This window comes from Salmo salar, chromosome 10, assembly GCF_965601325.2.
Source record: "Salmo salar chromosome 10, fSalSal1, whole genome shotgun sequence".
NCBI lineage: Eukaryota > Metazoa > Chordata > Actinopteri > Salmoniformes > Salmonidae > Salmo > Salmo salar.
Genome location: NC_138300.1, coordinates 111,152,602 through 111,292,500, shown reverse-complemented (window position 1 = coordinate 111,292,500; position 139,899 = coordinate 111,152,602). Strand labels below are relative to the sequence as shown.

Genomic DNA, 139,899 nt, shown 5'->3' with positions numbered 1-139,899 from the left:
GGAAGAGTCTAGAGTAGAACAACAGTATGTTGGTTAATGGTGTTCTAACAGGCTGGTTGCCTGGAGTAGAGCCATCATTGTATCTAATGAAATACTGTAGTTGCATCTCTTCTCCGTCACTTCCTAAGTGATGAAATCTGACTTACATCATTGTTCTCTCTTCTATGAGAGCTGTTGTGGGACAACTCCAATAGCGTCAGAATCTGCAAGACGCATAGACAAGTACACTTCAGTTACACACGTGCATACTTCTTCATTTGCACATAACGAGCCCACAAATAGACTCCTTGACACACAAGCACTGTTTGTTTACAAAATCTGGCATGTACACAGCTGTTCCAGAATTACCTCTGATACTCATTCTGCTATGTAGCCTACATACATACACACTGTGTTAAGCTATACAGGACAAAAGCTTTTGTAAAAGGATAGTCACTACTTTCATATTCTTTCAGGTTCATACATCAGCTTAAGAGATTAAAAAGTAGGCAATAAATAATTACTTAAGCATAAAAAGTAGGCTCTATTTCTAATACATCCTTTCCACATTTCATTCTTGTTCAAAATCATAATAATACTGAATGACAAGGTAAATATATCAAGCCAATCCTGTTGCTAGGCCATCCAGAAATACTGTCCAAAAGTTTGGAGTCACTTAGAAATGTCCTTGTTTTCCATGAAAACATACATGAAATGAGTTGCAAAATGAATAGGAAATATAGTCAAGAAGTTGACAAGGTTATAATGATTTTTAACTGAAATAATAATAGTGTCCTTCAAACTTTGCTTTCGTCAAAGAATCCTCCATTTGCAGCAATTACAGCCTTGCAGACCTATGGCATTCTAGTTGTCAATTTGTTGAGGTAATCTGAAGAGATTTCACCCCATGCTTCCTGAAGCACCTCCCACAAGTTGGACTGGCTTGATGGGCACTTCTTACGTACCATACGGTCAAGCTGCTCACAGCTCAATAGGGTTGAGATCTGGTGACTGTGCTGGACACTCCATTATAGACAGAATACCAGCTGACTGCTTCTTCCCTAAATAGTTCTTGCATAGTCTGGAGCTTTGCTTTGGGTCATTATCCTGTTGTAGGAGGAAATTGTCTCCAATTAAGCGCTGTCCACAAGGTATGGCATGGCGTTGCAAAATGGAGTGATAGCCTTCCTTCTTCAAGATCCCTTTAACCTGTACAAATCTCCCACCTTACCCCCACCAAAGCACCCCCAGACCATCACATTGCCTCCACCATGCTTCACAGATGGCGTCAAGCTCTCCTCCAGCATCTTTTCATTTTTTTCTGAGTCTCATGAATGTTCTTCTTTGTGATCCGAACACCTTAAACTTAGATTAGTCTGTCCATAACAACAATTTCCAATCTCCACAGTAGAGTGGGGGCTGTTATAGCAGCAAAGGGGGTAACCAACTCCATCTTAATGCACATGATTTAGGAATGAGATTTTCGATAAGCAGGTGTCCATATACTTTTGGTCATGTAGTGTAGTTTTGCTGGGACATTATCAGCTGTGCTGGATGACTGCCAGTGAATGACGGGCAGCGGGGGGGGGAAAATATGATCCTCTTGAAACTGCTTAGAACACAAATTCTGTGTGATATTAAAGATTGTAACAGTGTTACATAGACTTATTCAGGAAAAGGACCTGACTTTAAAAAATGGCAGAGTAATTTAAAAATCAATGACGCTCTCTGCTCTCCTAGTGTTAAAGTAAGAAGTGTGTTTCAGGCAGAGGCAGGGTCAGCTGTGACCAGGGGTCTATACTCCTCACCTTAGAGTTGAGGGCACATTGTAGTGGAGAGTCGTTGACCTTGTTGTAGATGGTGGTGCTGGCTCCGTTCTCCAACAGCACCTCAATGATGCCCTCATAGCCCCACCGGGCTGCGATATGCAGGGGGGTGTCACCTTTGTCATTCTGGATGTTCAGACGGCACATGTGCAGGTCGTAGTACACCAGGGCTTTAACACACTGAAACACGGATGGGATAACACTGTTAGACTGAGAACAATCTCCTCTGAACTACCATAGAGAAGACTGTCAATGCAGGGTGTCATCACCTGTCATCATCATCCATATACTTATTTAGGGCAGTATCAATACAGATACTGTGACTGCTATCCCATGTACTGTGACAGGTTACATTTCTTCAGCTCTGTCACTCAGGTTACCACACAAAGTGGCAGAGTAAAGGCTGTTGGAATAAACTGTGCATTTAAATCCAGATTTTAAATGGAGAGTGACTCCCCAGACTGACGTACATCCTCGTGTCCGTACATACAGGCCAGGTGCAGAGGAGTGTTGCCATTGTTATCTTGGGCACCGGAGAAAGCCTTATAGTGCAAGAGCAGCAGCTGGAGTACAGAGAGAGAGAGAGACAGACAGATGGAGACAAACAGAATGTGAGAGAAATATAAATATGTCAGAGACAATATACAGTTTGTGTAACAGAAGTATCCTTTTTGTATCTTTAGCCTGGTTCAAGATCTGTTTAGGAGTAGGCAAGGCAGCACAAACAGATCTGGGACCTGCTAGCGTCCTGGCTCACCGTGACTCGCTGGTAGCCCTTCTGGCAGGAGAGGTGTAGGGGTGAGAGGGCATGGTAGTCTGTGGCGTTCACCAGAGCTCCCTTAGACACTAGCAGGTCGATCAACAGGGACTGACCTGCCACGGCAAAGACAGCCTTTTTATTTTATTTAGACAGTGGGAAATGAGGGAGACAGATGGAAAGGGATGAACAGTACAGAATGTGGCAGAGCAGGAATCCCCTGTTGTGTGGCCTGGAGGCAGTTTTCTGGACAACTTTAGGTACCTCTGAAACCTGTTGGTATCTCTTACCGCAGATAGCAGCGACGTGAAGTGGTGTGTATCCCCTGTCGTCCCGAGAGAAGGGCGTTATGATAGAGGGGTCATTCAGGCTCCTGTAAGCAGACAGTGTTGAAGAATAATCACATTATCAGCTCCTATATGATTTTAAGCCATTAAGTGGGCAGAAAGGGGAAATGATTATAACAAGATGTAGTGAAAGAAATAACCTTTCCTACTGAGAATATCATTTTTTATGATAGAGGAGTTGTGTGCGTGGGAGCGGTACTCACCCAGAGAGACGGAGCTCACAGTGGTCACAGGAGCAGAGGGGGTGGCACCCCTTTACCCTGTCACTCTGGTTCTCACTCAACACACGCTGGACCTCTACCTCGTTACCATTGGCTATGTGCTGCAGGATCCATCAATCCACACACAATCAGCAAAGATAAATAAAAAGGATCAACACAAACAATTGATTAAAAAAAGAAAAAAGTTAATCCAACGGTTTCATATTAAAATGAAATGCTGAATGAAATGAGGTGTCCATCTGACGAATGAAGCATAACATTATGCAGAGTATAGCTTTCTCCCCTTCTAAAGGTCAGGGGTCAGGGTTCTCACCTGAAACAGACAGTCTATGGGGGTAGCAGAGTTCTGGGAGAGCAGGTTTATCGTCTGGGTGAAATGCACTTTGTCGTTCAGGTCCCCTAAGCCCTGCAAACCTCACACGCAGCCATAGTCACTCACTCTGCACAGGGGAGTGTTTCTCTCAATATCATTTTTCAGTCATTATTGTGGCCTGCTATCACAGGTATTGCAGTGATAAGTTGATGTATCTAAGTCAACAATGTGCTTGGATAGGATATCAGCTACAACAACGTATGTGCTTGTGGTGTATAAAGCCCTCTTCACAATATTGAGTTAAGCAGGCCAGGACTAAGGTAATGTAAGAGAACCTGTGTACTACTGCACTGTGCTCACCACGCGTCCCTGGCTCAGGTTGAAGTTTCCCTGGCTGATGAACTCCACGGCGGCCTGGAACGACGTCAGCCAGTAGCTCAGCTCCTCCTTGGTGGAGTTACAGAAATGGAAGTTCTTGATGTAGCTCAGGTTGGCCATCCTGGAAGAGCATGCTTGTTAGTTTAACATGGCTGTTAGTCATTCATTCATAACTATGTTTCATTTCTAGGTGCAAGTTATTCACTTCTTCATTAAATGAGTAGTTAAAGTAGTCATCAGGCCATTTAATGGTCAGTGGTATTACTAGAACTCATTTAACTGCGGTATTACTAGAATTCCTTACTCACCAATTGGGGATTTCCGTCTTCACCAGTAAGTACAGAATCACAGACAGAAGGTCGTCTGCACACAGAGACTCTAAGCTAACTGCATATGGAGAAAAGGGAAATGAAAGAAATTATTAAATGACTGTTTGCGTCTAAGTTTCAGTGACTGTGTGATGTTTACAACTAGAGCATACAGCAGGGAGAAATGAAGACATAAAACAGCTTCATCCAACAAAACAGGCGAGTGTCCACAGTCAGTGTAACCTCTCAGACACTCTGCCTCTGTCCTCATTTAGGCTTTAAATTGGTAAATTGGCTGTTTGGCCATCAGAAATTAGGAGCGGATTGCAGCACTCTGCAGAGACAGAGCCAGGTTGTTATGTGGCCAACAAGGTTAGATTTGCAAAACAAACTGGACATACAGATTAGGCCCCTACAGTTTCTGTTCTGTGGACCGTGTGTACACACTCAGTTAGTATATTACCGTGAATAGAACAGACAACAAATCCTGATTACAATGGGTTACAATGACCAGCCTTGAAAGACGTGTAGGCTGTTTATAATAATGTCATGTCTACATAAAACATTGTTAAATCAGCTTTTTATGCATTTCTGGATGAAAGCAAATATTTTAATTTGGTGATACAGACTTGCATGGAACCATAACAAATGGGATGGTTTCCATTTTAAAGGCTCATTTGCATTCCAGTGTCAATGGGCTGATTGTTGTAACACTGTGCAACTGCTTAACATGTGACATGAAATGGCATAGGCAGGATGGATGGAGACAGACATAAAAACAGACAGACACATACCCAAGTGGCTGGGGGACTGCATGATTGTGAGAGACACCTTCCTGAGACAGAGCAGTTTGTGTAGAGGAGAGGTGCAGTGGTTCAACTGGCTCAGCTCTCTCTTGGCCCGAGGGATATTTATACTGTAGGAGAAGACATAACACGGAAGTACAACAGGATAAGTTAATATTGATACTGTATGAGAGTGGAAAGAGGAACATACTCCTATAGTCTATAGACACAACAGCACAGGTTATAGTGGTGAAATGACCTGATAGGGATCTACTGCTAGAAACCTGCTTGACATTATGGAGATCAATATGGTGTCTGTTCATTTTTCTTTGTGTTGTATGCAGACTTGTTTATTGGCCAGCGGCGAATTATAATGTGATGTGCATCACGTTATTGAGTCGTAATCATAAAAAGCAGAAATTAAAAAAGAGACCAGGTAAAAAAAAAAAAATACCTAAATTCAGATTTGACCCCAAAGTCTTTCTGCTGCAGGTCCTGCAGACCTCTGGTGGTTTTGTTGAAGGCAGAATCCTGTTGGAACAGTGATAATAAACAGAGATATTAACCTTCACTGCATGGGAATTCTGGGCCTATAAATGGACAGCATTATCAAATACTGTATAGTATTTATTTACATACCTGGCTGGCTTCAAGAGTCCCCACAAAATTAAAGATGAAATCATGGATACCATGATGTATATACATCTAAAAGAGAAAAAAATAATTGAATGACAACTTTACATAAAAATATATTACATCATCACACAACAGAATTTCACCAGAATGAAGAAACAGTCCAAAAAGCAGCCAAAGCAGCAGACGTCATATTTGAAATGAAGTGTGAGGGATGGAACTACCTCAGCCGCCTGTTTGAGGAGAGTCATCTGGAGCTCCTGTTTCACCAGCAATTTCTGAAAGGCGGTTTAACAAAATCAGCTTTATTTCTAAGGATTGTGTCCAATACGCATGAAACAGGAGAAAATAATTTGAAAATGGGTTTTGTTTTCTGTAGCAAAACATGCTACTCACCAGGCGCGAGTCTCTCAACAGGCACTGAAGACATTTAGTATAAAGAGAATTCACAGAGTCCTGAGAGGAGAGCACAGTTACATGTTAAAGCAGTACGTCACAGCAGAAGTCATATAACATCTTACTATACGTCTATAGCATACAATACATTAGTGTACATTACTATAGTATAGCCATTTCATATTATACATTAGTGTGTCATGTTACTGTACACTGAGTGTACAAAACATTATGAACACCTTCCTAATATTGAGTTGTACCCCTTTTGCCCTCAGAACAACCTCAATTCGTCGCGGCATAGACTCTACATGGTGTCGAAAGCAGTCTAGCATCACATAGGCGTGTTGTTTAGGGTCAGTACTTACGATGTGGTGACGCAGTCCCTTCTTTTCCTGCTCCTTAAATGAGTGGCAGAAGCTGCTGATGAACTTGTCCAGTTTCTCAACATGGTGGCCCAGGAACTCCCTGACATCCTCCACATTCTTCAGATAGTACGGGGCCGGGCTGGGGGTCACCTCCACTGTGAGAGAAAATAGGGAGAGAAGAAAGGTGAGAGTGAGATGGTGGCTGTAGGTGTTTGTATCTGGTTCAATATGGACTAAACCATACACTAAGTTAACCAACTTTTGTCACTTTGGAGGAGAGCAGTACTACCTGGGCTTTGGTCAGTGTCGATGGGCCTGGCGATACAGAGGATACTGTAGCACTGCTCCTTCTCATTGTAGAAGGTCTCCTCAAACAGGATGGGCACATTGGCTGGGGCCTGGAACCCCAAGCCCAGTCTCACCAAGCTGTCCTGGATGGTCAGCTCCTATCAGACAGGACAAAAACACACAGGTGGGATCATTGACTAAGATGTCTTAACCAAGAACGTTCTGCTTTATAGCAGCTGTTTACAATCAACTAAATGGGTATATAGCAGTGAAGGCTGCTGAAAGGAGGACTGCTCATAGTAATGGCTGGAACAGAGCTAATGGAATGTAATGAAACGCATGGAAACCATGTGTTTAATGCATTTGACACCCTTCCACTCTAGCCTTTACCACAAGCCTGTCCTCCCCAATTAAGGTGCCACCAACCTCCTGTGGTATAGAGAAAATGAAACTGCATGATATTTTGTGTAGTTGCACCAATGATACAACAGGAAGTGTAGCGTTGGCAGATGGATCTTACCTTTCCATCTACAGTCTGATACCCTTCTCCAGATGGGTGTAAAACATAGGTTTCAAACTGGGCTGCTGTGTATGCACTAAGGGTTAGACTTCCACGGCACGGCACCAAAACCTGGGGCACACCACACCATCATCAACAAGGGTAATCAACAATGCTCCTCGTGACTGACTGAGAATGGATTCAACAAAAGGTTTTATTGGTAAAGTACCCACAATAAAAAGCACCTGAGCGAACTGTAAAAATGCTACTTCACATTTATTTCTCTGGTACGGCCTACCACCCACACGCGATTCAACACCTATGACAGTAGTGTCTGCATGAGCTTTCTCTCGCCCCCTCTCACTGTAGGTGGTGGTTACTAGACAGAGCTCTCCTTTGAGAACTTCCCAGAACACTAACAGTGGTGAGTCATAGTAATGGTCCAGATATTATCCTCTTGATACTCCTTTGCTAACCACCAAGTAGGCTGAGAACCTTCTAAGTGGCCATTTTCTACAAATGGCAAGAAAAAAACTATTTTCCAAAGCAATAACATGGCCTTCCTCAACCATTAAAAATGGACTATTTTCCTTTATGTTCTTCTTATCTCTGCATAAATGGATGACCTCATACCCTACATCTCAACCTAGCAGCTGACTTGCCATAAAGAGAATCTTCAGCCAGTGTGGTACCAAATTGTCCTGCATTTTCTGGACAGTTGGCTGGCCTAGCCCCATATGTTGAACCTTTACATTGTTTGATTTTGGTCCAAGTCTACACACAGCTCACAAAGAAGAAATTTCACTCTCTTAAATCCTGCATTTTCAGACAGAGGGGAGTAGTGCATTATAGCTGGAATATTTACTGTATATGATCATGCAAGCCTGAACACAATAGTTTTATTCTGCTGAGCTTGGTAACATACACCATATAAAAAGGGCTGAGTACTATAGTATGGTCCCACAGCCACAGCTGTCAGTCACTCACAATGCCATGTAGCTCTGCCACTCTGCTGCACAGGTCGGGTCTCTGCTTCTCCAGCGCCAGGTAAAAAGGGTTCTTCAGGAGGTTCTCATCATACACAGCCATAAGGAACTGGATCTCTGGCTCCTGGGGGGAGGAAAAGAGGTGGACAGTTAACAGTAAATATGTGGTAGGAGGGAAGGATTCCATATTAGGTGACTGTCTGGTTGACAATTACAAAAAAAATGCTTTCATGTTGCTGCATAAGGACAAAGACTCAGCCAAGGCTGGACAGAGAACATGTTAGAGTTGTTGACATGAAGTAGCCTAGGTAAGAGCTAAGTGGCTGGTTAGCTAGGGGTTTAGTCCACCAGCCAAATCTCTGTCGAACATGCAGTACATGTTGGCTGTTTATGGTAGCAATTAACCTGGGGAAGAGGCTAAGGGTTTGCCAAAGAGGACAAACAGACAGAAGCAGCTAGGTCCAGAGTCCTCTTCCTGAAGTGTCTGAAACCACAACAGGAACAACAAGAATATTGTTCCTGTCTCCAGGGTTGCTCTCCTCCTCCTCCCTCTCCCTAGCCAGCTGCCTCTCAGCTGAGCTCGTTAACGTTCTCGGAAATTACATTAGAAAAGCTGGTTCCCCACATAAGTGCATCTCCAGGGCCAGAGATTCTGTATGTGTATATGACATGTTTAGAAGAACTTCATGAAACATCAACCTTTATTAAAGCAGTCAGTCTCGAGGAGACACACAGCAGGAAGGATCTAACCAACAGGTAGTTAAAGGCTCAATGCAGCATTCTCTCTCTCTCAATATCAAATACTTTCTGGGTAACAATTAAGTAACTTACTTTATTATAAATAAATAGCTTCTTAGCAAGAGCACTTTCTCGAGCAAGAATTTAGCTATGACTGTCTTGGAGTGGTCTGAGGGGAAAACGTAAAACAAGTCATTATTGGCAGAGAGGTTGTGTCTATTGACTAATTTACTGAAAAGTGATGTCACCAGGCAGGGCAAAACTCCATCCCACCAAAAGAGTTAGAGCTGTTTGAAAATAGAGATTTCAGGCTAACACTAAAAGGGCATCAGCATCTTCACAGTATTATTCCAACCTCAATGTAGACATGAATAAATAAATTAAAATCACATTGGACTGCACCGAGCCTTTACAAAATGTTCCCCAAGCCTCAAATGTTCAGACAGAAGCCTCATCTCCTGTTGAAACTATTAAAAAAAATTAAAATGAGATTAGCCAGGTCATATGATGCTGTGGCATCACATCTTCCCTTTTCTGTCACATCATATGAGCATCAGCCCCAAAATGGCTACTCACAGGCTACTCACTTGTTTGCGCCGAGTAAAGAGGACTTGGGATGCTGAGCTCAACGTCATCTTTACGAATTGCAGGGAAGATAATGCCATGGGGGGGGGGGCATTATTCACAACAGCAGCAGAGTGGGACTGGGAGGACTGAACCTAAACCAGCCTCTTTCGGAGTTGGACTAGGCTTCATAGTAGATCAGCAGTAGCTCAGGCTTAGTGTGAAGACAAGCACTGTCAACTTCCACCCTCATCTCTCTGTGTGCTCCCTGCCTGGTAGGCTATCAGACGCTGCCTGATGCCCTGAAACACTGAAGAATGTGCCGTGTGACCTGTCTGCAGGGTCTGAACCGCCCTGGTTTGGGGAAAACTTCCTTCACACTCGTGACCAGTGGAAAGGGAACTGCACGGCTCGTAAGCATAAAGACATCTGTTTTCGTCAAGATAATGGACAAAGTATTTTCCTTCATCTGACCTTTCATACTGTTTGGTCAAACTATACTGTATATCAATATTACATTGATACATCTTCTGATGGAAGTCCTTTTGTCTACTACATACACACACTATACAGTGCATTCGAAAAGTCAAAACTGCTCCAGCTCCTTCAAGTTGGATAGGTTCCGCTGGTGTACAGCAATCTAAGTCATACCACAGATTCTCAATTGGATTGAGGTCTGGGCTTTGACTAGGCCATTCCAAGACATGTCAATGTTTCCCCTTAAACCACATGAGTGTTGCTTTAGCAGTATGCTTAAGGTCATTGTCCTGCTGGAAGGTGAACCTCCATCCCAGTCTCAAATTACTCGAAGACTGAAAACAGGTTTCCCTCAAGAATTTCCCTGTATTTAGCACTATCGATCATTCCTTCAATTCTGACCAGTTTCCCAGTCCCTGCCAATGAAAAACATCCCCACAGCATGATGCTGTCACCACCACCATGCTTCACTGTGGGGATGGTGTTCTCGGGGTGATGAGAGGTATTGGGTTTGCGCCAGCATTCTCCTTGATGGCCAAAAAGAAACATTTTAGTCTCATCTGACCAGAGTACCTTCTTCCATATGTTTGGGGAGTCTCCCACATGCCTTTTGGCGAACACCAAACGTGTTTGCTTATTTTTTTTCTTTAAGCAATGGCTTTTTTTCTGGCCACTCTTCCGTAAAGCCCAGCTCTGTGGAGTGTACGGCTTAAAGTGGTCCTATGGACAGATGCTCCACAGCAGAGATTGGAGTTTTGCAGCTCCTTTAGGGTTATCTTTGGTCTCTTTGTTGCCTCTCTGATTAATGCCCTCCTTGCCTGGTCCGTGAGTTTTGGTGGGCAGCCTTCTCCTGGCAGGTTTGTTGTGGTGCCATATTCTTTAAATTTTTTAATAATGGATTTAAAAATTGGTGCTCCGTGGGATGTTCAAAGTTTGATATATATTTTTTTTATAACACAACCCTGATCTGTACTTCTCCAAAACTTTGTCCCTGACCTGTTTGGAGAGCTCCTTGGTCTTCCTGGTGCCGCTTGCTTAGTGGTATTGCAGACTCTGGGGCCTTTCAGAACAGGTGCGTGTATATATATAGATCATGTGACACTTAAAGTCAACCTGTGTGCAATCTAATTATGTGACTTATGAAGGTAATTGGTTGCACCAGATCTTTAGGGGCTTCATAGCAAAGGGGGTGAAAACACATGCATATACCACTTTTCCGTTTTTTTAGATATATTTTTTTAAACAAGTTATTTTATCAATTTCACTTCACCAATTAGGACTATTTTGTGTATGTCCATTACATGAAATCCAAAATAAAAATCAATTTAAAATTACAGGTTGTAATGCAACAAAATAGGAAAAAACACCAAGGGGGGGTGAATACCTTTGCAAGGCACTGTACCTGTCTATATAAAAAGGTCCCAAAGTTGACAGTGCATGTCAGAGCAAATACCAAGCCATGAGGTCGAAGGAATTGTCCGTATCGCTCCGAGACAGGATTGTGTCGAGGCACAGATCTGTGGAAGGGTACCAAAACATTTCTGCAGCATTGAAGGTCCCCAAGAACACAGTAGCCTCCATCATTCTTAAATGGAAGTAGTTAGGAACCACCAAGACTCTTCCTAGAGCTGGCTGCCTGGCCAAACTGAGCAAACAGGGGAGAAGGGCCTTGGTCAGGGAAGTGACCAAGAACCCAAATGGTCACTCTGACAGAGCTCTTCTGTGGAGATGGGAGAACCTTCCAGAAGGACAACCATCTCTGCAGCACCAATCAGGCCTTTATGGTAGAGTGGCCAGACGGAAGCCACTCCTCAGTAAAAGGCACGACAGCCCGCTTGCAGTTTTCCAAAAGACTCTCAGACCATGAGAAACAAGATTCAGGACCTCAGACTGAGGCGAAGGTTCACCTTCCAACGGGGCAATGACCATAAGCAAACAGCCAAGACAACGCTGGAGTGGCTTCGGGACAAGGACATTCAGAGACTTTAGTGCCCCAGCCAGAGCCCAGACTTGAACCCAATGGAACATCTCTGGACAGACCTGAAAATGGCTGTACAGCAACACTCTCCATCCAACCTGACAGAGCTTGAGAGGATCTGCAGAGAAATAAATAAATAAATAAATAAATACACTGCTCAAAAAAATAAAAGGGAACACTTAAACAACACAATGTAACTCCAAGTCAATCACACTTCTGTGAAATCAAACTGTCCACTTAGGAATCAACACTGATTGACAAATTTCACATGCTGTTGTGCAAATGGAATAGACAACAGGTGGAAATTATAGGCAATTAGCAAGACACCCCCCAATAAAGGAGTGGTTCAGCAGGTGGTGACAACAGACCACTTCTCAGTTCCTATGCTTCCTGGCTGATGTTTTGGTCACTTTTGAATGCTGGCGGTGCTTTCACTCTAGTGGTAGCATGAGACGGAGTCTACAACCCACACAAGTGGCTCAGGGAGTGCAGCTCATCCAGGATGGCACATCAATGCGAGCTGTGGCAAGAAGGTTTGCTGTGTCTGTCAGCGTAGTGTCCAGAGCATGGAGGCTCTACCAGGAGACAGGCCAGTACATCAGGAGACGTGGAGGAGGCCGTAGGAGGGCAACAACCCAGCAGCAGGACCGCTACCTCCGCATTTGTGCAAGGAGGAGCAGGAGAAGCACTGCCAGAGCCCTGCAAAATGACCTCCAGCAGACCACAAATGTGCATGTGTCTGCTCAAACGGTCAGAAACAGACTCCATGAGGGTGGTATGAGGGCCCGACGTCCACAGGTGGGGGTTGTGCTTACAGCCCAACACCGTGCAGGACGTTTGGCATTTGCCAGAGAACACCAAGATTGGCAAATTCGCCACTGGCACCCTGTGCTCTTCACAGATGAAAGCAGGTTCACACTGTGCACATGTGACAGAGTCTGGAGACGCCGTGGAGAACGTTCTGCTGCCTGCAACATCCTCCAGCATGACCGGTTTGGCGGTGGGTCAGTCATGGTGTGGGGTGGCATTTCTTTGGGGGGGGGCCGCACAGCCCTCCATGTGCTCGCCAGAGGTAGCCTGACTGCCATTAGGTACCGAGATGAGATCCTCAGACCCCTTGTGAGACCATATGCTGGTGCGGTTGGCCCTGGGTTCCTCCTAATGCAAGACAATGCTAGACCTCATGTGGCTGGAGTGTGTCAGCAGTTCCTGCAAGAGGAAGGCATTGATGCTATGGACTGGCCTGCCCGTTCCCCAGACCTGAATCCAATTGAGCACATCTGGGACATCATGTCTCGCTCCATCCACCAACGCCACGTTGCACCACAGACTGTCCAGGAGTTGGCGGATGCTTTAGTCCAGGTCTGGGAGGAGATCCCTCAGGAGACCATCCGCCACCTCATCAGGAGCATGCCCAGGCGTTGTAGGGAGGTCATACAGGCACGTGGAGGCCACACACACTACTGAGCCTCATTTTGACTTGTTTTAAAGGACATTACATCAAAGTTGGATCAGCCTGTAGTGTGGTTTTCCACTTTAATTGTGTGTGTGACTCCAAATCCAGACCTCCATGGGTTGATAAATTGGATTTCCATTTATTATTTTTGTGTGATTTTGTTGTCAGCACATTCAACTATGTAAAGAAAAAAGTATTTAATAAGATTATTTCTTTCATTCAGATCTAGGATGTGTTGTTTAAGTGTTCCCTTTATTTTTTTGAGCAGATATATATATATATATATATATATATATATCTATCTATCTATTTTTTTTTCTCTGCAGATCCTCTCAAGCTCTGTCAGGTTGGATGGAGAGTGTATACACACACGCAAAAATAAAACTTTTTGCTTTATCATTATAGGGCATGGTGCATAGATTGATGAAGGAAAAAACATAAGGCTGTAACGTAACAAAATGTGGAAAAAGTAAAGGGATCGGAATACTTTTCCAATGCACTGTTTATACAAAAGTATGTGGACAACCCTTCAAAATTAGGACATTCAGCTATTTCAGCCACACTATTGCTGACAGGTGTATAAAATCGAGTACAGCCATGAAACCTCCATAGACAAAAACATTTACAGTAGAATGGCATCATTGAACTGTCATAGGATGCCACCTTTCCAACAAGTCAGTTAGTCAAATTTCTTCCCCATTAGAGCTTCCCCCATCAACTGTAAGTGCAGTTATTGTGAAGTAGAAACATCTAGGAGCAACAACGGCTCAGCCGCGAGGTGGTAGGCCACCGAAGCTCACAGAACCATACCGCTGAGTGCTGAAGCGCGTAAAAAAAGAATTTGTCCAACACTCACTACTGAGTTCCAAACTGCCTCTGGAAGCAATGGCAGCACAAGAACTGTTCGTTGGGAGCTTCATGAAATGGGTTTCCATGACCGAGCATCCGCACACAAGCCTAAGATCACCATGCGCAATGCCAAGCGTCAGCTGGTGTGGTGTAAAGCTTGCCGCCATTGTACTCTGGAGCAGTGGAAAAGTGTTCTCAGGAGTGATGAATCACGCTTCACCATCTGGCAGTGCGATGGATGAATCTGGATTTGGCGGATGCCAGGAGAACGCTACCTGCCAGAATGCAGTGCCAACTGTAAAGTTTGGTGGAAGAGGAATAATGGTCTGCAGCGTTTTTTTTTCATGGTTCAGGCTAGGCACCTTACATCCAGTGAAGGGAAGTCAATGCTACAGCATACACTGACATGCTATACGATTCTGTGCTTCCAACTTTGTGGCATTTTGGGGAAGGACCTTTACCGTTTCAGCATAACAATTCCCCTGCGCACAAAGCAAAGTCCATACATAAATGGTTTGTCAAGATCGGTGTGGAAGAACTTGACTGGCCCGCACAGAGCCCTGACCTCAACCCCATCAAACTCCTTAAGGATGAATTGGAACGCTGACTGCGAGGTAGGCCTAATAGCCCAACCTCACTAATGCTCGTGGCTGAACGGAATCAAGTCCACAAAGCAAATGTTCCAACATCTAGTGGAAAGCCTTCCTAGAGAAGTGGAGGCTGTTATACAGTAGCAGCAACAGAGGGACCAACTCCATATTAATGCCCATAATTTAGGAATGAGATGTTAGACGAGCATGTGTCCACATACTTTTGGTCATGTAGTGTACATTGATTTCACACGGTTGTCAGCGTATAGTACTTCCCTGTTAAAAGCAGACTGACCTCTAGCCAGTAAAGAACAAGCGTATCACCTAATTTGAAGAGGCACCCTGAACACTTTTCTGAAAGACAACACTTGTCCAACTTTCTTGCCTTTGTTTTAACTAGCTCTAGAATAAACAAAGTTAAAAATAGCAACATCCTCTCTAAGGCCTGTTTAGTTAGTAGTCTATTGGATTAGACTTATCGTGCCAGATCTCATCTTGATAACAAGTGCCTTCAACCGGTTTTATCTATAATGAAAGACACTTGTGAGAACAGTCAAGTACACTTTACAAATATACTGGAGGCAATCTTATGCCTAGCTACCAGAAATGACGAATGTTGGAGACAAAAGACAGGATTTGATTGTTTAGGCTGGCCTAGGGAAATGATACCAAGTGGAGCACATAACCAGGTTGATCCACTACCTAAGGCGACATGTTACAATAGAAGGTCCCATGTTGTAACACACTGATGAATAGACTCCTTCAGGACGAGCAGTAACAATGATTGCAATTCAAACAAGAAGGTTTTAAAAACTTACTGATTCAATTGCACTTGAAATGAATAGGCCTATCATTTCCTCTGCCAAAGCCATGGCAATATTTGCAGAGTTGGACTCTGGTTTTAATTCCCCAATACAGCTAACATCCATCCTGTTGTTTCCATGGAAAGAAGTGTACCCAGGCGAAAGCACAAGCACATACGTCGACAACATAGGCCTATCATAGATTACTGGAGTAAATTTGAAACGTTGTGTCAGCCCCAAGGTCAACTGAAATCGACACTGTATAATATGATCATGTGCTTGTCCAACAGAAAAAAATAAATGCAATTGATTTAGTGTACTAGGCTAATTTAGAGTTATCACTAATTTAGTATCGCACAGATAACAAGCCAAAACTGTATACAATTTGATGTCCCCACAAATGAGATTTTATGGACGACAGTCTTAAATGTGCTCATCAAAGGCTCTGTAAAACCATGGCGACTTGAATGTGAACCACAATACCGACAATTACTGCGTAGGCTTGCCGGAATGATGCATGACTGACCTCATGGTCAGGAATAGAGCTTACCAGCTTGTAGTTACAAAAAATTGAAATTAGTTACCTCTGGTTTGTTCGGCCATTCCATTCAGCCAGCGGAGTTCTCCGTCCATCACGTAGACAGGAAGAAACTCTCCGGAATAGAAAGGTGGAGGGGTATGTTTCATGATGCTGGGATTGTGGTAACGTACAGGAACTCAAGTCCTTCGGTTCTCCCGATTTGGAATACCTCACCATCAAATGCAGACTGCATTACCTCCCAAAATAATTTTATTCGGTCATCGTCACTGCCATGTATATTCCCCAACAAGCCGACACCCCGACGGCTCTCAAGGAACTAGAGGTCGACCAATTCAACAGAATGGCCGATTAATTAGAGCCGATTTCAAGTTTTCATAACAATTGTAAATTGGTATTTTTGGATTTGGCTGATTTTTTAAAAATCTTTATTTAATTAGGCAAGTCAGTTAAAAACACATTCTTATTTTCAATGACGACCTAGGAACGGTGGGTTAACTGCCTTGTTCAGGGGCACAACGACAGATTTTACCTTGTCAGTTCGGGGATTCGTTTTTGCTACCTTCCGCTTACTAGTCCAACGCTCTAACCACCTGCCTTACTTTGCACTCCACGAGTAGCCTGCGTGGCAGGCTGACTACTTGTTACGCGAGGGCAGCAAGAAGCCAAGGTAAGTTGCTAGCTAGCATTAAACTTATACAAAAAAAAAATAATCTATCTTCACATAATCACTAGTTAACTACACATGGTTGATGATATTACTAGTTTATTTAGTGTGTCCTGCGTTGCATATAATCGATGCGGTGCCTATTAATTTCGCATCAGCCTACTTCGCCAAACGGGTGATGATTTAGCACTGTCGTTGCACCAAACCTAACCATAAACATCAATGCCTTTCTTTAAAATCAATACACAAGTATATATTTTTAAACCTGCATATTTAGTTAATACTGCCTGCTAACATGAATTTCTTATAATTAGGGAAATTGTGTCACTTCTCTTGCGTTCCCGTGCAAGCAGTCAGGGTATATGCAGCAGTTTGGGCCGCCTGGCTCGTTGCGAACTGTGTCAAGTCCATTTATTCCTAACAAAGACAATAATTAATTTGCCAGAGCTTTACATAATTATGACATAACATTGAAGGTTGTACAATGTAACAGCAATATTTAGACTTAGGGATGCCACCCGTTAGATAAAATACGGACTGGTTCCGTATTTCACTAAAAGAATAAACGTTTTGTTTTCGAAATTATAGTTTCCAGATTCGACCATATGACCAAAGGCTCGTATTTCTGTGTGTTATGTTATAATTAAGTCAATGATTTGATAGAGCAGTCTGACTGAGCGATGGTAGGCAGCAGCAGGCTCGTAAGCATTCATTCCAACAGCACTTTCGTGTGTTTGCCAGCAGCTCTTCGCAATGCTTCAAGCATTGCGCTGTTTATGACTTGAAGCCTATCAACTCCCGAGATGAAGCTGGTGTAACCGATGTGAAATGTCTAGCTAGTTAGTGGGGTGCGTGCTAATGGCGTTTCAAACGTCACTCGCTCTGAGACTTGGAGTAGTTGTTCCCCTTGCTCTGCAAGGGCCGCGGCTTTTGTGGAGTGATGAGTAACGATGCTTCAAGGGTGGCTGTTGTCGATGTGTTCCTGGTTCGAGCCCATGTAGGAGCGAGGAGAGGGACGGAAGCTATCCTGTTACACTGGCAATACTAAAATGCCTATAAGAACATCCAATAGTCAAAGGTATATGAAATACAAATGGTATAGAGAGAAATAGTCCTATAATAACCTCAACCTAAAACTTCTTACTTGGGAATATTGAAGACTCATGTTAAAAGGAACCACCAGCTTTCATATGTTCTCATGTTCTGAGCAAGGAACTTAAACGTTAGCTTTTCTTTTTTTTTTTTACATGGCACATATTGCACTTTTACTTTCTTCTCCAACACTTTGTTTTTGCATTATTTAACTTCTTATGGCTTGAGGGCGCCATTTTCACGTCCGGATGAAAAGTGTGCCCAAAGTATACTGCCTGCTACTCAGGCCCAGAAGCTAGGATATGCATATAATGTTTTTCCTTTGTGTAATGAAGAAGTAGCCCTGTTCAGAATGAGCCTCGAGGGAAGTGTAGAGGCGCGTGACCTGAAAAGCACTCTCCACTTTGTTTTCCTCCAGTATTGAACGCAGTTTATCCCGTCTTAAATTTTCTTGATTATTTACGTTAAAAAAATACCTAAAGTTGTATTAGGTAAGTTGTATGAAATGTTTGGACAAAGATCACAGGTAACTTGAGATATTTTAAAGTCATGTTCCGCGAGTTGGAACCAGTGTTTTTCTGGATCAAACGAGCCAAATAAAATGTACATTTTGGATATATAACGACGGAATTAATCGAACAAAAGGACCATTTGTGATGTTTATGGGACATATTGGAGTGCCAACAAAAGAAGCTCGTCAAAGGTAAGGCATGAATTATATCGTTATTTCTGAGTTTTGTGTCACGCCTGGCGGGATGAAATATGATTGTCTGTGTTAGATGGGGTGCTGTCCTCACATAATAGCATTGTTTGCTTTCGCCCTAAAGCCTTTTTGAAATCTGACACTGTGGCTAGATTCACAAGAAGTTCAGCTTTAATTTGGTGTATTGCACTTGTGAATGTAATTTGGCGCTCTGCCATTTCACCGGATGTTGTCAAATCGATCCCGTTAACGGGATTTGAGCCATAAGAAGTAAACCAAATTGAACATGGTTCATTATTTATTTGAGGCTAAATTGATTTGATTGATGTATTATATTAGGTTAAAATAAGTGTTCATTCAGTATTGTTGTAATTGTCATTTTTACAAATAAATAAATAAATAAATCGTCCGATTAACTTCTCTAGGGTAGGGGGCAGTATTTTGACGTCCGGATGAAAGGCATGCCCGTAGTAAACTGCCTGCTACTCAGGCTCAGAAGGTAGGATATGCATATTATTAGTAGATTTGGATAGAAAACACTGAAGTTTCTAACACTGTTTGAATGATGTCTGAGTATAACAGAACTCATATGGCAGGCAAAAACCTGAGAAAAATCCAACCAGGTAGTGTGGAAATCTGAGGTTTGTAGTTTAAATGATTGCCTATACAGTATACAGTGACATAGGATTCATGTTGCACTTCCTAAGGCTTCCACTAGATGTCAACAGTATTTAGAACGTTGTTTCATGCTTCTACTGTGAATAGGGAGAGAATAAGAGCTCCTGGAAGTAGACGACTGAGAAAATGACATGAGCTCAGTGGCGCGTACTCACGTGAGAGTTAGCTGTGTTCCTTTTCTTTTTTGAAGACATTGGAATTGTCCGGTTGGAATATTACTGAAGATTTATGATAAAAACATCCTAAAGATTGACGAGATACATCGTTTGACATGTTTCTACGAATGTAAATATAACTTTTTTTAGACTTTTCGTCGTGAGACTTTGCGCGGGCTTCCTGCATTTGGAGTAGTGGACTAAACGCGCAAACAGAAATGAGGTATTTGGACATAAATGGACTTTACCGAACAAAACAAACATTTATTGTGGAACTGGGATTCCTGGGAGTGTATTCTGATGAAGATCGTCAAAGGTAAGTGAATATTTAATGTAATTTTTGTCGTTTCTGTTGACTCAAATGGCGGGTATCTGTATAGCTCGTTTTGATATCGGAGCGCTGTACTCAGAATATTGCAAAATTTGCTTTCGCCGTAAAGCTTTTTGGAAACCTGACACATTAAGAAGAAGTGTATCTATAATTCTTTGAATAACTTTAATATTTTATCAATGTTTATGATGAGTATTTCTGTAAATTGATGTGCTCATTCACCGGAAGTTTTGGGAGGCAAAACATTTCTGAACATTACACGCCAATGTAAAATGGGGTTTTTGGATATAAATATTTACTTTATCGAGCAAAACATACATGTATTGTGTAACATGAAGTCCTATGAGTGCCATCTAATGAAGATCAAAGGTTAGTGATTAATTTGAGCTGTATTTCTGGTTTTTGTGACGCCTCTCCTTACTTGGAAAATGGCTGTGTGGTTTTTCTTGTCTCGGCGCTGTCCTAACATAATCTAATGTTATGCTTTCGCTGTAAAGCCTTTTTGAGAATCTTACAACGTGGTATGATTAACAAGAAGTGTACCTTTAAAATGGGATATAATAGTTGTATGTTTGAGAAATTTGAATTATGAGATTTTTGTTTTGAATTTGCCGCCCTGCTATTTCACTGGCTGTTGAATAGTGTGTCCCGCGGGTGGGACGCTAGCATCCCACATACCCCAGAGAGGTTAATCGGTATCGGCTTTTTTTGGTCCTCCAATAAATCGGTATCGGCGTTAAAATCATAAAAATCGGTCGATCCTCTACAAGGAACTACACTGGACTTTGTGCAAACTGGAAAACGCATATCCTGAGGCTGCATTTATAGTAGCTGGGGACTTTAATAAAATAAACATGAGGAAAATGCTACCGAAATTCTAACAACACATCTCCTGTACTACATGCGAATCAAAGACTCTGGATCATTGCTACTCTACCTTCCGGGATGACTACAAGTCCCTCCCCCACCCTCCCTTTGAAAAATCAGATCATACGTACATACATACATACATCAAAATTACACTTGATATATTGCAGGTATGGGGTGAAATGTGTTTGCAATTTTCAGGCTGTAAGAGACAGTCAAAGTTCAATATCATTCAAATACTTGCTTTGGAAGTGGACAAAAATATGGCCTGGGACAATGCTCATAAGACAGCATTGAAATCTATAATAGCTGTCCAGATCGAGGGGCACAAATCACTGTAGCAATCAAAGCAATGTTCTGCCAATTGGACATCGATCATTCCCTGCAAATAGAGACTTAGTAAATGGACTGCACAAGCTACATGGGTAGAGGTTTCATTAACACGTTATCAAGGCTAAGATGTACTCTAAAGGAGCCTACCGTTACTCCTTAATTTAACCTGTTATTTACAAAGGTAGACTGGCAGCCAAAACAGCCAAATCAAATAAAATGTTATTGGCCACGTACACATATTCAGTAGATGTAATTGCGTGTGTAACGAAATGCTTGTATACTCTATCTAAACGTGAAAAGATTCTCAATTGTGATACATAAAAAATAAAAAGCAATTTATTTTCAGGTCACATCAAAATAACTTCACAAATGCAAAATGAAACACTGTTTTAACGGGTTTATCACAGTTGCAGCTGACATTTTTCAGTGACAAGTTTCTGGCGGCCTTCTTCCCTTACACAGGTGTTCCGGGCACGCTAGATAACACAGGTGGTCTCTCTTTCGTAAACACAACCCATGATATGGCCGTGTGGCAACACTAACCATATAAAAGGTGTATCAATTTAACCTTTTGTTATTATAAAAAGTATTTATTGGTGATATGAAAGGTAAGGTCCTTATGCTTCCAAAACCGTACTGCAAGCAATGCGTGTACATGTTCAGACCGAGCATCAGGGCTTTTAACAAAACTCCCCGTACAGAAGACGCCTTCGTCCAATGATTTATGTGTAATGGAACTGAGTCATGATCAAGGGCTAACACGCTGCTTATCTTTCAGCTATCGAGCTACAGTAGTTAGCTAGCTAGCTCACAGCAACGACGTCGGCTTGCATTTAACGTTACATTCATACAAACACAATATGTCCATCTAACTTACCTCTATTTGCTAAACCCTGCGGACTCGCATTGCAAAATGCACTTCTTCAAAAGACTTGCGGTAAACAGAAGTCACCATCTAATCCACCGATGCTGTCAACACTACCACCATTCTCCATAATTTACTACTATTCTGCAAGCAGCAATAAAGGTGACGTCACTATCGTAATGAGGACCCTTCCAAATTAAAGCCCATATTTCAAACCATTGCATGGTTAACTCATTCAAAATATATATTTTAATCAACGTTGTATGTATTGTGTTCGTAAGCAAATGCAAGAAGGAATTTATATAAACATTTTTAAAAAAACATTACGCCCACTACTGAAAAATAAAATGTTAAAACTGGTATTTTGACAATATTGGGATTATAGGGAAAAAAATATTGTGCTGGTGCAAAAGTGGGGTTTGGAGTACTCGGTATGGTCTGTAGAGATGTAATTTCATGGGGCAGTGAAAAATACGAAGTGTTGTTGACCTTTTACTACACCCAAGTTTAGCGCGTAAGGGGACTCTTATTTTGAGAGAAAAAAAATCCGCGATCGTGATGCCAGCATCATATCCTGCTGCATGGAGAACGGTAATCCCTCATTTGATGAGTTCAGTTCTATCAACCAATCAGGTGAAGGTTCTCCGATTTACCGCAAACCAATCCCGCTACTCCGGGACAAATTGTTCAGCGGCCTGGCTCAAATCATCAACCGAATGGATGACACTCCACTGTGCATAATGAAGCCAAGTTACACTGCAAATCAACATACAGTATAATACTAAAGAAGCCTTTACTGCTCTCTAACACGTTCTTGAACTTGATCTGCAGAATAATATAGGTTTAAGTGTTTCTTTCACAGTGTAATAAACTGTTGCAATGTCAGTGTGCAATCGGGATACTTAAAGTGTACGTGACCTTTTACTCTTTTCTAATCCATCACTTATTGAAAATGAGCTGTGATTTGTATTTTATATTCTAACATGAAACAGGGCTTTAATCAGCAACACAGTGACTACAGTGAAAGTTTAGGCCTCAATGGCAGAGGTGCTGGTTACCACTGGAAGTAAATGTCACAGGTCCCCTACCTACCCGTGGTAAACAATTCGTTTGTAATAGAAGGCCCTTTCAAAATATTTAAAATGGGCCCAAATTAGGCATGTACAGTGCCTTCAGGAAGTATTCACACCCCTTGACTATTTGCACATTTTGGAGTGACAGCCTGAATTTAAAATATATTTTATTGAGATTGTCACTGGCCTACACACAATACCCCAAAATGTCAGTGGAATTGTTTTGATTTATTTTTACAAATGAATAGAAATCTGAAATGTTTTGAGTCAATAATTATTCAACCCTTTTGTTTTTGCAAGCATAAATAAATTCAGGTGTAACATTTTGCTTAACTTACAAATTGCATGGGCTCATTCTGTGCAATAAGTGGTTAACATGATTTTTGAATTACTACCTCATCTCTGTACCCCACACATACAGATAATTGTAAGGTCCCTCAGACGAGCAGTGAATTTCAACCAGAGGTTGTCCAATACCTCGCAAAGGTCACCTATTGGTAGATATATAAAAAAGCAGACATTGAATAGCTCTTTGAGCATGGTCAAGTAATTAATTACACTTTGGATAGTGTATCAATACACCCAGTCACTACAAAGATACAGGCGTCCTTCCTAACTCAGTTGCTGGAGAGGAAGGAAACCACTCAGTGACTAAAACAGCTAGAGTTTATTGGCTGTAATAGGAGAGAACTGAGGATGGATCAACTACATTGTAGTTACACCACAATAGTAACCTAATTGACAAAGTGAAAAGGAGGAAGTCTGCACATGTTTGGGGCATATCCAACACAACACATCACTGAGTACCACTTCATATTTTCAAGCATGGTGGTGGCTGCATCATGTTATAGGTAGGGAGTGTATTAGGATAAAAGGAAACAAAATAAAGCTAAGCTCAGGCAAAAATCGTAGAGGAAAACCTGGTTCAGTCTGCTTTCCAACAGACACTGGGAGACAAATTCACCTTTCAGCAAGACAACAACCTAAAACGCAAGACCAAGTATACACTGGAGTTGCTTACCAAGACAACATTGAATGTGCCGGAGTGGCCTAATTACAGTTTTGACTAAAATCGTCTTGAAAATCTATGGCAAGACTTGAAAATGACTGTCTAGCAACAATCAACGTGACATAGCTTGAAGACTCACAGCTGTAATCTCTGCCAAAGGTGATTCTAACATGTATTGACTCAGGGGTGTGAATACTTATGTAAATGAGATATCTATATTTCATTTAAATAAATTAACAAAACATTCCTTTTTTTTTTTTTACTTTGTCATTATGAAAAAAAATCTATTTAATACATTTTTAATTCAGTCTGTTACAACAAAATGCAGAATAAGTAAAGGGATATGAATACTTTCTGAATACTCTTATATCAGACTTACACTGCCACCTGCTGATAAAGGTACAATGCTGAAATGTGTGTTAGTGAAAAGAGGAAGTAGGAAAGCAGCTATTAGATTTTGAAGCATGTCCATTCATGAGAGCCCACCAATGTTTACCGACCATACCCCATTCACCTCTTTACAGGTATTGTAATGAGTAAAAATGTTGCATGTTTGGTGTTCCAGTAGTTATTAGGGTGATCCAGTTCTAAGTGTAATAAACAAATTATAACAGGGAAATTCAAGAAACAAATAACTTTAATTTAACCAAAAAACAAAGCTTTACATGGATTGAGACAAAAAAAGCAATATAATACATGTTCATTAACAAGATCACACAAGCTACATGGGTACAGGTTTCCGTGACAGATTTTTGCCACGACATCAGCGCCCTCTTCAAGAACTAACAAATGCCTCTTCAGTAATCAACAAATGCCTCATTAGTAATCAACAAACGCCCGTTTGGACTCCACACAAATATGACCATTCTGTGAAAGGCTGAGACTCTCACGAACACTGGCCTCACAAGAATCCTCTGAAGGTCCCCCCAGGACCAGTTAAAAAAAATAAAAAATGAATGGAAGTATATACAGTCGTGGCCAAAAGTTTTGAGAATGACACAAATATTAATTTTCAGTCTGCTGCCTCAGTTTGCATGATGGCAATTTGCATATACTCCAGAATCTTATGAAGTGATCAGATGAATTGCAATTAATTGCAAAGTCCCTCTTTACCATGCAAATTAACTGAATCCCCAAAAAACATTTCCACTGCATTTCAGCCCTGCCACAAAAGGACCAGCTGACATCATGTCAGTGATTCTCTAATTAACACAGGTGTGAGTGTTGACGAGGACAAGGCTGGAGATCACTCTGTCATGCTGATTCAGTTCGAATAACAGACTGGAAGCTTCAAAAGGAGGGTGGTGCTTGGAATCATTGTTCTTCCTCTGTCAACCATGGTTACCTGCAAGGAAATACATGCAGTCATCATTGCTTTGCACAAAAAGGGCTTCACAAGCAAGGATATTGCTGCCAGTAAGATTGCACCTAAATCAACCATTTATCGGATCATCAAGAACTTCAAGGAGAGCGGTTCAATTGTCGTGAAGAAGGCTACAGGGCGCCCAAGAAAGTCCAGCAAGGGCCAGGACCGTCTCCTAAAGTTGATTCAGCTGCAGGATCAGGGCACCACCAGCACAGAGCTTGCTCAGGAATGGCAGCAGGCAGGTGTGAGTGCATCTGCACACGCAGTGAGGCAAAGACTTTTGGAGGATGGCCTGGTGTCAAGAAGGGCAGCAAAGAAGACACTTCTCTCCAGGAAGAACACCAGGGACAGACTGATATTCTGCAAAAGGTACAGGGATTGGACTGCTGAGGACTGGGGTAAAGTCATTTTCTCTGATGAATCCCCTTTCCGATTGTTTGGGGCATCCAGAAAAAAGCTTGTCCGTAGAAGACAAGGTGAGCGCTACCATCAGTCCTGTGTCATGCCAACAGTAAAGCATCCGGAGACCATTCATGTGTGGGGTTGCTTCTCAGCCAAGGGAGTGGGCTCACTCACAATTTTGCCTAAGAACACAGCCATGAATAAAGAATGGTACAAACACATCCTCCGAGAGCAACTTCTCCCAACCATCCAGGAACAGTTTGGTGACGAACAATGCCTTTTCCAGCATGATGGAGCACCTTGCCATAAGGCAAAAGTGATAACTAAGTGGCTCGGGGAACAAAACATCGATATTTTGGGTCCATTGCCAGAAAACTCCCCAGACCTTAATCCCATTGAGAACTTGTGGTCAATCCTCAAGAGGCAGGTGGACAAACAAAAACACACAAATTCTGACAAACTCCAAGCATTGATTATGCAAGAATGGGCTGCCATCAGTCAGGATGTGGCCCAGAAGTTAATTGACAGCATGCCAGGGCGGATTGCAGAGGTCTTGAAAAATAAAGGTCAACACTGCAAATATTGACTCTTTGCATCAACTTCATGTAATTGTCAATAAAAGCCTTTGACACTTATGAAATGCTTATAATTATACTTCAGTATTCCATAGTAACATTTGACAAAAATATCTAAAGACACTGAAGCAGCAAACTTTGTGAAAATTAATATTTGTGTCATTCTCAAAACTTTTGGCCACGACTGTATGTTAACAGTTTAGTGCCAAAAATAAGGGTTTAAATACATGTACAAATAAAAAAGATTCCTGATCTTTCTTATACTGTAGCTCTCAGATATAGGACAGACACTTCAGAACAAACTTCCTTTCAATTTTTGGGGGGGGGATATCTGTTGTTCCATGTAGTTAATCTGTTATTCAATGCGTTTGTATGGGCTAATAGCAGTAAAGACAAATAAATAATTTTTCATATTTTTTTGATACATCAAGGGCTCTTAAAATTCTAACTCAAATTGCAAAATGATCCTTGGTATGACATTCTGTAAATAATTCCATGTAGTTTAGCACATGGAACCCCCCGATTTCAAATGGTAATGTTTTAGCATTTGTGGCACAAATCCCATTCAAGTCATAGTACTTATACTAGCATTTTTTTTTTTTTTGGCACATTATGTAAGTCGCTCTGGATAAGAGCGTCTGCTAAATGACTAAAATGTAAATGTAATGTCCAAATCATCCTAAATTATCTAACATTGATTGCGTAGCTCAACTAATTTACTTAGAGGATTTGGACATGATGCACAAAAAAAATGCTAATTTTGGTACCATGACTTACAGGGGATTTGTGCCACAAATGCTAAAACGAAAGCACTTTTTACAACAGCAAGTGCTTCACAGTGACACAGCCTAATCCTTCAAAGAACAAGCAGAAGCACAGAGGCAAGGAAAAACGCTCAGATGGAAGAAACCTTGAGAGGAACCAGACTATGGCAAAAAACACTAACAGAACCACCTTTTAAAGCTGCCATCAGCAGTTGAAACAAAATGTACTCACCTGTTTTCGGTAAAAAGCTGAGGAATGGGGCTGGAAAAAAGTAACCACTCAAATTCATAGAGTTATTGATGCAAGGACTGACCAGCCATGATATAAAAATTATAGTTTAACCATGTTTTGAGGCTATATAAATGTTTGTTTACATTTACTTTGTGAACAAACATTGGAGGAAAACAAGCTTATACTTTAGGTTCTGATGGGGTACAACAGTTGAACTAAGCTCATAAGGGATTTATAAGTTATATTCTTAAAAAAATCAATGGGTACATATTTAAATCCAAAAATGGATGTAGCAACTGCAGATTGACCATTTAAAGGGTTAGTTCATCCAATCTACATGCTTGGGTGAAATTAATCTACAATGGCTGTGTTTATACAGGCAGCCCAATTTAGTTTTGTGCACAATTACAGTGCATTCAGAAAGTATTCAGACCTCTTGACTTTTTCCACAATTTGTTACAGACTTATTCTAAAATGTATAAAAAAAGGTACATACATTATTTCTTCAGCCACTCAGTTAAAAGGCACATGACAGTCCGCTTGGAGTTTACCAAAAGGCACTTAAAGGACTCTGACCATGAGAAACAAGATTCTCTGGTCTGATGAAACTAAGACTGAACTCTTTCGCCTGAATGCCAAGCGTCACGTCTGGAGGAAACCTGGCATCATCCCTAAGGTGAAGCATGGTGGTAGCAGCATCATAATGTGGGGATTATTTTCAGCGGCAGGGATGGGGAGACTAGTCAGGATCAAGGGAAAGAGGAACGGAGCAAAGTACAGAGAGATTCTTGATGAAAACCTGCTCCAGAGCACTAAGGACTTCAGACTGGGGTGAAGGTTCACCTTCCAACAGGACAATGACTTGGCACACAGCAAAGACAACGCAGGAGTAGCTTCGGGACAAGTATGAATGTCCTTGAGTGGCCCAACCAGAGCCCGGACTTGCACCCGATCGAACATCTCTGGAGAGACCTGAAAATAGCTGTGCAGCGACGCTCCCCATCCAATTTGACAGAGCTTGAGATGATTTGCAGATAAGGGAGAAACTCCCCAAATACAAGTGTGCCAAGCTTGTAGCGTCATACTCAAGAAGGCTTGAGGCTGTAATTGCTGCCAAAGGTGCTTCAATAAAGTACTGAGTCTGAATACTTATGTAAATGTCATATCAATTTTATAAATTTGCAAACATTTCTAAAAACCTGTATTTGCTTTGTCATTATGGGGTATTGTGTGTAGAACAATGAGGGGAAAACATTTTAGAATAAGGCTGGTACGTAACAAAATGTGGAAAAAGTCAAGGGACCAGGAAACTTTCCGAATGCACTGTATTGGCAAAAGATTTGATCGGTCAAAAGACTAATTAGTGGCAAAAGATCAGAATTAGGATGCCTGTGTAAACGCAGCATTTGAGATGTTTATGTAGGCCAAAGCCCTATACTACGTGCACGGTTGCACGAGTTAGTGAGGTGAGGTAACTCTGACCAACTCAGAGTTCAACCCGGGATAACCGGTACCACAAAAGTTACCTTTTAGCCAGGTAAATTTCTATGGCAACGAATCCTTCAGAACTAACCTGCTCCCAGATAGGCTAACTCAGGGCTAAATGTTTATACTGAAGTGTCTGAGCTGTGAGTTGAGGACCAATAAAATCAGATTCCCTCCCACTCGCAAAGATTGCGTCATAATCTCCTTCATTTGAAGAAAGCTGATTAAATATTGTATTAAATCAAAATGGTTGTGTGTAACATAACACATTTAGTAATAACAGAACACATTTGAAACTTAACGCACAGTAAAACTTGTGATAACTTAAAACAAATATTTTATCGCTAGTAAAGATGATGGTGCATTAATAAGCACACCAAAGATGGCATTACCAATAAGTAATACAATAAAGACGGCACTTCTACAAGCTTATTTCACACCACAGCCTTCTGAATTTGATATAACTTTTTCATTTTGAAATCGGCACAAATGAAAATGTGGCACCGACTCGCCCATGGACTGATATTTCAGCATTGTCTCAATGAAGAGTTCGGCGTTCGACTAGCCGTGTGCGGCATGCACAGGAGTTAGCGGTAGGCGGACGAGCAATATCTAGTCAGTACGGATTAAGCCGGAGCCGGAATGTGAAGCTAACTGAACCTGGCTAGCTTTAGAAAACCTTGAGTAGAATATAGCTTCAATCGTTCTATACCTCTCTGTAGTGACAGCATCCACGATAATCCATCGTTTACTTCGCTACAGGTAGCTCGATTAGATAAACTACCCTTTTAATTTAGAGAAATTCCAAGTGTTTACATTTTTTACTACACAACCCACTCCACACTTCGTAAGGGTGTTTTTATATATATAGCTTTGAACTTCATTGTACTGCTGAAAGGTTAATTTCTACCATAGCTGTTGTTTTGTTAACTTTTATTTTGAAGGCTTTATTAAGGCCGAAGTAAATCTTACGGTTCTTCTGGCTGAACTTGGGTCATACCGAATTGTTCCATGTATTGAAAGTAAAATCATTGATATTAGTTTACAAAGCAACTATTCCAAAACCATTGCACTTTAATTGAAAAATCACAGAAGAAATGCAGGTAGTCTGGAAGAACGATAGTCTTAAATTGATTAATGGTCATTTAGATTCTTGAAAAAAAAAAAAAAAGTTACATAATGGAGCTTTAAATGCCTCATGAGCAAAGCACAACCGTCGGTCTTTGTCATAACCCAAAATATTTGTTTTTATTACACTATTGTTTACAAATGACAATAATGTAAACAAACAATGTATAGCTTGGATGTCATGGACTGTTGGATGTCATGGACTGTTGGATGTCATGGACTGGTCCTCTCAGTTGGTAGAGCATGTCTCTTGCAACAAACACCAGGATAGGTGGTTCAATTCCTAGGACCACTCATACGTAAATTAATGATGCACGAAGCACGCATGACTAAGTCGCTGTGGATAAAAGCATCTGGTAAATGGCATATATACTGTTAGTCCTTGCACCTAGAACGCAGTCTATGAATTTGAGGGGTTACATTTTACTAGCCCCATCCCTCAGCTCTATGCCAAAACAAGTGACAGGGCAGCAGTTTTTCGAATCCCAGAATGTAGCTTTAAATCTGTACATTTGTCAAGTAGACACTTGCTTGAAACCAAGAACTGGTTCACAAATTTGAGTTTGCTTGAAATTGAACGTAACTTAAACCTATAACAAAACTGATTTGCGTTTTACCTAACAACTATGTGTGAAAACGCTTATTGTAATTGTCCAGTCAAAATCTCCCTTAAAAGTTCAGTTAACTCTTACCAAAATAATTTTGTTAACTCATCCTATACTCATGTGGCCAAAGCATAAATTGGAGGGGGGGGGGAAACACTTCAAAGACCCCACCTCAAACAGATAGTTTCAGAAACGCCTTCAATTTCTTCATAGAGGATGATGAGCTGGCCAATCAGCAGTCTACTTGCTTGAATATTTTTTATGACGGGTCAACGGACACACCATTCTGTTTGTTGAGGTACGCCCACATCATTCCAACACAGGAAAGCTGCTTTTTAACATACTTTAAAAAATACTTCAGGATTTTGGCAATGAGGCCCTTTATCCACTTCCCCAGAGTCATATGAACTGGAGGATATCATTGTTATATCTGTGTCCAGTATGAAGGAAGTTAAAGAGTGTTTCGTAAGCCAATTCTAACTAGCGTTAACACAATGACTGGATGTCTATGGGTATCTGCTAGTTTGGCAATTCCTTAGTAGTAAATACTTTGATGTACCAGTGTCGTAACAGATTTGAATACGCCGTCATTATTCTCAATTCACTTGTGTTGAGTCTGATAGCATAACATCAAAAAATCTTTAAACAACAAACCTGAAAACATGGAATTGTCATATGAAATGTGCTAAAATAGCCAAAGAGATGCGTCCTTCAAGCAGACATGAACGAAAAGTGTATAATAACTAACTGGCTGAATTTATGTATTTTTGGGGGATTGGCACTAGGTTCTTCTCAGTTGATTAGAGGGAGGATCGATGAGGGCCGTCTGTCTGCAGTCAGTCACTGCTACTGTCTGAGCTCACGTAGCAGCCTTCCTCCCCAGTGTGCCCCACAAAGCAGAGACCTGGGGAACACCAGCAACAGAACAAGGTGGTCAGTCAGAACTACACTGTATATGAAAAAGTATGTGGACACCCCTTCAAATGAGTGGATTCAGCTATTTCAGCCACACCGTTGCTGACAGGTGTATAAAATTGAGCACACAGCCATGCAATCTCTATAGACAAACATTGGCAGTAGAATGCCCTTACTGAAGAGCTCAGTGACTTTCAACGTGGCACCGTCATAGGATGCAACCTTTCCAACAAGTCAGTTCGTCAAATTTCTACCTTGCTAGAGCTTCCCCAGTCAACTGTAAGTGCAGTTATTGTGAAGTGGAAACATCTAAGGAGCAACAACAGCTCAGCCGCGAATTGGTAGGCTACACAAGCTCACAGAATGGGACCACCGAGTGCTGAAGCACGTAAACATTATCTGTCCTCGGTTGCAACACTTACTACCGAGTTCCAAACTGCCTCTGTAAGCAACGTCAGCACAAGCCCAGTTCATTGGGAGTTTCCTGAAATGGGTTTCCATGGCCGAGCAGCCACACACAAGCCTAAGATCACCATGTGCAATGCCAAGCGTCGGCTGGATTGGTGTAAACCTGGCCGCCATTGGAGCAGTGGAAACGCGTTCTCTGGGAGTGATGAATCACGCTTCACCATCTGGCTGTCCGATGAACGAATCTGGGTTTGGCGGATGCCAGGAGAACGCTACCTGCCAGAATGCAGTGCCAACTGTAAAGTTTGGTGGATGAGGAATAATGGTCTGCGGCGGTTTTTCATGGTTCAGGCTAGGCACCTTACATCCAGTGAAGGGAAGTCAATGCTACAGCATATGCCAGGAGAACGCTACCTGCCCAAATGGCGTCTTGCTTTTCCCCAACAAAGTTCATCCAAAACCACACCCCGTTAATCAGAGGGGCGTTCTACTACGCTTCCATTGGCTAGCTAGCGTTGTCTCACTCACAGGCGATCAGAGCAGAGACAGTGACCTTCCAAGGTAAGGATGGAAAGTGTAATTTAACAATTAGCTTCCTACCGTAATGCAGGCCTATTATATCATGTTTGGTAACATTTGCCCATGTATTTATTTTCAGAATTTGAATGAGTTGTAAAAATGTCTCAGAGAACTCTTCTGAATTCCCTTAACGTTACTAGCTCGGTATTTGAAGTTATATTATCATTAGTAGTCTATTATCATGTAAAAACACTTATTATTCATAATTTCTCAAATATTTATTAGCTAATCATTCAGTCGAACACTATGCTACAGCCATTGAATGTCTTTGAGCGTTAAGGGACATTAATGGCTAGCTCAGTCCACGACATTATATTATTATATTTTTGAACCTTGAAATACAAGGGAAAATGTTATTAAATCAGTGACAAAATTCGCACTGCGATATTCACTTCCGAACTTTGAGACTTGGAGAGCTCGCAAAGAATTGTAGGATGCCCCTCTGAATAACTGGGCGTGGTTTTGGCAAAACTGCATTAGGAAAAAGACACACCGGAATGCAGCGCCAACTGTAAAGTTTGATGGAGGAGGAATAATGGTCTGGGGATGTTTTTCATGGATCGAGCAAAGCCCCTTAGTTTCAGTGAAGGGAAATGTTAACGCTACAGCATACAATGACATTCTAGACAATTCTGTGGCAACAGTTGGGAAGGCCCTTTCCTGTTTCAGCATTACAATGTCCCCATGCACAAAGCGAGGTCCATACAAAAATGGTTTGTCGAGATACGTGTGGAAGAACTTAACTGGCCAGCACAAAGCCCTGACCTCAACACCATTGAGATGAATTGGAATGCTGACTGCGAGCCAGGACTAATCGCCCAACATCAGTGCCTGACCTCACCTATGCTCTTGAGGCTGAATGGAAGCAAGTCCCTGCAGAAATATTCCAACATCTAGTGGAAGGCCTTCCCAGAAGAGTGGAGGCTGTTATAGCAGCAAAGGGGGGGGGGGACCAACTCCATATTAATGCCCATAAGTTTGGAATGTGATGTTTGATGTGTCCACATACTTTTGATAATGTAGTTTGTTGTTTTCTCTATGGCAAATTTTTATATATTTTTTATTTCACCTTTATTTAACCAGGTAGGCCAGTTGAGAACAAGTTCTCATTTACAACTGCGACCTGGCCAAGACAAAGCAAAGCAGTGCGATAAAAACAACAGAGTTACACATAAACAAACGTACAGTCAATAACACAATAGAAAAATCTATGTACAGTGTGTGCAAATGTAGAAGAGTAGGGAGGTAAGGCAATAAATAGGCCATAGAGGTGAAACAATTACAATTTAGCATTAACACTGAAGTGATAGATGTGCAGATGATTATGTCAAAGTAGAGATACTGGGGTGCAAAAGAGCAAGAGGGTAAGTAATAATATGGGGATGAGGTAGATGGGTGTGCTATTTACAGATTGGTTGTGTACAGGTACAGTGATTGGCAAGCTGCTCTGACAGCTGTTGCTTAAAGTTAGAGAGGGAGATATAAGTCTCCAGCTTCAGTGATTTTTGCAATTCGTTCCAGTCATTGGCAGCAGAGAACTGGAAGGAAAGGCGGCCAAAGGAAGTGTTGGCTTTGGGGATGACCAGTGAAATATACAGTTGAAGTCGGAAGTTTACATACACTGTAGCCAAATACATTTAAACTCAGTTTTACAATTCCTGACATTTAATCCTAGTAAAAATTCCCTGTTTTAGGATCACCACTTTATTTTAAGAATGTGAAATGTCTGAATAATAGTAGAGAGAATTATTTATTTCAACTTTTATTTCTTTCATCACCTTCCCAGGGGGTCAGAAGTTTACATACACTCAATTAGTATTTGGTAGCATTGCCTTTAAATTGCTTAACATGGGTCAAATGTTTCGGGTAGCCTTCCACAAGCTTCCCACAATAAGTTGGGTGAATTTTGGCCCATTCATCCTGACAGAGCTGATGTAACTAAGGTTTGTAGGCCTCCTTGCTCACACACACTTTTTCAGTTCTGCCCACAAATTTTCTACATGATTGAGGTCAGGGCTTTGTAATGGCCAGTCTAATACCTTGACTTTGTTGTCCTTAATAAGCCATTTTACCACAACTTTGGAAGGATGCTTGGGGTCATTGTCCATTTGGAAGACCCATTTGCGACCAAGCTTTAACTTCAGACTGATGTCTTGAGATGTTGCTTCAATATATCCACAACATTTTCCTTCTTCATGAGGCCATCTATTTTGTGAAGTGCACTAGTACCTCCTGCAGCAAAGCACCCCCACAACATGATGCTGCCACCCCCATGCTTCACGGTTGGGATGGTGTTCGTCGGCTTGCAAGCCTCCACCTTTTTCCTCCTAACATAACGATGGTCATTATGGCCAAACAGTTCTATTTTTGTTTCATCAGATCAGAGGACATTTCTCCAAAAAGTACGATCTTTGTCCCCATGTGCAGTTGCAAACTGTAGTCTGGCGGATTTTATGGCGGTTTTGGAGCAGGGGCTTCTTCCGTGCTGAGTGGCCTTTCAGGTTATGTCGATATAGGATTTGTTTTACTGTGGATATAGATACTGTTGTGCTGGTTTCCTCCAGCATCTTCACAAGGTCATTTTCTGTTGTTCTGGGGCCAGCCAATGAGAGCATATAAGTCGCAGTGGTGGGTAGTATATGGGGCTTTGGTGACAAAACGGATGGCACTGTGATAGACTACATCCAATTTGGTGAGTAGAGGGTTGGAGGCTATTTTCTAAATGACATCGCCGAAGTCAGGGATCGGTAGGATAGTCAGTTTTACGAGGGTATGTTTGGCAGCATGAGTGAAGGAGGTTTTGTTGCGAAATAGGAAGCTGTTTCTAGATTTAATTTTGGAATGGAGATGCTTAATGTGAGTCTGGAAGGAGAGTTTACAGTCTAACTAGACACCTAGGTATTTGTAGTTGTCCACATATTCTAAGTCAGAACCGTCCAGAGTAGTGATGCTAGTTGAGCGGGCGGGTGCGGGCAGCAATCGGTTGAAGAGCACGCACTTAGTTTTACTAGCATTTAAAAGCAGTTGGAGGCCACGGAAGGAGTGTTGTATGGCATCGAAGCTCGTCTGAAGGTTTGTTAACACAGTGTCCAAAGAAGGGCCAGATGTATACAGAATGGTGTCGTCTGCGTAGAGGTGGATCAGAGAATCACCAGCAGCAAGAGCGACATCATTTATATATACACAGAGAAAAGAGTCGGCCTGAGAATTGAACCCTGTGGAACCCCCATAGAGACTGCCAGAGGTCCGGACAACAGGCCCTCCGATTTGACACACTGAATTCTATCTGAGAAGTAGTTGGTGAACCAGGCGAGGCAGTCATTAAAAAACCCAAGGTTATGTTGTCTGCCGATAAGAACGCGGTGATTGACAGAGTCGAACGCCTTGGCCAGGTCGACGAAAACGGCTGCACAGCACTGTCTTTTATCGATGGCGGTTATGATATCGTTTAGGACCTTGAGCGTGGCTGAGGTGCACCCATGACCAGCTTGGAAACCAGATTGCATAGCGGAGAAGGTACGGTGGGATTTGAAATGGTCGGTGATCTGTTTGTTAACTTGGCTTTCGAAGATTTTAGAAAGGCAGGGCAGGATGGATATAGGTCTACAACAGTTTGGGTATATTTGAAGAGGGGGATGACCGCGGCAGCTTTCCAAATGTTTGGGATCTCAGACGATACAAAACAGAGGTTGAACAGGCTAGTAATAGGGGTTGCAACAATTTTAGCGTATAAGTTTAGAAAGAGAGGGTCCAGATTGTCTAGCCCAGCTGATTTGTAGGGATCCAGATTTTTCAGAACATCAGCTGTCTGGATGTGTGTAAAGGAGAAGCTGCTGCAGGGGGTGTAGAGCTGTTGGCCGGGGTAGGGGTAGCCAGGTGGAAAGCATGGCCAGCCGTAGAAAAATGCTTATTGAAACTATCGATTATCGTATATTTATTGGTGGTGACACTGTTTCCTATCCTCAGTGCAGTGGGCAGCTGGGAAGAGGTGCTCTTATTCTCCATGGACTTTAGTGTCCCAAAACGTTTTGGAATTAGTGCAACAGGATGCACATTTCTGTTTGAAAAAGCTAGCCTTTGCTTTCCTAACTGACTGAGTATATTGGTTCCTGACTTCTCTGAAAAGTTGCATATTGCGGGTGTGTGAAAGCATTACTGGAGCCTCCTTGTCATTTTAAGAGGCTTGATACAATGATAGAAAGCGAGTGAAGCTAGTTAAAGGTTTAATAAATATATTTTAAAAAAGTGAAAGAGCTTTGGGACGGTAGCTAACTGACTGCAAATAAACATAAATAACTAGCTTCTGGAATGTAGTGCAAATGATTCTAAAATCTTACCATTTGAAGTCTTCTTTTCATCTTCCTCAAATCGGTCGAAATCCAAACTAACAAAAGCACTCTGAGGACATCACAATTCACCTTAATCAATATTCATTATGAATAAACAACGAGGCATGACATCTACTAGAACATTCTGTTACTGTAAACAGAACTCTGACAACTCCTCATCTGGAAGGTCATGTCTTGTATTTTTTTTGTTCTCAAATGTCAAAAGGACTAAATATCCAAAGTATGTTTACCTACAGGTATTGCTAGCTGTACAAAGGAGGTTTGGAGATAGACATAATATATTTTTTCCCTCTAATGAAAAGCACTACCTTTTGCTTGAGGAGCATCTTCCAGTCTCCCCTCTCCTGTTTGACGAGCCTGATGACTGGCTCATTGCACTTCATCTCCCAGGAGCACCTCTCTGCAGTGACGTTACTGTGGAGCTCCAGGTCAGCACGATAAGGCCTGTCATTCACACACGCACTAGAGGCAATAGTTAGAGATTAAATATTATCAAATGAAATGCTTCCCTCATTTGTGATGCCAGGAATTACAGCCCCAATGTTGACTTCATCCTGCACACACAATGATACCTTGCACAGGGAGTTATTTAAAATTGAAAAAAGATTTACATAGAATAGAAACATTAACAGCTCAGCACTTGCCTCAAGCTACTTAAGATTTTTTTTTAAATGTATGTTCAGGTGGTTGAAAGGACACATGACAGACATTCAACAGACCTGTACACCACTCTGTCAGGGAAGAATTCACATCTCTGATCCACTGGTTCTCTGAGCTTTATGTTCAGTGTGACTGTGTCATCTCTCTGGAACCACTTGATCTGTGGATGGAAACTGAAAAAGACTAACTAAATGTAAATCTGTGATGGATTGGAGTCAGTTCAGTCAATTTATATATACTGCTCAAAAAAATAAAGGGAACACTTAAACAACACAATGTAACTCCAAGTCAATCACACTTCTGTGAAATCAAACTGTCCACTTAGGAAGCAACACTGATTGACAATAAATTTCACATGCTGTTGTGCAAATGGAATAGACAACAGGTGGAAATTATAGGCAATTAGCAAGACACCCCCAATAAAGGAGTGGTTCTGCAGACCACTTCTCAGTTCCTATGCTTCCTGTGTGATGTTTTGGTCACTTTTGAATGCTGGCGGTGCTTTCACTCTAGTGGTAGCATGAGACGGAGTCTACAACCCACACAAGTGGCTCAGGTAGTGCAGCTCATCCAGGATGGCACATCAATTCGAGCTGTGGCAAGAAGGTTTGCTGTGTTTGTCAGCGTAGTGTCCAGAGCATGGAGGCGCTACCAGGAGACAGGCCAGTACATCAGGAGACGTGGAGGAGGCCGTAGGAGGGCAACAACCCAGCAGCAGGACCGCTACCTCCGCCTTTGTGCAAGGAGGAGCAGGAGGAGCACTGCCAGAGCCCTGCAAAATGACCTCCAGCAGGCCACAAATGTGCATGTGTCTGCTCAAACGGTAAGAAACAGACTCCATGAGGGTGGTATGAGGGCCCGACGTCCACAGGTGGGGGTTGTGCTTACAGCCCAACACCGTGCAGGACGTTTGGCATTTGTCAGAGAACACCAAGATTGGCAAATTCGCCACTGGCGCCCTGTGCTCTTCAAAGATTAAAGCAGGTTCACACTGAGCACGTGACAGACATGACAGAGTCTGGAGACGCCGTGGAGAACGTTCTGCTACCTGCAACATCCTCCAGCATGACCGGTTTGGCGGTGGGGTGGCATTTCTCATGGTGTGGGGTGGCATTTCTTTGGGGGGGCCGCACAGCCCTCCATGTGCTCGCCAGAGGTAGCCTGACTGCCATTGGGTACCGAGATGAGATCCTCAGACCCCTTGTGAGACCATATGCTGGTGCGGTTGGCCCTGGGTTCCTCCTAATGCAAGAAAATGATAGACCTCGTGGCTGGAGTGTGTCAGCAGTTCCTGCAAGAGGAAGGCATTGATGCTATGGACTGGCCCGCCCATTCCCCAGACCTGAATCCAATTGAGCACATCTGGGACATCATGTCTCGCTCCATCCACCAACGCCACGTTGCACCACAGACTGTCCAGGAGTTGGCGGATGCTTTAGTCCAGGTCTGGGAGGAGATCCCTCAGGAGACCATCCGCCACCTCATCAGTAGCATGCCCAGGCGTTGTAGGGAGGTCATACAGGCACGTGGAGGCCACACACACTACTGAGCCTCATTTTGACTTGTTTTAAGGACATTACATCAAAGTTGAATCAGCCTGTAGTGTGGTTTTCCACTTTAATTTTGAGTGTGACTCCAAATCCAGACCTCCATGGGTTGATAAATTGGATTTCCATTGATTATTTTTGTGTGATTTTGTAGTCAGCACATTCAACTATGTAAAGAAAAAAGTATTTAATAAGATTATTTCTTTCATTCAGATCTAGGATGTGTTATTTTAGTGTTCCCTTTATTTTTTGGAGCAGTGTATTTATTAACTGAATTTAACACAAACAGAAAGCTTCATTTGAATATTCAGAAATATAAGGGATACGTGTACCTCAAATACCGTTTTGGTGCATCCACAGCAACCTTGTCAACACTGATGACTTTCTCACCGTTGATGACTTGCTGGCCGTTGACTTGCTTCTCATCGACCAAATTACCTGAATAAGACAAATCAAACTTTGTCACATGCGCCGAATATAACAAGTGTAGACCTTTCCGTGAAATGCTTAATTACAAGCCCTTAACCAACAGTGCAGTTCAAGAAGAGTTAAGAAAATACTTACCAAATAAACTAAAGTAAAAAATTATAAAAACACAGTGTGCGGGGGTACAGCTTAGAGGTAATTTGTAAATGTAGGTAGGGGTGAAGTGACAATGCATAGATAAGAAACAGCAGGTTGCAACAAATGGAGGAGGGGGGGGGGGCGGGGGTCAATGTAATAGTCCGGTGGCCATTTGATTAATTGTTCAGCAGTCTTATGGCTTGAGGGTAGAAGCTGTTAAGGAGCTTTTTGGTCCTAGACTTGGCGCTCCGGTACCGCTTGCCGTGCGGTAGCAGAGAAAACAGTCTATGACTTGGGTGTTATGGGCTTTCCTCTGACACCGCCTATTATATAGGTCCTGGATTGCAGGAAGCTTGGCCCCAGTGATGTACTGGGTCATCCGCACTACCCTCTATAACGCCTTACGGTCAGATGCTGAGCAGTTGCCATACCAGGCAGTGATGCAACCGGTCAGGATGCTCTCGATGGTGCAGCTGTAGAACTATGAAGATCTGGAGACCCTTAATATATTTTTCAGTCTCCTGATGGGGAAAAGGTTCTGTTCTGCCCTCTTCATGACTGTATTGGTGTGTTTGGACCATGATAGATCGTTGGTGATGTGGACACCAAGGAACTTGAAACTCTCGACCCGCTCCACTACAGCCCCGTTGATGTTAATGAGGCCTGTTCGGCCTGCCTTTTCCTGTAGTCCACAATCAGCTCCTTTGTCTTGCTCACATTGAGGGAGAGGTTGTTGTGCTGAGGGAGAGGTGGTTGTCTGACCTCCTCCCTATAGGCTGCCTCATCGTTGTCGGTGATCAGGCCTACCACTTGAGTCATCAGCAAACTTAATGATGGTGTTGGAGTCGTGTTTGGCCACCCAGTTGTGGGTGAACAGGGAGTACAGGAGGGGACTAAGTACACACCCGAGAGGCCCCAGTGTTGAGGATCAGTGTGGCAGACGTGTCGTTGCCTACCCTTACCACCTCGGGGCTGCCTGTCAGGAAGTCCAAGATCCAGTTGCAGAGGGAGGTGTTTATTTCCAGGGTCCTTAGCTTAGTGATGAGCTTTGTGGGTGTAACCGGTGTGAAATGGCTAGCTAGTTAGCAGGGTGCTCGCTAATAGCGTTTCAATCGGTGACGTCACTCGCTCTGAGACCTTGAAGTAGTTGTTCCCCTTGCTCTACAAGGGCCGAAGCTTTTGTGGAGCGATGGGTAACGATGTGTCGAGGGTGGCTGTTGTCGATGTGTGCAGAGGCTCCCTGGTTCGAGTCCAGGTAGGGGCGAGGAGAGGGACAGAAGCTATACTGTTACAGGGCACTATGGTGTTGAAGACTGAGCTGTAGTCAATGAACAGCATTCTCACATAGGTGTTCCTTTAGTCCTGGTGGGAAAGGTCAGTGTGGGGTGCGATTGCCTTATCTGTGATCTGTTGGGGCGGTATGCAAATTGGAGTGGGTCTAGGGTATCCGGGAGGATGCTGTTGATGTAAGCCATGACCAGACTTTCAAAGCACTTCATGGCAACCGACGTGAGTGCTACGGGGCGGTAATCATTTAGGCAGGTTACCTTCGCTTCCTTGGGCACAGGGACTATGGTGGTCTGCTTGAAACATGTAGGTATTACAGAGTCAGTCAGGGAGAGGTTGACAATGTCAGTGAAGACACTTGCCAGTTGGTCTGCACATGATAAGAGTACACGTCCTGGTAAACCATATGGCCCCATGGCTTTGTGAATGTTGACCTGTCTAAAAGTCTTGCTCACGTCGGCTACCGAGAGCGTTATTAGACAGTTATTACCCAGAACAGCTGGTGCTCTTGTGCATGCTTCAGTGTTGCTTGCCTCGAATCGAGCATAAAAGGCATTTAGCTCATCTGGTTGGCTCGCGTTACTGGGCAGCTCGCGTCTGGGTTTCCCTTTATAGTCCGTAATAGTTTTCAAGCCCTGCCACATCCGACGAGCATCAGAGCCGGTGTAGTAGGATTCAATCTTAATCCTGTATTGACGCTTTGCTTGTTTGATGGGTAGTCTGAGGGCATAGCAGGATTTCTTATAGGTGTCCGGATTAATGTCCCACTCCTTGAAAGCGGCAGCTCTAGCCTTTAGCTCGATGCGGATGTTGCCTGTAATCCATGGCTTCTGGTTGGGATATGTACGTACGGTCACTGTGGGGACGACGTCGTAAATGCACATATTGATGAAGCCGACGACTGAGGTGGAATACTCCTGATTGCCATTGGATGAATCCCAGAACATATTCCAGTCTGTGCTAGCAAAACAGTCCTGTAGTGTAGCATCCCGGTCATCTGACCATTTCCGTATTGAGCGAGTCACTGGTACTTCCTGCTTTAGTTTTTGCTTGTAAGCAGGAATCAGGTGGATATAATTATAGTCAGATTTGCCAAATGGAGGGTGGGAAGAGCTTTGTATGCATCTGTGTGTGGAGTAAAGGTGGTCTAGAGTTTTTTCCCCCTCTGGTTGCACATGTGACATGCTTGGAGTAGTATGAAGAGCCAGCCTTATGTGGTACAACAATGGTGAATGGCATAGTAGACTACTCAAAATATTTGAGTCTTTCTACATCTTTGTTGATCATTATCTGTTTTCAACAATAGTGAATGTTGTGGTTCAACAGACATACAGGAAATGTACTTTTTGTACATTGTTGATCACTATCAAACTAAAATAGTTTTCATACCATTTTCAATGGGGCGGGGAACTGCAGAAATCCAGTCTTTGGGGGTGAATCCTTGTAGAGCTGTATGCCTGCATGACAACACAAGTCTTGTGAACATCACATGTTGAAGTGAGATTAATGCAACACTAGCCATTGATCCCAGATAGAGCACTCAGCACAGATGTAAGCCTAAGAATACTAGCTAAATCAACTTTTTCCCACGTCATTTCAATGAAATTATGTTGAACCAATGTGTAATAGACGTTAAATTGACGTCTGTGGCCAGTGGGATATCACAGGTCGGGTGCGGAGCCACACTGTATAGTGAAAGAATCAAACATTAGAAAATGTATTTTTATTGACCAACTGCATCAAAGAAAAACAATAGTAAGAACAGTAAGCGAGCAGTTAGGAAGAAGCCCCTGTTTCCCAGTGAAAATGAAGAAGAACACCAACCTCCGTGTTTGAGTGGCGCCTTGGAGGTTAGCTATGAGGCTCCTCCATTGCTCCATTTTGGGGTCATTGTGCGTGGTTGTTGGGGCAGGTAACTGTGGCTCGCTAGTTGTTGGGAGTGGGGCAGATATCTGGGCTTCGCTAGGTGTTGGGAGAGGGGAAGGTATCTGGGCCCTGTCCATGAGTGTTGGTAGTTGAGCCTCGCTTGGATCAGGAACTGCTGCTAATGGGGCCTCCTGTGGCTTGGGCGAGAGCTGGGTCGGGTATACAAAGACATGGTTCATCCGAGGCTGGGGTGCATGAGCAAAGACCTTCTGGTCCATCTGGTGCAGATCTGCTGAGGCCTTCATATGGCACTGGGACAAGTCTGTCTGGGCATGAAGCACAGACGTTTGGGTCTGGGGCAGGTCTACAGAAACCTCCTGGCCACAGTGTAAGCGCTCGACAGCTGCCCTCATCCTGTGGACCAGGGCCTCCTCTGCAGCCTGCACCTTGTCCTCCAAGGTCACCCCAGAGTCATCCGGCCTAACAAACAAACCAAGCAGACCCGAGTCACGACACACAATCATAATAGTTTGGTAATGCAGTGGTCTCATTAAGTACTGAGGAGAAAAAAATTGAATGACCGCCATGTCCTATCTGACATAACTCCCATATCTGCACATAGCCCCTGGTGTAGCAGCATCCATTTTAACATGCTGTATTACATTGTGCCGTATTATAAGTGAAGAATGCTGTTGGATGTCAGTGTACAGTATCTTGTATTATGGAGGTCCCATGGTGCCAAAAGCCTGGTTACCCATGGGCATAGAGGACTGAACTCACACCGTGGTGAGCGGGGCATCCCCAGCACTGGCTCCAGGCCCAGCCCCCTGGCAGAGCTCCTTCAGCAGGTCCAGGTGCTGAGGGTTACAGGTGCCCATCCCCGTGCTCAGGATCTCAGCGTGGACGTTGTACTCATTTATGAAGGTCTTCAGACCTGGTAGTCGGGTCATCCGCACCTGAGAACAAAGCACATTTTTACATTTTAGTAATTTTGCAGACGCTCTTATCCTGAGCCATTTACTGGAACAATTAGAGTTAAATGCCTTGCATAGACAGATTTTACACCTAGTCAGCTCTAGGATTCGAACCAGCAACCTTTCGTTTACTGGCCTAACGCTCTTAACCGCTAGTCTACCTGCCGCACCAGGATTAAGTGTTTGTGTTGAAGATTTGTTGAAATTCAGCTGTCTGTAGTTGGAGTAGAAGAACCTACCATGGGATCGACGAAGACCGTGTTTCCCAAACACAGAACAACCTTGGCTTGGTGCTGCAGGCCTTTGATCTTCTGACTGATGGCCCTGGTGACCTGAAACCACACCATTAGAATAATGTCACTAACTTGTTGTTCTAGAGTCATTAGTTAAACACTTTGAAAAGGTAAGGTCCAACAATAGCAATTGGCATTCACAATACGAGTCTCAGCAATCACAATTATGTCCTGAATCTATTCCACCACGCCCAGAAATCTGTTCCTTTTATTCTCTGTTCCCAACGCACTAGACGACCAGTTCTTATAGCCTTCAGCCATAACCTTTTCCTACTCCGGTGATGTAGAGGTTAACACAGGCCCTGTTTGCCCCCAGTTTCACTCCTATTCCCCAGGCGCTATCATTTGTTGACTTCTGTAACCGTAAAAGTCTTGGTTTCATGCATGTTATCCAGAAGCCTCCTCCCTAAGTGTGTTTAATTCACTACTTTAGCACACTCCGCCAACCCTGATGTCCTAGCAGTGTCTGAATCCTGGCTTAGGAAGGCCACCAAAAATTCTGAAATTTCCATTCCCTTTCTACAACATTTTCCAAAAAGATAGAACTGCCAAAAGGGGTGGAGTTGCAATCTACTGCAGAGATAGTCTGCAGAGTTCTGTCATGCTCTCCAGGTCTGTGCCCAAACAGTTCGAGCTTCTACATTCAAAAATCCACCTTTCCAGAAAGAAGTCTCACTGTTGCCGCTTGTTATAGACCCCCCAGCTGTGCCCTGGACACCATATGTGAAATAATTGCCCCCCCATTTATCTTCAGAGTTCGTACTGTTAGGTGACCTAAACCGAGATATGCTTAACACCCTGGCCATCCTACAATCTAAACTAGATTCCCTCAATCTCACACAAATTATCAAGGAACCTACCAGGTACAACCCTAAATCCGTAAACACGGGCACCCTCATAGATATCATCCTGACCAACTTGCCCTCTAAATACACCTCTGCTGTCTTCAACCAGGAGCTCAGCGATCACTGCCTGCGTCTGTAATGGGTCCGCGGGCAACGACCACCCCTCATCACTGTCAAACGCTCCCTAAAACACTTCAGCGAGCAGGCCTTTCTGATCGAAGTGGCCCGGGTATCCTGGAAGGATATTGACCTCATTCCATCAGTAGAGGATGCCTGGTTATTCTTTAAAAGTGCTTTCCTCACCACCTTAAAAAAAGCATGCCCCATTCAAAAAAAATTGAACTAAGAACAGATACAGCCCTTGGTTCACTCCAGACTTGACCAGCACAAAAAAAATCCTGTGGCGTACTACATTAGCATCGAATAGACCGCGCGATATGCAACTTTTCAGGGAAGTTAGGAACCAATATACACAGGCAGTTAGGAAAGCAAAGGCTAGCTTTTTCAAACAAAAATGTGCATCCTGTAACACAAACTCAAAAAAGTTCTGGGCCACTGTAAAGTCCATGGAGAATAAGAGCACCTCCTCACAGCTGCCCACTGCACTGAGGATAAGAAACACTGTCACCACCGATAAATCCACTATAATTGAGAATTTCAATAAGCATTTTTCTACAGCTGGCCATGCTTTCCACCTGGCTACCCCTACTGCAGCAAACAGCTCTGCACCGCCCACAGCAACTTTCCCAAGTCTCCCACACTTCTCCTTCACCCAAATCCAGATAGCTGATGTTCTGAAAGAGCTGAAAAATCTGGACCCCTACAAATCAGCTGGGCTAGACAATCTGGACCCGCTCTAAAATTATCCGCCGCAATTGTTGCAACCCCTATTACTAGCCTGTTCAACCTCTCATTCGTATTGTCACAGATCCCTAAAGATTGGAAAGATGCCACGGTCATCCCCCTCTTCAAAAGGGGAAGATACTCCAGACCCAGACTGTTACAGACCTATGTCTATCTTACCCTGCCTTTCTAAAGTCTTTGAAAGCCAAGTTAACAAACAGATGACCTACCATTTAGAATCCCACCGTACCTTCTCTGCGATGCAATCTGGTTTCCGAGCTGGTCATGGGTGCACCTCAGCCACGCTCAAGGTCATAAATGATATCATAACCGCCATCGATAAAAGACAGTACTGTGCAGCCATCTTCGTCGACCTGGCCAAGGTTTCGACTCTGGCAATCACCGCATTCTTATCAGCAGACTCAACAGCCTTGGTTTCTCAAATGACAACTTCTCACCAACAACTTCTCAGATAGAATTCAGTGTAAAATCGGAGGGCCTGTTGTCCGGACCTCTGGCAGTCTCTGGGGGTTCCACAGGGTTCAATTCTCAGGCCGACTCTTTTCTCTGTGTATATATATTTATGATGTCGCTCTTGCTGCTGGCGATTCTCTGATCCACCTCTACGCAGATGACACCATTCTGTATACATCTGGCCCTTCTTTGGACACTGTTAACTACCCTCCAGACGAGCTTCGATGCCATACAACACTGTTTCCGTGGCCTCCAACTGCTCTTAAATGCAAGTAAAACTAAATGCATGCTCTTCAACTGATCGCTGCTCGCACCCGCCCGCCCGTCTAGCTTCACTACTCTGGACTGTTCGAACTTAGAATATGTGGACAACTATAAATACCTAAGTGTCTGGCTAGACTAAACTCCCTTTCCAGACTCACATTAAGCATCTAGAATCGGCTTCCTATTTCTCAACAAAGCCTCCTTCACTTATGCTGCTAAACATACCCTCGTAAAACTGACTATCCTACCGATCCTTGACTTCGGCAATGTCATATACAAAATAGCCTCCAACACACTGTCTTTGCTAGGTAAAGCCCCGCCTTATCTCAGCTCACTGGTCACAGTAGCAACACCCACCCATAGCATGCGCTCCAGTAGGTATATTTCACTGGTCATCCCCAAAGCCAACTCCTCCTTTGGCCGCCTTTCCTTCCAGTTCTCTGCTGCCAATGATTGGAACGAATTGCAAAAATCACTGAAGCTGGAGACATATCTCCCTCACTAACTTTAAGCATCAGATGTCAGAGCAGCTTACCGATCACTGCACCTGTACACAGCCCATCTGTAAATAGCCCACCCAACTACCTCATCCCCATATTTTGTGTCGCAAGGGCTTTGCATTATCTTGGCCAGGTCGCAGTTGTAAATGAGAACTTGTTCTCAACTGGCCTACCTGGTTAAATAATCGTGAAATTATTATTATTATTTTTATTAATCTTAACACATAATTTTAGCTTCTGTAACATAGTTCATGGTCTTTGGTTCTAATCATTTAAATGTTCTATCGCTAAAGATGAGCTCCCAAAAAGTGAGTGAGAAAGAGCCCAGTGAGTGCAGCCTGTGTAAGAGACCTTGGGGTTCCATTTGACCTCAGCGTCGATGGGCATGGCCCTGCAGACAATGATTTCCAAAGCCTGGGGCGGCAGTGTGTGGAACTGGGCCGGCAGCTGCAGCAGCTGGTGGGACTTCACCTCCTGCTCACGCCCCTCATCCAGGAACAGAGCCCTCACGTTGCAGAACATCCACTCACCCTTGTCCGGCACCGAAGTCACCCGCACCCTGCATGACAGGTAGGAGAGGAGCAGTGGGAGGAGTTGTTAAGGAACGAGAGGTAGAGTGGCATTGGGTTGATATGTGACAAAAGCATTTGACCCAACCAGAGGATTTGGACTACACTTCACTGCATGTAACCATTACTTGGCATGTTGTTTAAACCTGCTTCATGGCCATATCACATACATCATCAGTTATGAAAGTGACTGAATTAATGTTGTTTGGTGTTTGTTTTCTGACCTGTGGTAGACCTCATCCTCTTGTACTCCGTACAGCCCTCCCTCCAGAACCTCCTTAGCACCCAGCTTCTCAGCGGCGTAGTATGTAGTCATCTCTGCTGCCAGGCTCTCATAACTGTCCTCCTTCTTACTCACAATGCGTCCGTAGTAGACGGAAGCAGTCTTGATGAACAAGGGCAGAACCTTTCAAACGTAAGAGTGAAAAAAAAATACATTTCTTCATTTGTATACATTCAGATAGCATATTAAGCTATATTACACCTGTGATCTCATTGGAAAAGCTTGAGAGGATATGTCCAACTTTGGCATGTGTTCTTGCCTGATATCTACACCCCCGAAACAAGTGTTATCATATAATATGCTGACTCACCACAATAGTTCCAGAGTCTGGTTGCAGTGGCTGGTCTGTTATGGGGCTGATGGAGTGTCGATAAGAACATACACTGCTGTCCCTGCAATACAGCAAGAGTCACATTAAGCACTACATAAAGAATATCAGGTGCCACCTATTGCTGCTGTGCCCTTGAGCAAAGCAATGAATTACAAAACTATAAAGTTCTATTCTTAAGTGCATAGAACAAGTAAAGTACCCAAATTCAAGGTTCAGCTCATGTCTGAGTATTGTAACATGCATAACAGCAAATCAAATCTAGCTTTATTATCCCATAGAGAAATGCTCTTGACAGAGTATTGTCTGCATCTCAGCTGCACTGACCTGCAGAAGCCAAAGCTCTTGAGGTAGCTGCACAGAGGCCTGTCTGACTTCTGTTCCTCCTTAGCCCGCAGGACTCCCTGGGCAAAGTGCAGCAGCTCTGGAGGCAGCGAGGTCTCAGTACGCTTTAGGTAGCGCAGGACCCCGATTACGTGACGGGCATTCCTCTCAGATAGCAGCAGCACCGACTTGGCAGGGTGGGCCGTGCTCTCTGCAGCACGCTCCTGTCAATCACAGAACCCAATATGAAAAGGAATTCACAAAGAAGACTATCCTCATATAGTCAAAGACACACACTTACACGGGTGCCATCTGAATAAGTTATGTAAAAGCAGACCACTCAGGGCCATCTTCTGACTTGAGATCTGCCCGCTAAACTAGACGTCTCCCAGAAAAAGTTAGAGCTGTGCACGCTTCTCTCAGCTCTGAATCCAGGACTGAGCAAGAGAAAGAACATATTAGTTTGTCCTAACGTTACCTTGTCTGAAAGGTTCTGGAAGTTCTGGGACATGCAGAACAGACGGCTGCCGAACAGCTTAGGTGAGCTTGGGAAGCCGTAGTGCACAACACACGTAGCATCACAGATACCCAAAGACTTCATACACTCATTGGTGGTGACTGGTAGACAAGGAAAGAAAAACAGGTCAGATTGGACAATGGGCAAATTGGAGAAAAAAATTGAGACAAGCTGACTTTCAAACAAGCAAACTGAGCTGACCTGGCAGACTATGCCATAAAATGGAAATATGTATGATATTTTTATTCATTGCAACTGTCAACTCCTAAGAAAATGCAATTGTGCGTCAGTTCACCCAGAATGACATGAGTGCCAGGTCCAATGGGCTTCTTCCACTGCTCAGTCACAAAGTCAAACTGGTAGGTTAACTCCTCATGGACCTTCAGGGAGAACGCCGATGTGCTTGAAACAGCCTGAATGACAGATACAAGGAACAAACATTTAGTTGACTAAATATACATGAACACTGTATTTTTTGTTTTTCTAGTGCTGTACACTTGTGGTAAGACATCCAAAAATAAGGTTGCAAAATGCAAATCTTACAAGTTTTAAAATTTAGCAATGTCTTTTTCTTTCTATAGTACCCCGTACCAGCAGGAGACAGGACATCCAAAAATAAGGTTGCCAAAATAACATCTCTTTGTTCTAGAGCTATAGATTGCTGTAGTTACCTTGAAGACATGCTCGGCCTCTTCAGAAGAGTTGGTGATGACGAGGGTCTTCTGGGCCACGTCGGGGGTGAAGTCCAGTGCCCCGAGCAGGACAGAGATCTTAGTGCAGTCCAGACACAACAGGATAATCTTGGGGAGGCAGAAGAAAGATGAGAAAGCTTTCTATTTTTTTACTTTTTATTGAAGAACATATACATGAGTGAAACTTTGCTTTGAGAGACTTTTAGACCTTGTTTGACTCTTGGACCCTTCCTCCCTTACTAAAAGTAATGACTAGTCTAAATGAGATACGATGAAAGCAGGTTTACTGCCCCATTACATAGCTTTAATCAATCACAAATCCAACCAGCAGGCCCTTCAAATCAGAGATAGCTACACACTTAAAGGGATAGTTCAGACAAAATCTATTTTGAGTGGAATTACCCTTAACTTGAGTTGTGTCTGAAGGCCCAAAGTGACAGAATCCACAATAATCTATTACATTTAGTTTAAAGTGTTTTTTAGGATGTTTCTGCTTGCGATGCAGCTTTGCTAACATCGGTCTGGCTGTTTACATTCATGAATTTGGAAGAGGCTAATTATGCTAGATCCTGGCTGTGGCAGAAGTAAACAATCGATTATTGCTGATTCTGTCACTATAGGCCTTCAGACAACTCAAAGTAAGGGTAATTCCACTTAAATATAGATTTTGCCTGAACTATCGCTTTAACCAGCTCTCTGATGGTGGAGACCCTCCAACCTTTGTAGGTTTTCAGATTTATTTTGTTGTCAGTCCTCTCAAAACTGACCTGGTGCACATTTCCATAGAGTGCGGCCTCCTCCATCACTGTGACGACAACGGTGGGGTTGCTCATGTGGTTGTGGAGCAGGCCCTCCAGGTGGCGGCTCCAGCGCTTTCCCACTGCGATGATCTGTCTGGGGCACGACACACGCTCCTCGCTGGCTGTCACCCTCTGGAAGTGCTGCAGGATGGTGGTCATCTGAGGAAAGGAGGAGAACAGTCAGACAAACTGCTGAGGAGACAGTGGCGAGGGAGGAAAACAGACGAGACTGAGCTTTTTTGGGGTATTGTATTAGGATCCCCATTAGCTGTTGCGAAAGCCACATCTACTCTTCCTGGGGTCCACACAGAACATGAAATAATACAGAACATTAATAGACAAGAACAGCTCAAGGACAGAAATACATATATAAAAAAAAAAACGGCACACACAACCTACATATCAGTACATACACACAAAATATCTAGGTCAAATAGGGGAGAAGAGGTCTGCCGTGAGGTGTTGCCTTTGAAGCGCAGATGACCGGGATTACTGCTTTAAGCAGTTGAAAGCACTGGAGTCTGGTCTAGTTGTATTACCCCCTGGTGACAGGGGTTTGAGTGCCATCTTGGCTATTTTCCTGTCTGTGCCTCCCTCTTTACCATGTGCATCTCCCACTCTCTCCTTTTGTACGGTCCTATCACTACAGTTGAAGAACAGTCAGTGTCTCTCACCTCATCCGGGGCTCTAGAAAAGAGCAGGTCCACTTCGTCCAGCGCCAGGTGACACAGCCGCAGGAACAGGAAACAGTGCAAACGCAGCAGACGCACAAGGCTGAATGGAGTGGTCACCACCACCTGGCCTGGAGATATACACACAGCAGGAGAGGATTGTAATACTCCTGTCTGTCTGTCTGTCTGTCAGTCAAACTTAACTGTCCTGATCCTGTGAATAATGGTCTTACAGTTGTTCTGGATCTTAACGGTCTTTGCCTCGTCCTTTCCCAGTCCCAACAGTATGACCATGGGGTGGAGAACCTGGACGGTCTGGCTCTCCTCCAGAAGGTCAATCACAGTCTGGGCTTTCTCCCACCCCGGGCACAGGATCACCGCTATGGGCTGAAGGAGACCGCATACAATGTGGTATTAGATAAACTGGAATAAACACAAATGGATCCTTTAAATGCAGATTTGTCAGCAGAAAACCATGCCTGACTTACTGGTCATAGTTAGGTAGGTTACTGCTGTTTGCCATGGAACCCTAACAAACCAATTAAACACCCAGATTTCTACATACTACTTTGTCTACATAGAGTGGAATGAAAGAAGCTGCAGAGGCCTGTGCCAAAACTAAGATTTTCAACTGTCTAATTGAAGCCAGACAATTTTATTAGGGGGCAAACAGAGATAGTAATCCACCACAATAATAGCAGGGGAAACACTGGAAATCGCACCATTCCTGTCTAGTGCTCTACTTGCTCAACTCACCCCGGTACGAGAAGAGAGGGCGCTGAAGACGGAGGAGAGCTGCATGTGGGCCAGGAACGGTGGGATGTAGGTGAGGGGCTGGTCTCCGCTGTGGGAGATGAGGACCGTGTCACAGCCCCTGGCCACCGCCGGCCAGCAGTAACTCTCAGCCACAGACGGGCCGACATACTTTTTCCTCATCAAGATCTGAAAAGGAACACGATGCACATACCAGTCTTCATGACATACTAGTCTAGACATTTACAGATTTTTCACTTAGTCAGCTTGGGGATTAGAACAAGCGACCTTCGGTTATTGGCCCAATGCTCTTAACTACTAGGCTACCTGCTGCCCATGCGACAGGACATTATTATTACCTAAGATCTTCAGGGTAAAATGTTGAACAGTCATTTCAAATGTTCAACTATTTACATTTATACTGAACAATCTCAACTTCCATTATCATATTCCTAACATCACATTTTCACAGTTGTAAATACATTTACTTTATAGTCATTTAGCAGGCGCTCTTATCCAGAGCAATGTACAGCGCTCAGTGCATTCAAAATACGTTCCATCCGAATGTTAGAACATAGTTGAAAGCAAACCAACCCTCCGGAAGGTGTCAGTGATTGGAGCATTGGCCAGACTGGTGCAGGGGTCCAGAGTAAAGGCAGAATGCACCATTATCCCACTCCTGCTTGGATCAGTATGGACAATCTGACATGAGGAACACATTTAAATCAGTCATGCACAGTAGATATTATTGTATGTGCACAAAACATGTCAATACATTTGGTGAAAGCTACCCAAGAAGGAAGTGAAGAGTATATCTGCATCCAGTCCATGGATGATTATTTACATTTTTTGTATAAATGAAGGTTGATTCGATGCTTACAGTGACTTCTGATGAGTCTACATCTGGGTTCAGAGAGTCAGGGTTTAGCAACTGCAACAACCGAGCACAGACGAGCTCCTCCTCAATGGTTGGCTGCTCTGTGAAGACAAACTCTTGTGTCCGGTCTTCTAGGTCACTAGGAGTACTGGAAACACAGATTACACTTTAGTACAGACATTCACATTAATAACAAAAATATAAAACGCAACATGTAAAGTGTTGGTTCCATGTTTCATGACCTGAAATAAAGAAATCCCTAACACTTTCCATATGCTCAAAAAGCTTACTACTCTCAAATGTGCACAAATGTGTTTACATCTCTGTTAGTAAGCATTTCTCCTTTGTCAAGATAATCCATCCACCTGACAGGTGTGACATATCAAGAAGCTGATTAAACAGCATGATCATTACACAGGTGCACCTTGTGCTGGGGACAATAAAAGGCTACCTTAAAATGTGCAGTTTTGTCAGACAACAATGCCACAGATGTCTCAAGTTGAGGGCGCATGCAGTTGGCATGCTAACTGCAGGAATGTTCACCAGAGCTGTTGCCAGAGAATGTAATGTTCATTTCTCTACCATAAGCCGCCTCCAATGTCATTTTAGAGAATTTAGCAGTACGTCCAAGTGGCCTCACACCCGCAGACCACGTGCATGGCGTCATGTGGGTGAGCGTTTGCTGATGTCAACGGTGTGAACAGAGTGCCCCATGGTGGCGGTATGGTATGGACGGACAACGAGCACAATTGCATTTTATCAATGGTAATTTGAATGAACAGAAATACTGTGACAAGATCATGAGGCTCCTTTAAGTTCTGTGACTGACAGATACATATCTGTATTCCCAGTCATGTGAAATCCATAGATTAGGGCCTAATGAATTTTATTTCAAATTGACTGATTTCCTCATATGAACTAAAGTCTTTGAAAATTGTTGCATGTTCCGTTTATAAATATAAAAAAAAAACGTTCACCCAAGAAATTCAACAAAGTTTAATTGTGAGAAAACACACATATCACTTGTCTTAGCTTTTAATGTGATATACTTTTGTTCAGTGCATTGTCGATCCACAGGTTGACTTTCACCGTTACTATAAAAGCATTCAGCAGATGGCGCTTTAAAACAACTCTGACCAATTCACTAACTTACATATGGGCCAAGTCATGGTTGAAAGCGAGGTAGCATTAGAATACAAAACAAATGTGAGCAGTAGTGGTAAACTGATGGTTGTGGTTGAAAGGATGGCAGCAGTTTATTTTATTTGACCATTTAAAATACATAAATGTCACACCATGCAACAGATACACATGCCAATATTGTTGAGGATTAAAGTGACAAGACTTTTTTTTCTCCATTGAGGTCCTCTAATTAGAACAAAGAATGTGAGTGGTAGTGGCTGGAGGGTTGTGTTCATACCATACAGCCGTTTCAGTCTGTTGTCCGGTCTGTTGAGCTGCAGTGACCGGCTCTTCCTCTGCTTTCTCCGTGATCGCAGAGATCCTCTGAACACCACGTTCCTCCTTCTGTTCAATAAGCTCAGTCTGACAATTAAACAAAGGTGCTTTACAGCATTAGTCCACGTCTCTTTTTGACCCAAGATCCACTACGGGGATTCCATTTTGTTTCACATAGTGCAAAAGTTTGGGCACTCACGACTTAGAAACATGTGAAGCAGAGTTCTTGTGCAAGTGAATTTTTACAAAAACGAGAACGGCCATTGAGATCATCCAGAAACTCACGTTGGGAATAGCAGCCCTTTGAGTGCTCGAAGCAGGATTCAGAAACTTCATGAATCTGTCGAGATCGAGAACAAGTAAGAATTTTATTAAATGTCATTCAAAGCAGATTAGAACCGTAGCATGAAAGTAGAAGACTAAAGCATTCTCACCTTAACAGATTCAGACTTTTGAACAGTTCTGACACAAGAGATGTGTCGGTGTCCTCTCCGGGCTCGTCATAGCTGAAAGAAGAACGCTATGATTAAAGACAACAATGTGATATTATCATACTACAAAAGGCAGTCCCACTGCCAAATGACCTGTAGAGCAATAAAACATTAACTAAACCTATAGAACAAACCTCTCGTCTTCGTCGCCATCAATCTCTGAAAACGTCTTGGATTTCTTGTTCTGCTGCTGCGCTGCCTTCTTTTTTCCTCCCTCTAAGGGATTTCTTCCATTTTCTAGACTTTTCTGTAAAACAACAAGTAAATAACATAACAGTGTTGATTTCACAAGATAGAACTTTTTGTTTGGGCCATGATTCCAACTGCTGCACCTTATTGAGGGTAAAATAGTCAGTCACCTTTGGATTTGATACCTCATTGGAAGCCGTCGATGCCTCTTTCACAGATGTCGTTAGCTGGCACTGATCAGCCACTAAAGAGATCAATAAAGAAAGTTCAATGAAGAAAATCTTACTAAGAGTTTCCCCCTCAAGTTCATGCAGTGATATTTTACAACGGGAACTTTTTGGAAGACATAATAAACTGCTATTAATGAAGACTTCACAATAACTGAAGGTGCATTCACCTTGATTATGAACGATTGTGTCCTGCTGCCGGAGCAGGAAATCTGAAAGTGATCGTACGGTGCAGCCGTCAGTAGCCAGGAAGTTCTGAGTTTCAGAAAAGATGTCACAAGCCAAGACGGCTGGGGATCTATCAACAACACCATTTTTTCCACTGGTTTGATGGGCCTTCTGGCTTGTGAAGTACGCAAACTTCTTTGAGACCAGATCGTCGTTCACACAGATCTAGAGAGATAACCATCTTTTAGCTTCAAAGTTGTATAGAAAAACTGTGATAGCTAGTTATGGGAGGCATCACCACTGATTGTATGTTGTACAATACCTTGACATTTTTGACTGTCAAGTAGAGCTCAATGGCAATGCAATCTGCCTGTGTTTCACACAACACTGCCTCCATCTCGGTAGAAGCTTCAGGTCAGAGAATCGAACAGAGAGCACAGTTAGGACTGATATACAGCAATGAGACTCCAGCACTACGAACTGTGGTTTCTCAATTACTCAATTCAGTGATCTCGATTGAAACTGACCTTGCAGGAGAGGATTACGTACCTTGTAAGAGATTGTGCAAATAGCGTGTGGCAGAGCTGTCCCATTGCGTTGATGGTCTAGAATGAAAACAAGAGCTCTATAGAGTGAGTAGTAATAACTACTAACAAAGGTGATTTTAATAGTACACAATAATTACAGTCATTTTTATGCATATTTCAGTGCATCAACTTATTCGGCAGTGCAGTCCACCCTTACATGAGCTCAGCTTTCTCCAGGCAGTCTCCAGACACATGCAGCGTCATGGGATGAACACCAGCGAGCTGAAACTTCCTCACCCAGAAGGGCAGCTGCAAAAACGTATCTAACAGAGCCCGAATCCTGGGGAAGAACGGAAGGGCTCCATGATCAGCCAATTACATTTCATGACATACATTAATCAAGTGCAAAACCAAGAAGATGGCCAAAAACTGTCAGAAGTCGAGAGCCTTTTTGGTTGCCCTTTGCATCAGCTGGCACAATGGGGATGAGTGAGTAAGTGAATTAGGACATACTCGTCTGAGCTGACGATGACACGCTCTCCGTGGTCAACTAGGAAACACATGGCCTGGGTTCCAACGGTGCCCAGGAAAAGAGACTCAACGATGGCTCGGCACCAGCTCCTTAGGGCAGACCAGTACACCACACACACCTGGGGAACAACACAATGATGATGCTCATTTTTTTCATATAGCAGTGTAGTAACTAGTCAGTCAACTAATAGATTCATTTATCATTCATGAGCTATGCCAGTCAGGCAGATCTGTAAACGCACATTCACTTTCAAAAACAAGAAATGTCTTTCATCATGTGCCATATACTCAAGTTGATTACCCTAAACTCAAGATACTAAAACAAACATTCCACAGATTACATTTAACTCTGATCACCCTCTCCACACAGATTATTACCTGTCCCGCCTCTATAGTTGAGGGTTTGATCTTCTGCACATCTAGGTTGACCTCATGATAGAAAAGGTTCATTTTCATTTGCAGATCATCATATTTTTTTTTATTCTCGACCGCTTCTATCCCTGGACCCTTCACAAACCGACCCCACAGACAGGACGGGTTCTCCACCTGTCAAAGAAAACATGGTGGTGAAACCGTTTTCAATTTGTAAAGCAACAACCTTATTATGGGAAACAACACATTTGCAAGGTAACGAAGACAGCCCACTGGCAATCTAGATAGTTGCAATTTTGTGTGGAATAGCATGCATAGATAGCTACTTACTTTCAACATATTTATTTCAAGCATGATTTCAACCGTCACTGACAGTTTAGTCACCTGCAAGACATGGGGTTCAAATTCAGAAAACTACTGTAGCTAGCAAAATGTACATAATTTATCTGGATTTGCTACACGCATATATTTACTGCAAGGTAGCTAGCTAGCTCACCTTGTTTGTTTAGCAACTTTACTTACACTAGCAACTTAAATGTACATTTTCCTTCAAATGTAAAAGTCTGCTTTTGGTTGCTACATATTTGGTTGTTAGTTGTGCATTTCTCTGATTAAGCTAATTTAGCTAGAAAGCTGAATGATTTGAAAGTGTATCGGGGAAAGTCGAAATGCAGTCTGGGTAGTTACAAAAAGGTAATTGTTAATTATGATACACTTTGCAGTGCCAACGACCGCTGTAACGATATAAAAAGGTATTTGCATGATCGCTTACAAACATTTAGTGACATGCTGGCTGTCGTGCATGACAAACAATTGGTATTAGTTGCTACCTTGTTTTGAAACTGAATGAAGTTATCAGCTGAAAGTCATTACTGCATAAATTCATGGTCGGTCAAATCAATGAGGTTCAGGTTCAAACGTATCGAGCTCATACAATTTTGCCCAACATCACTGTCATGAGTAAAGTCAGAGAGGAAGAGCGAAGCCTAGACAATAAGATATATAATATTTGGTACAGTATCGTATTCCGTCTGAGGTTAGGTAGCTATGTTTCTTACCTGTTTCAACGGATTCCGAGCGCGAGCGTGTAGTTGTAGAGACTGCGCATCATCACGACCGCACCGTGGTGAAGACTCGAGAAAAAAAGTGTACAGTTCAATGTACTTGGTAGTCCACAGGATGGCGCTATTTATTTAACCATTTTTTTTTAACTAGGCACGTCAGTTAAGAACAATTTCTTATTTACAATGACAGCCTACCAAAAGGCCTCCTGCTGGGACGGAGGCTGGGATACAAATAGTTTATATATTTTTAAATAAATATAGGACAAAACACACATCATGACAACACAGCACTACATAAATAGAGACCAAAGGCAACAACACAGCATGGTAGCTCACAGCTGCCCTTGTTCCTTAAAGTTGATGATGTGGTTGTTACTGACAAGAAGCACATGGCTGAGCTTTTTAATCACCACTTCATTAAGTCAGGACTCCTATTTGACTTAGCCATGCCTCCTTTCCCATCAAACATTTCCTAATCTCCCACAGCTTCTAATGCGACTAACCTCGATGCTCCTCCCTCTTTTTCCCCTGCCCCGCTACAAAGTTTCTCCCTGCAGGCAGTCACTGAGTCCGAGGTGCTAAAAGAGCTCCTTAAACTTGACCCCAAAAAAACAATCTCGGTCAAATGGTTTAGAAACTTTCTTCTTTAAGGTTGCTGCCCCTATAATCGCCAAGCCTATCTTTCCTCTCTGGGGAGGTTCACATTGCTTAGAAGGCAGCCACGGTTCGTCCTTCAATGAAACTGTTATAGGCATAATTCTATTTTGCCCTGTTTATCAAAAGTTTTGGAAAAACTTGTCAATAATCAACTGACTGGCTTTCTTGATGTTTATAGTATTCTCTCTTGTATGCAATCTGGTTTCCGCTCAGGTTATGGATGTGTCACTGCAACCTTAAAGGTCCTCAATGATGTCACCATTGCCCTTGATTCTAAGAAATGTTGTGCTGCTATTTTTATTGACTTGGCCAAAGCTTTTGATACGGTAGACCATTCCATTCTTGTGGGCCGGCTAAGTAGTATTGGTGTCTGAGGGCCTGGTTTGCCAACTACCTCTCTCAAAGAGTGCAGCATATAAAGTCAGAACATCTGCTGTATCAGCCACTGCCTGTCACCAAGGGAATGCCCCAAGGCTCGATCCTAGGCCCCACGTTCTTCTCAATTTACATCAACAACATAGCTCAGGCGGTAGGAAGTTCTCTTATCCATTTATATGCAGATGATACAGTCTTATACTCAGCTGGCCCCTCCCCGGATTTTGTGTTAAACGCTCCACAACAAAGCTTTCTTAGTGTCCAACAAGCTTTCTATGCCTTTAACCTTGTTCTGAACACCTCCAAAACAAAGGTCATGTGGTTTGGTAAGAAGAATGCCCCTCTCCCCACAGGTGTGATTACTACCTCTGAGAGTTTAGAGCTTGAGGTAGTCACCTCATACAAGTACTTGGGAGTATGGCTAGACGGAACACTGTCCTTTTCTCAGCACATATCAAAAATTCAGGCTCAAGTTAAATCTAAACTTGGTTTCCTCGAGCTTCCAAACTAACCCTGATTCAGATGACCATCCTACCAATGCTAGATTACAGAGACGTAATTTATAGATCGTCAGGAAAGGGTGCTCTCGAGTGGCTAGATGTTTTTCACCATTCGGCCATCAGATTTGCCACCAATGCTCCTTATAGGACTCATCACTGCATTCTATACTCTGTAAACTGGTCATCTCTGTATACCTGTCGCAAGACCCACTGGTTGATGCTTATTTATAAAACCCTTAGGCCTCACTCCCCCCTATCTGAGATATCTACTGCAGCCCCCATCCTCCACATACAACACCCGTTCATTTGCCTTTTGGTAGGCTGTCATTGTAAATAAGAATTTGTTCTTAACTGACTTGCCTAGTTTTAAAAAAAGTTTAAATAAACAAATAAAATAAAATCTGAAGAGTTACAGCGTGTGTTAAGTGGTGGTGTCCCATCCTTTCAGGTTGTTGACCTGAGGTAGAACTAAATAGATTTAAATAGTGGAGTAGGGTGGTGTTTATTTCTTTTAAATTATTGTGTTATGGTATTTGTTTATTTTATTTTTAGAGCAAAGTATAAGGGAGTTGTACTCCAGTCTAGTAGGTGGCGGTAATGCAACATTTATTGGATGCCAACCGCCGTTAAACCTCATCGAAGAAGAGTTAGATATTGAAAATTTGGAGGCAAGCTAACTTTGTTTTGAATAAAGAGCTGACATATCGTTGTCAAAATGGCGATAAAACCTCCCGTTCTTATGAACGCCGTTCCCCCGTATGGGCATGTTATTTCCAACGAGAAGTGGAGAGGCTCAGTCCTCGTGCAAAGTTTGAAAGGTAACAGTAGCTTAGTCTCTTGCCAAAGAGTAGCTAAGGCAACTAAAGTTATTATATTAACTAACCTGTGGCTAAGGGTTGGCTAGCTAACATTGTAAATAAACAACTTGGCGTGTAGTTAGCCAGCTAACGTTAGTTCAGCCCAACTTCAGTCAGTCCGTCTTTACTTTATTAGTTTCACATGTCATTGAAATTACGTTACATTACAACTGAAATACATTTACATTTTACAGACACGTTTAAACAAACAATCGATACACTAGCTGCCAGTAGGAACAAACAATCGATATTACCGGTGGACACCCCATTGTCAGCGCTAGCGCACAATGTCGCTTCATGTCAGTTTAATATAAGACATGACGATTAGATGGTAAACACTGAGTGATTTTTAAATAAAGTCTCTTCTCGTTTGTTACATTCTGAACATGGTGTCGTTGAATTCCTGATTTCAGGAACTGGAAGTGTGAAAACAATATTTGAAGAAGAACTTGGCGTGGTGGACTTTCATCTATCTAACAAGAGCTGCATTTTGTATGTCTCTGAAACTGACATTGTGGCTGGAAACAACTACAAAAGAAAACTTGTTCGGTTTAGAAATGTAAGTCTACTTTTGGTGTTTGACACTACTACTATTACACACTTGATTATGCTGCTACATTCTAATGTATAATCCAGTTCACATATCCACTGTTAAGTGAATGGCTGAACTAATGATATAATATTTTAATGTACATGCTACATCTTCCATTTTTCCTTGATGTTCTAATCTTCTCTCCTCTCTGTTGCAGGCCAACAGCAGCCTGCAGGGCATAGTGCTGGTGGAGAAGACCCAGCTCAGCGAACAGTACTTTTCTGCCATGCAGAAGTTTGTGGTGTTTGAGCTTGGTCTGACACTGCTACCTGTTGCCAGCCAGCTAGAAGCCTCCCAGCTACTCACACAGATAGTAAGTCATACTTTTACATGAGAGAAAACGAGTTAAGAGTATTGTTTAGAATTGTCACTTTACAAGTGTTTTCCTGGTTACATAAATACGCATTAATCTCAAACTGGCATACAGCCATTTAGAACTCAATAAATCAAATTGTATTTGTCACATGTGCCGAATACAACAGGTGTAGACTTCAGTGAAATGCTTGGTTATGAGCCCTTCCCAACGATGCAGAGTAAAAAAAAATGATAATAGTCTAACCATGTATGATGACAGTTGAATAATGAGTTGTCCTCTCCTCTGCAGGTGCACGGAGAAAGTAAAGACAACCCGTTCCGCAGGAGGAGTGTGTCTTGGCTGCTAGACCCCTTGGTCATGTCCCTGGTTCAGCAGATCCCTGGGGTAGGGAAGGTCAAAGCCATGGCCCTGCTCCAGCACTACTCCAGTATCTACCAGCTGTGCAACGCAGGAACGCACGAACTGGAACACATCGTGGGCCAGGCCACGGCTCAGCACATACGCAACTTCTTCCACAACCCATTGGTCTGACTCTGACAAAACGGCACAGCTCATTGACAAATCAATACTTGTTTTATGTTCAAGTGTGTAAGGAGGGCAACAGTGAACCTGACACAATGCTGTATGGCTAGAGACTTCCTTAGTTGGAAATCTAGTGGAATTTATATATATATATATATTTTTTTTTTCTTTCACATCTCTATGATACAAGTTTATACAAACAATGCTTTGGTGCCTCTGTGTAATGCAAAAATGTATTGCAGTTCTTGTGACCCATGGGCCTATAATATGGGTCAGTGCTATCTGGGATCCTTGGGACATCCCTTACCTAACCATTGTAAATTGCAACTTCAATGAAGGGGGTCCCAAGGATCCTGAATATCATGTGTTGCACAAGACATTGCAGAGCTATATTGAAAGTGTGTGTGTGTAACTGACCACAAGATGGAGTAGAAGATGCTCTTTCCTCATCCAGAACAATTCATAAACTTCCATTGGAATAATACAACCTTAACCAAGGACTGTTTTACTTGAACTGATTGCTGGTGCAAATGTTAATACAATATGGGTACCTTTTTTCCATCTGATGTTAGAGCCTACAGGGAAACCTTATAACTTCAATGAAATGGCAGATCCCCTGGCTTAGTTCAATCCAATCCATTTGCACTAAAGCATTCCGCCTCAATGAAGGAGCACTTTCTTGGCACAGCTGTCAAAGGCCTTCTTTCCCAACCACAGTCAGGACTGCCTTTTATACCATTCTGACCATGTGACCTGGGTTGGCTGCGTGGAGCTTTCCCTGGCCAGTGACTTCTCTCTGTGATGCCATTCCATCCCTTCCCAATCCAACAGGAACTAACACTGGCATGCTGGCCAAAGCATGAATTGACTGAATGAATTGACTCCTACCTCAGCTCCCCCATTCTTAAGAACTGGAACTACATTTTTTTTCTCAAAAATGTTCACTTTACTCATTTTGGGATCTTATGAGTGTTAATACATTTGGACAGGACAGTCTTTGTTTGCTTGTTTATTTACATGGGCTCCTGAGTGGTGCAGCGGTCTAAGGCACTGCATCTTAGTACTAGAGGCATCACTACAGACCCTGGTTCGATTCCAGGCTGTATCACAACCAGCTGTGATTGGGAGTCTCATAGGGCGGCGCACAATTGACCTAGCGTCGTTAGGGTTTGGCAGGGGTAGGCTGTCATTGTAAATAAGAATTTGTTCTTATTAACTGACTTGCCTATTTAAATAAAGGTTAAATAAAATATCTATTTCATTTTTGTGCTTCATCTTAACTTTTGACCCAGTGTGATGCTGTGAACGTTTGCATTTCACAATGAGATAATACCCTGCTGGCAGTCTACCCAACTGGCAGTTAAAAAGCAGTTGGTTGAAGACGTCTTCTCTTTGTTTTTATCACTCCTTCCCTCTGTCCACCATCTAGTTACCCAGAGTGGCTCCTGTGACGTATTGGTTTTCTGCTCGGCTTCCTCCTTTAAGCGTCGCAGCACACTGCTGGCAGTGTTCGTCTTTCCTCCCTCCCTGCCTGCACACAAAGCAGCTGGCCGTTTTATTGGCCTTCTAACAGGATCAGCTGAATCCAGGCCCTTTATTGTGCAGTCTGTGGTGTTAGCGAGAGAGGCAGAGAAAAGACCTGGTACGACTGCACAACTTGACTTCCTAAATTCCACTAGGGTCCTTTAGAGAGGAAGGGAAGCATGAAGAAGGCCGCCTTTGGGATGCGTGCGCTGGTGGAGCAGAGGCGTGAGCCCTCCTCTTTGGCTTTCCTCTCCCGGACAGTTCAAATGTGGGCTCTCTCATCAGGAGGCTGTTCAGAGTTGCATCAATGTAACATGACAGGCTAATTTTAGATACAAGACAACACAGAGGGGCAGAGTTGTGTGAATGGGAGTGTATCCGGCATAAAATGTACACAGAGGAAAGTATTTGCTAAAATATATTCACAAGTAAATTATAAAGCGGGTACATGATTTTAATTTGTTTTTTTGGGGGGGAGGGGGGGGTGATCCCTGTCATCCATATGTTTTGTAATCTATTTATGCTATTTTTTCCCTACAATTGAAAATAATAATTTTGTTGAAGATGATTAGGCTACTTTTATTTGGAGTCAGTTTGTACTGTAGTAGTAGATGAGGCATAGTAGGTTGTGTGTATGCTTATTAAATTCATTATTGCATTTGCTCTTTCATCCCCTATAAAATATTGATCAGTTGGTCAATAATTTAGTATACTCTATTACTCCATAATGGAGTACTTATGTTCACTGTGGTCACAGTTGTATAGTTTTATTTAACATTTATTTTTTATAACTCTGTTTGCAATTCACAAGATGGAATACTCTAATAGTTGAGAACATTGATGAAGAGAATGTGTGTAGTCTGAAAGGGGGGCATGAACACTGAGTAGTCGAGATTATGCACACACAGTTGTGTTCAAGATGGGGGGTTTACTCAAATTGGAGAGTACACCAAACTATGATGTATGCAAGCCTCAGCTAAAAAGCATGCCATCCTATCATGTCCGGTATTATAACCAAATATTTATGGTGAAACTATGGACTTCGAAGTTCGAGGGGATCTTCGAGTGAGGTTCAGTGATTGTACGAAAAGTCCTGCGCAGCGACGCTCAAGTACTTGATGGGCCATGGCACGAGAGTGGGGTAGTTAGCATTCTACCCTGGACAGCGGCAGATTATTGCGCAAGCGCACCCTATTCAGTGTGCATCAATACCGTGTGTGAGTTCAAGAGAGGGATTCGAGAAAGCCTTTGATATGGTTGCAGACATGGATGGAGGAAAGCGGAAAAGAAGTATCTGCTCACGGCAAGAGCCGTTGGCTGCACTGAAGATCTTGAAAGATGGGAACAACAAGCGCGACGAAATCCCCGATAGAGTGACTCTGAAAAAAGAAATAGGACTTTTAAGCGCCTGTACAATAATCATAGGTAAGGTTGGTAAAAATGTATTGTATTTTAGAGACTTAGGGGGTGTTTGTTCATTGTTTTATTTGAATGCGCACCTTATAAAATAACGTTGTAAATTTGCTATTGACAGACTTACTGAATGAAACATTCGTTTTACAATGATAGATTATGTAGGCCTATTATTCAAGTTAATATCCTATATTTAGTCAAGTTTAATGTTTAGAAATAGGCCCATATTCTCACCTGTGACGCTAGGAATATGGTACTATTTAAGCTGATCGTGTGGTAACATGACAAATAAATATGTGCATTAAATGTCTACCTCAATGCTTACGTGGCCCAAATATATTAAGTCAGTCAAGTAGCACATTGGTTGTCAAGCAGAAGCAAATTTTCTGCCGAAGCAGAAGAAATGGCAGGGACTGCTTTAATAAATCTAATCTGCTTGTTGAAGGGTGCAAATTAAGATATAAACCCAAGCGTCACCTACACAGGGTTGGGGAGTAAAATAACTGACATGTAATCTGATTACAAAAAAAACGAACTAACCAGTTACATTACCAGGAAGAAATATTGTAATCAGATCACAGATACTTTTGAAAAACTAGATGGATTACTTTTAAATTCAGAAATGTTCAAGATGTTTGCAAAAAATACATTATGACACCTTTCTGTTTTCACAATGACATTCAATTAAAAAACAATGCAAATTTAAGTTTGTTCCACCTGAGGGAGTCTGACCACAAGTCAGAGGCCACTATAATGACACACCGCATGTGTTAGATGGATCCTCATCAGGTCAAAGTAATCATGTTACATGACTGAGTTTGGGTAATCCCAAAATATCGCTACTGATTTACAGTAAAGGAAATCCCACTATACAGTCTGGAAGATGCATATGACTAATAAATTCAATTTTAGGTAGTTTTGGATTTCAGACTAATGATAAATATGCTGAAGATTTCAGCATGCTCTGTTGCAATTATTACATATGTTCTGACTTGACTGTTTACATTTGTTTTAGAGTTACTGTACAATGGTTATTAAACTGAAAGTCTAAAGTGTAAAGAATAGGTCTACGTTCTATGCCATTTCTACTGACAGTTATGTTTTTCAATTACATTTCCTCACAGCAGGCCCCAACCTGCTCTAGTGGCTTTTGATAAGTTACATTAATGAAACTTTTTTTAATCAAGATCGGTCCTGGAGAAAAAAGTGAAAATACCTTTGACTCCTGGACCTCCTGGAAGGTCTGTTCCACAACAGAATGCAGATATTTTTTATTTAACCTTTATTTCGACAGGGAGTCATGCTGAGACCACGGTCTCTTTCACAGATGAGCCCTGTATACACATCAATATACACTACACACATCACTATACAGCATAATATGCACATCAAAACACGAAAAGCAAAACACAATCATAGAAAATAGTACACACATTGATGCACCAATGCGTGTGTGGAAGAGAGACACAGTACAGACCACCAACTCTGATTGGACAAATTGAGCAATCCAGACCAGGAAGTCTATGCTGGCATCCACCCTGTTGTTTAAAAGTTATACATCCCAGTATTAGCATTTCTGACAGGGGCACAAACCTAAATGAAAGCCGGCCGTGTAGAGTCTAGAAATAATGCAGGAGATGAGTTGAATTCAATTCTTGCGGATGGCTCATGCCTGAGCTCGACAGTTAAGAGTAAATAATTTATGTCTAGTTATGTAATCGAGGTCTGTGCCACTTGGCTGCCTTCTGCTGTGCTACTCTGAGTGCTCTACCCTGAATGTGTTGGTTGGGATACACTTGGTCTGCGTCTAAAATGGCACCCAATTCCATAATGGCACTACTTTTCAACGGGGCCATTTCCCTTGGACATGGTACAGCCATATTGGAACCCAGATCATTTTATTACTTGAATGAGTGTGGTTGATGTTTAAGCGAGCCTCTTGAATTAGATGGTAGCACTTCCTACTCTGACTGCTTGATCTCCTGCCCAAAGCTCTGTTCACTCACATCAACAGTATAATTGTTCCATTTCTGAGGTCCTCTGTGGACGATGTGTTAACTTGTAATGATCATCAGGGAGGATATTTTTCTCAAGTTATATCTGAAGAGAGATAGCCATATCATTTCAGGGTTGATGTAAGGATAAATCAGTGAGTACCCTTTAGCTAGCTCAGGGGGAAGTGTATAGACCAGATTATATAATATCACCACTTTCTACACACTGCAATATAGCTATTGTTTAGATCTCAATGTATTGTTTAGTGTTTTTCTTTATTGTTTCCAAACACATGATACAGTTTTATCAGATTTTATAATAGTCATATAAATATATACAATACCAGTTAAAAGTTTGGACACACCTACTCATTCAAGGGTTTTTCTTTATTTTTACTATTTTCTACATTGTAGAATAATTATGAAGACATCAACACTATGAAATAACACATTGAGTCATGTAGTAACCAAAAAAGTGTTAAACAAATACAAATATATTTTATATTTGAGATTCTTCAAAGTAGCCACCCTTTGCTTTGATGACAGCTTTGAACACTCATGGCATTCTCTCAGCCAGCTTCATGAGGTAGTCACCTGGAATGCATTTCAATTAACAGGTGTGCCTTGTTAAAAGTTAATTTGTGGAATTTATTTCCTCCTTAATGCAAAGAGAAATGACAGTCCATCATTACTTTAAGACATGAAGGTCAGTCAATATGGAACATTTCAAGAACTTTGAAAGTTTCTTCAAGTGCAGTTGCAAAATCCATCAAGCGCTATGATGAAACTGGCTCTCATGAGGACCGCCACAGGAAAGGAAGACCCAGAGTTAACTGCACCTCAGATTACAGACCAAATAAATGCTTCACAGAGTTCAAGTATCAGACACATCTCAACATCAACTGTTCAGTGGAGACTGCGTGAATCAGGCCTTCATGGTCAAAATGCTGCAAAGAAACCACTACTAAAGGACACCAATAATAAGAAGAGACTTGCTTGGGCCAAGAAACACGAGCAATGTACATTAGACTGGTGGAAATCTGTCCTTTGGTCTGATGTGTCCAAATTTGCGATTTTTGGTTCCAACCGCCATGTCTTTGTGAGACGCCAAGTAGGTGAACATATGATCTCCGCATATGTGGTTCCCACCGTGAAGCATGGAGGAGGAGATGTGATGGTGTGGGGGTGCTTTACTGGTGACACTGTCTGGGATTTATTTAGAATTCAAGGCACACTTCACCAGCATGGCTACCACAGCATTCTGCAGCGATATGCCATCCCTTCTGGTTTTCACTTAGTGGGACTATCATTTGTTTTTCAACAGGACAATGACCAAAAACACAACTCCAGGCTGTGTAAGGGCTATTTGACCAAGAAGGAGAGTGATGGAGTGCTGCATCAGATGACCCAGCCTCCACAACGGCCTGACCTCAAACAAATTGAGATGGTTTGGGATGAGTCGGACTGCCGAGTGAAGGAAAAGCAGCCAACAAGTGCTCAGCATATGTGGGAACTCCTTCAAGACTGTTTCAAGACTGTTGGGAAAGCATTCCAAGTTAAGCTAGTTGAGAGAATTCCAAGAGTGTGCAAAGCTGTCATCTAGGCAAAGGGTGGCTATTTGAAGTATATTTTGATTTGCACCAATTTGTAAGTCGCTCTGGATAAGAGCGTCTGCTAAATGACTTAAATGTAAATGTAAATGATTTGTTTAACACTTTTTTGGTTACTACATGATTCCATATGTGTTATTTCATAGTTTTAATATCTTCACTATTATTCTACAATATAGAAAATAGTAAAAATAAAGAAAAACCCTTGAATGAGTAGGTGTTCTAAAACCTTTGACTGGTAGTGTGTATATACACTACCATTCAAAAGTTTGGGGTCACTTGGAGGCATCTGTTTTTTAAACTAGAGACTCTAATGTACTTGTCCTCTTGCACAGTTGTGCGCCGGGGCCTCCCACTCCTCTTTCTATTCTGGTTAGAGCCAGTTTGCGCTGTTCTGTGAAGAGAGTAGTACACAGCATTGCACGAGATCTTCAGTTTCTTGGCAATTTCTTGCATGGAATAGCCTTCATTTCACAGAATAAGAATAGACTGACGAGTTTCAGAAGAAAGTTATTTGCTTCTGGCCATTTTGAGCCTGTAATCGAACCCACAAATGCTGATGCTCCAGATACTCAACTAGTCTAAAGAAGGCCAGTTTTATTGCTTCTTAAATCACAACACCATTTTTTACTGTGCTAACATAATTGCAAAAGGGTTTTCTAATGTTCAATTAGCCTTTTAAAATGATAGACTTGGATTAGCTAACACAACATGCCATTGGAACACAGGAGTGATGGTTGCTGATAATGGGCCTCTGTACGCAGTCGTTTCCAGCTACAATAGTCATTTACAACATTAACAATGTCTGCACTGTATTTCTGATCAATTTGATGTTATTTTAAGGGACAAAAAATGTGATTTTCTTTCAAAAACAAGGACATTCTAAGTGGCCCCAAACTTTTGAACGGTAGTGTATATTTTTAAACAATATTTACATTGCTTGTTTTTGTGTGTATGTATTCTAGTAATACCTTCTCCCTCTCCACAGGGAACATCATAGGTTCTGGAATCTTCATCTCTCCTAAAGGGGTTCTAGAGCACTCGGGTTCAGTGGGTCTAGCCCTGATTGTGTGGATACTAGGGGGATGTATAGCTGCCCTGGGCTCCCTCTGCTATGCTGAGCTGGGGGTCACCATCCCCAAGTCAGGGGGGGACTACTCCTACGTCACAGAAATATTTGGAGGCCTTGTTGGGTAGGTACCTCTGTCTCCCACACATACAGTTTATTTCACACCCAATGTGTATAGTTTGCAAGCTGATTATGAAATACGTAACATTAGGTTGGATCAATGCAGACTACTTTGGGAATACATTTTGAATTGATACTTTCATGTGCTTTTCTCTGTGATGAAATTCACATGTTGTTGATGTAGCCTATGCATTACTTTTTCCCCAATAAAATTCTGTTCAATTCTGTTTCTTTCCCATCCTAGGTTCCTTCTGCTGTGGAGTGCAGTGCTCATCATGTACCCTACCACCCTGGCTGTCATCGCCCTGACCTTTTCTAACTATGTCCTACAGCCTGTCTTCCCAGACTGTGTCCCTCCCTACATGGCCACACGCTTGCTGTCAACAGTCTGTCTATGTGAGTACTGCACCGTGTGTCTGACTGTGTGTGTGCGTGCATGCTTGTGTTATGTTTTATGGGAAGTTTATCTGGTGCAACAGAGTAAAATATCTCTTACGTAACAATTGCCTCTAAGCCTTTTAAAACTCTCAGAGAGGAGACTGGAATGGAAGGGCGAGACAGGAATATTAAAATGCATGGTGTATCAAATAGAAAATGGAAGGGCGAGACAGGAATATTAAAATGCATGGTGTATCAAATAGAAAATGGAAGGGCGAGACAGGAATATTAAAATGCATGGTGTATCAAATAGAAAATGGAAGGGCGAGACAGGAATATTAAAATGCATGGTGTGTCAAATAGAAAATGGAAGGGCGAGACAGGAATATTAAAATGCATGGTGTGTCAAATAGAAAATGGAAGGGCGAGACAGGAATATTAAAATGCAAGGTGTGTCAAATAGAAAATGGAAGGGGCAGACAGGAGGCATAAGAGTGAGCCGGAAAGTTAGGGAAACGAAGACTGATAAAGAGTACAGTTTCTAAAATATGTATAAAATCATCCCAATGGGCAAAATATGCCATGGGATGTCCTATTGATCTAATTCTCTGGTTGTAAATTAGTTTTAAGTGCTTTATCAAGGAGACATTTGGTTTTTAGGTGGTTATAGCCAACTTTTATTGGTCGCTAAAAATACATCTAAAAACATCCTTTTAACAACGAAGTTGACTGTTACGCCACAAAAGACATCCGAATGACGTCACTGCAACCATTTTTGTGAACCTGAAGGAACTTGGACTTAAATTCAATGTCATGTACAGTGTCTGTCCCATTCGCTGAAGTTAGAGCCAATTTTGTCGCCTGTGATTTGTGTATTGCTTTTCACAGGGTTGCACCCCTCACTCTATCTACAATTTGGACATGCTAGTATTACTAATTACTTGGCAACAAACCTGAGGGGACCTCCACTGTACCTCCACTGAACCCCATGAAGTAGAGAAAGAAAGAAAAAATCCCCATTGTACCATGATTGAGCTGCGGAAAAGCCAACAAGCCAACAGCATTGTGGCCCATGTTTTTTTTTATTGTGATCCTTGCTTTTAGGGGCCATTATTCTCACTTATTTTTGGGGGGACTGGATGCCAATGATCTGGAGAAAACGTGAGCTTTCTCTCAGCCTCTTCAGGGACCTGCCCGCCTGTCCTCTCTGGGTTTTGTTCTGTTGCATCGGAAGCGGTTTGTTTTGGGGGCCTTGACACCCAGCCTTTGTTTGTGAGAGCCAGGCCACCATGAGAAAGAGAGGCAAGCCAATGACAGTGATGGACGAGGTGAAACAATCGTGTCCACCCCTTTGCCTTACCATTTCCCACATTCCGATCTGCCATGGCAACTGCTAGGCCGCTGCCGCCCGACCAACACCATGTGCCCAGGCGTGAGCCCTGACTGACTGGGAGAGAACATGTCACATTACTGTGCACCTCACGGCTTGCCTGGCATCCCTAATGCCACATTCCGATTGGGCGAGAGCTCCCCTATGTGAGGACAAACATGACTTCTGACTAATCATTGTTTTCTATACCTGGGTTTAAATAGTATTTTGTTTTCTCAATAAATGCTTGCCAAAGGGAACTGTCCAGTGTTTCCAGATTTCTATGAAGTATGACCTATAATTAATTATAATATGAGTGAAATAGTTTTCTTTCCAATTTTTGTATTATTTAAGTATGTTAAAAAGCAGCTTTTCTGTGTTAGAATGGTGTGGGCGTACCCTAACAACAGAATGGTGTGGGCGTATACTGATCATAAAAAAAATGTATGCAAGTCGACTGCTGATTGGCAAGCCTCTATGAGAAATAGCAAGCATTTTTAAACATTATGTTTGAGATTTGTAAGTCGCTCTGGATAAGAGCGTCTGCTAAATGACTTAAATGTAAATGTAAATGTAGATTCAAGCTTGAGGTGGGGTTTTTTAAGTGTTTTTTTTTCTCCAATTTATGCTTTGGCCACAAATACGAGTATAGGACGAGTCAACAACATTATTTGGGTATGAGTTAACAGAAGTTTTAAAAGTCCGATTTTCACTGGACAATTACTTTAAAGTATTTGTGTGTGTGTGTGTGTGTGTGTGTGTGTGTGTGTGTGTGTGTGTGTGTGTGTGTGTGTGTGTGTGTGTGCGTGTGCGTGGGGGGGGGGGGGGGGGGGGGGGGCGTGCGTGCGTGCGTGCGTGTGTGTGCGTGCGTGCGTGCGTGCGTGTGTGTGTGCATGCATGCCTCCGTGTGTGTCTGCAGTGTTCCTGACCTGGGTGAACTGTTCCAGTGTACGTATGGCCACCAGGATCCAGGATGTTTTCACGGTGGGGAAGCTGGCGGCCCTGGGTCTCATCATAGTAGTCGGCCTGGTGCAGATCTGCAAGGGTGAGACACACACACACACACTCACCCTCTCTCTAGATTGATTTTCATTATAGCAATCCTGGGACATGCAAGACGTTTTGCAACTGAAAATGAATATAAGGTTTCTTATTTAGCAAGTTCAGATAGTACCTCCCCGTTTTGGATTGCTTTCTTCGGTTTTGTGCCTACTGAACATGACCCAGGTGCCGAAGGTCAATAGCACCTTTTAATGGTCAAAGAGACTATCAAGCTATTTCCCTAAAACAGCCTCCCAGACATTGATGGTGAATATGTACTTCTCCAGGTAACTACGAGGGACTGACGCCTCAGGTGGCCTTTGAGTTCAGCACGACTCCCTCGGTTGGGCAGATCGCTCTGGCTTTCCTTCAGGCCTCATTCGCCTTCAGTGGATGGAACTTCCTGAACTATGTCACAGAGGAAGTGGTTGAACCGCGACGGTGAGCATCTGGTTCACCAAACATTATTTTCCCTTGCATTCTATTCTATTCTGTTTATCAATCCAATGCTGTGTACTGAGTATGCAGTCTGGCTGTGAATGCATGAAAGCAAGCATTGCGGAGTGATGCACAGTTGTATGTTGTGATGTTATATCAATGAACATATTGCTAAGAAAAAAAAGTGATATCCTGCAATTTTACATTCTATAGAGTTATATTTTGCATATCAGCTGCCTTCTTATTCCTCTAACAATGCATGATTTATGAGACTGTGTTGATTGCATGGTTTGTATACAGTGTAGATTACCTCATCAATGGTTTGTGTACCGTGTGGATGACCTCATCGGTAGTTTGTGTACCGTGTGGATGACCTCATCGGTAGTTTGTGTACCGTGTGGATGACCTCATCGGTAGTTTGTGTACCGTGTGGATGACCTCATCGGTAGTTTGTGTACCGTGTGGATTACCTCATCAGGAACCTACCTCGTGCCATTTACATCTCTATCCCATTGGTGACCTTTGTGTACACGCTCACCAACATCGCCTACTTCTCCGCCATGTCACCCGAGGAGCTGCTGTCATCCAATGCTGTGGCTGTCGTGAGTAACGCTGTTCGCTTTGCTTTGCAAAATGACAAAAACTGCATTGCGTACTGTACTTTAATGGTGCCCTTTTTGTTTTATTGAACTTTAATGAATGTTCAACACAATGCATGTTTACATAGAGATGACCTTTAACTTGCTCTACATCAAGAGTTATCCCTGGCTTGAATAGTGTCTTAAATGTAAACCTTCCTGTTCTGCTGCAGACATTTGGAGAGAAGCTCCTGGGGATGTTCTCTGTCATTATGCCCATCTCTGTAGCCTTGTCTACGTTTGGAGGCATCAACGGCTACCTCTTTACATCTTCTAGGTGAGGGGTCAACCCTGGGGAAGATGTCCTCTAGGCTGGCTGTGTCTCAATCCACAAGGATGCAGCCTTTGGATTGAGACACAGCCATAGAAACGGAGGTGTGTGTGTGTTTTTTAAGTAAATGAAATGTTTATAAGCCCTCTAGGTTTTCATTTGTCTTTCTAGATTGTGTTTCTCTGGGGCCAGAGAGGGACATCTACCCAGCCTGTTGGCTATGATCCACTTTAAGAACTGCACCCCTATCCCTGCTCTCCTCTGCTGCGTAAGACTACCTAACACTACTACGTCTCTACTGTATGTTTTTTTTCTCAAACGACACTCAGTGGCCAACATGCAGGTCCTATACCCCTCTACCTTATGTCTTCAATAACGGTCCTCTCTCTCTCTCTCTCTCTCTCTCTCTCTCTCTCTGTCTGTCTGTCTGTCTGTCTTGCAGTGTACTGCCACCATTGTAATCCTGTGTATAGGAGAGACACACAACCTGATCAACTATGTGTCCTTCATCAACTACCTCTCCTATGGAGTCACCATCGCAGGCCTGCTCTATTACCGATGGAAGAAGCCCAAACTTTACAGACCAATTAAGGTATTATTAATCCAGGCATGGTTCAATCATGGCCCCTCTCAAATAAATGATTGACACAGTAATTGACAAAAAATAACAAACTACAGCAACACAGTGAACCTGTTCTCATCAACTGTTGAAAGCAGAGTAGAAGCAGCTATTTTCCTCTGTCCTCTTCACTAGGGTGATTCATTGGAAGGTGAGACGTCATGTTGACTCTCTTCATTATAAAAACAAAATCTGTTCTCATCCCTTCTCATCAGGTAAACCTACTAGTTCCTATCACCTACTTGATGTTCTGGGCCCTGTTACTGGGATTCAGCCTGTACTCTGAGCCTGTAGTGTGTGGTGTTGGGCTGGTCATCATGCTCACTGGTGTACCCGTCTACTTCCTGGGGGTGCACTGGAAAGCCAAGCCAAAGTGTATCTATGACTTCATTGGTGAGTGTCCTCCTCTTGAGTCCTGCAAACACATGCTTGTTTTAGTAATCCTGGCCTCTTTCTTTGCCCCCCAAAATGTCTGAATTTCTGAATTCAACCACATGTATTTAATGGTATTCAAACTCCCTAAACCCTATATATAACAAGTATCAAACCATTCTTTATTTAAGTAGACCCAGATATATGGCATTTAAAAGGAATACTACGTTAGTGGTATGGTCAGACACTTTTTTGTGATGCTAAACGTGGGGACCTGTTTTCTCACAGAGTCAGCGACCTACGTGGCACAGAGGCTGTGTTTCGTGGTCTTCCCCCAGTTCGACCCCATCGAGATCAGTCCAATCGAAGAATGGCCCGACAAATCTTCTGACACTCTATCTAGGAAGTCTTAAACTCTTTTTGCCTTCTAAAGTATTTTTCTTTTTGTATATTCTGTCACTGTATGAGTACAGACACGGCCCGTTCCTTATAGTGGAGCCCCTTGTCTGGTCTCTGGTAACCTCAGACTCATATCCATTTCTTTACAGCTAGGTGGAATTGCCTGCGTTTTGATGCATGGGCCACTTGCAAAAAAATGTATTCTCTTTTTGTACTAAGTCGTCAAGGACAACAAGCTAATGGCAACAGCATCACATTTTGAAACAGACTTCATATGCCCTAAGGAAGTATTAGAGCCTTTGGGTTTTAATTGACCTAAGATTTACTGTGTATCATTGTGCCTTTTAGGGGAAATTGTGTACCTTATTAACAAAATGTATCTTACCTATTATTTGAATTTGGAATTTGCTTTGCTTTGTGTGTTCCTTATGAGAATTTGAAAAGCACTGTGGTCTTCCATATTCTGCTTCTTGCCCGTTGTTAATTTGCCACATGTCATGACTTCCTCAGATTTGTGAACATATTCAAAACTATCTGAACAAAGACCTCAGAGCCTTTGACTGGAATCCTTTGGAAATTAATCTCTTTAGCCAGCAACAGCCAACAACATAGATGTGTTCTGATTGTATACTGCTGAATGATAGATGGTTGTAGTTCATAGTTGTGTGTCACTATGTTTTTACAGTAATTAGTTTGTTTAACGTTTGCCATTGCCTTTAACACTACTGATTAAATTTCATATACTGTAAATACACAACAACTGTAATGTTCACAGCTAACATAATGACCCAAACACCAATTTATACCAGTGTTATGTGGAAGTAAACCTGCTCACAAAATGCTTGCTGGACTTTTCTAATGCTTGCTTCTAAACTAAGATTCTAATATCAACTTAACTTATTTTATTTTCTATTCACTACCACACTTAAAACGAAATGTTGTGCTGGTACCCTGACAAAAATATACAAAAGGCCTTTGCTTTTCCAGTGGTGCACTGTACTGCCATTCCATTTATTTTCCCCAAACAGAGCTCTTTAACTGATATTGTGTTCTTCATATGGCCAGGCCCTTGACTGTTACTGTAAAAAAAAAAAAAGATGATATGTTGCATTTCTTTTGAAATTAACATACATTTTAAGTAGCCTAGATTTGTAGATATATACTGTATTGTAGTAGGTAGATGGATACTGTACTTGATACCACACATTACTCAAGGAACATACTTCATGCCAATAACCAGATAATGATGTAGGTTTAGGATATCATTATGTAGTTTGTTAGTACTACGTGAGTCTGAGTTGTCTCTCCAACAGCTGCCATGATCATTAAGCCAGTCAGGTAAAACACAGTGCTTATGCAAGATTTATTACTACTTTATATCCATTTTAGTTCAGATTTCTAGAGCTGTCTTGATATGAAGAGCTTTTACACTGTAAATTATTTGTAAAGCATCAGGTGTTTACAATGGGTTCAGTACTTGGAATGCTAACTGGAATGTATTTTAGTGCACTTTTTTGTAAATGAGAAAATTACAATAATACCACAATAAATCAAATATCTATCGGAAATGAATGACTTCATGCTTTGTCTGCTTTGTTTCATTGCCATCATCATTTATCATCATTTTGCACTCACTATAAAGTATTCAACTGTCTAAATTTGCCAATAATGTACCAGTAACAGCCAGCCAGAGAGAAAAATACAAAAGTATTTATATGTGGCTTTAAAATATTATAGCTTATAATGTGTTTTATGTTCATCAGGTTTACACAGCCGGTACAGTTAGGTATGCAGCACACAACACACAAATGACCACTTTAGAACAACATTACTCTTAGTGAATTTGTCTGTTCTATGCAGTAATTTCTATACCAAATCGGCGAGGTTTGATGATGCAAGGTTTCGAACAGGAAGTAGAGTCAACACGCGTTCCGGGGGATCAAATGAAGACAACCATAATGTACTTTCTGTAAATGACGGTGAGTTATTTTGATTATGGAGTAAAAACAGATATTGTAAGTGCCAGATGTGTGTCCTCCAATTATATTACCAGCAATACGTTATATCTGCCACGTTTCTATGGTTGTACGCAAGCGAACAGCGACACCAAACATGTTTGTCAACGCAGTTAAAACTGTCTTTGGCTAAAGCAATGCTGTTATTAATCGTGATTCGTATAGAATTACACCCACCATTCGTTGTTGATTACTTCACATAACCTAACCTCTTTACCAAGAAGAGACTCAGGACATGGACAGCTTGTTCTAATAGCTTTGCCTGTTTTCTGTTTCCATTTGAACCAGGCGAATAAAGAAAATATGACGGCCAATACAGTGGGCAGACTGTGTTTCCGCAATGTAAATGTACTGGCACCTATGGTGCGTGTTGGCACCTTACCAACGAGACTGCTGTCCCTGGATTATGGTGCTGATATTGTGTACTCTGAGGTAAGTCTGTCAGTGGAGAAGGTGTGCTTCATTATATGGCTTTGTGGCAATTGACTGTCAATCTATCTTTTGAAACTGTTGTCTTTGATTACTGTGTTAAATCCTTTTTTTTGTATGTTTTGTAGGAGTTGATTGACATCAAAATGGCACAGTGTCAGAGAGTTGTCAATGGTAATTTTGTCTCACCTACCCTACTACAGTCCTTTGATTACTGTTGTTGCAACAACTGTCACTGTGAGATGCTATTGTGTGTGTGTGTGTGTGTGTGTGTGTGTGTGTGTGTGTGTGTGTGTGTGTGTGTGTGTGTGTGTGTGTGCGCGCGCGTTGTGATTTGCAGACGTCTTGGAGACGGTGGATTTCGTGGCTCCTGATGAGAGAGTGATGTTCAGGACCTGCAAAAAGGAGAAAGACCGTGTTGTCTTCCAGATGGTAGGCTATACACAAGAGCCTTCACTGTCTGCAATGTTTCATTAGAGGAATTGGGGGGGGGGGGGGGGGGCTGTTGAAGTCAATATTTTACATAGACAGGACTCATGTCCTTATTTATTCAACATGTCAAAGATGGGACCAACATGACTGTGCCTCTTACTGTTTCTGCAGGGAACTGCGGACCCAGACAGAGCACTGATTGTGGCGCGACTAGTGTGAGTCTTGAACATTGTCTTTCTGTTGTCCATCTATTCTTTCTGTTCCATTTCTACTGGTATATAGGAAGAACATGTAAGCATATTTTGTCAGCAACTGAGGTCTAGGTTGAGAGGCACTACAATCTGTTGTACGGTCTACCTCACAAGTGAAAAGGAAAGCCTTATTGCCCCTTGGCACCTGTTCTTATATATTCCTCTTTGTAATGTGTAGGGAGAATGATGTGGCTGCCATCGACGTGAACATGGGCTGTCCTAAGGAATACTCTACTAAGGTGGTTATGAGTGACACAGTCAGCAGCCAACAAAGAGTCAATGAATGGTCAGGCAGTTCAGACCTAATATAATGTTCACACTAAGCTGACCCCTCGCTTCTCTGTATCTCCTGTAGGGTGGGATGGGAGCTGCTCTGCTCTCAGACCCCGACAAAATCGAAGCGGTGAGTAGTCAGTCTTCTCCCCCATCAGTAAGCTCAATCTAATTGAATAGAGCACTGTTGAGAAATAATATCTATATTTTTGTCATCTCTCTTTTTCTAGATTCTTAGAACACTTGTGAAAGGAGTGTCCAAACCAGTGACATGTAAAATTAGAATATTGCCCACAGTAAGTTTTAAAAGGACAATGCCTTTTCTACAGCAATTAGATGGGTGTCATGTGTTTTGAGCCAAATACATTAGTCTTTTGACCTCGCTTGTTAAAGATTACATTCGCCATTAAAATTGTACTTGTGAGGCAGACTGACTGACCCCTGTGTTTATGTGTGTTCAGCTGGAAGATACTCTTAGTCTAGTAAAGAGAATTGAGAACACAGGTGTGGCAGCTATTGCCGTTCATGGCAGGTAAAGTCCTGTTCTTATCATCCCCTTTGTTACACATCATGATCAAAAGTTTGTGGACACCTGCTCGTCGAACATCTCATTTCAAAATCATGGGCATTAATATGGATTTGGTCCCCCCTTTGCTTCTTTAACAGCCTCCACTCTTCTGGGAAGGCTTTCCACTAGATGTTGGAACATTACTGCGGGGACTTGCTTCCATTCAGCCACAAGCATTAGTGAGGTCGGGCACTGATGTTGGGTGATTAGGCCAGGCTCGCAATCGGCGTTACATTTAACATTTACATTTAAGTCATTTAGCAGACGCTCTTATCCAGAGCGACTTACAAATTGGTGCATTCACCTTATAATATCCAGTGGAACAACCACTTTACAATAGTGCATCTAAATCTTTTAAGGGGGGGTTAGAAGGATTACTTTATCCTATCCCAGGTATTCCTTAAAGAGGTGGGGTTTCAGGTGTCTCCGGAAGGTGGTGATTGACTCCGCTGTCCTGGCGTCGTGAGGGAGCTTGTTCCACCATTGGGGTGCCAGAGCAGCGAACAGTTTTGACTGGGCTGAGCGGGAACTGTGCTTCCTCAGAGGTAGGGAGGCGAGCAGGCCAGAGGTGGATGAACGCAGTGCCCTTGTTTGGGTGTAGGGCCTGATCAGAGCCTGAAGGTACGGAGGTGCCATTCCCCTCACAGCTCCATAGGCGAGCACCATGGTCTTGTAGCGGATGCGAGCTTCGACTGGAAGCCAGTGGAGAGAGCGGAGGAGCGGGGTGACGTGAGAGAACTTGGGAAGTTTGAACACCAGACGGGCTGCGGCGTTCTGGATGAGTTGTAGGGGTTTAATGGCACAAGCAGGGAGCCCAGCCAACAACAAGTTGCAGTAATCCAGACGGGAGATGACAAGTGCCTGGATTAGGACCTGCGCCGCTTCCTGTGTGAGGCAGGGTCGTACTCTGCGAATGTTGTAGAGCATGAACCTACAGGATCGGGTCACCGCCTTGATGTTAGTGGAGAACGACAGGGTGTTGTCCAGGGTCACGCCGAGGCTCTTAGCACTCTGGGAGGAGGACACAAGGGAGTTGTCAACCGTGATGGCGAGATCATGGAACGGGCAGTCCTTCCCCGGGAGGAAGAGCAGCTCCGTCTTGCCGAGGTTCAGCTTGAGGTGGTGATCCGTCATCCACACTGATATGTCTGCCAGACATGCAGAGATGCGATTCGCCAACTGGTTGTCAGAAGGGGGAAAGGAGAAGATTAATTGTGTGTCATCTGCATAGCAATGATATGAGAGACCATGTGAGGATATGACAGAGCCAAGTGACTTGGTGTATAGCGAGAATAGGAGAGGGCCTAGAACAGAGCCCTGGGGGACACCAGTGGTGAGAGCACGTGGTGCGGAGACAGATTCTCGCCACGCCACCTGGTAGGAGCGACCTGTCAGGTAGGACGCAATCCAAGCGTGGGCCGCGCCGGAGATGCCCAGGTCGGAGAGGGTGGAGAGGAGGATCTGATGGTTCACAGTATCAAAGGCAGCAGATAGGTCTAGGAGGATGAGAGCAGAGGAGAGAGAGTTAGCTTTAGCAGTGCGGAGAGCCTCCGTGACACAGAGAAGAGCAGTCTCAGTTGAATGCCCAGTCTTGAAACCTGACTGATTAGGATCAAGAAGGTCATTCTGAGAGAGATAGCAAGAGAGCTGGCCAAGGATGGCACGTTCAAGAGTTTTGGAGAGAAAGGAAAGAAGGGATACTGGTCTGTAGTTGTTTACATCGGAGGGATCGAGTGTAGGTTTTTTCAGAAGGGGTGCAACTCTCGCTCTCTTGAAGACGGAAGGGACGTAGCCAGCGGTCAAGGATGAGTTGACGAGCGAGGTGAGGTAGGGGAGAAGGTCTCCGGAAATGGTCTGGAGAAGAGAGGAGGGGATAGGGTCAAGTGGGCAGGTTGTTGGGCGGCCGGCCGTCACAAGACGCGAGATTTCATCTGGAGAGAGAGGGGAGAAAGAGGTCAAAGCACAGGGTAGGGCAGTGTGAGCAGGACCAGCGGTGTCGTTTGACTTAGCAAACGAGGATCGGATGTCGTCAACCTTCTTTTCAAAATGGTTGACGAAGTCATCCGCAGAGAGGGAGGAGGGGGAGGAGGATTCAGGAGGGAGGAGAAGGTAGCAAAGAGCTTCCTAGGGTTAGAGGCAGATGCTTGGAGTTTAGAGTGGTAGAAAGTGGCTTTAGCAGCAGAGACAGAAGAGGAAAATGTAGAGAGGAGGGAGTGAAAGGATGCCAGGTCCGCAGGGAGGCGAGTTTTCCTCCATTTCCGCTCGGCTGCCCGGAGCCCTGTTCTGTGAGCTCGCAGTGAGTCGTCGAGCCACGGAGCAGGAGGGGAGGACCGAGCCGGCCTGGAGGATAGGGGACAGAGGAAATCAAAGGATACAGAGAGGGAGGAGAGGAGGGTTGAGGAGGCAGAATCAGGAGATAGGTTGGAGAAGGTTTGAGCAGAGGGAAGAGATGATAGGATGGAAGAGGAGAGAGTAGCGGGAGAGAGAGAGCGAAGGTTGGGACGGCGCAATACCATCCGTGTAGGGGCAGAGTGAGAAGTGTTGGATGAGAGCGAGAGGGAAAAGGATACAAGGTAGTGGTCAGAGACTTGGAGGGGAGTTGCAATGAGATTAGTTCATCCCAAAGGTGTTCGATGGGGTTGAGGTCAGGGCTCTGTGCAGACCAGTCAAGTTCTTCCACACTGATCTCGACAAACCATTTCTATATGGACCTCGCTTTGTGCATGGGGGCATTGTAATGCTGAAACAGGAAACTGAAACAAAGGGGCCAAGCCTGAACCATGAAAAAACGCCCCAGACCATTATTCCTCCTCCACCAAACTTTACAGTTGGCACTATGCATTGGGGCAGGTAGCGTTCTCCTAGCATCCACCAAACCCAGATTTGTCCGTCAGACTTCTGTCAGACTGCCAGATGGTGAAGTGTGATTCATCACTCCAGAGAACGCTTTGCCACGGCTCCAGAGCCGACGCTTGGCATTGCTCATGGTTATCTTAGGCTTGTGTGCGGCTGCTTGGCCATGACGCTCTTGGCGAACAATTATTGTGCCGAGGTTGCTTCCAGGGGCAGTTTGGAACTCGGTAGTGTGAGTGTTGCAACCGATGACAGATGATTTTTACATGCTTCAGCGGTCCAGTTCTGTGAGCTTGTGTAGCCTACCACTTTGAGGCTGAGCCGTTGTTGCTCCTAGAAGTATTCACTTCACAATAACAGAACTTATAGTTGACCAGGGCAGCTCTAGCAGGGCTGAAATTTGACAAACTGATTTGCTGGAAAGGTGGCATTCTATGACGGTGCCACGTTGAAAGTCACTGAGCTCTATAGTAAGGCCATTCTACTGCGAATAATTGTCTGTGGAGATTGCATGGCTGTGTGCTCGATTTCAGCAACGGGTGTGGCTGAAATAGCCAAATCCACTCATTTGAAGGGGTGTCCACATACTTTTGTATATATATTGTATTTTGCATTCATCTGATTTTAGATGCTTGATTTTGTGTAAATCTAGTGATTTGTAGAGACCCAAACCTTTTTGTGGCTCATTTTATTTTTGGGGGTTTTGCATACCCAAATTGATTTGTGACTGCCTCTACTTCCTCAGGTTAAAGGATGAAAGACCAAGACACCCTGTTCACTGTGACTTCATCCAGGCTATAGCTGAGGCGGTGTCCATTCCTGTCATCGCTAAGTGAGTCGCTCTGTCTCTCTCAAAGGTGTTGTGAACACGGAGATAAATAAATTATTCATCTCTATGGTTGTGACTGACTGTCCTTGCCTTCGACACTTACTGTATTTTGTGTAGTGGAGGTTCTCTGGACCGGGTCAAAGCCCACGCTGACATTGAGGAGTTCCGGAAGGCCACCGGGGCATCCTCTGTGATGATTGCCAGGGCGGCTATGTGGAACCCCTCAGTGTTCCGCAGTCAGGGACTGCTGTCTGTGGAGGAGGTCATGGAGGAGTACCTCAAATACGTGAGTCTACCGCTCTCCGTCCACTTTACCTCACTCTGCAGGAGACCCACTGTGTTAAAATGCAAACTCAACTATCACTGTCATATTGTAGATTGACATATTGTGGTAAGACATAGGAAAGTTACCTAGGTAATCCAATGCTTGTCTTTTGATCTGATAAGGACGCAATCACAAACTACAGGGACGTAAATCAAAGATGACTTGCTATATGCCAACTTTACCAAGCATAAAATACATAGTGTCATGTTAGAAGCCAATTCAGAAATGTTTGTGCTTTTTGTATTTGTAGGCCATCCGCTACGACAACCATGCCTTCAACACCAAGTACTGCCTCTGTCAGATGCTGAGGGATAAGGTGGAATCTCCACTGGGGAAGCAACTCAAATCTGCCCAAACCAATGAAGACATCTGGTACATGTCTTTTGAATCATGATGTCAGAGAACTTCAGAATTTCAGTATTCTAGTTAATTTCCTAGTAAATGTAGTTCTATTTCATATATTATTCTATTGGTGAACCTTTTGGGTAATAAGTACTCAAAAACTGTAGCATTGGTACTCAAGTTTGATGTTTGAGTATTTAACTCTACACCTGTGTTTTCCAGTGAGGGATATGGGCTGCAGGAGTACTATAAGAAGACCCAGACAGAACTACAAGCCAGAAGGGAAGCAATCCATACCAACCACAATCACCCCGACCAGCCTGTTCTAGATGGTGATGTCACCACAATGCGTGTCAAATTTGAACGGTTTGTTCTAAGGCCATTTGGAACTCCTCTTCCACATCTCTCTCATCGGGTTACAGCAGCTCTACTCTGTCTGGTGGATGACGTTTAAGGGATGTAAGATAGACCTGACCAAATTTGCATAGAAATGTCATTTATAGATCTGTTATTCTAATCGAAAGCAATACTAAGAAGCTGTAGATCTGTTCTATGTGCATTATTTCTATGCTCCCTGTTCTTAAGTTTAGTTTTTGCATCTTATACTGTCAGTTTTGTACACCAGCTGCAATATATTTTTGGTTATGGAAAAGATATGTCACAGCGGTTTAGATGGTACAATGATTCTCTACACAATGACTGGTGGTTTTGTCACAATCTGAAATTAGGCGAACTCTTACAATTTCAGCAACCAGGAAACGGCGGAACGATTTCTGCATAGTGCACCTTTTAGACCATTGGTTTATGTCTAGTAAGTCACTAGTTGAGTTGTGTAGGCAGGTAGTGGGAAGTCCTGTAATATATTACTGTGAATATTACATATTGCACATATTATTATGACTGTACATAGTATGATGGTAGTGTGATGTTTGTGTGTCAGGAGGGAGTACCCTGGAGAATTCAGCCCTAAGATGTTCCTGCTGGAGTGGAGCCGCAAGGAGAACTTGGAGCAACCACGATATGAGACAGTAAGATGACCACTTTAGATTAGCCATGGTCTTTCAACATACATGTCAAAACCAGAGTGCATTTATGTGTAGAGTGCCTATGTGCATTGTGTATGATGTTTTCAGGTACAGCGCTCTCAAGACCGGGCTTTCCAATCCATGGTAACGGTGACAGGGAAAAAGTACAGATCCACTCTGTGGTGAGTTAATAGTGAAAGTGTTATAGACATTTTAAATGTTAGTCATTTAGCAGATGTTAGTTGTTAGTTCACAAAAGGCTTAATTCATTTTATTTCTATTTGTGACCAAGTTAAACACTGGAATGTAAAGCTTGATAACACTGTTATAACACATAATGCTTAAAAGCAGTGTTATTTACTCATACAAATGCTAAAGTACACTGTATTCACACATAAAAACACTTTCTCTTTTATAACCATGCAGGGAGAAGTCAAAGAAATATGCAGAGCAGGCTTCTGCTATAGTATGTCTACGTGTTTTGGGGCTACCAGAGGGGCGGGCTGGTGAAGAGTACTCTGGGTTGGTGGGCAAGAGGAAGAGGGAGGAGAAGAGCAACGAGATGCCAGATGAGGAGGACACCACTACATACTTTGGAGCCAGGAAAAGACACCTGTCTGAAAACCCAGAAGAGCAACGGGTCACCAACTATTCCAAATAGTGTACAGCACAAGACAAGCACAGCCTGACTACTACACTGTGTAACAACTGTGTAAAACGATTGCTTTACAACCGCAATAAGACAGCATGTACCTTTTATATTAAATGGTGGCTGTTTTGCAGCAGGGGTCAGCTCTTACCATGGGGAGTGATTGATACAGTAGCGGCCATATTATTTTGAGATTGAGACATTGCAACGAGCAGCGTACAGTGTCTGAGATATTCTGTCAGCTCCTCCCCAAATAGTCAAACAGACATCAGCATGAGGCGTTCAATGCTATTTATTTTTTCTCCTGGATTATTTTGTTTAATGACAACAAGCCTGTTTGGTGTTGGTTTGCAGAAAACATGCTCTGAGATTATTAAATGACCCTATTATTTTTATTTATTTGATAAACCAAACTGGTAATCGGATTAGTTTACAAAGAAACAGGTCCAAATGCGTAAGGCTACTTCAAATCATACATTCTGCTTACTCTTGCAATATTGAAAGGTTTCTTCTGTAAAGTCACAATAGAAAACCACTTATCAACTCTCTGCACTACTCATATTGACCAGAAGCAAGTTTTTATTGTATAATTCTTGACAGGAGTGTCTGTACAGAGTAATGAAATCTGCCAGAGGAGGGTGGTACAGGAGCTGTATAAAGAGAGTTAATTTTCTCAGGCAGTATTTATTGCTTCATTGTTTTACATGGGATCTTACAAAATTAGGGAAACTTGCTTTTTATCTGTTTTCATCCTAAATTAATTGGTTGTTGCTCTTTCACGTTATACAATAAACGTTTTTGTTGATTGAATACATTGAGAGTTGGCTGCTATTGAATCATTTATTTTAATTTTTTATTGAACAGTTTGATTCTAATTATCTTTATTCGTATCCAGATACACTGCCTTGCCAGGTGATTTGATACTCTAATAATTGTGAAGTAGCCTGTACAGCACCCTCTCTCACCAGCTACTGTACTGTAATGCATGCTGATGCCTGTGGTGGATTTAGCTGACGTCATGAACGGAGCTGTCTGTCAATGCTTTGTTTGTAATATGGAAGTTTAGTGAGTAGACTGACTGCTTCTTCAAGTGTAATCGAGAATAACTACGGACAAACTATTGTCTATGCGTCTTTTTTATTTGCATAACTGAACTGGTAAAGTATCGAGAGATTATAACGTCGTTATAAATGTCGTCTGGAGGGAACACGCATTTTGGAGTCGTTTTAACTATTTACAACTTCGGATAGGCTTCTTGTTGCTGTTAATTGTAAAAACAAAAAGTATTTCCTCCTTATATCGTTCAAATTTTGAATGAAGTTCTGAAACAACGGCAAAAAACCTACTCGTCAGACCGAATGAGTACTGTAAATTTTAGCGGCAATGAGGAGCTGGACTTCAGACTTATTTTCGGGGAGGAGGCGCAACAACAGCTAGGCCCCGTAGGTGAGTTCTCTCTTCTTTTTTTTGTTGTAACAATGTATTTGCTCTATTCGCCAAAGCCGTAATAGAATGTTATAAAGTTAACCATTCGATGCCAATTTGCCGTTTTGCCTTGGCTACCTGGTCCTGGACCCAAAGTAGAAGAACTACGAATATAGGCTGCAGTCATTGACCACCTACATGTGTCGCTACTGTCTTGTAGAGCAGGGTTCACCAACTGGCGGGCCACGGACCGAATTTGGCCCGCAGGTGATTTTATTTGCCCCCCAAATTTCCTGGAACAAAAAAACCCTAAAGTTTTTATTTTTATTTGTTGAACATGAAATACTGTAAAAACACCAGCAAATCATCTCCCAAGTGATTTACATTTTTGAAATCTGTTCCAAAGTATGCATAATAGAGAGATTATATGTGATTGTACACAAATGTAGACAAGGTTTGAAATTATCTTTTAATCAAATATATCTGGTCTACAAATTATTTGTAATTATGTTCTGGCCCCCTGACCACCCGCTCAAGAAAAAATCATCCGTTGCTGAATCTAGTAAATTTTTTCAGTTGTAAGGTATCAATTGTAGCCTAATAAACCTAGACTGTCAGATTCAGTTGAATAAGCATTTACTATTTATATCTTTAAATGTGTAGCTTACTTAGGCAACATGAATGTTTTGAAAGTTGTAACACACATATAAAATATGATACCAGTGTTTTATGATTACACTGCATAATACACCAGCCTTTCTGAACGATGTGGAGTTTATTTAGTGGTGTAAAGTACTTAAGGAAATATACTTGACAGTACTACTTAAGTAGTTTTTTGGGGTATCTGTACCAGACATCATTTATTTAACTAGGCAAGTCAGTTAAGAACAAATTCTTATTTACAATGACAGCCTACCAGGGAACAGTGGGTTAACTGCCTTGTTCAGGGGCACAATGACAGATTTTTACCTTGTCACCTCGGGGTTTCGATCCAGCAACCTTTCGGTTACTGGCCCAACACTCTAACCACTAGGCTACCTGCCGTCCCAATGGGACCCATCTCGTCCAAAACGTTGACTCAAGTTTGCCAAAAAAGCACCTGGATGATCATCAAGACTCTTGGAGGAATGTTCTATGGACAGATGAGTCAAAAGTATAACTTTTTGGACGACATGTGTCCCATAATGCCTGGTGAAAACCAAACACTGCATTCCACAGTAAGAACCTTATACCAACGGTCAAGCATGGTGGTGGTAGTGTGATGGTTTGGGGATGATTTTCTGCCTCGGGACCTGGATGACATGCCTTAATAGAAGGAACCATGAATTCTACAGGAGAATGTCAGGCCTCCGTCTGTGCGCTGAAGCTGAAATGCATCTGGGTCATGCAGCAAGACAATGATCCAAAACACACGATTAAGTCTACATGAAAATGGCAAAAAAGCAACACATTTGAAGTTTGGAATGGCCTAGTCAAAGTCCAGACCTAATCCCAATTTAGATGTTTTGGCAGGACTTGAAATGAGCAGTTCATTCTTGAAAACCCACAAATGTCTCTGAGTTAAAGCAGTTCTGCATGCAAGAGTGGGCCAAAATTCCTCCACAGCGATGTGAGACTGATCAACGACTACAGGAAGCATTTGCAATGTATTGAGTGTAAGGGGGCAATTGCTTTTTCACACAGGGGAATTGGGTGTTGCGTACCTTTGTTAATTAAATAGAGTAAGTATCCATTTTTTTATTTTATTATTTATTATTTATTTGTAAACTCAGGTTCCCTTTATCTAATATTAAGTTTTGGTTGAAGATCTGATAACATTCAGTGTAAAAAAATATGCAACATTTTAGGGAAGGGGGCAAATACTTTTTCACGGCACTGTACCTTAAAAAAAGAGGTACGGGTGTGGGTCAGAAAACCAGCCAGTACCTGGTGTGACCACCATTTTCCTCATGCAGTGCGACACATCTCCTTCGCATAGAGTTGACCAGGCTGTTAATTATTGCCTGTGGAATGTTGTCCCACTCCACTTCAATGGCTGTGCGAAGTTGGTGGATTTGGCAGGAACTGGAACACGCTGTAGTACACGTCGATCCAGAGAATCCCAAACATGCCCAATTGGTGACATGTCTGGTGAGTATGCAAGCCATGGAAGAACTGGGACATTTTCAGCTTACATGAATTGTATACAGACATGGGGCTGTTTGTTGTCATGTTGAAACATGAGGTGATAGCGGGTGAATGGCACGACAACGTGCCTCAGGATCTCATCACGGTATCTCTGTGCATTCAAATTGCCATCAATAAAATGTTCGTTGTACGTAGCTTATGGCTGCCCATACCATAACCCCACCACCACCATGGGGCACTCTGTTCACAACGTTGGCATCAGCAAACCGCTCGCCCACAGAACACCATACACACTGTCTGCCACCTGCCCGGTACAGTTGAAACCAGGATTCATCAGTGAAGAGCACACTTCTCCAGTGTGCCAGTGGCCATCAAAGGTGAGCGTTTGCCCACTGAAGTCGGTGACGACGCCAAACTGCAGTCAGGTCAAGACCCTGGAGGGGACGACGAGCACACATATGAGCTTCCCTGAGACAGTTTCTGACAGTTTGTGCAGAAATTCTTTGTTTGTGCAAACCCACAGTTTCATCAGTTATCCGGATGGCTGGTCTCAGACGATCCCACAGGTAAAGAAGCCGGATGTGGAGGTCCTGGGCTAGCGTGGTAACACGTAGTCTGCGGTTGTGAGGCCGGTTGGAAGTACTGCTCACTAACAGGGATGTAAGCAAATTTGTGGACACAATTTGAGATAAATAAGCTTTTTGTGCATGTGGAAAATTTCTGGGATGTTTTATTTCAGCTCATGAAACATGGAACCAACACTTTACATGTTGCGTTTATATTTTAGTTCAGTATAATTTTTACTCCAAACATTTTTCCTGACACCCAAAAGTACTCATTAGCAGTACAGGAAAATGGTCCAATTCATGCACTTAGAAAGAGAACATCCCTTGTCATCCCTACTGCCTCTGTTCTGGCCTACCTCACTAAACACAAATGCTTCATTGTAAATGATGTCTGAGTATTGGAGCGTGCCCCTGGCTATCTGTAAAAATAAAATAAAAACAAGACAATTGTGCCATCTGGTTTGCTTTAATATAAGGAATTACATACTTCATTATATTTTAAACCAAATACTTTTTAGACTCTTAGTCAAGTAGTATTTTACTGTGAGACTTTCACTTTTACTTGAGTAATTTTCTATTAAGGTATCTTTACTTTTACTCAAGTATGACAATTGGGTACTTTTTCCACCACTGAGTTTATTACACAGTTATAAATTGCACTGATACATTGGATTATATCTAATCAGATCCTGGTCCAGTTGAAATTTGGACACCACTGACATGCAAAATCCCAGTGGCTCAATATACGCTGAGTGCACAACACATTATGAACACCTGCTCTTTCCATGACATAGACTGACCAGGTGAATCCAGGTGAAAGCTAGGATCCCTTATTGATGTCACTTGTTAAAATGGCAATATGTAACTTTTTGGGCAACCTGACCAAATTCACAGAAATGTGAGTTATAGAGCTATCATTCTACTTGAAAGCAAGTCTAAGAAGTGGTAGATCTGTTCTATGTGCGCTATTTCTATGCCTCCCGTTCTTAAGGTTTGGTGTACTCAGTGTATAACTATGTACTTTGTAGGGTAAAATACTATTTTACTGACAACTGCCTATTTGCCATTTTATTGGTATTGCACAAAGATAAAGATTTCAGCAGCAGTTTTCAGTAGAAAGGTACTCAAAAGGGGTCAAATGCCAGCGACATTGGGGTATGAAAAGTGAAAGATGATGTCTACTGTAATGGAAGAGCATAAATCATAATGACAACCGCCCACTCCCTTCTTGCCATCAGCCCTTCTCTTGTCTGTTTCCTTCCTTATTTCTAACGGTTGTAAATGGCACCCGCAGTGCATTCAGACGCCACACTCTACCACCCAGCCAGAGGGGTTGCTGGGCCCATGTTGCATCAGATAATATTTATATTCATTACACTCATTGCATTTGCAAATAAGTCAAGGCCAAAGGCAATTATTTTATGTGCTCCATATCAAGGCACAATCAGTCATTTGAGCTTTCACCCTCTTTGCATTTTGCATGAAGACCAGACCAGGCCAGAGAGAAACAGTGTGTGTGGGCGTGTGTCCTGTGTGAAACTGTTTATTAGTAGTAGGCTGTTTCTAATGCTGCTGCTTCTGCTCTGTTGACAGCTGTGAGCACATACAGTTATGCGAATTAGCCTGGCGAGTGCTGCTGTTAATCTATATATCACCATGCCACAGTGGCCCCCGCTAAACAGGTCAGTCTCTAGTCTAGTCTTCCCCACATTTTGTAGAGACTGCAATGGCATTTATGACAAACCTTTCCCAGTGGGTTAACCTATGGATGACTAGTCTAGGCTGTTGTAGGATTGATGCGAATAGAGAGTAATAGATCAGAGAATTATCATTTGTTTGTCTGTTCCTTTGTCTGGAATCCGGATTAATACAGGGCGCAGTGGCACTGTTTTTATCTGCTACGCTCTAAAGAGTAGACACTTTACATTGCAAATGAACAACCCTCTCAATTGGCCTACTTTCTTTCTATACCCAGCTGGTCCGGACCCTGATGACAGCACGCAATACTACACCACCCAGCCTATTGGCCAGGCCCAGGACGTACAACAGAGTCACCAGCGCCATCAAGCTGTCTCTAACCAGGCTCCTCTGCAGGCCCATGGTAACTACCACCCCAGCTCCAGCTATGAAGATCACGGTTCCAAATACAGTGCCACTGGACACATCCCCAAGGCATTTGACTGCCCAAGCATCCAAATCACATCCATCAGTCACCAAGAGCTGGTCTCCAGCCAGGATGCCGTGCTCATCAGCGGGGCAGATGGCGGGGGGGAGTGCCGCCACGAGCGTTCCTCGTCCATGGACCACCTCTACCTGTCCCTGGACCCCTGTTACAGGGACTCATCCTCCCTGAACCCCAGCCCCTGCAGCAGCCTGTCCTCCAGGAGCTGGCTGTCTGACATGTCTTCCTGCGAGTCCTTCTCCCACGTGTATGACGACGTGGAGGCTGAGCTAAATGAGGCGGCCGCCCGCTTCACCCTGGGCTCCCCGCTGGCCTCTCCCCTGGCCTCCCCTGTCTGCTCGCCACAGGGCCAGGCCGCAGGGGGATTTGGGGTAGAGCTGTGGCGGCAGCAGTACTTCATGAGCACCTACTCACTCTCGCCCCGACAGTCCCCTCGCGGGTCCCCCCACCAGTCCCCTCGCCAATCGCCCCGCCAGTCCCCCTGTCACTCCCCGCGCAACAGCGTCACAGATGAAAACTGGCTGAACCTGCGTCCCACCTCCAGGTCTGGCTCAAGACCCACATCCCCTTGTGGGAAAAGAAGGCACTCCAGTGCAGATGTCCACTTAGCCTCCCCCTCCCCCTCGCCACACCACTCCCCCAGCCCCACACCGGGCCACTCTCCCAGGGGCAGTGTGACAGAGGATACCTGGGTGGTTGAAAGCCCTGGTGCCATGGGGGCCCTCCTGTACAGCTTCCCTGAGGTAGACGTTCCGTCCAAGACCAGGAGGACCTCTCATCAGGCTCACATGGGTCTATTGCAAGCACAGGGAGATTCCGGGCAGGGGCTGGAAGACCACAGAGCTGCTTTGCCTTACCTGGATTCACCTGCAGAGGAGTCTGGGTCTACTCTAAAACAGGATGGCCTTTTTGAAGAACTTTTTCTCTCGGTTCCCTCACACTTCACCTGGAGCAAACCCAAACTTGGCAACACACCCCTTTTCAGGTTTGTTATTCATAATCACATCGGCTTCAATACTCACATGCGTGCTTCATAATGCCAACCACTGGTTGGAAACGTGTTCTCATTTCCCCGATCACTCATCATGGTGCAGACATTGTACTACCATAGAACCCTAGCAAGGCAAAGGGTCAGCAGAGCTTAACTAAAGGTGAAGAACAAAAGACAGACCCCCATAGTATTTTTAACACCAAATCTGAATGACTGTATGTTTATGAGAAAGAACTGCTGGGTCATATTCATTAGCGCACACACTCTGTAGCAAAATTTACCAAAACGTAACAAAAAAATGTCAATTTAAAATGAGCATTGCTTATTGGACAAGTTCACGTAGTCCCTCCCTGTTTCAGTCTGTTTTCTTCCATTTGCTGCCTAATTAATACAGCCCTGTGTTGCCTCCCCCACCCAGGACCTCGTCCCTGCCCCCTCTGGACTGGCCCCTGCCCAGCCAGTTTGGCCAGTGTGAGCTGAAGGTGGATGTGCAGCCGCGGGGCCACCACAGGGCCCACTATGAGACAGAGGGCAGTCGGGGGGCCATCAAGGCTGCCTCAGGAGGTCACCCTTTAGTCAAGGTAAAAAGCAAGACTTTCACAAAATCATGACACCAGACCTGGATTCAATTAGTATTTTCACTTGGCAAGCTCAATCTAGCACAGCTAAAGTATTTAGACACATTCTATGTAAATCCAAGTCAACATGACAAATGTATGTATAGAGGGTCAGTGTCATGCTCTCACCTAGATTATCAGCATGATTGTGCTATTGATACACTGCAAACCTTGAGGCTCTCTAAGAGATCAAAGCACAACAGAAAATGGTTAAAACGTTATGCCTGGTTCGCATAAATTGTGTTTTGATTAACTGCTGTTTGCAGTTCAGTTGTACATTTTACATTTACATTTTAGTCATTTAGCAGACACTCTTATCCAGAGCGACTTACAGTAGTGAAAGCATACATTTCATTTCATACATTTTTTTTCTTCTTTTTTCGTACTGGCCCCCCGTGGGAATCGAAGTGTCAATCAACGTGTTTTATCCTGAGATATCAAAGGAAGTGTTACATTGAATTGACTCTGGTGGAAAAGCCACACAGCTTCACTCTCTAGTCCTCTGTAATGCCACTAACAGTGTTTCCCCATACATTACATCACGTAGGCGGGTTTAGCATTCCTCAATCTCATGCTCCTTTATGGCACAACAAATTTGTGGTGACCTCAATTGGTTTCAATTTGGACATTTCATTGCGGGCAATTCTGGATATTCCTTACAGGACTCCTGTAGGGAAAGCGCACTACAAACCCTCCATAAGTAAACTAAATAGTGCTCATCCTTCAGGTCACATTTTAGACATTCTCTGAGTGTAATGCTATCTGTACAGAGCTTTGGTATTGTTTTGGCATACTGTTCATAAATAGACCCAAACATGATGAACACAGTTATGCATATGTAGTGAAATATACACTATTCAGTTCGTTGTCATTATAATCACATTATAATCAGGTCGTCTTAGAAAACAGCACTCAGAAAAAGAGTGCTCATAAGAAGAAGTGAAATAGTATATTTATAGCTTTGTAAATCAAATGCGCTAGTATGTTTAAATAGTATACTTATTAATATCTCTATGGATTGGTTTCATTTTCAGCTTGTTGGATACAACGAGAAGCCAGTCAACCTGCAGATTTTTATTGGAACGGCAGACGATCGCTACTTGAGACCGCATGCCTTCTACCAGGTGCACAGAGTAACAGGAAAAACGGTGGCTACTGCTTGCCAGGAAAGTGTAATAAGCAGTACAAAGGTTCTGGAAATACCTCTGCTCCCCGAAAACAATATGTCCAGCAGGTACTGGTCATAACCATGAAAGATTTATGTTTTCAAAAGCTAAAAATATAACATTTGTGCTTCTGATTTATTGGTTTTATGATCTAAAATGTAAAATGGCTTCCACTGTGAATTCTATTCATTTTTTAAGATTTAGAACAGATCATAGCATGTAAAAAATGGGAACGGATTGTCATCTGAAGAATAAGCATATTTCTACATAAAGAAAAAAAAATTGAAACAGACCATAGCTTTGCTAAACTCAGCAAAAAAGAAACGTCCTGTCACTGTCAACTGCATTTCTTTTCAGCAAACTTAACATGTATAAATATTTGTATGAACATAACAAGATTCAACAACTGAGACATAAACTGAACAAGTTCCACAGACATGTGACTAACAGAAATTGAATAATGTGTCCCTGAACAAAGGGGGGGGGGGGGGGGGGTCTTAATCAAAAGTAACAGTCAGTATCTGGTGTGGCCACCAGCTGCATTAAGTACTGTAGTGCATCTCCTCCTCATGGACTGCACCAGATTTGCCAGATCTTGCTGTGAGATGTTACCCCACTCTTCCACCAAGGCACCTGCAAGTTCCCGGACATTTCTGGGGGGGTATGGCCCAAGCCCTCACCGATCCAACAGTTCCCAGACGTGCTCAATGGGATTGAGATCCGGGCTCTTCGCTGGCCATGGCAGAACACTGACATTCCTGTCTTGCAGGAAATCACGCACAGAACAAGCAGTGTGGCTGATGGCATTGTCATGCTGGAGGGTCATGTCAGGATGAGCCTGCAGGAAGGGTACCACATGAGGGAGGAGGACGTCTTCCCTGTAACGCACAGCGTTGAGATTGCCTGCAATAACAACAAGCTCAGTCCGATGATGCTGTGACACACCGCCCCAGACCATGATGGACCCTCCATCTCCAAATCGATCCCGCTCCAGAGTACAGGCCTCGGTGAAACGCTCATCCCTTCGACGATAAACGCGAATCCGACCATCACCCCTGGTGAGACAAAACCGCGACTCATCAGTGAAGAGCACTTTTTGCCAGTCCTGTCTGGTCCAGCGACGGTGGGTTTGTGCCTGTTGTTGCCGGTGATGTTTGGTGACGACCTGCCTTACAACAGGCCTACAAGCCCTCAGTCTAGCTTCTCTCAGCCTATTGCGGACAATCTGAGCACTGATGGAGGGATTATGCATTCCGGGTGTAACTCGGACAGTTGTTGCCATCCTGTACCTGCCCCGCAGGTGTGATGTTCGGATGTACCGATCCTGTGCAGGTGTTGTTATACGTGGTCTGCCACTGCGAGGACGATCAGCTGTCCATCCTGTCTGCCTGTAGCGCTGTCTTAGGCGTCTCACAGTACGGACATTGCAATTTTTTGCCCTGGCCACATCTACAGTCCTCATGCCTCCTTGCAGCATGCCTAAGGCACGTTCACGCAGATGAGCAGGGACCCTGGGCATCTTTCTTTTAATGTTTTTCAGAGTCAGTAGAAAGGCCTCTTTAGTGTCCTAAGTTTTCTGTGACTTTCATTGCCTACCATCTGTAAGCTTTTAGTGTCTTAACGACCGTTCCATAGGTGCATGTTCATTAATTGTTTATGGGTCATTGAACAAGCATGGGAAACTGTGTTTAAACCCTTTACAATGAAGATCTGTGAAGTTATTTGGATTTTTACGAATTATCTTTGAAAGACAGGGTCCTGAAAAAGGGAGGTTTCTTTTTTTGCTGAGTTTATTTTGTCATGGAAATGTGGCTGCCTTCTATAGTAGAAAAATCCAGGTATTATTTTGTCTCAAGACTAGATCTCTCTCACACTATCTGATACATGTTGTGACTAATCAACAAACTGCATAACACCATCAAATTACACATGAAAAACTTGAACTATTCATAGCCTTATGGGCCTATTTTATTAGCTTACTATATTCAATTATTAGCTTTTATATTCAAATGGCCTTTATATAATGTTGTCTTGTGCTTGTATGTCCCCCTCTATAGTATTGACTGTGCAGGCATCTTGAAGCTGAGAAACTCTGACATTGAGCTCAGGAAGGGGGAGACAGACATCGGGAGGAAGAACACACGTGTGCGAGTGGCATTCCGTGTGTATATCCCTCAGCCCAGCGGAAAGGTCATGTGTCTGCAAGCTGCCTCTATTCCTGTGGAGTGCTGTGAGTATCTTCAGTAGGGCTACATTTTGTATATGGCAGGCAGGGGCGAAAATCTGATATCAACTTTGGAGGGGACAATAACATGACATTTTCTCAAGAGAAATTCCTGAGGGGGACACCAAAAGTAGTGCTGTAACACATAGCCTACATTGTAATATGGTAAATGTATATTGAGGAACCAAAGAAATAAGGTGTTTGCCGTACTCCTAACTACCGGTACCCAAAACTACACAACTAATCACAACAGCAATACCATTGCCTTTAACAAATCTTAGTTCAGTCACCAGTTTAAGTTGAGAGTCGGGGTATCCATGGCATTTTCCAATTATGTTCCTATTTTACAAGTAAAAAAAATTGAGAACCTTTCATAATGTTGCCAAACAAAGACTCAACAAACTTACCTGAGACTCCCTGTCTCTGCCAGTCTGTCCCTGCATATCTGTCCCCAACTCTGCTGTCTGTGTGCCATCTGTTGCCTGCTCTGCCTAATGACATCATTGTGAAACATTTCCATTAGAATTTCATTTCTTTCTTATGAACATTTTATCAACTAGTCTTTGAGATATTAGGGTACTAGGGTTCTTACTTTGCGTTTTGGTGTACTGAAAAATACTCTGATGTCCGTCTTTTATTTTTCTGCCATTTTTCTACCTGGCTGGCTGGCTACACACACACACAGTGTGTAGGTTATTTACAGTAGGAGATGGGCTTCTATCATCTTATCTTGTATCATTCTATTTGGGCTTCGATCTAAAAGGTAGCTAGCAAATGCGAAACGGATTAAAATGACAAGAGTTGACAACTGTATGAGTTCACCATTTACACAACATATGCTGCAACCTTTTGTAATTTTAATAGTTTGTTTCATATTGGCTGGCTTCCAACAATAGCTGAATTTGTAAAGCTAGCGAGCACCAATTCCGTTTCAGTGGTGTTTGCTATAATCTTTGCTACCCGGGTTAAATAAAGGTGAAATAAAATAAATAAATAAAAGTTCCCTTGCGACAATTTAGCTTTTGCAACGAGACCATTAAAAATATTTAAGACAATGGTAGAAGAGAGTGTAGTTCTGTTCAGTTTGGACTTCAGTTTATCGCTAACCTTATCGCAGGGACTTTGAAGCACTAACTTACATCATCTGCATGCTGATCTTGGAATAAATTGACGATAGCAAAAATTCCATCTTTGACGAGGCCACATAAATGGAATAGGTACTAGCAAGCTTAATAGTTAATATTTGCGCGATAGCTCTGCATATTCAGCTAGTGTGTGTGCGCGATGGACTGGATTAACCTCACGTCAGTTACGTTCATTGAGTGCCTTTCAGACAGTGGATACGACCCCTCTGTTACCTTGCCAACTAAGGAACTGGCAGTGGATCAAACCATTGTGAGGCAAAGGGTGGGGGGGTCGCAATCTTTTGAAACTTAAAAACGCGCTATTAAGTGTCTATAATCAGCACAATTGCTTTCATTGCGTATTATTAATATTATTTAAATTACATAGTTATGTTTCAGTGATATATTGGGGGGGACAAATCATATTTTTCCCAGGATGGGGGGGTCGTGTCCCCCTCGTCCCCCCCGGGATTTCCGCCCCCTGATGGCAGGGTTCCCCAACTGGCGGCCCACAGGCCAAATGTGGCCAATGTGTGAATTTATTTTTCTGAGCAAAAAATAATAATATTAAAAAAATAGATATATTTTTATAGATTGTTGGACATAAAAGACTAAAAACACCAGCAAATCATAATTTTGGAAATCTGTTCCAAAGTATTCCCATGCATAATAGAGAAATATATATGATCGTATACAAATGTAGCAAGGTTTGAAATTATTATGTTTTAGTTAAGTATATCTGGTCCACAAATTATCTGTAATTATGTACTGGCCCCCTGACCATGCTCTAGTTGATGATCCCTGGTATATGGTATGTACATACATTCAAAGATACATGTACATGATTCATAGAGTCCTGAGTTTTTCTCCTTTATGGGACTTAAAAAAATATATATCTTTATTTAACAAGTCAGTTAAGAACAAATTCTTATTTTCAATGACAGCTTAGGAACAGTGGGTTAACTGCCTTGTTCAGGGGCAGAACAACAAATGTTTACCTTATCAGCTCGGGGATTCGATCTTGCAACCATTTGGTTACTAGTCCAACGCTCTAACCACTAGGCTACTCTGCCGAATTGACCAGTAATACTCTTTATTTATGTAACCTGTATTAAGTTATTGGCTATAATAATTAGGTAAGGCTATAACTACAAGTCAGAGTTTTCCACTTGAATTTATTTTATACAGTAGCTTACATAATGTTGTTTTACTGTACAGTATATTTAATAGTTAAATGTAATTGGCTTGCAGCCCAGCGCTCGGCCACAGACCTTCCCCAGATGGAGAGCTGCAGTCCCGTCAGCTGCTTGGTCAGTGGGGGGGAGGAGATGGTCATCACTGGCTCCAACATATCCCCAGAGTCAAAGGTCATCTTCCTGGAGAAAAGCCCTGGTAAGAGATGGTGACACTGCCCAACTTTAGCAGAGGTTTATTAATGTGTTATTAATTGTGATGTTTTATCTCTCGAGATGGACACACACAATGGGAAGTTGACGGAAAAGTTATTGGAGAAAAGAGTAAAAGAGTAAGTAGTAATGTACATTACGTTAATAAAAGTTACATGAAATGGACCTCACAGAAACCGTGGATCCCTTGAATATATAATAAATCATTTTGAAACATTCTCTTTGCAGTCCAGAATCGTGGTTGAGATTCCTACCTACCACAACACAACTGTGAGCTCTGCAGTCCAGGTGCAGTTCTATGTGTGTAACGGGAAGAGGAGAAGAAGCCAGACACAAAACTTCACATACTTGGCTGGTGCTTCTCCACACCATTATCCCACTGCCATTGACTGTGCAGTTGTGGCTTCTCGGGTGAAGCAAGAGCACGGAGACTCAGCCTATCTGTCTACCTGCACCAATCCCCCTGGCCTATATCCAACCAGCAACCAGCTGACTTCTCCTGACGGGGCCTTCTCTCAGGACAGGCCCTTGTATGGTTCCTCTGGTGGTCACCCAGTGCCTTGTGATCCACCCTCCCAGGCAGCATTCACTCCCTCTGGCTCCTCGCCTCTTCAGCACTCCCCTCATCTCCACAGCTACAGCCCAGGTATGGGATACCAGCGGATAAGCCTTGTGCATACACCTGACCCCATGCCACCCCTTCGGACAAGGCCTGTCTACCAGGTCACACAACACAATGTTCCTTACAGCGGCCAGGCCAGCTCTCCCATGAGACCTGGCCCTGCCGCACCCCAGGTCAATCGACCTCAGTCTGCCCAGACCAGACCAGCTGCCTCCAGCCCTCATAGGGAAATGTACCAGAGCCTCATTGGACCTGATCTCTCTGGCGCCACTCTCCAGTCTGCGGGAAACCACACCCAGAATACAACCCAGCTGCATTCTCTAAGCTACCACTGCTCCCAATCAGACTCTGACCTGGCAGCCCTACAGGCTGAGTATAATCTGAGTTATCACTCTGCCAGAAACTTGCCTGCCTCGCATTCCCCCACCCCTGGAGCACAAGCAACCTGCTCCACCTCCCCGTCAGCATCAGCCTCCTCTGGGGGTCCTCTGAGGCAACTGTCCCCCAGCAGAGCCCAGGGCCTGGCCTCTAGTAGTGACCCCCAGGAGTGTCCCCCAGCCCCCCATTTCCTCTTCTCAAACGACCAAGGGAAAGTGAACATCAAGCAGGAACCAGAGGAGAAGCTGCCTCTCGGCAACATGGGGCTCCAGGAGATCACACTGGATGATGGTAAGAGGCTCAGATGATAAATGTTCTCTAGGGCAGGTATTCCCAAACTGGGGTACTGGGGTATGCGCAATGCTGTCGGGTGTATGGCAAATAAAAATCTGATTCATATAAAAACATATTTTTTTAATTATTAAAAACATTTATTAAAAAAATAAAAATTCGAACATTTTCAAACAGTATATTTTCCGACGGCGCTATACATTTGTGTGAGTTTTTTTTCTCGCCTGAGTATCGTCGTTTCACTGCCAAAAATAAAATTAAACTTTCTGGTGTTCAGCGAAATAACAACACAATGTCAAATACAGGTAGCCTAGTCAAATAATTAACATCCAATCACATTAACCATTACTCTCTCGCGGGAATTCCACTAATGGTCTGTATCTAGTCAAACGTAGCTGCTGCTCATTCCGTTTGCTCGAAAATTGTTGAATGGTTAAAACAAGACACATACCAGCTCTACTGGTAGTACTGCTACTACCAGTACTACACCTGCACAAGTTGTTCTGCTTCCACGAGCACATCCAACGCTAACATCAGTAATTCTACATTTGTTGTTAGCCCAGCTAGCATGGACACTGACAGTTGTGAATCTGATGCAGCCGAAGAGCTACTGCCCCGTTACCCAGGAAAGCACCGAACAACAGACAGGGACGTTAGACCATCGAAGAGGCGCAAATATGATGAGAATTACATTGATTTGGGGTTCACTTATATTCGGGAGTAGTGCCTTTCCTCAGCTACAGTGTGTTATATGTGCAAAAGTACTGTTTCACAACTCAATGAAACCTTCACTCTTGGCATTTAGAGGCATTTAGAAACAAACCACGCCAATTTGAAAAATAAGCCGCGGGAGTTTTTTGAGCGAGAATTAAGACTACTTTTGAGTAGTAAGTTATGTATAAAAGCAGATACCGTTAATAAGAAGGGGCTAGAAGCATCTTATATGGTGAGCTACTGAGTGACGAGGACAGGCAAGCCCCATACTATTGTGGAGGACTTAATTTGTCCTGCTGCCGCGGATATGGCTGGGACAATGCTGGGGGAAAAAGCTATACAGACAATGACTTCATCAAACAACACTGTTTCACGACGCATCAGTGACATGGCACGAGATGTTTTGAAACAATTACTGCTTCGCATACCAGCAAGTGAATTCTAGCTGGATGAGTCAACAGACGTGGCGGACCTGGCACAGCTCCTGGTATATGTCTGTTACGTTTATGGGGGGTTAATTAAGGAAGACATCCTCTTCTGCAAACCACTGGAAACCAGGACAACAGGAGAGGATATTTTTAAAGTATTGGACAGCTTTGTGACATCAAATGGACTTTGGTGGTCAAGATGTGTTGGTATCTGTACTGATGCTGCAAAATGACAGGGAGACATAGCGGACTGGTAACGAGCGTGCAAGCAGTTGCTCCCGATGCCACTTAGGTACACTGCAGCATCCACCGAGAGGCTCTTGCTGCCAAAGGAATGCAAGACAGCTTGAAAGCCGTTTTGGACACTACAGTGAAAATGGTTAACTTTGTTAAAGCAAGGCCCCTGAACTCTCGTGTGTTTTCTGCATTATGGAATGATATGGGCAGCGACCATGTAACGCTTTTACAACAGAAGTGCACTCGTTATCAAGGGGCAATTTATTGACACGTTTTTTTAATTGAGAGATGAGCTTAAAGTTTTCTTTACTGGCCATAATTTTCACTTGTCTGACCGCTTGCATGATGACGAGTTTCTCACCCGACTGGCCTATCTGGGTGATGTTTTTTCTCACCTGAATGATCTGAATCTAGTATTACAGGGACTATATTCAATGGACTCTCTGCAACTATATTCAATGTGCGGGACAAAATTGAGGCTATGATTAAGAAGTTGGAGCTCTTCTCTGTCTGCATTAACAAGGACAACACACAGGTCTTTCCATCATTGTATGATTGTTTTTGTGTGCAAATGGACTCAAGCTTACGGACAATGTCAAATGTGATATAGCGAAGCACCTGAGTGAGTTGGGTGTGCAATTATGCAGGTACTTTCCCAAAATGGATGACACAAACAACTGGATTCGTTATACCTTTAATGCCCTGCCTCCAGTCCACTTACCGATATCTGAACAAGAGAGCCTCATCGAAATTGAAACAAGCGGTTCTGTGAAAATTACATTTAATCAGAAGCCACTGCCAGATTTCTGGATTGGGCTGCGCTCAGAGTATCCTGCGTTGGAAAATCACGCTGTTAAGACACTGATGCCCTTTGCAGCCACGTACCAATGTCAGAGTGGATTCTCTGCCTTCACTAGCATGAAAACTAAATACAGGTACAGACTGTGTGTGGGAAATGATTTAAGACTGAGACTCTGTCCAATACAAAACAACATTGCAGAGTTATGTGCATCCTTTTAAGCACACCCTTCTCATTAACCTGTGGTGAGTTATTCACAATTTTCAATGAACAACTCAAGTTTTATATGTAAGATGGCTAAATAAAGAGCAAAATTATTGATTATTATTATATTATTATTTGTGACCTGGTCCTATAAGAGCTCTTTGTCACTTCCCACGAGCCGGGTTGTGACAAAAACTCACACTCATTCTTATGTTTAATAAATGTATCGTATAGTGTGTGTGTGGCAGGCTTACAATGATGGCAAAAAACAACATTTGAGAGTGCGCTGACCCCGGTGCTAGAGGAGGTATGTAGCTGGAGGTTGAATGTTTGAAGGGGTACGGGACTATAAAAAGTTTGGTAACCACTGATCTAGGGTATTTAGAGCACAGTTATTACTGGGCCATTAGTTATGAATGAAGGGGTAGAATATATCATTTTTCCCTATCTGATCGGTCTTATTTCTTTTATTCTCAGGAGAGTTACTTTAAATAAATCTGTTAGAAATCAGAAATAAAGAACATTACAGTGCAGGAATCAATGGATGCCATTGCACTGTGGGCTAGGTGATAGGCAGCAGTAGGACTGGCTGTAATTACAAGCCTTCAGGGGCCAGGCAATGAACCATTAAGCTCTCAGGCTCTCACCATGCCGACCAGATATTTTAATGAATCACCTCTCGCTGGACGGACTGTGTTTGTCTCAACCACACAGTCAGTCACTGTTGCCCAGTTTTCTTGTCACCATAGGCATATGCCCACTGGGTCTTTGTTTGCTGTCCTACAGGGCTGCATGGCTGCCTACCCATGTATGTGTGTGTGTGCGCTTGTGCACATATGTCTATGTGTGTTTGCGTACATTATGATCTAGGTCAGGGCTCTCCAACCCTGTTCCTGGAGAGCTACCGTCCCATACCTGATTCTAATAATTAGCTGGTTGATCAGCTGCATCAGGTTAGTCACAACTGGGGTTGGAGTGAAAACCTATTACCAGGTAGCTCTCCAGGAACAGGTTTGAAGAACGCTGATCTAGGTTAATTATAGGCAGGGGCCCTGGTTGCTAGTTGAGGAGATAATACGTTTAACTGTGATTGGTATAGCATAGACACTATAATCACACAGAAGAGGCTAAAGGTACCTTGCATGCTAATCTGCTTCAGTTACCGTCTGTGGCACAGCTGTCACAGTGCAGTGATGACAGGTATTCATAACACCCCCACAACCCCCTCACTACATACGGCTTGGAAATAAGACCCCTGCTCTGAGTTTGGTGGAAGGGTCCTCTTTGAACTTGGACTTTCACACTACAGGGTTTCTGCGACTCTGATACATAAATTAAGGTACAGCAAGCTTATGGCACATTAGGTGTTAATGATTTAATTCAAAGGATTTAATCAGTTTTAATTTCAAATGACAGTGATTTCATTGATTTACAGTTCTGGGATATTTTAGTTTTAATAATTTTGTTTTGCTTAAAGCATAAAATAGTTTAAGGCCCTTACAGTGTCTTGTAACTGGTCTTGGAGTAAGGGAGCTGGTGCAGTCAAGCTGTCTGAGTTCCCGTCAGTCTGTTGGTTGGGAAAGCCAGGGACTTGTTATTTCGGTCCCCACAGTGCTAGCCTGGCGCTCTGTGTTTGTTTACATATGTTTGTTTGGGCGGCGGGTAAGCAGTTAGAGCGTTGGGCCAGTAACCAAAAGGCCTGATGATTTGAATACCTGAGCCAACAAGGTGAAACATCTGTCGCTGTGCCCTTAACCTCAATTTGCTTCATGGGTGCCGTAGTACTATGGCTGACCCTGTAAAACAACACATTTCACTGCACCTATCCAGTGTATGTGACAATGAAACATATTTTTTTCCTTGTTTTTTTACATGTGGTGTTTCATCTACCCTCATACACAGCTCGGGTTTCAAACACACCACATTTTCATGGGCAGGCTATGAATAGACAGTGTAAATGTGGCCTTATGATCCATGTGTTTTTGTTGCACTGTGGGGGAATATAAATAGACATCACAAATACAGACCGGCGCCTCAGCCTTCGACATGGATCACACTATTTGATAAAGCTCCAGAATATGTTTTCACCATACAGCCAATTCTAACCTTTAGACCAGGCCTCAATGCTTGGTCGTTTTTCATAATGCGTGACATCTGTAGATGGAGAGTGTCACTAAAATAATACATTGTACAGATGTAGGATCTTAATTTGACCAGTCTTTTGTTGATGAGAGTTTTCCTGCACAGCAGGAAATTTCCACTTTAAAATTTCAACCTGATTTGCCCTAACGTAAAGCGTATCAACCCGTACAAAAAATATTAATAAATTATAATCAACATAATAATTCACATTTCCTGTTGCTGCAGGATTATTTTCCAGCTGTAGCAAACTGGCTCAAATTAAGATCCTACATCTGTATCAACAATGCACTGCATTGTATGTGTCAGTGTTGTATTGCTTGATGTGTCATATACTTACTTTTACGTTTGTGATTTGGTTTATATTTAGGAGATGGGCAATGCTGCCCTCAGATGGCTGAATCAACTATAAAGAAACCAACAACAAGAGACTTGAAACTAAACCCTTCTGTGTCTCTCTTTTGCAGTGAATGAGATCATCGACAGAGACATATCTCAGCTCATTGGTGGTGGTGCAGCAGAGTCCAGCCAACCAGGACAGGATCCTTATGAATGGGATTCTGTGATTCTCCAGTGATAATGTTCTTCCATTCTTTGTCCTTCATTCGTTTTCTAATCATCATTACTCAGGACATGAGTTGACTGGTGCTATCAATGCATTTGGCAGTTCTATTATTAACTGATCACAATTTTGATGGCAAAACTGTGGTGGCTTAAAGAGAGTCTCCTGTCCTTTTGTATACTTTTTAGCCAGTAGTTTTGAAAGGTGCGCTCACAAGCCAAAAGTTGTCCCTGAAAATTGCGTACCTTGTCACATATGTGCACCAAGTCATTGCTCTCTCTGTCGCTCTGCTGTGTGTGCATCTTGCTAGCTGTCACTCAAATGGCGAGGGGCTGAAGCTCATTGGCTAGAACTTGAATTGCTAGGGGGCTGGCCCATGTGGGGGAAAATGTAGCGAAAATGGCACAGCACAGCTTCACAAAAAACAGTCGCTTTCAAACTAGAGATTTTGTGACTAATTGAGATAAGACAGTAATTCTGCTCATAGATTATGCATGTATGAACTACACATTGACACATCCATCCCAAAGCGGGAGGTTGTAAAAATTATTAGTAGTCACCAAAGTTCCCAAGCATGTCTTTAACTGGTGCAATTACCAACCCAGTCGCCGGTAATTCATACAGGTGGTTAGTTAGGTTGTAGAGAAGTTATGCCTGTTTAACAGATCAGGATTTTCAAGTCAAACTAAAGTATCTTTCAGGAAAAAGATGGCTATGCCTCTCATACCAAAGATTTTCCTGTCGCCTTTTGAAAAAGAGCAGATGGAGGCACAGCTAAAATATGTCAACTAATGTCTATAAATGCATAAAAATTACTAATTTGCTGTTGAAAGAACCTTGATGTCAATGAAGAGGCTGAAGAAGGCCAAATAGTAAATGCTGTATTCATGTAATATTTATTGGCAAAATACATTAGATTTTAATCTATTTTTTTATACTGTAGCTCTTGCAGTTGTATGATTCTTTAGAATAATGATTAATTTTCATAGCCTTGTATTGCCGGCCTAGTATTGTATGCCCATTTTCTATTTTAAGATTTTACTTTCCAAAGAATGTACAATATTTTAAAGAATTATATGACAGTCTTTGGCAATATGTCAGGTGTGAAGCAGCTATTTCAAAGTCAAAGTTTCTTCATCAGGTGGTTTTGTTCAATTAAAAGAAAAAAGAAAAATCTTGTTGGCTGTATCTATGAGTGGTTTCAAAATCATATAAGCCTACAACAGGTGGGTCGTGGATGTAGGTGGTTACACTTTATCCTTTTTTCCCACTCAGTCAACACATGCATGATGTTGCGACCACAGGAATGGGACAACATGTACAGTGTCTTCAGAAAGTGTTCACACCCCTTGACTTTTTTTAAATGGATTAAATTCAGATTGTGTGTCACTGGCCTACACACAATAGCCCATAATGTCAAAGTGGAATTAAGTTTTTTGAAATTTTTGTAAATGATTTTCAAATTAAAAGCTGAAATATCTTGAGTCAATAAGTATTCAACCCCTTTGTTATGGAAAGCTTAACAAGTCACATAATACGTTGCATGGACTCTGTGTGCAATAATAGTGTTTAAAACTTCTTTGGGCTAGGGGGCAGTATTTTCACGTCCAGATGAAAAGCGTGCCCAAAGTAAACTGCCTGCTACTCAGGCCCAGAAGCTAGGATATGCATATAATTAGTTGATTTTGATGGAAAACACTCTGAAGTTTCTAAAACTGTTAGAATAATGTCTGTGAGTATAACATAACTGATTTGGCAGGCGAAACCCCGAGCACTATCCATCCAGGGGAAAAAGAATTTGAGGTCATTGTGTTTCCCAATATTCTTTTATTGAAATCCCTATTTATGAGGAACCTGGTTGCAGTTCCAATGGCTTCCACTAGATGTCAACAGTCTTTAGAAATTGGTTGATGTTTTTCTTTTGAGAAATTAAGAAGTAATGCTGTTCTTTGTAAGTGTCACTCCAGGTGGACTCTACTGTTTGGTGCGTGTGAACTGGAATGCGCTTCACATTGTTTTTATCCGGTATTAGAAACAGTTTATTCCGTCTTAAATTTGATCGATTATTTACATTTTAGCATACCTGAGGTTGGATTAGGAACGTTGTTTGAAATGTTTGGACCAAGTTTACAGGTAACTTATTAGATACTTTGTAGACATGTTGGGCGAGTTGAAACCGGTGTATTTCTGAATCAAACGCGCCAAATAAATGGAAATTGTTGGGACATAAAGAAGGACATTATCGAACAAAAGGACCATTTGTGATGTTTCTGGGACATTTTGGAGTGCCAACAGAAGAAGATCTTCAAAGGTAAGGCATTAATTATATCGCTATTTCTGACTTTTGTCGCGCACCTGCCTGGTTGTAATCTGATTTTCATGTGTTTGTGAGCGGGGCGCTGTCAAATCAAATCCTCAGATCCTCAGATAATCGCATGGTCTGCTATCGCCGTAAAGCCTTTTTAAAATCTGACACAGCGGCTGGATTAACAAGAAGTTAAGCCTTATTTTGATGTATTACACATATATTTCCGTGAATGTTGAATATTGATATTCCTGTAGTTTGAATTTGGCGCGCTGCCATTTCACTTGGTGTTGTCAAATCAATCCCGCTAAAGGGATTGGCGTGTGAAGGGATCCATAAGAGGTTTAACACGATTTTGGAATGACTCTCTCATCTCTGTACCCCACACATGCAATTATATGTAAGGTCCCACAGTCGAGCAGTGAATTTTAAACATAGATTCAAACAGAAAGACCAGGGAGGTTTCCGAATGCCATGCAAAGGGCACCTATTGGTAGATGGGTAAAAAAAATCCCATTCACTCATTCACTACAAACAGGCATCCTTCTTAAAACCTCTTCGGGATAGGGGGCAGTATTTTCACGGCCGGATGAAAAACGTAGCCAAATTAAACAGCCTGCTTCTCGGGCCCAGAAGCTAAGATATGCATATTATTAGTCGATTTGGATAGAAAACACTCTGAAGTTTCTAAAACAGTTTGAATGATGTCTGTGAGTATAACAGAACTCATATGGCAGGCAAAAACCTGAGAACAATCCAACCCGGAAGTGGGACATTGAGGATTGTAGTTTTTCAAACCATTGTCTATTGAATTTGTAGTCTTTACAGGGTCATGTTGCACTTCCTAAGGCTTCCACTAGATGTCAACAGTCTTTAGAACCTTGTTTGAGGATTCTATGGTGAATTTGAAGGGAATAACAGCCCAAGGAAGTAGGTGTCCCATTATAAGGCATGGGTACAGTCACGCGCAAGGACTTGGGAGCGAGCTGAGTTCATATTCACTCCTATAGAGAACGGATAGGTCCGGTTGGAATTTTATTGACGATATATGTTAAAAACACCCTAAAGATTGATTCTATACATCGTTTGGCATGTTTCTACAAATTGTAGTAAAACTTTTTTGACTTTTCGTCTGGACTAAGTAAGTGGATTTGGATAGTGAACCTAACGCGCGAACAAAATGGATGTATTTGGACATAAATATGAACTTTATCGAACATTTATTGTGGAGCTGGGGTTCCTGGGAGTGCCTTCTGATGAAGATAATCAAAGGTAAGTGAATATTTATAATGTAATTTCTTAGTTTTATTGACTCCAAGATGGTGGGTTTTTGTTTGCTAGTTGTTGGTGTCTTCTGGACTGTACTCAGATTATTGCAAATTGTGCTTTCGCCGTGAACCTTTTTTGAAATCTGACAAAGCGGTAGCATTTAGGAGAAGTCTATCTATAATCCTGTGCATAACACTTGTATATTGATCAAAGTTTATGATGAGTATTTCTGTAATATGTGTGCTCATTGCTCATTCACCGCAAGGTTTGGAGGGTAAACATTTCTGAACATTTCGTGGCAATGTAAAATGTTTTTTTTTTATATAAATATGAACTTTATCGAGCAAAACATACATGTATTGTGTAACATGAAGTCCTATGAGTGCCATCTGATGAAGATCATCAAAGGTTAGTGAAGATTTTAGCTGTACTTTTGGTTTTTGTGATGCATCTAGTTGCTTGGAAAATGGCTGTGTGATTTTTCTTGTGGAGTTTATGTCCTAACATAATCTAATTTTATGCTTTCTCCGTAAAGCCTTTTTGAAATAGGACAATGTGGTTGCATTAACGTGAGTCTTATCTTTAAAATGGTGTAAAATAGTTGATTGTTTGAGAAAATGGAATTATGAGATTTTAGCTGTTTTGAATTTGGTGCTCTGATTTTCCACTGGCTGTTGTCAAAATCAATCCCGTTAACGGGATCCTATCTCGAAGGGGTCCTCAACATTAAGGAACTTCAGTTCGTGTTAAATACGACTGCTAGAATCTTGACGAGAACCCCAAAATTGGATCATTTTACTCCAGTGTTAGCCTGCCTTCCTGTTAAGGCTAGGGCTGATTTCAAGGTTTTACTGCTAACCTACAAAGCATTTCATGGACTTGCTCCTACCTATCTCTCTGATTTGGTCCGTACTTACCTACAAGTACTCTATGGTTTCAAGACGCAGGCCTCCTTATTGTCCCTAGAATTTCTACGCAAGCAGCTGGAGGCAGGGCTTTCTCCTATAGAGCTTATTTTTTATGGAACAGTCTGCCGATCCATGTGAGAGACGCGAGACTCAGTCTCGACCTTTAAGTCTTTACTGAGGACACATCTCTTCAGTAGGTCCTATGATTGAGTGTAGTCTGGCCCAGGGCAGCGAAGGTGGACGGCAAGGCACTGGATTGATGAACCGCCCTTCCTGTCTCTGCCTGGCCGGCTCCCCTCTCAATTCAATTCAAGGGGCTTTATTTGCATGGGAAACATATGTTAACATTGCCAAAGCAAGTGAGGTAGATAATATACAAAGTGAAATAACCAATAAAAATGAACAGTAAACATTACACTCAAAGAAGTTCCAAAAGAATAAAGACATTACAAATGTCATATAATGTATATATACAGTGTTGCAACGATGTACAAATGGTTAAAGTACAAAAGGGAAAATAAATAAGCATAAATATCGGTTGTATTTACAATGGTGTTTGTTCTTCACTGGTTGACCTTTTCTTGTGGCAATAGGTCACAAATCTTGCTGCTGTGATGGCACACTGTGGTATTTCACCCAGTAGATATGGGAGTTTATGCTCTGCAAGCATTATCTGGTGTTCTACATTGTACACGGAGAATATTTTTGCAGAATTCTGCATGCAGAGTCTCAATTTGGTGTTTGTCCCATTTTGTGAATTCTTGGTTGGTGAGCGGACCAACCAGACCTCACAACCATAAAGGGCAATGGGTTCTATAACCTGTAACTGATTCAAGTATTTTTGGCCAGATCCTAATTGGTATGTTGAATTTTATGTTCGTTTTGATGGCATAGAAGGCCCTTCTTGCCTTGTCTCTCAGATTGTTCACAGCTTTGTGGAAGTTACCTGTGGCGCTGATGTTTAGGCCAAGGTATGTATAGTGTTTTGTGTGCTCTAGGGCAACGGTGTCTAGATAGAATTTGTATTTGTGGTTCTGGCGACTGGACCTTTTTTGGAACACCATTATTTTGGTCTTACTGAGATTTACTGTCAGGGCCCAGGTCTGGCAGAATCTGTGCAGAATATCTAGGTGCTGCTGAAGGCCCTCCTTGGTTGGTGACTGAAGCACCAAATCATCAGCAAACAGTAGACGTTTGACTTCAGGAACTAGTAGGTTGAGGCCGGGTGCTGCAAACTTTTCTAGTGCCTGCGCCAATTCGTTGATATATATGTTGAAGAGGGTGGTGCTTAAGCTGCATCCGTGTCTCACCCCACGGCCCTGTGGGAAGAAATGTGTGTGTGTTTTACCTATTTTAACAGCACATTTGTTATTTGTGTACATGGATTTTATAATGTCGTATGTTTTCCCCCAACACCACTTTCCATCAATTTGTATAGCAGACCCTCATGCCAAATTGAGTCAAAGGCTTTTTTGAAATCAAGAAAGCATGAGAAGACTTTCTCTTTGTTTTGGTTTGTTTGTTTGTCAATTAGGGTGTGCAGGGTGAATACGTGGTCTGTTGTACGGTAATTTGGTGAAAAGACAATTTTACATTTGCTTAGTACATTGTTTTCACTGAGGAAATGTACGAGTCTGCTGTTAATGATAATGCAGAGGATTTTCCCAAGGTTGCTGTTGACACATATCCCACAGTAGTTTTTGGGGTCAAAATTGTCTCCACTTTTGTGGATTGGGGTGATCAGTCCTTGGTTCCAAATACTGAGGAAGATGCCAGAGCTAAGGATGATGTTAAAGAGTTTTAGTATAGCCAATTGGAATTTGTTGTCTGTATATTTGATCATTTCATTGAGGATACCATCAACACCACAGGCCTTTTTGGGTTGGAGGGTTTTTATTTTGTCCTGTAGCTCATTCAAGTTAATTGGAGAATCCAGTGGGTTCTGGTAGTCTTTAATAGTTGATTATAAGATTTGTATTTGATCATGTATATGTGTTTTTTCTGTTTGTTCTTTGTTCTTTGTTATACAGCCAAAAAGATTGGAGAAGTGGTTTACCCATACATCTCCATTTTGGATAGATAATTATTTGTGTTGTTGTTTGTTTAGTGTTTTCCAATTTTGCCAGAAGTGGTTGGAGTCTATGGATTCTTCAATTACATTGAGCTGATTTCTGACGTGCTGTTCTTTCTTTTTCCGTGGTGTATTTCTGTATTGTTTTAGTGATTCACCATAGTGAAGGCGTAGACTCCAGTTTTCCGGGTCTCAATGTTTTTGGTTGGACATGTTTCTCAATTTCTTTCTTCGATTTTTGCATTCTTCATCAAACCATTTGTCACTGTTGTTCATTTTCTTTGGTTTTCTATTTGAGATGTTTAGATTTGATAGGGAAGCTGAGAGGTCAAATATACTGTTAAGATTTCCTACTGCCAAGTTTACACCTTCACTATTACAATGGAACGTTTTATCCAGGAAGTTGTCTGAATTTGTTGTTGCCTAATTGTTTTTGGTAAGTTTCTAAACTACATTCCTTCCATCTATAGCATTTCTTAATATTACTCAGTTCCTTTGGCTTTGATGCCTCATGGTTGAGTATTGCTCTGTTCAAGTAGACTGTGATTTTGCTGTGGTCTGATAGGGGTGTCAGTGGGATGACTGTGAATGCTCTGAGAGACTCTGGGTTGAGGTCAGTGATAAAGTAGTCTACAGTACTACTGCCAAGAGATGAGCTATAGGTGTACCTACCATAGGAGTCCCCTCGAAGCCTACCATTGACTATGTACATATCCAGCGTACGACAGAGCTGCAGGAGTTGTGACCCATTTTTGTTGGTTATGTTGTCATAGTTGTGCCCAGGGGGGCATATGGGGGAGGGAATGCTGTCACCTCCAGGCAGGTGTTTGGTCCCCCTGTGTACTGAGGGTGTCAGGTACTTGTCCGGTTCTGGCATTTAGGTCGCCACAGACTAGTACATGTCCCTGGGCCTGGAAATTATTATTGATTCTAGTGGGGCGATATAGGTAGCACACAGGAGGACATTTTTCTCTGTTAAGATCATTTCCTTTTGAATTTCTAGCCAAATGTAAAATGTTCCTGTTTTGATTAATTTAATGGAGTGAGTTAGGTCTGCTCTATACCAAATTAGCATACCCCCTGAGCCCTTCCCTGTTTCACACCTGGTAGTTTGGTGGATGGGACTACCAGCTCTCCGTAACCTAGAGGGCAACCAGTGGGTCTGTCTCCTGTGGTGGCTAATTTCTGCATTACCAAATGAGGAGAGCTACAAACACACTCGTCTGAGTTAAACTACATCTTTAATAATTAAGATACTTTTGCAAAAGCACTTGACCTTCAATAATGCACTCTCTCGAATGAACCATTGAAAAAGGAAGGTCCCAACACAATGGCTACTGAGATATTTTATAGCAAATATCCACACCCCCTTTGACATGACAAACCACAGACATTTAGGAACGGTTCACAAAGAAAGACTGTTTACTTTAGAGAGGGCCAGCCAGTAGCATTTACTATAAATTATCGTTCAGTTTGGTCCCCAATGACGAGATTCTAATCTCGTCCCTGGTACTTCATAGAACAAAAACACCATTTCATTCAATGGCATATATCAATTGTCAACTCTAGACACTCCCATCTCAAGCAAACCCCCTCTTGACCCCACTCCTGGACAGGCTCACTGGGGGGAGTGAGCCTCTAGGTCATATACTATCACAGGATAAGTGCGAGATCTAAGAGAGGACATACAATGGTCCCAGACACTACCATAAACCTCCCCACAATAAAGAAAAGGAGGGTGTGACTTGCTCACGGACATTGGGGAGACAAGTCATTGGTTCCCCATTAATCACGCCATCCCTTCACATGGTTTAAGAATATGTAAAGAGACATTCACATATGAAGACAATATCTCATTCTGTCCTCCTCTCTTGCTGATATTCTGCATAGCAACAGAGACATGTAAAAGACAAGTCTGACCTCTCCCCTCTCTGGGCCCCAAGTGACCAAGCTAAGGGAAACGTGCAACTGAAAGACACCAGAGTCCAAAGGACGCTTTCTAATGACAAGTATCTCACATAAGCATATTATACTAATACAACATCTTAATTATCTATGTTACGCAACTAATTCTGATTCATCCACCACACTCCTCTATACCAGGTTTCTTGTAGGTTGACAATGTCTGTATTTCCGATTTCTTTGATGAAGTCCAAGTTCCTGCTCTTTAGGACAAAAGCAGATGACCTCAGGCCTTGGATATTCCAGGATGAGATAGTGAAGGCTTTTTGATCCATAAAGTGTCCAATGTTGTTGGTCATGTGGTTTGGCATCAGGCCAGTAAGTGTGAGCAGAGCCTGCTGAGCATCTGGTACATGCCATTAGCTTGTGATAGTGTAAGAGAGGGGGTTGAGCCTGTTTGCCCGCTCACGGCCTGGGCGTATGTGTGACTTCCACGGCTTGGGCGTATGTGTGACCTCTCTCCACTGGGATTCTCTGCCTCTGAACCTATTACAGGGGCTGAGTCACTGGCTTACTAGTGCTCACCCATTTCTAAAATGTTTTTATTTCACCTTTATTTAACCAGGTAGGTCAGTTGAGAACAAGTACTCATTTACAACTACGACCTGGCCAAGATAAAGCAAAGCAGTGCGACAAAAACAACAACAACACCGAGTTACACAAACAAATGTACAGTCAATAACACAATAGAAAAATCTATGTACAGTGTGTGAAAATGTAGAAGATCAGGGAAGTCTCATGTCTTTGGCATCATTAAAGTGAAGACTGTTATTTTATCAAATCAATTCTCTGTAATTATTATTACGTGATTAAACTAATCATGTCAATGTAATTAACTAGGAAGTTGGGGCACCAAGGAAAATCTTCAGATTACAAAGTTATAATTTTCCTAATATAAGTCTTCAGATATTTTAATATTTGATCAATTAGTCTTCTAATTAATGAATTATTCTTTACCTCACGTTAGTCTCAATCCAAACGTCATAAATTGTTGGTTATCTGCACGAACCCAGCCTTTACTATGAATCATCCATACACCAATTGTCTTATTCATTTGTTAACTAACTAACTAAATAATCACAGAAATTCATAAACAAACAGTAGATATGGTTACAAGGAAATGATAGGGGAGGTTCCCTAGTGGGCTAAGCCGATATGATGGCTTGGCAGACAAAGGGAAGTGGGTGTGGACTGAGAAGGGCGCCCGAAAGACAAAAGATTCACTTAAACAGTTGATAATTATATTAATTGAAATGCTAAACCTTTGCACATGAACGCTCACTCATTCGGGAATAATTGCAATCAATATATATTTACGCTCAGTCTGTCATCGTGATCTCTGTTGGAATTGTCCGTCTTTCTGTTGGAAAGTTCATCCAAGCGTTTCTCTGCTTCCCTGGAGTCTTTCGTGGTTAGAATGGATACTTCAGAGTACCATTCAGAAAAATTCTTATAGTATAGATGTTTCGGCGGTTGTCGGTCTTCGCATTCCAGGTCGACATAATTTCTAGCTGCAGACTGGTAATTAGTATTGAAGATTTGCTCTTATTCTGTCAGGATCGATAGTCTCAGAGTTTAACCATTTCCATCCGTGTAGCCAATGCTCGACGTGGTATGGTTAGGAATTCAACAACCATTACAACCTTAGCTTAGACTGAGGTTTTTGTGGTCTCTACTCCAACCTTTGCCCCCTCGGTGATCGAGGTACGAATGATCTGAAGAGGATTACTTCAGGTGGGGGTTTTATTTGTAACAGTAGAAAAGGGCTGTCCCATGAGCCAGATCATGTCTGTGCTCCTGGGGGCGGGCCAATAACTTAGTTAAACTTTAAAAGGAATACAATTCTCTCACATTAACGGTTTAACATAGCATCACATCATTTCACAAATAGTTTAATCTTTACTCATTCATTTTATACAATAATTAGATGCAAACCTCATAACGGAGGCTCCTGTATAAACATAGTTATTGTAATGTGGCTGTATTGTCTTTCATGAGGTCACAAACATGAAACAAAACGGACCAGGTCGTAGCTGGCTTCTCCACCGAATGTTTACACATTCTCCAAAACATGGATATTGTTCAGTTCACAAGTTCTGTGATGTAGAAGAAGTTCCTTTGTCTAACTGTGAAACTCTCTCTCTCTCTATATTGCGTGGCCAGGAGGAGAGAGTCTCCTCCAGGACTTTACGACATGAGATAACAGAACCTTGGTGTAGGAGAGGAGAGAGAGGGGAATGCCACGCTCTATACCCAGAAAGGGCCACGTCATGACAGAAGTAAGGCAATAAATAGGCCATAGAGGTGAAATAATTACAATTTAGCATTAACACTGGAGTGATAGATGTGCAGATGATGATGTGCAAGTAGAGATACTGGGGTGCAAAAGAGCAAAAATATAAATAACAATATGGGAATGAGGTAGCTGGGTGTGTTATTTGCAGATTGGCTGTGTACAGGTACAGTGATCGGTAAGCTGCTCTGACAGCTGATGCTTAAAGTTAGAGAGGGAGATATAAGTCTCCAGCTTCAGTGATTTTTGCAATTCGTTCCAGTCATAGGCAGCAGAGAACTGGAAGGAAAGACGGCCAAAGCAGGTGTTGGCTTTGGGGAGGACCAGTGAAATATACAGTTGAAGTCAGAAGTTTACATACACTGTAGCCAAATATATTTCTCACCCTTAACCTCCCTGGGCAAGGTGAGACGCTTGAAAAAAATACAAACCTCAGGATTTCCCACTTCCTGGTTGGATTTTTTCTCAGATTTTTTCTTAGATTTTTTCTCAGATTTTTGCCTGCCATATGAGTTCTGTTATACTCACAGACATCATTAACCTCCGTGGGCAAGGTGGGACGTTTGCGTCCCACCTAGTCAACAGCCAGTGGAATCATGTGGCACGAAATACAAATACCTCAAATGCTATAACTTCAATTTCTCAAACATATGACTATTTTACACCATTTTAAAGAGAAGACTCTCGTTAATCTAACCACATTGTCCGATTTCAAAAAGGCTTTACAGCAAAAGCAAAACATTAGATTATGTCAGGAGAGTACCCTGCCAAAAATAATCACACAGCCATTTTCAAAGCAAGCATATATGTCACAAAAACCAAAACCACAGCTAAATGCAGCACTAACCTTTGATGATCTTCATCAGATGACACTTCTAGGACATTATGTTATACAATACATGCATGTTTTGTTCAATCAAGTTCATATTTATATCAAAAAACAGCTTTTTACATTAGCATGTGATGTTCAGAACTAGCATACCCACCGCAAACTTCCAGTGAATTTACTAAATTACTCATGATAAACGTTCACAAAATACATAACAATTATTTTAAGAATTATAGATACAGAACTCCTTTATGCAATTCCGGTGTCAGATTTTAAAATAGCTTTTCGGCGAAAGCACATTTTGCAATATTCTGAGTAGATAGCCCGGCCATCACGGCTGGCTAATTTGACACCCACCAAGTTTGGCCCTCACCAAACTCAGATTTACTATAAGAAAAATTGGATTACCTTTGCTGTTCTTCGTCAGAATGCACTCCCAGGACTTCTACTTCAACAACAAATGTTGTTTTGGTTTGTCACGGTTGTCGTTGGTTAAGGAGGACCAAAACGCAGCAGGTATATGTAAGCTCATCTTGAGGTTTATTAACTCCAAAATGAACACCAAAATAACAAAAGAGAACGAACGATCAACACACAGTCTGGCAAGGCACAAGGCTAAACTCAGAACAATCTCCCACAATTAAACAGACAAACACACCCAACTAATATAGGACTTCCAATCAAAGGCAACACCACACAGCTGCCTTCAATTGGAAGTCCACCCCAATTAACCAAACATAGACATACAACTAACTAGATCAACATAGAAATACGTGAATCTCAAACAGTGCCCAAAAACCCCGGAATACTAAATCAAATGCCCTTAACACAAAAACACCACCCTGAACCACATTAAAAAAAATACCCTCTGCCACGTCCTGACCAAACTACAATACCAATTAACCCTTATACTGGCCAGGACGTGACATGGTTCCAAATAATCCATAGTTATATCCAAATACCGCCGTTTTGTTCATGCGTTCAGGTAACTATCCAAAGGGTGACGCGCGAGCACATTTCGTGACAAAGAAATTCAAAATATTCCATTACCGTACTTCGAAGCATGTCAAACGCTGTTTAAAATCAATTTTTATGCGATTTTTCTCGTAAAATAGCGATTATATTCCAACCGGGCGACGTTGTATTCATTGAAAGGCTGAAAGAAAAACATGGAGAATTCTCATGAATGCGCATCTCCAGTGTCACTGTCCTCAGCCTGACCAGTAACAAACAGAGCTGCTGTACTTCGCCCAGAGACTGCAGACATCTCATTACACTTTCTGGCGCCTTCTGAGAGCCAATGGAAGCCTTAGAAAATGTCACGTTACAGCACAGATGCTGTATTTTCGATAGAGAGGCTACAGATGGACAATAAATTGTCAGACAGGGCACTTCCTGTATGGAATCTTCTCAGGTTTTGGACTGCCATATGAGTTCTGTTATACTCACAGACACCATTCAAACAGTTTTACAAACTTTAGAGTGTTTTCTATCCAAATCTACTAAATATATGCATATTCTCGTTTCTGGGCAAGAGTAGTAACCAGTTTAAATCGGGTACGTTTTTTATCCGGCCGTTCAAATACTGCCCCCTAGCCCCAACAGGTTAACTTGTCTCACACACACATTATTGGATTATAGTCATAATTCTATTACATTTCACACCGTTAAATACATTTCAGGGTGGAATTCTTTAGTCATTATTTTAAACATATAAATTCCTTTATCAATCCACCATTTGAATAAATATTACACACTGATACTTCAACCTTTATTGGAATTATAAATGTCACACATAATCAAACAAAACAAAATACATGTATTTACATCATATACTCATCAACGACTGTTCTAGGCCTATTTCCAATTATAACTCTTCCTTTTATGATTTTCATTATAATCTTCATTAGATAAACAGTCTGTCTAAACATTGAAGATAATCTCATCCAACATGGGCTCCTCATGATTGAAGGAATCAGAGCCATCTATTGCGTTTGGAGGCATGTATTTTTCATCCCACTGGTCGGAGCTCGGAATCAGTCCGTACCTCACCATTTGTTGCATCATCGATCTCTCTAGAGTCCTGGTGATTAGACCTCTCGCACACGGAATCAAACAGCAACCACACAACATCAACACACTCATACAGGTGAAAGCGGCCCACAACATGATGATGATAACTAAACAATCATTTAAGCTTTGACCAATTCCCCGAGGTGAGTAAGACCCTGGGTTTAACCTGTTTAGGATAGGGGGCAGTATTTTCACGGCCGGATAAAAAACGTACCCGATTTAATCTGGTTATTACTCCTGCCCAGAAACTAGAATATGCATATAATTGTTTGATTTGGATAGAAAACACCCAAAAGTGTTTGTCTGCGCGCTTTCTACATTTGGAGTAGCTTACTGAACGTGCGAACAACAAGGAGTTATTTGGACATAAATTATGGCCTTTATCGAACAAAACAACATTTGTTGTGGACCTGGGAATCCTGGAAGTGCCTTCTGATGAAGATCATCAAAGGTAAGGGAATATTTCTAATGCAAATTATGATTTTAGATGACTCCAAGATGGCGGCTATCTGTATAGCCTAGTGTATTTTTCTGAGCTCAGTACTCAGATTATTGCAAAGGGTGCTTTCCTCGTGAAACTTTTTTGAAATCTTTCATAGCGTTTGCATAAAGATGTTCATCTATAATTCTTTGAATGACAGTTTAATTTTGTATCAACGTTTATGACAAGTATTTTTGTAAATTGTGGCGCTGATTCACCGGCAGTATTTGAGGGAAAATATTTTCTGAACGTCACGCGCCGATGTAAAATGCTCGAGGCTAGCTCAAGGCTAACTGGTGCTTGCTTCGGGACAGAGGCATTAGCCAGCAGTAGCCATTCGAATGCAGCTTGCTAGCTGCTGTCCCTAGGAGTGTGTCACGACGTGCCAGACTTCAGTGGGTTGAGTCACTGACGTGATCTTCCTGTCCGGTTTTGCCCCCCTTCGGGCTTGTGCGGTGGAGGACATCTTTGTGGGCTATACTCAGCTTTGTCTCAGGGTAGTTAGTTGGTGGTCTCTTGATATCCCTCTACTGGTGTGGGGGCTGTGCTTTGGCAAAGTGGATGGGGTTATATCCTGCCTGGTTGTTCCCCGACCCCCCCATTCTCAGCATCCAGTATCTATGCTGCAATAGTCTATGTGCTGGGGGGCTAGGGTCAGTCTGTCCTATCTGGTGTAATTATCCTGTCTTATCTGGTGTCCTGTGTAAACTTAAGTATGCCCCCATCTCTCTCTCGCTCCCCTCCCAGAGAACCTGAGCCTTAGGACCATGCCTCAGGACTACCTGGCCTGATGACTCCTGGCTGTGTCCGTCCCCAGTCCACTTGGTCGTGCTGCTGATCCAGTTTCTGCTGTTTTACCTGTGGGTATGGAATCCTGAGGTGCTGACCTGTTGCACCCTCTACAACCACTGTGATTATTATTTGACCCTGCTGGTCATCTATGAACGTTTGAACATCTTGAAGTAAGATCTGGCCTTAATGGCCATGTACGCTTATAATCTCCACCCAGCACAGCCATAAGAGGAATGGCCACCCCTCAGGGCCTGGTTCCTCTCTAGGTTTCTTCCTGGGTTCCTGCCTTTCTAGGGAGTTTTTCCTAGCCACCATGCTTCTAGATCTTCATTGCTTGCTGTTTGGGGTTTCAGGCTGGGTTTCTGTATAAGCACTTTGTGACATCTGCTGTTGTAAAAAAGCTTCATAAATACATTTGATTTTATTGAATATAAAGTGTTATGTTTGGTGCAAATCCATCACAACACACTCTTCATATTTTCAAGCATGGTAGTGGCTGCATCACGTTATGGGTATACTTGTCATTGGCAAGGACTAGGGAGTTTTTTAGGATAAAAAGAAACAGAATAGAGCTAAGCAGAGGCAAAATCTTAAAGGAAAACCTGGTTCAGTCTTTTTTCCACAGACACTGGGAGATAAATTCACCTTTCAGCAGGACAATAAACTAAAACACAAGGCCAAATATACTGCTGCTTACCAAGACGACGTTGAAGGTTCCTGATTGGCCTAGTTACAGTTTTGACTCAAATCTCCTTGAAAATCTATGGCAAGACTTGAAAATGGCTGTCTAGCAATGATCAACAACCAATTTGACAGAGCTTGAACATTTTTTTAAATAATAATGTGAAAATATTGTACAATTCAGGTGTGCAAAGCTCTTAGTGATGTACCCAGAAACATTCACAGCTGTAATCGCTGCCAAAGGTGATTCTAACATGTATTGACTCAGGGGTGTGAATACATATGTAAATGAGATATTTCTGTATTTAATTTTCAATAAATGTGTTAAAATTTCTAAAAACATGTTTTCACTTTGTCATTATAGGCGTATTGTGTGTAGATGGGTGAGAAGAACATCTATTTAATACATTTTAATATCAGGCTGTAACAATCAATCACCATATTCTTATCGGCAGACTCAATAGGCTTGGTTTCTCTAAAGATTGCCTTGCCTGGTTCACCAACTACTTTGCAGACAGAGTTCAGTGTGTCAAATCTGAGGGCATGTTGTCCGGACCTCTGGCAGTCTCTCTGGGGGTACCACAGGGTTCAATTCTCGGGCCGACTCTTTTCTCTGTATACATCAATGATGTCGCTCTTGCTGCTGGTGAATCTCTGATCCACCTCTACGCAGATGACACCATTCTGTATACTTCTGGCCCTTCCTTGGACACTGTGCTAACTAGCCTCCAAACGAGCTTCAATGCCATACAACACTCCTTCCGTGGCCTCCAACTGCTCTTAAACGCTAGTAAAACCAAATACATGCTTTTCAACCGTTCGCTGCCCGCACCCGCTCCCCGACTAGCATCACCACCCTGGACAGTTCTGACCTAGAATATGTGGACAACTATAAATACCTAGGTGTCTGGCTAGACTGTAAACTCTCCTTCCAGACTCATATTAAACATCTCCAATACAAAATCAAATCTAGAATCGGCTTTCTATTTCGCAACAAAGCCTCCTTCACTCACGCCACCAAACTTACCCTAGTAAAACTGACTATCCTGCCGATCCTCAACTTTGGCGATGTCATCTACAAAATAGCTTCCAATACTCTACTCAGCAAACTGGATGCAGTCTATCACAGTGGCATCCGTTTTGTTACCAAATCCCCTTATACCACCCACCACTGCGACCTATATGCTCTATTCGGCTGGCCCTCGCTACATATTCGTCGCCAGACCCACTGGCTCCAGGTCATCTATAAGTCTATGCTAGGTAAAGCTCCACCTTATCTCAGTTTACTGGTCACGATAACAACACCCACCCGTAGCACACGTTCCAGCAGGTATATTTCACTGATCATCCCCAAAGCCAACACCTCATTTGGCCGCCTTTCCTTCCAGTTCTCTGCTGCCAGAGACTGGAATGAATTGCAAAAATCGCTGAAGCTGGAGATTTTTATTTCCCTCACCAACTTTAAACATCAGCTATCTGAGCAGCTAACCGATCGCTGCAGCTGTACAAAGTCCATCTGTAAATAGCCCACCCAATCTACCTACCTCATCCCCATACTGTTTTTCTGCTCTTTTGCACACCAGTATCTCTACTTGCCCATCATCATCTGCTCATTTATCACTCCAGTGTTAATCTGCTAAATTGTAATTCTTCGCTACTATGGCCTATTTATTGCCTACCTCCTCACGCCATTTGCACACACTGTATATAGACCTTCTTTTTTTCTACTGTGTCATTGACTTGTTTATTGTGTTATTGGCTTGTTTATTGTTTATTCCATGTGTAGCTGTATTGTTGTCTGTGTCACACTGCTTTGCTTTATCTTGGCCAGGTCGCAGTTGTAAATGAGAACTTGTTCTCAACTAGCCTACCTGGTTAAATAAAGGTGAAATAAAAAAATTAAAATAACAAAATGTGGAATAAGTAAATGGGTATGAATACTTTCTGAAGGCACTGTATGTATGATGCCTTATTCTGAAGGAGGTCCCTTGCTGAGACAACATGGCTGCGTTCACACAGGCAGACAAATTCAGATATTTTTTATAAAGGCCAACTAGAGCGCTCCCTGATCCAGCCAATCCAGAGAGGAATCCAGATGCGCCAAAACCGGAAGTACACCGAAATAGACGCAATAAGGTGGAAACTCCGAGATATTGCTACAGCAACATGCAATAGGAGGGTCGACACAGTTAAGGTTTTGACGTTTTTTTTCAGAGACGCCAATTTTCAGTTGGTATTTGGCGACATCGTACATAGTTATCAGCGTGGACGAAATGTCATATCAGAGTTTGTAATCCTGGTTACTAGCTAGCTAACGTTAACTAAACTGTTGTTGTTGTTGATTTACCAGTCGTCCATATACCTAGCTAGCCAGCTAGCCAAGGAGGATACATATCAAACGTTACCACTGTATTAGCTACAAACGAGATAATGAAGTTAACGTTTTCTAAGTAACGCTAAATTAAATGTGCACTGCGCATAAATCGCTGCGCCATTTCCTGCTTGCTTGCTAAAATTCTAATAGTTCGCCTAATTTCAGTTTGTGACAAAACAGAGTCAGTGTACCATATAAACAGTCGATAAATATATTTTCAATAACCAAAAGCATAGTATTTTCATATGTTTGAAGCTGGTGTACTGAACTGAAAGTAAAAGAGCACATTTAAAACGGGAAGGAAAGATATAGCGCCCACAACATATCTACCGCTTCTTGGACTTGCTTTCAATGAGAATTACATATCTATTACTTAAATTTCTATGTGTATTTGGTGGGGTCTTCCAAAAGTGACATTGCAGCTTTAAATCACTAGTTGATAAAAAATCTCTCGAAATAGTAGGTGTTCACTCAATACGTTTTATCTGAATTTTCCAAAGTGGCAAACCTTGCACCAGTCAATATGCCTTTGCTGTTTTTGGAGAGATTTCCATGGCCCAGTTTGCAGACATACACAGCTCTGAGTGCTGTATTTCTCACTGGGTCAATATTGAGTGGATACTGTACTGTCACAGAGCCAGTAGAGTACACACAGACACAGAGCAGTACTCCTGTAGAAAGTGATGATGTTGATGAGGACCCAATCACCAGCCTTAGCGATGTGGCAGCCACTGTCCGGTTGTACCTGGTCTCAGACACTGTTTTTGTTTGGGTAAGTTCATAAACTCCGCTCCTGTGGTTTGTTGATAGTCATGCTTTGAATTGTACTGAATTATCTGATTATTGTGTAGCGGACTAAACTCCACAGTAAAGGATGTTTAATGATATACTTCATCAACGGCGTGGAGCTGAGAACAGGCTTTGCGGAATCTAGCTCCGACTACATCAATTTGCCTGAGGTCAATACTTCAAAAAAATAGAACTTATGAAACGGCCAACTTGTACCTATGTATGTCCTCTGTAGTTGCGTGCCTTTCTTTGTTTGCTGAAATCCATACTTTTTCAATAAAGGGTTAATCAAATACAACTACAGACTGATTGCTCATTGGTGTTGCTCTAAGATGGCAACTCAGTGTAAATGCGCTTGTGCCCATTGAATCTCAACAATGAAATAGTCAGTGGTGGTATTTGATTAATGTTTATTGAAAAAGTATAGATTTTAGTAAACAAAGGCACGCATCTACAGAGGACAAACAGGTACAAGGTGGGTGTTAAATATTTTTTTAAGTATTAACCTTGGGTGAATCGATATAGTCCGAGCTACAGTAACAGTCAAACGTTTGGACACACCTACTTATTCAAGGGTTTTTCTTTATTTTTACTATTTTCTACATTGTAGAATAATAATGAAGACATCAAAACTATGAAATACCACACCATGGAATCATGTAGTAACCAAAAAAGTGATAAACAAATCAAAATATATTTGAGATTCTTCAATGTAGCCACCCTTTGACTTGGTAACAGCTTGGTACACTCTTGGCCTTCTCTGAAACCAGCTTCATGAGGTAGTCACCTGGAATGCTTTTCAAACTGTCTTGAATGAGTTCCCACATATGCTGAGCACTTGTTGGCTGCTTTTCTTTCACTCTGTGGTCCAACTCACCCCAAACCATCTCAATTGGCTTGAGGTTGGGTGATTGTGGAGGCCAGGTCATCTGATGCAGCACTCCATCACTCTCCTTGGTCAAATAGCCCTTACACATCCAGGAGGTGTGTTTTGGGTCATTGTTCTGTTGAAATACAAATCATAGTCCCACTTAGCGCAAACCAGATGGGATGGCGTATCGCTGCAGAATGCTGTGGTAGCTATGCTGGTTAAATGTGCCTTGAATTTGAAATAAATCACAGACACACACCATCGCACCTCCTCCTCCATGCTTCACGGTGGGAACCACACATGTGGAGATCATCCGTTCACGTACTCTGCGTCTCACAAAGACACGGCAGTTGGAACCAAAAATCTCAAATTTGTACTCATCAGACCAAAGGACAGATTTCCACCGGTCTAATGTCCATTGCTCATGTTTCTTGGCCCAAGCAAGTTTCTTCTTCTTATTGCTGTCCTTTAGTAGTGGTTTCTTTGCAGGAATTCGGCCATGATGGCCTGATTCACGCAGTCTCCTCTGAACAGTTGATGTCTGTTACTTGAACTCTGAACACATTTATTTGGGCTGCATTCTGAGGTCCAGTTAATTGCCGATTTCTGAGGCTGGTAACTCTAATGAACTTATCCTTTGCAGCAGAAGTAACTCTGGATCTTCCTTTCCTGTGGCGGTTCTCATGAGAGCCAGTTTCATTATAGCTCTTGATGGTTTTTGCAACTGCACTTGAAGAAACTTTCAAAGTTCTTGAAATTTTCCGGATTGACTGATCTTCATGTCTTAAAGTAATGATGGACTGTCATTTCTCTTTGCTTATTTGAGCTGTTCTTGCCAAAATATGGACTTGGTCTTTTACCAAATAGGGCGATCTTCTGTATACCAACCCTACCTTGTCACAACACAACTGATTGGCTCAAACACATTAAGAAGGAAATAAATTCCCCAAATTAACTTTTAACAATGCACACCTTTTTAATTGAAATGCATTCAAGGTGACTACCTAATGAAGCTGGTTGAGAGAATGGCAAGAGTGTACAAAGTTGTCATCAAGGCAAAGGGTGGCTACTTTGAAGAATCTCAAATATAAAATACACTGCTCAAAAAAATAAAGGGAACACTTAAACAACACATCCTACATCTGAATGAAAGAAATAATCTTATTAAATACTTTTTTCTTTACATAGTTGAATGTGCTGACAACAAAATCACACAAATAATCAATGGAAATCCAATTTATCAACCCATGGAGGTCTGGATTTGGAGTCACACTCAAAATTAAAGTGGAAAACCACACTACAGGCTGATCCAACTTTGATGTAATGTCCTTAAAACAAGTCAAAATCAGGCTCAGTACTGTGTGTGGCCTCCACGTGCCTGTATGACCTCCCTACAACGCCTGGGCATGCTCCTGATGAGATGGTGGATGGTCTCCTGAGGGATCTCCTCACAGACCTGGACTAAAGCATCCGCCAACTCCTGGACAGTCTGTGGTGCAACGTGGCATTGGTGGATGGAGCGAGACATGATGTCCCAGATGTGCTCAATTGGATTCAGGTCTGGGGAACGGGTGGGCCAGTCCATAGCATCAATGCCTTCCTCTTGCAGGAACTGCTGACACACTCCAGCCACATGAGGTATAGCATTGTCTTGCATTAGGAGGAACCCAGGGCCAACCGCACCAGCATATGGTCTCACAAGGGGTCTGAGGATCTCATCTCGGTACCTAATGGCAGTCAGGCTACCTCTGGCGAGCACATGGAGGGCTGTGTGGCCCCCCAAAGAAATGCCACCCCACACCATGACTGACCCACCGCCAAACCGGTCATGCTGGAGGATGTTGCAGGCAGCAGAACGTTCTCCACGGCGTCTCCAGACTCTGTCACGTCTGTCACGTGCTCAGTGTGAACCTGCTTTCATCTGTGAAGAGCACAGGGCGCCAGTGGCGAATTTGCCAATCTTGGTGTTCTCTGGCAAATGCCAAACGTCCTGCACGGTGTTGGGCTGTAAGCACAACCCCCACCTGTGGACGTCGGGCCCTCATACCACCCTCATGGAGTCTGTTTCTGACCGTTTGAGCATGCACATTTGTGGCCTGCTGGAGGTCATTTTGCAGGGCTCTGGCAGTGCTTCTCCTGGTCCTCCTTGCACAAAGGCGGAGGTAGCGGTCCTGCTGCTGGGTTGTTGCCCTCCTACGGCCTCCTCCATGTCTCCTGGTAGCGCCTCCATGCTCTGGACACTACGCTGACAGACACAGCAAACCTTCTTGCCACAGCTCGCATTGATGTGCCATCCTGGATGAGCTGCACTACCTGAGCCACTTGTGTGGGTTGTAGACTCCGTCTCATGCTACCACTAGAGTGAAAGCACCACCAGCATTCAAAAGTGACCAAAACATCAGCCAGGAAGCATAGGAACTGAGAAGTGGTCTATGGTCACCACCTGCAGAATCACTCCTTTATTGGGGGGTGTCTTGCTAATTGCCTATAATTTCCACCTGTTGTCTATTCCATTTGCACAACAGCATGTGAAATTTATTGTCAATCAGTGTTGCTTCCTAAGTGGACAGTTTGATTTCACAGAAGTGTGATTGACTTGGAGTTACATTGTGTTGTTTAAGTGTTCCCTTTATTTTTTGGAGCAGTGTATATTTAAAGTTGTTTAACACTTTTTTTATTTAGTTTTTCTTACTACATGATTCCATATGTGTTACTTCATCGTTTTGATGTCTTCACTATTATTCTACAATGTAGAAAATAGTAAAAATAAAGAAAGCCCTTGAATGAGTAGGTGTGTCCAAACTTTTGACTTTGCACAGTGTATTCCAGAAATCCTGGTCTTGGCTCAACGCTGTTGGTGAAGTTCATCAGAAACTTCCTGTACCGCGGAGATTAGTCCGCTAGATATTGTGCTGAAAAATAACAAAACCATCGCGATTGAGACTTTCGTAACCTGGGACAAACTTTTACCTTGATATTGAAATAATGGATTTGGGATAGTGTCAATTTGCTGTTTCATTTGTTGGCTGATTTAACTTTCAATTCAATATGTCATGTTGATCAGGTGATGGTGAATACAACCTGTTGTGTCCTGATGCTGATTGCAAAGGTGATCCAGTGCGTTGTCTTTGGGCCGCTCCGTGTCAGTGAAAAACAGGTAAGTAGGAATATGTTTTGTTTTTCTAGGTAATGTCATTCATTAACCAGGTAGCCTAATGTTTTTCCTTGAAACCCTTACTGCAAACTGCCAGGTCCCCTTTAACTGGGGTATAATGGGAATGTCATTTCATTAGTAGTCATTGAGATATGCATGCTAAGATAGAGGCCACTATCATAAACATTTTATTATGCAGCTGAATTAAATCCTACCCAATTTAGGCAATGAGTGATTCCTCACAAAACCCAGACGAGAGGCCTGGATAAGGCCAAAACGTAATAAATATGCCAATCTTTGATAAATCATTGCTCAATTATGCTTTTGGATACAAATGTAAAATATATGTCAACAAGCCTTACTCAAAACAAGAAAGCTATTGCGACTAAATCAAATGTTTTAACGGCCTATCTGCCCTGGCTGCTTTCTCTCTCTATACAGCACCTGAAGGACAAGTTCTGGAACTTCATCTTCTACAAGTTTATCTTTATCTTCGGGGTGCTCAACGTTCAGACGGTGGAGGAGGTGGTGATGTGGTGTCTGTGGTTCGCTGTCCTCGTCTTCATGCACCTCATGGTCCAGCTCTGCAAGGACCGCTTTGAATATGTTCGTTTTCAATAGTCCAATATAGGAGTTATCCTCTTCTGGCAAACAATAAGTCACAATATTGTTTTATCATTTGTATTTAGCCAATATCTTTAAGGCTAATCATTAGTGTCTTTGTTTTGTAAAACAAACTCTAATTTCCCCGGTTCATGATTAGGATTTTTAATGTTATGATATTCTATTATCATCCACGGCAGTATCGTACTTTATCACTGAGTCTTGTGTGTGTTGTTACAGCTGTCATTCTCACCCACCACTCCTATGGGCAGCCATGTGAGGGTTCTGACCCTGCTGGTGGGTATGCTGCTGACCTGCTGTGGCCTGGCTCTGCTCTGTGGTCTGCTGGGAAATCCCCATGGCATGCACACCGTCGCCTTCATGGCCGCTGAGGTAGGAGGCCTGGAGCTCGCTCCCCAGGTGGATCTCAACTGTTTTTCCTTGATTCATCGTGTCTTCTCTCCTCGCCTCAGGAGAGGAATGTTTCTCCAATGCATTTTGAGATGGAGGCGACATTTAAAAAGTCTATTGGGTCCTCTTGCCTTGGTTTCTCTTTTCTATATGGATAAACATTTGCGGTGTAGTGCTTATCTGCCTGTTTTTAATGTATACATCATGGTCTTATCTGATGATGCTCCCCATTATCTAACCAGACTATTGTTTTCTTATGTTTCCTTTCAGTGTATGCTGGTGTCCGTTAGAACTGGACATGTCATTATCCGGTAAGTGATTGTGCAGGCAATTGCCAAAATATTGTATATCTTGTATAAACTCATTACCAACTGGTGGTAGATCTTGTTAACGTTCCCCAGCAAGAAAACCAAACATGGCACTCAAACAGAAGGGGGAACTAACAAAGAGTCACTGACATCAAACAAAATGAAACAGGTGGGGTTCTGAAAGATACTCTTGGAGCTGTCCACTGAAAGTTGCATAGCAACAACAACTGGGACCTAAAAGACACCCACCATGAGCACCCACTAAATGTGCCCACTAAGAGGCAAATAAAAGAAAAGCCCACACCAAACTCAGACAGGAAGCAAACCAAAATGTTGGCGCAAAACAAAAACGGGGAAGATCAGATAAAGGATTGTTTGTCTAGAAATCTAATTGGGAGTTGACCTTCCACATCTCTCCAGACAACTGGAGCCATGGGCCAGCCACTCTTAAAAATCACCTGGGCCAGCACAGGTGAAACACCTTCCCACTAACAAGATGACAAACCAGCACAGGTGTAACACAAACTGTCTGTGCGCCCCACGTGCTAACGTCCAACCTCGAAATATAAATGGAAAATCCAAAGCCTGTAACAATCTGAAAAGGCCGCACGCACGCACTGAACACCTGTTCCTGCTCCCTCCAGGTACTCTATCCACCTGTGGGACTTGAACCATGAGGGCACCTGGGAGAGTAAAGGATCCTACGTTTACTACACTGACTTTGTGATGGAGCTGGCTCTCCTGGGGCTGGACCTCATGCACCACATCCACATGCTGGTGAGTTCAACACCCATTCTCACATCCACTCACTTTCACACAAAACAACTGCACAAGAGTGGCATGTCCCTATTTGACTTGTTACTAGGGTCGTTACTAGGGTCGTTACTAGGGTCGTTACTAGTGTCCATTTATCTATAGGTCCCTTCATGTTGTAACCAGAATATCTTCTTTCTACCAACTCTTTCTCTTATCCTCTCCTCTGCTCTTCTCCTTTTTCTCTCCCTCTTCTCCCCTTCTCCTCTCAGCTGTTTGGTAACATCTGGCTCTCTATGGCCAGCCTGGTGATCTTCATGCAGCTGCGTTACCTGTTCCATGAGGTGCAGAAGAGAATCCGTCGCCACAAGAACTACCTCCATGTCATCAACAACATGGAGGCCAGGTTTGTTGCTCAGTCAGCTAGCTTTATCTTTCTACATACTGAACAGTACCTGTATTTATTTACATTACATTGTGTTATAGCTGTATCCATCTATGCTCTGGGGCATATTTGAAGGCAAAAGGTTGAAAGCAAAGGATTAATTTCCATGATCTGAAAAGAAAATGGACAAAGTATTGTTCTAAGTATATTGTTGATTGCAGGTTTGCTGTGGCCACCTCTGATGAGCTGGTAGCAAACAATGATGACTGTGCTATCTGCTGGGACTCCATGATGACAGCACGCAAACTGCCCTGTGGACATCTCTTCCACAAGTGAGCAGATATGCAAAAACGCTTAACCCCCATGCAGTGCGCATTTCAGCAACCACAACAACTATCTATTCTGCTATACATACCGTAATTTCCGGACTATTAAGCGCACCTGAATATAAGCCGCACCCACTGAATTAACATTTTTTTTATTTTGAACATAAATAAGCCGCACATGTCTATAAGCCGCAGGTGCCTACCGGTACATTGAAACAAATTAACTTTACACAGGCTTTAACGAAACATGGCTTGTAACAAAAATAAATAGGCTTTAACGAAACACGGCTTGTAACAAAAAATGTAAAATTAGCAGTAAGCTTTAGTTGTCTTTTTGCACTGAGTCAATTCCTCACGCTGCTGTTTCCAACGTCTTATTATCGACTCATTAAGACCAAGCTCCCGTGCAGCAGCTCTATTTCCTTTTCCAACAGCCAGATCAATCGCCTTCAACTTGAAAGCTGCATCATATGCATTTCTCCTTGTCTTTGCCATGATGAGGGTGACAAAATGACTACCGTAATCAGAATGATGGGAAGCTTGAGAGCGCTTGATTTAATCTAAACAGTAAAGAAAAAAAGTTGTTTGACCTTAACCCGTTCGGCAATTTCATTGGTCTAATGAAAGCTTCATGCCGCTAAAAAACTGAGCACGTCACAGAATGTGTTTTAAAAAATAAAAAAATAAATTGAAAGCGGGAAAAATCCATATATTAGCCGCGTCATTGTTTAAGCTGCGAGGTTCAAAGCTGGGAAAAAAGTTGCGGCTTATAGTCCGGAATTTACGGTAATAACTCCAGTCCATTATCATGATTTAACATTATGTGCCTAGTGCTACATAAAATCAAAGCATTATTATGGTCACTATTAACAGTGTGTTTTTGTGTGCCCAGCTCTTGCCTGCGTTCCTGGTTGGAGCAGGACACGTCGTGTCCCACGTGCCGTATGTCTCTGAACATCAGCGAGGGGGCTGGAGGAGAGCGAGAGGAGAGGCAGAGGGAGCCCATGCTGGAAGACAACATGGGCCCTGGAGGCCCCGGGCCAGAGGCAAGGCCACACCTCAACCAGCACAACCACTTCTTCCACTTTGACGGTGAGGCCCCAACACTCACCCAGTATACTCACTTTTCTACTTTTTTACTAGCACTCAGAATCAGAACCAATTTATTTCACAGGGACAGGACATATTAATCAACATTTAGGCTTAAGTGTAAATCATAGTCCCGCATCCCATTGTGACATAGCTATGCGTTTCTGAGACCACCGTCTGCGGGGGATGCACTAAGTTCCCAACCAACGTATCTCCGGTATGTGTCCTCTATATTCATTTGAGTGTGTTGACAGTTGGAGAAATTGCTTGAGCCGCGCTGAGAAGTCTAAAAGTATCAAAGCCAACGGTCCAATATTCTAGAACATTCCTTTGCGTACATATTTTTGCTCTTTAAAAGTATGTAAATAAGTAGATAGGTTTTATTGGTTTCTCACAGTCAGACTGAATTGTACACCAATTTACATTCATAACATGAATAATTAAATCATTATCAAATAGTAAAATCCTAAACCAGTAAAACACTTTCAATATAATACAAGTACTGAGTGTACAAAACATTAAGAGCGCATTCCTAATATTGAGTTGCACCCCCCCCCTTTGCCCTCAGAACAGCCTCCATTCGTCAGGGCATGGACTCTACAAGGTGTCGAAAGCGTTCCACAGGGATGCTGGTCCATGTTGACTCCAATGCTTCCCACAGTTGTGTCAAGTTGGCTGGATGTCATTTGGATGGTGGACCATTCTTGATACACAGGAAACTGTTGAGTGTGAAAACCCGGCAGTGTTGCAGTTCTTGACACAAACCGGGGTGCCTGCCACCTACTACCATACCCCGTTAAAAAACACTTAAATATTTTGTCTTGCCCATTTACCCTCTGAATGGCACACATACACCATCCATCTCTCAATTGTCTCAAGACTTAAAAATCCTTCTTTAACCTGTCTCCTCCCCTTCATCTACACCGATTTGAAGTGGATTTAACAAGTTACGTCAAATTTTATTTGTCACATGCACCAAATACAACAGGTGTAGACCTGCTTACTTACAAGCCCTTAACCAACAATGCAGAGTTAAAAAAACCAAAAAAAACCATCTAAATAAACTAAAGGAAAAATAGTAACACACAATAAAATAGCAATAACTAGGCTGTATACAAGGGCTACCGAGTCAATATGCGGGGGTACGAGGTAGAGGTAATATGTACATGTAGGTTGGGTTAAAGTGACTAGGCATAGATAATAACAGAGTAGTAATGTGTGTCAGTGTAGTATATGTGAGTGGTGAGTGTGTGTGTGTGTGTGTGTGTGTGGAGTCCACTGAGTGTACATCAAGCCTGTGCAAGAGTGAGTGCAAAAAATAATAATAAAATAAGGGTGTCAATGTAAATAGTCCGTGTAGCCATTTGATTAACTGTTCAGCAGTCTTATGGCTTGGGGGTTGAAGCTGTTAAGAAGCCTTTTGGTACCAGACTTGGCTTTCCGGTACCGCTTGCCGTGCGGAAACGGAGAGAAAGAACCATCTACGACTTGGGTGGCTGAAGTCTTTGACAATTTTTAGGGCCTTCCTCTGACACCACCTGGTATAGAGGTCCTGGAATGCAGTGATCTCGGCCCCAGTGATGAAATGGGCCATACACATTACCCTCTGTAGCATCTTGCGGTCGGATGCCGAGCAGTTGCGGTGATGCAGCTAGTCAGGATGCTCTCAATGGTGCAGCCATTGGTCAGTCTATGTCATGGAAAGAGCAGGTGTTCTTAATAACAACAATACTATAAAGACATGGTGTGGGTGGCAGCTTTGTATTTGTATTTATTAAGGATCCCCATTAGTTCCTGCCAAGGCAGCAGCTACTCTTCCTGGTGCCCAGCAACATTAAGGCCGTTATATACAACTTCAAATATTACATTACATTTCATAACACTTTACACAATACATTAAGTGTGTTCCCTCAGGCCACTACTCTACTACCACATATCTAGAAAATATATATTTCCACACAGGGTTGGCAGCTTCATGTTCAGCGTCATTGATGAGGGCAAGGAAAAGGACCGGGCCAAGGAGGGTCCCCTGGGCCACCCCACATGAGGGACTCCCATTCAGATGTGGCACCATAATGACCTGTTGTCTCCTGTCAGAGAGAAAGTCCCAAACCCATGGGACTATTTCAGGCCTCACCCCCATTGACAGGATATTTTTGATTACAGTAGTTAACCCTGTCAAATGCTTTACTCATCAATGTAAATGTGTCAGTGTTGGCTATGAAACGAAATGACATCTGTAGTCCCTACTAGTTTTAGTTTTCTGGATCAGGCCTCAGTATCTTTAGGGCCTAGAGTAACACCCATAAAATATGCAGATAGACATCCTCTCAGTGGTTACTCTGACACAGTTGGCGACTATTCAGGCTTTTCTCTCAACACTCTAAATCCATACACAGATTAGATAGGACACCTCTCCATGAATATCTAATGAGCTTGACCGTGCATGCATTTCACCCCTACTAGGTTCTCGCATTGCCAGCTGGCTGCCCAGTTTCTCTGTGGAAGTGATGCACACAACCAACATCCTGGGCATCGTACAACAGGTCAACAACTCCCAGCTCAATGCCATGGTCAGTGTTCATGGGGTCCATCCATTTTTTTTTTTTTTACCAGTGTCTCATTCTATTCTTGTTAACTTTCACTTGTCCTATTCTCTCATGGCAGTAACAATGAATATAAGAAGGTAAAGAAAGGAGGCTACATTAGATGTTTGAAATAATGATACATCTCCTCTCTCGCTATCTTTAGGCCCATCAGATCGGGGAGATGTTTCCGGAGGTTCCCTACCATCTTGTGCTACAGGATCTGCAGCTGACCCGCTCTGTGGAGGTCACCACTGACAACATCCTGGACGGACGCATCGTGGTTCCTTTCCCCATACAGGTCAGTCAGTCCCACACTGCTACAGGGAACTCCACACGCTGGTTGTGTGGGTGCTTATGTGGTCTCCTTGGATGTGACATTAACATAAGGAAGGGCTAAAATATAGTTCAGGGTCAATTCATCCCATGAGCCGATACCCAAAATGACTTGAAAAGCCTTCTTGGGACACTTGACTTACACAGTAAGTTTAGAGCATACCTGACTTCCAGGTCTGCTTAAAATGTCTGCTGTCTCCCTCCAGCCTGTGGACCACTCTGCCTCCCAGGTCAACCCCTCCCCACAAGATGTGGGTGGGGCCAGCGGGAGTTCAGAGTTCGTGACCCCCGAGGTGGAGGACTTTGAGGTCAGAGGCAGCCGCTTCTCCAAGTCAGCCGAGGAGAGACAGAAGATACTGCTACAGAGGAAAGATGAGCTACTGCTACGAGCACAGAGGTACTGGATCTGCTTATTTAAAGTTAAAAAGAAAGCACTGACTTCAATGGAACACTTCCAGTTCCTAACCTGCTAGCCTGGATTTCAAATTAATCTATTATGGATGTTGCGAATGACGCAAATTGTCTATTTTATCATATTTACTACCTTTCTATGCTCTGTTTGTGCCCACTTGTCTATTAGAATATTTGGTCCTGTATGCTACAGGGGTCGTAGCCTGTGCTTTTCACCTTTCATGCTGCTCTATTCCATTCAGCTCATTGTGTTTCTCATGTTCCTGTTGATGGTAATAATGCGCCCTGATCATGAGGCTCTGACCAGCACTGACCCCATTAGCTCACCGATAGCCATGTCCCCTGGCACCAGGACATTAACACGCCTGGCTTTAAATAGTACTTGTCTTCTTTCAAATACTTTTTGCCAGATGGGCAGGGTCTGCAGTTGCACTTTTGGGACTATTCTATTGGTTCCATTGCACCAGGCAAGCTAAATCAATCTGAGCTAAAGTATTTTTTTAAAATAAGCCAATATTAAATACCACCCTAGCTTCATGTCCACATTCCGGCTCAACCTTAACCCTAGCCTCAACCACAACCCTAACTCTAGCCTCAACCCTAACCCTCAACCACAATCCTAACCCTAGCCTCAACCACAACCCTAGCCTCAACCCTAACCCTAGCTTCATGTCCACGTCCCGGCTCAACCCTAGCCTCAACCTCAACCCTAACCCTAGCTTCATGTCCACATCCCAGTTCAACTCTAGCCTCAACCTTAGTCCTAGCTTCATCTCCACATCCTGGCTCAACCATAACCCTAAGAACCCAGCAGAGGTCTTAAAAACTAAAACCAACTCCTCTCCTCCTGCGCCCCTCTCAGGAGATATCTGAGCAAGAGCCCAGAGGAAAATGCTGCTGCTATGAACGACGATGATGAGTACGATGGTCTGCCCTCTCTTGAGGATGACATCCCAGCAGGCTCAGTTTTAGACTCTATGACCCTGCGACGCAGAAAGTTAGCGGCAGCTGCTGAGCGCCGCATGCACGCGTACCAGTGAAGAGGCTGGACTGGGAACTAGGGCCGGGATGATACCAGTATTGCCATACTCGTTAGTATCATGGCAAGAAAACAAAACACAAAGTGGATTTAACTTGTTTAGGAAAACATCCCTGATGTTGGAATCAAACTTATTTTTTTTCCAAGCTGTGGCAAACAATATCTTGCATACAGCAGGTTATTAAAGGACCAGAGTTAGATCTGCTTCGTGTTTTCATTTTGTCATGGACATCTTTTTGTGATACTGGTATTGTCACAGCCCTACTGGGAACCAGTAAGATTTATACTGGTTACGACAGGTCTCACTGTACCACCAAACCTGCCCCTCTACAGTCCATCTAGGGCCGGAGTAAGTAACCTACTACTGAATGGACTGTCTATCCGTTAAATTAATCGGAGAAATGTGCATGATTACATTTTTTTTCCACCCTGTGTTTTAAACAAGAGATCCCAGGCTTTGTCACAACGGACCGTGAACGGGAGTCCCATAGGAGGGCGCACAATTGGCCCAGCACCGTTAGGGGTAACGGAGGGTTTGGCCGGTGGGGCTTTCCTTGGCTCATCATGCTATAGCAACTCCTTGTGACAGGGCCTGGCACCTGCAAGCTGAATCCCGTCGTCAATTGAACACATTGGTGCGGCTGACATCCGGGTCAAGCAGGCGGTGTGGTAAGAAGAAGGTAGCCAGGCGGGTCATGTTTCGGAGGACTCATGACTTGGCCTTTGCCTCTCCCGAGCCCATTGAGGAGTTGCAGAGATGCCAAGGGACCTAATTCGGGGAGAAAACTGGGTAAAACATTTTTTTTGGTTAATTGCTTGTGGCCATAACACCCTGTTCAGGGTCAGGCCTGGTTAGTACTGAGAGGGGAGACTGCCTGCCAATACATTATTAGACAAAAATCTTTATTGTCCACATTTCTGCTCTTATCTCTACCATGAAGAAACATTGAACAGACAGTCTCCATCTACTTTCGGATACTGCAGAGTCTAGTACAGTTTGATGTAGGAAAGATCTATTTTCTGTCCTGAATACATATATAGGCACACATACACTCTTCACTTTTCAAAGAAAAACGTTCAGTTCCATTGCCTTGTGTATTGATAGTGTGCCACTATGATTCATAGCTAAAAGTCACATTTTAATTTGTATTATAAGAAGTTGAAATATGAATTCATTCTTAATTTGTGTACATGCCTAGATGGCATAGGTAGCATTAGATTGTCTACATGATTCCTCAAAACCTTGGGTAAAGGCTTTAGCTGGATCACACTTTATTTGAATGGTACTGAGCTACAGTGCCTTTGGAAAGTATTCACACCCTTTCACTTTTTCCACATTTTGTTAGGTTACAGCGTTATTATAAAATTGATTAAATTGTATCCAGACAATTTACAAAGTACTTTGTTGAAGCACCTTTGGCAGCAATTACAGCCTTGAGTCTTCTTGGGTAGGACGCTACAAGCTTGACACACCTGTATTTGGGGAGTTTCTCCCATTCCTCTCAAGCTCTGTCAGGTTGGATGGGAAGTGTTGCCGCACAGCTATTTTCAGGTCCCTCCAGAGATGTTTGATTGGGTTCAAGTCCGAGCTCTGTTTGGGCCACTCAAGGATATTCAGAGACTTGTCCCGAAGTCACTCCTGCATTGTCTTGGCTGTGTGATTATGGGTCGTTGTCCTGTTGGAAGGTGAACCTTTGCCTCAGTCTTGAGGTCCTTAGCGCTCTGGAGCAGGTTTTCATCAAGGATCTCTGTACCTTAATCTGTTCGTCTTTGCCTCGATCCTGACTAGTCTCCCAGTCCCTACCGCTGAAAAATATCCCCACAGCATGATGCTGCCACCATCATGCTGCCAGGTTTCCTCCAGACATGACACTTGGCATTCAGGCCAATAGTTGAATCATGGTTTCATCTGACCAGAGAATCTTGTTTCTCATGGTCTGAGAGTCTTTAGGTGCCTTTTGACAAACTCTAAGCGAGCTGTCATGTGCCTTTTACTGAGCAGTGACTTCCATCTGGCTGCTCTACCATAAAGGCCTGATTGGTGGAGTGCTACAGAGATGGTTGTCCTTCTGGAAGGTTCTCCCATCTCCAGAAAGGAACTCTGTCAGAGTGACCATCGGATAACAGTCTTGTTAGTTCCAAACTTCTTCCATTTAAGAATGGAGGCCACTGTGTTTACATTTACATTTTAGTCATTTAGCAGACGCTCTTATCCAGAGCGACTTACAGTAGTGAATGCATACATTTCATACATTTTCTTTTCTCCGTACTGGTCCCCCGTGGGAATCGAACCCACAACCCTGGCGTTGCAAACACCATGCTCTACCAACTGAGCCAGTTGGGGACCTTCAATGCTGCAGAAATTTTTTGGTACCCTTCCCCAGATCTGTGTCTCAACACAATTCCTACGACCTCAAGGCTTGGTTTTAGCTCTGACATGCACAGTCAACTATAGGTCCTTATATAGACAGGTGTGAGCCTTTCCAAATCATGTCCAATCAATTGGACTCGATTCAAGTTGTAGAAACATCTCAAGGATGATCATTGGAAACAGGATGCACCTGAGCTCAATTTTGAGTCTCATAGCAAAGGGTCTGAATACTTAAGTAAATAAGGTATTTCTGTTTTAATTTTTGTATAAATTTGCAAACATTTCTAAAAACCTGTTTTTTTTGCTTCGTCATTATGGGGTATTGTGTGTAGATTGCTGAGGATTTGTTTATTTAATCCATTTTAAAACGTCAAGAGGTCTGAATACTTTCCAAAGGCACTGTATGTAAGGATTTCATAACACAGGGTTTCCCAAACTCTGTCCTCGGGGACCCCAAGGGGTACCCATTTTGGCTTTTACCCTAGCACTACACAGCTGATTTCAAATAATCAGCTAATCATTAAGATTTGATCTTTTGAATAAGCTGTATAGTGTTACGGCAAAACAAATCTTGCACCCCTTGGGGTACCGAGGAATGAGTTTAGGAAACACTGCCATAACACCTTCATACCTGTACATAGACATCTACGTCTTGCTCATTTTATTTTGCATTGCGCTAAGTATTTGTAGTGATATTTTATTAAATTCATGCGGTGTTGTCCTTTTTTTTTAAATGTCTGGATCATCATGATCTGCCGGAGGCTTCTCTTCTCCTAGTATTCCCTAGTAGAGTTGCAGAATTCCAGAAATCCTGGTTGAAAGATTCCCAGAATCAAATTTTTCTGGACAACCAGGGAAGTTTGGGACTTGTGTTTTTGTAGTTACAACTCTCCTGAAATGGACAGCTTTTTACCTGTCACAAAATGTTAAGCTTGGTCTTTGTAGACCTTGACTATACTATGACGTTTGTGTTCTTGTTTTGGTTGCACATTTGCACCTTGAAACAGTATTTATTTATGTATAGATGGCACGGTATCCATTGGACTATCAACTGGATGATGGAACTGTTTACAGAATGGTTTGTAAAATTATTTAGCAAAAGTGCGTACGTCACTAAATCATAGGAATGCATTTTGTTCGCTTAATTTGTGCCTAAATTGAACAGTGGATCAAGAATTATATATATATTTTGTGTAAATACTTTTGTAATGACTGTATTATACATGTGAAATGACCCTATACAAATACAATGCATAACTACTATAGATGCTTTAACCCTGTTTGGTCTTTGCCTTGTTTTAGAAACAGTAGTGTTTTCTTTACAACTGTACTTCAGCTTCACATGTTGGAGAAATTAGTGGTTTTAAACCTTAAATGGGTCATCCAGTTGACATCCTGCATAGCTCTATACTACACATCACGCTAGTTTCCGCCTTCTCACCTTCTTTGCCCCCCCCCCCCACCAGTTTGGATCCCTATACAGTATTACTATGGTACTCTGTGACTGTGTGTAATTTTTCACTAGAGGGCAGTAAGAGTACACTACAGTT

General features: G+C 42.6%; 7 protein-coding genes and 1 non-coding gene across 11 annotated transcripts in view; 5 read left to right on the top strand and 3 right to left on the bottom strand.

The window, feature by feature from the left end:
• ankrd27 (ankyrin repeat domain 27 (VPS9 domain)) overlaps positions 1-21,922 on the bottom strand; it is a 113,148-nt gene extending 91,226 nt beyond the window's left edge. For all 3 annotated transcript variants that reach the window (XM_014125575.3, XM_014125576.3, XM_014125577.3), the window contains exons 1-19: positions 21,778-21,922; positions 8,083-8,205; positions 7,117-7,227; positions 6,598-6,754; positions 6,309-6,463; positions 5,944-6,003; positions 5,772-5,825; positions 5,554-5,619; positions 5,369-5,445; positions 4,924-5,045; positions 4,130-4,208; positions 3,804-3,942; positions 3,444-3,536; positions 3,113-3,231; positions 2,853-2,935; positions 2,563-2,678; positions 2,276-2,368; positions 1,788-1,985; positions 147-203 (exon numbers count right to left, since the gene is read on the bottom strand). In XM_014125575.3, coding sequence (XP_013981050.2) covers positions 147-203; positions 1,788-1,985; positions 2,276-2,368; positions 2,563-2,678; positions 2,853-2,935; positions 3,113-3,231; positions 3,444-3,536; positions 3,804-3,942; positions 4,130-4,208; positions 4,924-5,045; positions 5,369-5,445; positions 5,554-5,619; positions 5,772-5,825; positions 5,944-6,003; positions 6,309-6,463; positions 6,598-6,754; positions 7,117-7,227; positions 8,083-8,184 — 1,881 coding nt within the window. In that variant the 5' untranslated portion in view covers positions 8,185-8,205; positions 21,778-21,922. The remainder of the gene's footprint in view (positions 1-146; positions 204-1,787; positions 1,986-2,275; positions 2,369-2,562; positions 2,679-2,852; positions 2,936-3,112; positions 3,232-3,443; positions 3,537-3,803; positions 3,943-4,129; positions 4,209-4,923; positions 5,046-5,368; positions 5,446-5,553; positions 5,620-5,771; positions 5,826-5,943; positions 6,004-6,308; positions 6,464-6,597; positions 6,755-7,116; positions 7,228-8,082; positions 8,206-21,777) is intronic.
• Positions 21,923-24,466: 2,544 nt separating this feature from the next.
• Positions 24,467-57,690, bottom strand: tdrd12 (tudor domain containing 12). Its single transcript, XM_014125573.3, has 35 exons — positions 57,608-57,690; positions 56,880-56,933; positions 56,556-56,723; positions 56,160-56,296; positions 55,864-55,986; positions 55,669-55,724; positions 55,442-55,527; positions 55,122-55,344; positions 54,895-54,968; positions 54,670-54,782; positions 54,479-54,550; positions 54,330-54,384; positions 54,007-54,131; positions 52,590-52,734; positions 52,304-52,411; positions 51,713-51,898; positions 51,190-51,343; positions 50,960-51,087; positions 50,253-50,444; positions 49,465-49,593; positions 49,089-49,206; positions 48,755-48,894; positions 48,280-48,500; positions 47,935-48,016; positions 47,566-47,747; positions 47,124-47,331; positions 43,793-43,885; positions 43,360-43,535; positions 42,538-43,059; positions 42,103-42,170; positions 39,195-39,300; positions 37,375-37,488; positions 36,964-37,117; positions 36,644-36,704; positions 24,467-31,308 (listed from the first exon to the last, which is right to left on the bottom strand). The coding sequence occupies exons 2-35, from the start codon at positions 56,901-56,903 to the stop codon at positions 31,241-31,243; spliced, it is 4,611 nt and encodes a 1,536-aa protein (XP_013981048.3). The 5' UTR covers positions 56,904-56,933; positions 57,608-57,690; the 3' UTR covers positions 24,467-31,240.
• Positions 57,691-59,763: 2,073 nt separating this feature from the next.
• Positions 59,764-62,693, top strand: faap24 (FA core complex associated protein 24). The gene is made up of 4 exons (XM_014125572.3): positions 59,764-59,963; positions 60,416-60,561; positions 60,752-60,907; positions 61,199-62,693. The coding sequence occupies exons 1-4, from the start codon at positions 59,861-59,863 to the stop codon at positions 61,439-61,441; spliced, it is 648 nt and encodes a 215-aa protein (XP_013981047.1). The 5' UTR covers positions 59,764-59,860; the 3' UTR covers positions 61,442-62,693.
• A 1,273-nt stretch (positions 62,694-63,966) lies between these two features.
• slc7a10b (solute carrier family 7 member 10b) lies at positions 63,967-76,259 on the top strand. The gene is made up of 11 exons (XM_045688428.2): positions 63,967-64,381; positions 68,962-69,166; positions 69,407-69,558; positions 71,829-71,954; positions 72,238-72,391; positions 72,867-72,990; positions 73,200-73,303; positions 73,469-73,565; positions 73,740-73,889; positions 74,132-74,309; positions 74,577-76,259. The coding sequence occupies exons 1-11, from the start codon at positions 64,210-64,212 to the stop codon at positions 74,699-74,701; spliced, it is 1,587 nt and encodes a 528-aa protein (XP_045544384.1). The 5' UTR covers positions 63,967-64,209; the 3' UTR covers positions 74,702-76,259.
• Positions 76,260-76,563: 304 nt separating this feature from the next.
• Positions 76,564-85,488, top strand: dus2 (dihydrouridine synthase 2). The gene is made up of 16 exons (XM_014125569.1): positions 76,564-76,666; positions 76,991-77,134; positions 77,260-77,305; positions 77,472-77,563; positions 77,735-77,778; positions 77,993-78,053; positions 78,170-78,217; positions 78,318-78,383; positions 78,549-78,619; positions 82,254-82,340; positions 82,455-82,623; positions 82,913-83,034; positions 83,227-83,370; positions 83,945-84,032; positions 84,138-84,211; positions 84,456-85,488. The coding sequence occupies exons 1-16, from the start codon at positions 76,661-76,663 to the stop codon at positions 84,688-84,690; spliced, it is 1,497 nt and encodes a 498-aa protein (XP_013981044.1). The 5' UTR covers positions 76,564-76,660; the 3' UTR covers positions 84,691-85,488.
• Positions 85,489-85,624: 136 nt separating this feature from the next.
• LOC106561519 (nuclear factor of activated T-cells, cytoplasmic 3) lies at positions 85,625-106,364 on the top strand. Its single transcript, XM_014125568.3, has 9 exons — positions 85,625-86,124; positions 90,772-91,963; positions 92,388-92,550; positions 93,621-93,820; positions 95,810-95,982; positions 98,352-98,492; positions 98,570-98,625; positions 98,735-99,797; positions 104,786-106,364. The coding sequence occupies exons 1-9, from the start codon at positions 86,037-86,039 to the stop codon at positions 104,893-104,895; spliced, it is 3,186 nt and encodes a 1,061-aa protein (XP_013981043.3). The 5' UTR covers positions 85,625-86,036; the 3' UTR covers positions 104,896-106,364.
• Positions 106,365-122,635: 16,271 nt separating this feature from the next.
• amfra (autocrine motility factor receptor a) lies at positions 122,636-139,624 on the top strand. Of its 2 annotated transcripts, XR_006757090.2 has the most exons (14): positions 122,636-123,690; positions 127,643-127,735; positions 128,174-128,338; positions 128,576-128,728; positions 129,017-129,057; positions 129,699-129,831; positions 130,080-130,213; positions 130,414-130,524; positions 131,411-131,610; positions 134,074-134,180; positions 134,359-134,493; positions 134,735-134,925; positions 135,802-136,327; positions 136,424-139,624. XR_006757090.2 is itself a non-coding variant. In XM_014125567.3 (13 exons), exons 1-13 carry the CDS (start codon positions 123,442-123,444, stop codon positions 135,977-135,979), a joined length of 1,890 nt encoding a protein of 629 aa, XP_013981042.1. In that variant the 5' UTR covers positions 122,636-123,441; the 3' UTR covers positions 135,980-139,624. The 2 variants fall into 2 exon arrangements, 1 of the variants encoding a protein (XP_013981042.1); XM_014125567.3 differs by having other exon boundaries at positions 135,802-139,624.
• On the bottom strand, positions 138,249-138,325 carry trnaa-ugc (transfer RNA alanine (anticodon UGC)). The gene has a single exon. It is a non-coding gene; the product is annotated as a tRNA-Ala (tRNA).
• Positions 139,625-139,899: the final 275 nt, after the last annotated feature.

Excerpts from the sequence above, each read along its gene's own strand:
- tdrd12 (XM_014125573.3), bottom strand. The coding sequence starts at position 56,903 with ATGCTTGAAATAAATATGTTGAAA. Across the intron at positions 54,385-54,478 it reads AAAAGTCTGAATCTGTTAAG|ATTCATGAAGTTTCTGAATC; the intron begins GTGAGAATGCTT and ends CGATCTCGACAG. Across the intron at positions 52,735-54,006 it reads CAGACTGAAACGGCTGTATG|TACTCCTAGTGACCTAGAAG; the intron begins GTATGAACACAA and ends CTGTGTTTCCAG.
- faap24 (XM_014125572.3), top strand. The coding sequence starts at position 59,861 with ATGGCGATAAAACCTCCCGTTCTTATGAACGCCGTTCCCCCGTATGGG. Across the intron at positions 59,964-60,415 it reads CCTCGTGCAAAGTTTGAAAG|GAACTGGAAGTGTGAAAACA; the intron begins GTAACAGTAGCT and ends TCCTGATTTCAG. Across the intron at positions 60,908-61,198 it reads CCCAGCTACTCACACAGATA|GTGCACGGAGAAAGTAAAGA; the intron begins GTAAGTCATACT and ends TCTCCTCTGCAG.
- slc7a10b (XM_045688428.2), top strand. The coding sequence starts at position 64,210 with ATGGTTGCAGACATGGATGGAGGAAAGCGGAAAAGAAGTATCTGCTCA. Across the intron at positions 72,991-73,199 it reads CATCCAATGCTGTGGCTGTC|ACATTTGGAGAGAAGCTCCT; the intron begins GTGAGTAACGCT and ends GTTCTGCTGCAG. Across the intron at positions 73,890-74,131 it reads AACTTTACAGACCAATTAAG|GTAAACCTACTAGTTCCTAT; the intron begins GTATTATTAATC and ends CCTTCTCATCAG.
- dus2 (XM_014125569.1), top strand. Across the intron at positions 82,624-82,912 it reads TGGAGGAGTACCTCAAATAC|GCCATCCGCTACGACAACCA; the intron begins GTGAGTCTACCG and ends TTGTATTTGTAG. Across the intron at positions 83,035-83,226 it reads CAAACCAATGAAGACATCTG|TGAGGGATATGGGCTGCAGG; the intron begins GTACATGTCTTT and ends TGTGTTTTCCAG.
- LOC106561519 (XM_014125568.3), top strand. The coding sequence starts at position 86,037 with ATGAGTACTGTAAATTTTAGCGGCAATGAGGAGCTGGACTTCAGACTT. Across the intron at positions 92,551-93,620 it reads GAGGTCACCCTTTAGTCAAG|CTTGTTGGATACAACGAGAA; the intron begins GTAAAAAGCAAG and ends TTTCATTTTCAG. Across the intron at positions 99,798-104,785 it reads GGAGATCACACTGGATGATG|TGAATGAGATCATCGACAGA; the intron begins GTAAGAGGCTCA and ends TCTCTTTTGCAG.
- amfra (XM_014125567.3), top strand. The coding sequence starts at position 123,442 with ATGCCTTTGCTGTTTTTGGAGAGATTTCCATGGCCCAGTTTGCAGACA. Across the intron at positions 134,494-134,734 it reads TGGTTCCTTTCCCCATACAG|CCTGTGGACCACTCTGCCTC; the intron begins GTCAGTCAGTCC and ends GTCTCCCTCCAG. Across the intron at positions 134,926-135,801 it reads CTACTGCTACGAGCACAGAG|GAGATATCTGAGCAAGAGCC; the intron begins GTACTGGATCTG and ends CGCCCCTCTCAG.